Source organism: Haliotis rubra, unplaced genomic scaffold (assembly GCF_003918875.1).
Source record: "Haliotis rubra isolate DU_JTF1 unplaced genomic scaffold, ASM391887v1 Scf853, whole genome shotgun sequence".
Classification (NCBI taxonomy): domain Eukaryota; kingdom Metazoa; phylum Mollusca; class Gastropoda; order Lepetellida; family Haliotidae; genus Haliotis; species Haliotis rubra.
The window spans coordinates 43,162-187,340 of record NW_025767583.1 but is presented as its reverse complement, the minus strand read 5'-3'; the positions used below and the strand labels follow the sequence as shown (position 1 = coordinate 187,340).

The window sequence follows — 144,179 nt, the reverse complement described above, 5'->3', positions numbered from 1 at the left end:
TTTATTTTCGTCATACCTATTTAATTAGGCTGATTATATTTATGGTTGTATAGTAACATGAATGCACCAGCATACTCTGTCACCTTGTCACAAAACAGTAAACAATAATTGATTATTATTTTTTATAACTGTCCAAACATTTGAGTGCTGTTTCTCGAAATGTGCCTGTGTGGTTATAAGTGGTTCTGGCTCTAACCCTCGAGGTGGTATGAAGAGAATTAGTAGCTCGTTTGATGAGACGAGAGTGTCCAGTTCCACGTTGTTAGTGCACTGTATAGTCATGTACAGCCTGACCCCATGGGATGGATGTGGGACCGTTATCTGACACGATGTACCGCTCTCAGAGGTAACCCAGCTATGGAGATCAGATGACAGTCTCATGTGACCTATAAACATAAATAAGATTTGTTAACTATACGTTCCCGGGATACATATAAGTAAGAGACAATCAGAAACATCATGGATAATGTTAGCATGAATATGTAGATAGATGGCTTACATTACTATTAACACTTACCAAGAGCACACCAGCAAATAAAGATTCCTGATTCCGCGTCTTCTGCTGACCAGGATCCAGATGCGTGTACTATTTGAGAAGGTTTGCTACCAGAATAGATCAGGTTGGCATATACATGTGATATTGTGGGTGGGGTGTGGTCGAGTACAATCGGTTTAGAAAGATAATGCGTCCTCAGTCCAGCACCATTCTCAGCGATGACTGTTGTGTAAACCGGCGTCCCATGGGGGACAGTCACCTCCACCAACTGGTGGAAACCAGCTTCTGCATGGCGAAGGGGCTGAAGCTGAAACCCTCTTGGTGTTGTACCAGCTCCAATCTGTATGTTCATTAAGCCACTTTCTGGGTCCATCAACCTGGTACAGATACCTAGTAGTGAGGGCGTCAGTTGCCGTGCTGTTATAGCATCTGGTCCATGTGTTCTCTGTCTGTCTGTGCATTCCTCTATTTCTATGTCTGCATCTTGGAACGATCCTTTACTCTGAATTGTGACTTCTAAAAGAGCTGAGACTGACACAGTTTCTGCATCAAGTGTAAACTGGTATTCCGCACAGTGCAATGTATGGTTGTGTCTCAGGACAAAAGGGATCTGGATGTGGATGCCACCCACTGCAAACTCAACCTCTTCACGATCCAGATGATCCCGTTGAATGCAAACCTTCACACGATAATGTGACCCGGTATCTCCAGGTAAATCAACCTTGAATACATTCAAGGAACCAGATCCAACATCAGTTTTCTCATGTGTCATGTTAGTGATGGAGATATTTGTGAAGTTCTTGCACACAAATCCATATGGAGGGGTAACATCAACTAACACGGGAAGGGATGTCACTTCGTCACTGAGATGCCCAGCAAAGTCCTCTGCCACTACAGACACTGTGTAATATTGTCCATGGTCTAGGTTCAAGTCATCAAAGAGAACTGAGTTTTTGAGTGTCACCGTGGTGTTGGTAACAGCATGTGATGAGTTGTCTTCCCTCAGGTAAACATGATATTGCTTCACACTGGAGTGGTGATCCTGGAATCCGTGCCATGAGACACCATAGGATGAGTTATCAGACTGAGTCAATCTACTTTGATGATGTTCAGTGTTGAACACATTTCCACCAACTGGAATGTCTGCATCTACCACAAAGCCATCTGAGATGACAGTAGCAGACATGTTCAAGGAGTTGATGGCGCGAATGCCAACATAATACTTTGTACCATGAGTCATATTTACCACTGGTAGGGAGATGTTTGTAGTCAGTCCTGCACTCTGATATGGCAACAGGTCTGAACCTGGAAAAAAATAACACATTAAAATATCATAATATGGCATGAACACAAATATGATCATGTGAATTTACTCATAATATTTTATATCCAACACGAACATGTCTATATCAAACAAATATAGACATGAACATATGACTCATATGTGGAGATGAATCGTCTATCATATTTTGTAATGACAAAAAGATGATCATGGGAATTTATAATAGAATGAAAAGGTTTGTACGTAACGTATTCTCTTGTTGTCTTTGTCAACGGTTTGTTCGTCTCAATTCTGACCTAATTCGCCTGTCGACATATATATATATATATATATTTCCAAGGGCCATATATGCCATATATATATATATATGCATTGACCATATCGATTGATACTGAGATAAACATATGAATCATGTGTTGAGATGAGTCACTTACCATATCTTGTAACGCCAGCCCAGATTATGTATTCTTCAATGCTTGTCTGTGTTTCCTGGAACAGTCCTTGCCAACAAGTAGTAATGTCAGTGTGATTGCTGTTGAAGACGTCAAAGTCTTGGCTGCATGTTGAATCTGAATCCTTGAGTGCTCGACCTCTTCTCACAGAAGGTGGTGTATGGTCGACTCTTATACTTGGGGATGTGAAGACTCTGAATTCAGAATCTGAGTACCAGGCTCTGATGTAGATGACATAGTCGTCCCCGTGTTCTAGGGCTCGGCCATATGGCAGACAGTGGACTATGTCAGTCCTCTTTCCTACATCATACCAGAAACTTTCTTCACTAGTCTTAAATATTCCAGCTCCAAAAGGCTCGTTAAGCAGCCCCATGCTCCACTCATATCGCTGAATGTCACATGTTGTATCCGTCGCCCAGTATCCAGCAATACAAGACAGAGAAGATGTAATGTACAGGCCAGACTGGTTACGGGCCCTTGGATATATCTGGACATCCACAAGCCTGTGTGAGGTGACATTTGACACATCACGACAGGAAACGGGCATGGACGGTGGATTACACTTCCTCCCAACCACTGCACATGTACAGTCATAAGTACAGTAGTGAATGTCACAGGAGTGACGCTGTAGTTCCAGTGTTCCCTCACGTCTCCTCTTGTGATCTGTTGCTACAACTGAGACGGTAACTTTACCAACAGGACTCAGAAGACGTGCATCATTCTCAGCCCAAATAGATAAAATGATTTCCCCTCCACCAAGTAACTGTGTTAGCTGGATTGTGCTTGACTGTTCCTTCACAGATGGGTCATGGTTGACTGTAACCGTACCATTTGTTAGTTCACCACCTTCATACGACGTTCCAACATTAACGTGATAGCAGGAAATGTTTGATTCTGCATCTGAAAACCCATACCAGGTAAGATTGACAAATGTTACTTCAGATCCATTGACACTGGTAGTTTGCCACGTTAGTGGTGGCTTAAAGCCTCCCACTATTGGAGAAGTAGAATCAATCAGAATGTTGTTGCTGTGTGACGTTGTACACAAGCCTGCACGGTTGCAGGAAGTCACCGACAGTTGGTATATGTCTCCATTCCTAAGTCGCTTTTCCTTCGGCAGAATCAGTAAGTACGAGTTCTGTGGTCCTAAGGTAATCTGTTCTACTGCTACTGCTGACTCGTGGTGAGTTTTAAAGCTAAGAATGAGCTCATGTATTGGACTCCCATTATCAAGAAACTTCCACCGTGAATACAGGACACTGTTATCCCACTGTATGGTGATGTTTTCGGGACCACCTGGAGATGTTGATATGAACACTGGTCTATCGACGACTACAGGTGCAGTGTCATCAACTTCAAAACTGGGGGACAGAGCTTCAACAAACAGACCTACAGGGTTGTATGCTCTTACTGTCACAAACAGAGGAACAGAGAGTGGTAGGTGCAGCCCACTTGCCAAATATGAATCGGAGAGGGCAGTGTTGGTGAAATTCAGTATGTCACAAGAACCCGATCTCTGCCCAATACAACACTCAAAATGGTGGATTCCTGTCTCAGCATCCTCGAAACCAACCCATTTACTGTGGACATATGATCTGCAATGGACGAATGGCATTGAACTATAAATGTGTATAAGTTCATAAACATCGAAAGTAGTTGCACTGGCGTTATGTATGCCACTCATAACTGCCCCTGTACATAAACTGCATATTTATGTTAACTAATATGGTTAAGCAATGAACAGTCTTTGTATTACTGATGCATTAACCTACGGACATATGCTAATGTGGATATACAGCTTAGAAAAATATGCATTGCTTGATAGACTAAACATGTTTCAGAAATCATCCACCTGTGACCGTGGTATTTGTTATGAGTGTCAGTGTGACCAACAGTAACAACACCAGCTGCAGGAGCGGATCCATCCATAACGACGCCATCAGAAGATGCAGTGACACAGAGCCCTGCATTGTTACACGCCTCGACTGTGCTGTAGTACTTCACTCCAGGGATGAAGGCAAGTGTCCAATTATGATCTGAAACATGTTCACACACATTGAAGTAAGTGAAGTAGCCTAGTTATGATAGCGTTCGATCGTAAATTCTTGGGTTTGATGCCCCAAAAGTGTAAAATGTGTGATGCCGATCTCGGTGCCCCAGTCATTATTTTGCCGTAAAAAGCCAAGACGAGCTCATACATTCATTGTATGTCATTAGTGGTTGCTAACATGCAACTAAAAGTAATGTGAATGTCCTCAATTAACACTTAATTGCTCTATAGTTACTTGTCCGAAGTCCAACAGACAGGAGAGGCTTGACGTCCAAAACGCCTGGTGAAGTCCCAAGTCCTATTCTGTAGCCTTGCATCCCAGAGTGAGGGTCATGAAACCCAGTCCAATGGCTGCCTAACTCAGTTGTGCTGGTTTGATAGTCCACCTCATCCTTAGGTAAAAGACAAGTGATCAGTTTCGTTAGAATTTGTATAATTTGCATAAACAAATGTGCATTCAAAGTCTAACATTACAGGAAGAACCACCAAGCACCCCACCCAAAAACACAAACAGAAATGAAACAAAAAGCAAAATGAAATCCAATAAACGACTGCATGGGAATGACGATAACTCTTTGTTACTGAACACATTCCACAAAGTACACAAACAGCAAGTCGTGACTTGTCATTAGAGATGGGTTATAATTTAATTTAATGAAATTTTACAGACTAAAACGTTCCTCACCTTACTGCCAACAGAACCATCTCGAACAATACCAGTATATGGTTGGGAGTTGTCAATGGTGAATGACTTGGACATGCACTGAGACCGAAGCTGGGCGTTGTTGGTGACCTACAATTCAAAGAATGAGGAATATATTTGTAATTGTGTAACAATAACGATTATTGCATTTTTTAATTCTTCCCACTATTTACCTGAATTATGATTTCATAGGCATGCCCTTCAATAAATGTATCATCAATTGGAATGACTGTAGATCTCGTTCCTGTTCCAAAATGTAGAGGTGACGCCTCTCTGTTGACGGATGTGAAAATATTCAGATGGTAGGACTCGATGCCACTTTCGGGGTCGTGGATATCCCTCCAGTGGATGCGAAGTGTCTTTGTCCTCAAAACCTTCTTGTGCGGGTACAGCCCTTCAACCCAAATCTCACCGCAGACAGGTGGGGTAAGATCGCCTACTACTTCTGAAGAAATACTCTCTGTCGTATGACCAACATGATCTTCAGCTGGAAAACATCAAACTGGTCTCAAGAATTTTCTGTGTACACAAGTAAAAACAATATTCTTTTCAAATGTCGCTGATCCGATAGAGTTATGTATTACCAGCACTAAATCTAAATTTTATATTTTTGTTACTGTTGGCTTGTTTTCACAAAGGTGTGGTATCGTCACAATTTGATAGTGAGTCAATAACACATGTTCATGATAGAGTGGGAAGTGATTCATGTGAATATGAAAATAATTTTGTTTCCTTCAGTTTAATCACCTTTGATTACGACATAGTACACTTCTCCAGTCTTGATGGGAAGCCCCTCAGCTTGAAATGATGTGCAGTCGCCAATCTTTGTCCATGCCATGACATTTTGACCATGAGGATAGTTCCCTTCAAACATAAGGTTGAAATGTAATGTACAAGAGAAAATATGTGTAAACAACAAGAGAACAGAACTTTGCTATATTATGTGCTATATTCTCTCTCAAACCAGATATGAAATCATGTATGTTCAAAATATTTGAACAGCCTCATACCGATAGCAATGGAGTAGGATTTGATTGCTTCGGCATATACAACTCCATGTGGCTGCTTGTCAGAGAACCCGGACCATGTAATGACCATCCTTGAGGGATCGGTGATGTAGCCAGACACTGCGTTAGTTACACTGACGGAACCTCCAACAGGGGGAGTTTTGTCCACCACAAATCCATTTCCGCAAATGGTGAAGGACAATAGTTCCTTTTCTGTATTTTCACTGACATTGGCACATATGTAATAGGATTCGGAATCGTCAAAGTCAATCCTACCAAACCTGACAAATCCAGTTTGTGTAAATTTCCATGTCAAACAAGATATATCCGAGTCACAGTCATACACTGGAACCTGTTGGATTCCCCTCATGATGAACCATGTGACGTTGCGGCCAGCTGTATTGGAGATGACAGCACTCACGCTGCTGCTGCTGTTGATAAAGTCAACATCCAGCTCATGTAGTAGCTTTAGTCTTGTGCCAAGTCGTTCACTGTGGAGAATATCTTCAATATTGGCCAGTCGCTGATCATCTGCAGGCAGCTCAAATAGTGCATGCTCACTGTATGACGTAGCGTATGGATTCAATGTCAGCTCAGCACATTTAGAACCAAACTGCCCAGATGGACAGAAGACTCGTACACATGTGAACAGTTTTTGATAGGAGTGGATTGGTAGCTTCAGGCATCTAGAGGTCTGAAATCAGAATGTATTCAACAATTCAATATTTGCACCTGGATATATGTCAAGTGGTTCATTGATATACATCGTACACTGTTTTGTTAGTATGCCTTCTTATAGGCTACCAAAGAAATGTTACAATATGATGATGCTATTCAATAAAAATGGACACACAAATTGGGTTTCTGCTGTTAGACATTTTCTGTTCTCGAAAGGGTTTGGTTTTGTATGGAACGATCAGTATGTTGATTCTGAGGGTAAGTTTATTTTAGAACTAACACAAAGATCAAAAGATATCTATTTGCAAGAATGGTTTGAAAAGATATCACTTTCCAGTAAATGTCTGTATTATAAGATGTTTAAATGTACTTTTGACTCCGAAACTTATCTTTCATGTCTAAACGTAAAAAAGTATAGGATAGCGTTAAGCAGATTGAGATGTTCTTCACATGATTTATTTATCGAGAGTGGAAGATTTAAAAATGTCAAAAAAGAAAATAGAACTTGCAAACTATGTGATCTTAACCAAATAGAAGATGAATATCATTTTCTTTTAATTTGCCCTGCTTTTAATTCCATCAGAAAGTTGTATATTAAGAAATATTATTGTGCCCATCCAAACCTTTATAAATTCTCAGCATTGTTGAATAACAAAACCCAGACTATACTTCAAAACTTGTCCATGTTTGTTTACTATGCCATGTTGTTTAGGACAGAATATATCTCAGAACACAATGTAACCTAAAGTTGATTATTTTCTCTTCTTCATGTATATTATCCGTGCGTGTAAATATTGATTTATAAATGCATTGTACTACAGGCCTGTGGCCTTTCAGTACCGGAAATAAATATATATATAGTAACTATATTTGTAAGTAGTTATCCTACTGATATCATCAGACTCGCCACCAACATATTCACCTTGACGTTGCAAGATCCAGAATCTTCTTGCACCCACGTTGTAACCGGGCTGATATCTGATTCGGACTTGACGATTGCCCATTGCAGGTTGCAGCTCCCAGATATCATTAAGGACTCTCCACAGTCAATACTTTCTACTTCAACAGATATGTTTGTACAACCTCCAGTTTCATCTAGTACAACAGAAACGATATTCCCAATCTCTGGAATTTCAGACACCATCAAACCATTAGACCACTGTTCTGTGATACAAATGTGTCCATAGCAAGGCGATATGTAGGCCAAATAATGGTGTCCAGTTTTTAAATTTAGATTTTTTATAGAATGTGCTTTGCCTCTTCCTGCTTTAACCGTTGTCTCGCTAATGATTCTGACACAGGTTTCTGAAGATTCATTGTTGTCATTACATGTCCTTTCCAGTAACTGGAGATGGTAATTGGTGGCAAAATTCGTGTATTCACTATTACCCTCCCAATGTAGTGTGTAGGATGTCGTTTCAAACTGATAGTCAACATCTTGAACACATCCGTACACTTCAATGTTGAAACTACTTCCTTTTACGAACCTTAATTGGAAATTCGGATTTGTTGTAAGAGGAAAAAACTCTACATGATAAGTTGAATTATCTACCATGTTGCTTCCAGTGGTGAATACATCATCTGACAGAAATGAGAAGCCGTCAAAGGTTGTGATGTTTCCGACTACAACAGTGTAGTGGTGCCCAAGATGCAGTGGGTTATCGAATGTAACGTTAACTCTCATACTGTGAGAAAGGTTATGTAAATCAAGAAAGTGAACCAGCCTTTCATCATTTAGTTCACATGTAGGGCCATCATAGACAGAGATGGAATGAGAAACATCTGCAACAATCATAAATCCATCTGACGACGAAACAGTCTCTCCACCCGAACATTTCGCCCGAATAGATGTAAAGTACTTGACAAACGTCGAGAGAGTGGATGAGTTGATACAAGCTGTTTGTATATCCGCCCCAGTGACACCAGTAAACGTTGCTACGTCATCCATACCCGCTACTGATCCGATGCCTATCTCAAAAGTAACGTTTCTGTGATGTTTGAATCCAGACCAGTGGGCACAAACTGAGCACTGCTGGTGGAAGTCGACGTCTGTCAATGAGTTTATATCTGAAGGATCTACATCTACGACCAGAGCTGGACCAGGAGGGAATAGTGACGGAAGACGGATTGGCTCTGTTCTAACAGTAGTGAAGTGGCCTGCTGAATTGTAAACATACAACTCAAAGAGACATCGTTTTCCAAGTTCTGAGTCCTGACGCTGCAGAAGGACCATTGGATACTGGATGCAGCCAGCATGTCCCTCAGCTTTACACACCTCACTTGCCCCAGAAGGAGTCTGCAGTATTGGTGTAACATAGCCTTCGCCCATAACTGTAACACATTATATATCAGCCATACAACATAGCACATACATCACGAATTGTTACTTGGTACACACCATTCAAACTCGCGAGTATAGGCGAGTATAGTATATATAGTACGTTTCAGTTAAGATGATCTGAGTTTGTGCTTTTAATAAATCGAAATCACTCTTCAGTCCTACAACTCCCTTGGCCTTAAAAAAACTAATTATGTTCATTTTTTTCAAAACTGAAACAACATGAACAAATATGAGCCACATTAATTTATTGAAGGTCGTGCTTAAGCTTTAGGTGCATGCCTCTGGAACGTGTCAGAATAAAGACAGCGTTAATGGACAGATAACAAATTGCTAACAAGCGTAATGCTGTGTCCATGTTGGAGGCAAACGTAATGTTGTGTCCATGTTTGAGGTTAAGGGAAAACTATGCCAACATATTCATTCAAAAGATATATGTTCAACTTGAACCTCAGACTTACCCGTCCGGTATGTAACTGTGAACTGCTGATGTACTTCTTCAGGGTCTGTGAATGTGTGATTGGTCCAGGTGACTCTGATGTCATCCCCAACTATCTCCGGAACTAGTGTCCCGTGAACGTCTGGGGGTGTGTCATCTATCATCACAGGACCAAGGGTTGCCACTGACGAGACACCAGCCTTGTTTTCTGTCTTGATGAATATGTAAAACTCTGTCCTACTATCAAAACCAGTTTCATGACTGTGGAAACTTGTCAGCCTATGGGTAGATTTATAATTGGCTAGATCTGGCTTGGTGTATGTTGACGCATCATAACCAAACCCTACGAAGGAATTGCGAATTTGGCTTTCGTTTTCAATTAGACTCCAGTTTAGAACAACTTTGTGAAACGGCACATAAATGACAGTCTCATTCAGATACGGTAGATTCCTACACAGGCTATCAGCTGTCTCGTTGTCTATGTAACTTCCATATAATATGGGAAAACGCAGATTAATGTCTGGGTTGTTAAGACATCTTTCCTGACACCCTTGCACCATTGGAAGCCTAGCCATTGTCATATTAGAGTTGATTAGCCATGGTTGATCAAATATGCAGTGGAGACTAGATAAAGAAGATGCCTGGTGGAGGGTAATGTTTTCTATGATTGGTGGGGAGAGATCAAATGTAATACCATCTGAGCAGATAACATCAGAAGGCTCTAGAGCATTGTTGACAGCAACAAGTGAAGTTAAGTATTTGCCTTCTTTAGGGAAGACTAGTGATAAACTTTCTGCTGTTGCTTTTCGAATGATGACATGGCTGGTGTTTACTTGCTTCAGTTCATCAATACTAAGACACTTGTCTGCTAAGCCTACGATGTAATATCGGATACCACTCTCATGGTCTATAAAACCTCGCCAGTTGATCAGTACATGCTCTTCACTGGTGTAATCGATGTCTTGACCATCAGTGCTCCCTTCTTGAACGATGCCAACAACAGGAGGAGACTCATCAACCAGAACATCCAGGTGAGCAAAACTCTTCAGCATAGCACCATTAGTTATGAAAAGGGTGAAGTAATACTCTCTGTTGTGTTTGCCCATGTTCATATTATTGGCTTTAAGACTTGTAGTGCCTAAGTCCAGTGTGTAATTCTGGAATTCACAGGGCCCAACAGATGGACAGTAACAATCTGGTCCTCGTGGACACCTAACCTGGAAATCAAAGGAAGATTTGCTTAAACGTGATACATTTAGGGCCTTGAAATCATATCGCTATAAGGTATTTTAATGCCAGTGAATTTCGTTTATTACACAAGCCTTCACACCATTTCATTACCAACTCTAGTCAAATAGCCTCAGCAAGGAATGAATTTACCTTCATGTTAAACACTTTGTTTTTGGAAGAAATGGAAAACAGGAATTCGTACATTGGATGTGTGGAGGCAGAATCAGTGTGTCCTGGACTAAGTGATAGGATTTTAAATGCACTGAGATTTATGTTCATACCTGGACAAAAATGTTTGCCCGTTTACTTTAACACATCTGATCTTTCTGGGTAAGAACCTTCATACAATAACTAAATAAGTCAATCTTGTTTTTGTTTTATGAATCAAACTTAAGATAAGATGATTATGGATCCCAATATGAAATTGGCATTGTTTTTAAATTCTATTACATATGTGCATTACCAAAGCATCGAGTTTCCTGACAGGAAGTGCCTCGTTCCAGAGATCTGAGCCCGCATCAGTTGTTCCAAGGGCCCACAGCACAGATGTGATCCCACTGTGGACATCCCACGCTCGAAACTGAAGAACCATCGTAGAGAGATCTGTGTTGTTGTGAACATATACCTGACTCGTTCCATCTCTAACTAGCCATGTATCAGCGATGTCAGCCACACTCCTGTCTATGTGCACAACTACAGACTCCACAATGGTGTTCATCATAATGTCCTGGGCCTTAATCCAGACTTCATATGTTTCGCCATCCGTCAGATTCAGACCGAGGCTCAGAGACTGGTTGGTAAAATCTGGAACTGATTCCCATGACGTTTTTGAATCATTGTTGAGACTCCATTGGTATTTGAAACCTGTGATGCCATTGATACTCACAGTACCCGTGACAGGTAAAATGCCCGTTACTTGATCATATACACCTGATATAGCATTGCCTGTGTCTTCTTTCACTTGGCAAAGATAGTTATTGTTAATGTAATGATCATTATGATACCGTTCATTCCAGTCTAACTGAATGTCCCCATGGTGAATTTGCCAAGTATAGCTAGTGTCATTTGACGCAGATATGACCCTCAATACTCGAGATGTCCTAACCTCGAGATTAGATGAATTATCGTACAACAGAAAACGTCGTACAAATCTGACATTTCCAGCTATATCGTGGACTTCCACAAATCCAACATACATGGCAGGCTCTGATGGGAGTGAGACTGTGATGTTCACACTGTTTCCGGTCAGCTGGTCTGATTCAAACACACGGTTAGCATAGTCCATATCCAGTTTATCAGGGCGGAGGTGTTTCATTCCATAAACATCCACCTTAAAATACTTTATTCCTGAGGCTTGTTCTGGATTTCCAGATTCAGGATAGGGATCTACCCAGCCTGACACACCAACAGTGATGTTAGGGTATTTAGTTGTTCTTGTGGATAGACGCATGGGGCTGTCCGAGGAACATGGAAATCTTGAATCTGTTGTACAGTGAACTGGGGCAGCATTGTCGTATCTAAAGCAGATGGTTTTGCTTTCGTCAAGGGGGGTGAACCTCTTGTTGCCAAGATAGCCATCGGAGTTTTTATAATCAAATGAACCTCCTGAATAGACCTTGATTACTCCACATAACCTGAAAGTATAGCTTCAAATGTGAAAGGTCTGACAGGGTTGAACCCACTCGGAGTTGAAATTGCCTGTCTGTTAAAAATTGTGATATAAAAAGAGGTAAACGACCCCTCAAACCAAAGTCATGTTAATCCTTCAAAATGCCATGCTTCCAGGTGGTATCGTATGCTTTCTCGAGATCAAAGAATATCAATACTGCATGTTGTTTATTTACTATTGCATTTTTTACAAAGTATTCTAAACGTACCAAATGATCAATGGTTCTACGATTTTTTCTGAACCCACTTTGAATATTTGTTATAAGGGTAATTGGTTTCAAGATACCATGTTAATAGATTGTTTACCATTCGTTCCATGGTTTTACAGACACAACTCGTTAAAGAGATTGGTCTGTAACTTGACGGATCAGTATGATCCCGGTCAGGTTTTGAAATGGGGACTACAATGGCATTACGCAAGGAAATTCCCTGAAGTCCATATCATACAAATATATTTAGCAGCGTTTCCAAACACGATTCGGGCAAATGTTTCAGGAGCTGATAGTGGGTATCATCAGCCCTGTGGCTGTATCATGAGCTTGCTCAAGAGCGGTATGGAGCTCATGTAGTGAAAATAATTTATTATAATCTTCACCATTGTCCGAGTTAAAATTGATTTTTATCTTCACCTGTTGTTTCTGGTGTTTTTGAAACTCAGGGACATAATTTGATGATGAAGAATGTTTGGCAAGAGTTTCGCCAAGTATATTTGCTATCTCAGTTTTATGAGTTAAGAGAGTATCACCATCCTTCAGATGGTGTATCGTAGATTAAGAACCTTTGCCTTTATTCTTTGGACCATGCCGCAGGGTACTGATATCTCAGTATAGCATAGTATAGTGCATATCATTTCTACATGCTTACATCACTGTTAACAATATGATTAGTTCATCCATCTTAGCATAGATATGTCTCAACATATCTATAGTTGTTCTACCTCGGTAGTAACCCAACTTACCATTCTCCATTAAGCAGGGAGGATGAACCATTCAGTACTTTGTCACATGACATAAGTGCTGACGGTGTGGTCGACGAGAGGGTATTGCTGCAGTCGCCACCTCCCCTTAACGTTGTGGAAGACAGGGTGTATTCTGCACCTATAACATAAACAGAAACAGCGGGCTGATTCAACTCACTAATCAAACATACAAATGCACACTTGCAATGTCAGACTGGCATAATATATACATGTCTATTCCACGAATGTCATTATTCTAACAATCTATATTTATAACTTTTGTTATTGCATACTGGTAGTGTCTGTAAATGGCGATGACGATGATGAAAATGATGATGATGAGGAGGAGGAGTAGGGAGAGGAGGAGGAGGACGATCACATTGAAAAAAAAAATACATCACACATTAAAGCAGAGGCATTTCACCCATTTACCCCAACACTCCAGTTTACCTGACTGAGTCCTTCTTTTCACTGTTAAGTTGCTGTCCACAATACCGATGTAGGTTCGATTGACATATACAGGCTGGGAGGATGTTACGTTCTGTTGAAAGTCAGCTGTAATACTGAAGGACATATACCCCGGTTGTATGTTGACATACACGTCTGTCTTTGAATAACAGTCGGTCTTGTTGCCAGTGCTGGTGCTGTTTTTCGTGACACCTCTGAGATCTTCTATTCCAACATTGCAGGTGATCACATCGGCCTTTGTGTCAACTACACAATAGAAGGGAATGGATAAAAATATGGTGTAAATCGTGTTAAGGTACTAGAGTAGCAGACGTACCGCACATTCTCGTGGGCCTTGTGTCCTAACTATCCCTGATGGTGATCTATAACCTGATGTGTATGTTAGAATGTGAAATTATAGTCATCACTTATACTCTCAAATTCTACTTACCACAAACCTGTGATATATACTTGTTTTATTACCAATGGTTGGCAAATGTTCTTTTTAAAAAAATAATATTACATATAACTTATTGAAGTCCTATGATCGCTGAATTACTGCAAATGTTACTTTACACATTAACTCATTATGTCAGAAATTATGTCACATGATAATTTGTCTTCATATCTTGCTTTGACAAATTGTTTCATCTGTCCTTAAAGCAAACTAAACTAATGAGCAGGAAATCTACTCAGTCAATCGGCGCCTTGGCAGCCTAGTTTTATGAGCAAGAAAATTTTATGAAATTGAATATTGCTGAAAGCAGCTCCTACACTCACCGTCACACGTTGCACTGCCATTCCTTCTGAATCCAGAATCACAGGAACATGATTGTGTGAAATTATCAGTGCACGTTCCAGGCCAGCACCACCTGTCCTTTACATACGAGCACTTGTCTGAAAGAGATTAAGCAGTAAGATGATAATTATGCCAGGACCACCCAACCATTCTCTGCTGCATAATATGTATAACATGTAAAACATGATGATGATAATAGTATATATGGCACAGTATTTGAAAAGTCATGTTAACCTTCGGGTGTACATATGATTGATTTTTTTCACACTAAACTATTGCGCCATAGAACATCCAGAAGTGTAATGTACTTGTTTATGTTCCATTTTTTATTTTTGTCCCCAAGTGAATATTTAACACTGTTGCTACCTCAATATTTCACAACTGAAATTGGTTAATATTATGAAAGAGCAGTCTGCAAATCATCTACTGAGCAACGCTAGTTTTGATACACCCCATCCAAACTTAGATTTGGTAGTTCCAACATTACAAAAATGAGAAATACTTTTATTACTGGAACGTTTATTTAAATATCCTTTTCACAGAAAGGTGTGAAGGGAGCCAAAAATTGAGTATTCGCAATCTTGGCTGATCCAAGACATTAAGGCCGACATAATGATAATAATAATTTTCGTGGTAACTTTTACATGGCAAATATGGGTGAACAGAGGTAATTTTCTGAAAAATCACTTGCCGGAGGAGACACTTAATATTACACTGGCTTCGATGTTGGGAAAGAAGGAGGTTGTAGCGAGTGTTTGAGTCAGTCATCCATCCAACTTTCCTTTGGAACAATGTAATCTATTTACTGAGCCCAAGCACTGATCACACAATTACCTTATTCCGTGGTCTAATGCAAATCTGCTGCACCCTGTTTGTTTCTCTTTAGCTCCAATTTAGAACGTCAGTGCAAAAGATTACCGTATCCACAAACCAAATTTTCATTTGGTGTTAGGGATTATTTTTATATTCGACATTAACTAAAGAATATCGTGCTTTTCCGGATTAAGGTGACAAGAAGTATTTAAATATTGTGGTGCCCAAATGGCATGCCTTACAATCCAAATAATCCCTACATTCACAGGACCCGAAAATAAGTATATTTATAGGCATTTTAGACGACTGACATGCCTAGCAAATGGGACAGCAATGTGTGTCAGTATGTTGTCCCTATAGTACTGCCCTGTAACTCTTCCTTGCACAACATGAGACAGGGTTTGGTCAATTTCTAGTGATACCATCCCATACCATAAGTGACCCACCGCTAAATCGATCGGTTGGTCTGAAGTTAATGTTAGCCTGACGTTCATTTCTTCTTCGCCAGTCCTGACCACGCCTGTCAGTCCAAATTGATTCTAGACTCATGCCACGTGACTAACGATGATTACCCCCAGTGTCAACGTGCCCTACACCATTCTCCTCTTGCAACCATGTGATGGGGGGTCGCCCTGCATGCAAGTAAGCTGCATGGAGGCGATTCCTAATCGTCTGACCCGTTACTCAAACACCAGTAGTCTGATACAGATTTGCTGCAATTTGATTGCCCGTTACGGCTCGATTTCCTAAAGTCTGAAACGATCCTGTACTCTTGTTGTTGACCTTGGACGACCTGAACTTGGTCGATCGTCAGCAGTTTGGGTTTGCTGATACCTGTTCTAAAGTCTGATAATGACTGACTTCGAAACATTGAACATATTGGCCACTTCACGCTGGGTAGTGCCTGTTTTCAACAGGCTAATTGCACTTAAACGTTCATCACGTTGCGTACGCCCCATTGCAAATTCAAACAAAAAATGGCTAGAAATCAAGACTATCAACTGTGTGATCAACAGATGCAAGATGGTTGTCCAAATTAATGGTCTACAGTGATTTATCGACCTTCTTGAAAACCGTCAAAATCAAGAATGCACTTTTATTGGAATACTACGTTGTGCACGTGCACCCCATGCTTTGTGTTTAGGGGTGGTGATAAAGAGAACTGGTGCTGCGTTCATAAGGTGTCTCTTTTTGAAACGTTTGTTAGCGCTAATACTTCCTATTCAAATTTAAAGTTCAACTTCCCCTACTTTTAGTGAAGGGTTATACATTACAGTCGGCATATTACCGTTAGTCAATCGCGACGCTGTTGAAATAGTGGTACATGTATTTCAGTAGCATTACATTAGTGTTTGAACCATTGCAGTCGTTAACCTGCCTTTGGTAGTCACCCTCCCCTCCCTGCATCAGACCTAAACGGAAAAAAAACTTAAAATACGAAAACTATATTTAGTGTGATTTATGTTTGCATAAATGAACTCCCAAAAAGTTCATACTGCAACTTACAGAATCAGTTGGTCCATAATACCCTGACTGTGATACATGAGATGTATCTCTGCACATTTAACTGAACCAATGTCTCATCCAACCAGAACACTGATTCCCTAAAGCATCTAGTCATGTGTATATAGTTGTACGCACAGAGTACCAGACAAATTTGGAATTACAGCATGAAATTTGAAAGCAGCAACAACTGAACAGGTCTTCGAACGTCCAACATAATTCACGCAATGCAAGAGCACTGCAGTTTTCCTGGGGGGACAACATAGTTTTATCTCAATGCCAGTGGGAATATTGATACAAATTACACATTTGAACCATCATTTAAAAACTGTTACTTACGTTTGCACTAAAATATCTCCAATATCGGTTTAAGACTGTTTATAAGGTTCACCAAACCTTTTCATCCGAGTGAGTGAGTTAGGAGTTTAAGTCACATTAAGTTACATCGATGAGGTAAATTCATCTTTGTTATTTCGTAACACATTTTTTTTTATCAGCATAGATCCAGTTAGAATTCTGAATAAAATGCATTTTTACAAGAAGGTATGGTGTAGCACTGAATTTGTAATTTGCCAGTGATGTTTAGATATTCCATACATGGAACAAGAACATTAAAACCACGCTAATCAACAACCACCGTCATCTATTCAACGGAGAAGATGACATCAGACGTACATGTACGTGAATAATGATAATAATTGTCTTGGCATTCGTGTCTAATTTGTTGTATCGCATTTCAAGAATAGTTTTAATCGTTCTTGGCGCATTTTAGTTGCTTTTTTGAATAAAAATATTACCTGTGCTATGTGTTGTATATATTACCTGTGCCATATGTTGTACATATTACCTGTTCTCTGTTTTTCATATATTACCTGTGCTGTCTGTTGTATATATTACTTGTTCTATGTGTTTTATATATTACCTGTGCTATGTGTCGTATACTTTACCTGTGCTGTGTGTCGTATATATACTACCCATCAAAAGCTTAGACTTACCAGTGTAAATGTAGGCACGTACTTCAGTCAACTGTTCTAAACTAGATTTTGCAAAATATTCCATACTGTTTATAGGTACTGCTTACATATGAACTGATGTATTGTATAAGAAATTTGTAATAGTGAAAAGATTACTGTCATGAGTTCAATACATGATAAATATCAGTGAAAATTGGCGAATTGCCAACAAAACTTCACACCAAAACGCAGCTGTTCACATGCACAATATTTGCACATGCTTTTCAGCATTTTGATGCATGATCATAGAGCAGTTCAGCCGCATAAGGTTTGTAGTTGGTTCCCCAAAGTTGGTGGAGAACTTCATCTTCAATGTAACCATATATACATACATAACATATAGTGAGTGCTTTAAGTGAGTCTAAACTTTTGATGGGTAGTATATTACCTGTGCCATATGTTGTATATATCACCTGTTATATGTGTTGTATATATTATCTGTGTTGTCTGTTGTATACATTACCTGTGGTATGTGTTGTATACTTTACCTGGGCTACGTGTGAGTTCGATGCTCTTATTCCGCAACGGGCAGTCACAATTGAATCTGTACATGACACCGCTTTCAGGAAGCTCGTAAACATCAACCTGGAGAATCACACAGCCTGGACATGTGACGTCTTGAAACGTGAATATATTCATCTGAACTTTATTACCTAAACATATATTCTTTAGACAATATGCTAGCATGTGTCTAATATTGATTGTGTGGTAGAATCAGGAACCTATATAGACAGGAATTGATCACTCATAAGCTTATATAAACTGTACAACACTTATACTGCATTTAAACGAAAAAAAAAAATAATTATTTGGCTAAAACATATGCATATATTCACTTTACATTAAACACATCATCTGTTCTGAAAATGAAAATGGTGTGAGCAAAAAACAGCAATGTCACTCTTGATTACATGCCGAAACAAATTCCACTGTCCAAAAAGATCAAAAGTTCTGTGAGAATACAGGATCACAGAAAATCAGTGATGAGACCATATGTGCGAGGGAAGGGCAAGCAGGTCACGTGACAAATATGAAAGTTAAGAAAGAACGTTCTTCCGCGTACCCTTTTTGGTGGTTTGGTGCCGAGAAAGTACAGTAACCCCAAATGACTTTTATTAAGTGGCATTTAGAAACTGGTATGGTGAAGAGGGAAACTTTTTATGGATCGACAATTTCTGTTTTGCAATAGATGCGAAGTTCGGGGTAGACAATCAATAGAGATCAAGGTTATGACATCATCCAGCTTACCATTTTCTAATCAAGGCTGCAGGAAGCAAATGTACTGTAAGCTGTTGGCAGTCTATAACCTGTTTTTATATTGCATTATCTTCTGTAGCTAAAGTATTTTAGTAAGTAAGTTTAGTTTTACGCTTACCCAGAAATACTCCAGCTATATGGCGGCGGTCTGTAAATGATCGAGTCTGGACCAGACAATCCAGTCATCAACAGCATGAGCTTCGATCTACGCAATTGGGATACGATGACATGTGTCAACCAAAACAGCGAGTCTGACCTCCCGATCCCTCTTACAACAAGCATGGGTTACTGAAGATCAGTTTTGACCCGGATCTTCACGGGTCCTAAAGATTTTAGATTTACATACTTCATCTATTTTTATATTCATAACCGTGATACTCTAGTTGTTTTTACTGTCCTTCTTTGACATGCTTTTTCTAATTTACATGTATTTATGGTGAATTTAAAACTTGTTTCAGTCACGATATGGCTGAAATATTGCCTTTGTGACAGTAAATCTTAACTCACCCACTCACTTACTCACGCACTGATCAAGGCTAATCAAGAACATCCTTCCCTACCCCTTTGTCCATCTGGCTTTCATCATTTTCTGTAATCAAAACAAGTGTCAGTAAACCAAAATATCCTTCATGTAGATATTCTCCTTGTGCATAGTGGTATGTATCATTTTCCTGATAACGTGGATCTACGCCGAAACGTCGCATCTGTTCCAAGACGTTGTCTATCAATAAAAAGTGTTCCTCTTCTACTCCAAATGCGTTCATTTAGATACATTTACCTGTGTTGAGCGAAGCAAAAATATTTCGCCGTTTGAAGACCTACATTCTTAGTCAAACATGTCATTTCATACAGTTTCAGTTAAACCTAGTCATCACATTGTGATCCCACTGGTCAAGTTTTAACAGTCTTCAGGGTATTATTGTCGTATTATTATAAAAACTGTGATTCATAATATTCTTAATGGATTCGTTCAAGTCTTAGGCAAGTCGTATTTTAAATCTACGTCATCCTTAAGGTGTTAAATAACAGGAAGAAATCTATTTCGCATAATGCTGTGCGTCATGTATAAATGCAAATGACCCTTTGACGGCATCACAGCACCTGATGATTAGTTATTCATGTTCTAGTAGGTCCTGCATGTCATTCCAGATGATATAGCTTTGAGCAAAGTGAAATTTTTCATTGGCAGTAGATGCGCAATAGTAGCTTTATGCAAGACCATATTACATTTATGCAAGTGTGTAAGAGAGAGCATCAGTAGACACTGATATCTGTCAATAAATTACCCAATAAAGATACGAACAACACCTCCGCCACGACCACGACCACGGCTCTGAATCATTATGCCATATTCTGGAAAGTGAATAAAAAAACACATTCACAAACTGTGCAATCTTAACATAAGAGCACATTTGAAACACATACAGTTGCCCACTAAAAATATAGAACGTATCAGCCATCTTTCACAATGACTGTTTCTGACTCCGAGATATAAAATCTGAATGTCGTAGGAAAGGTTTGTTTGTTTCACATTTCTTCATAATAGAAATGGATGGAAATTATATCTTGGGCTGTCGAATCCATAGCTATGGGGATCTTGTAAATCTAAATACCCTCTTAGGGGGACAATTATTTTACATGACTTCAACAAACTCCGTGTGTATAGCCACTAACAAATTATTAAAGTTATTTATAAGCACTTCCAGTTTACAAGAGACATCTATGTACATCAAAATTCATGTAGAGGTTCAATTTTCTTAGAAGAACATAATTAAATCATTAAAAGGTCCTTCATAGTTGATGCTTTGAAATACTTCTCCCTTGTGATGGAAAAAATCAATGAAGTCAAGAAGGGCATGCTTGACTGTGATTCTTTCATCACAAGGGATGCAAAATGGAAAATCCTCACCTTTCAACAAATATTCATGGGTATATCTGGAAACACCAATGTGACATTGTCTTAAAATGACCTCTTTAAATCTGGACTGACAACCCAGGTGTAATTTCGTGGAGTCTATTTATATCTGCTTGAATGTCCCACATATTTTGCATTAGATCACGTATGTAAGACCTGATTACCGATTTATAAGAAGATAAGAAGTGGTGTCACAGATTTGTTGACTGCTGCCTCGGCAGCTGAATCGGCCATTGTGTTCCCAGAAATTCGTATTCGTTTCATACGTATTCCGGGAGGCGGAATAAGTGACGCTTTTTTAAAATACGGATCCTTATATTTGGGATTAACACACATTTGTATGCAGGGTTTGACTAATTTGAATAAGGTTTTGTAACATATTGAAAAGATATGGAGTTGTTTTAGACGAGGCTGGTCTGCTTCAACGTAGTGACTGTCAATAGGAGAAGTTTCTGAAGAATCCATGACAACGTCTTAGACCTTGGTGGTGGATAGAATCAAGGAATATGGGGTTGTTCTTCCATATACGATGAAGAGCAGAAATTAAGTTTTGATCGGATGAGTGATCTGTATAAGTGAAGGCGGGTAGTTTGATCCCCTCCCGACTTTGAACTGGAAACTTTTAACAAATCGAATGCCTTCAGACATCATGCTTTAAGGTATCATATATGTGGCAAAAATGTTAAATGTAAGCCGAAATTAAGACCTAAGAACTTGGCCTCATTCTTAAAGAAAAAAATATTGCAAACATCCACCAAAAGTGATCCATCGATTGAATGTTTCAAAATCTTTGATAAACTGTTGAACTTGATACTAAACAACGTGACAGACAAATTACTGCCCAGTGGGACACCACAATCCTGACTGTAATGATCAGACAGGGTGGAACCCACGCAGGCTTGAAAATGTTTGCCATTTAAAAAGTTGTTTATAAATTGTGGCCAACGGCCTCGTAATCCAAAACCAAGTGAACCATTTAGGTTCTGAAGATTAGAAGAAGGACTAAGGTACACGGAACAAAGTGTGAAGGTAATTTGCGGTGTAAGTCGAACTGCCACAGCTTGCAGGTTGGTGTTAAGGGGAACAGGACTATGAAAGATGTCCTGTTGCACCAAAAACAGAAGCTTCATCGGTAGCTTTATCATTCGGAGGAGAAAAGAAATCAAATGAATTATACTGTCTTAACTCAAATGTATCGGTATGTTTACGGTACGTTTCTTGTAAACAAATTGCTGATGGATTTATGTCCTTTGTTAATAGCTGCAGTTCATGGAAATTCACACATTGTTGACTGTCTGTAGAAGTCGTCTGACTGTTCCATGATTTAGAAACAGGCTGATTTTGAAACAGATTTTGCTCATGTCACGTCAATTTGACATTCTATGGATCTAGTGGAAGACCGCAGCAGCATAGGTTTACGTTGAGGAAAGTGGCCGGCTCGCAACGACTTTTTAACCATCTTGAACGGAAATGTTACTTTGACATTTCACCCTTTTCATATATCCAGGAAGAACAAGATTTGGAAGATGCTTCATGCTGACCCTTAAAGTTTGCGCAGCTGAGAACTGGTGTACAACTACAGCCTTCAGGATTGCCTCCACAGTGACAGCACACAGACGAGCGATTGCGGGATTTGGAACCATGTCCAAACTTCTCATAATTGTAACACCGGAGAGGATTGGGGACATACACATCGACACCGATGTTAATATTGGCTTCTTTCATGGAGTTTGGGATAGCAGTCAGCGCAAATGTAAACAAATACGTATTTTTGGGGACAGTTATTTCTCCAACTCATGAAACATTTTACTGAGGTAACATGTTGTGCTTGAAGTTCTGTTAGGATTTCGTCCTCAGTCATTTCCACTAGACAACGCACTCTGTCGCGGATGATCCCTCGACTGGAATTGAAAGTTCGGTGCACTGAGGCAGTAACTTCAGTATTTGCAAAAACAATTCAATAGATTGATAGGTTGTTGTCTTTGGGCACACACTACCAAAAAGAGAGTCACCTCGGAGCCGTGAAACAATAGTTTAGAAACATTCAACAGCTTTGGATATAGCAAAATGGGTTTATGTTCAAAGTCCATGTTCGATTCAACGACAATAAATCGTGCCCAAGAATTAGAATTTTGAAGATGAGAAATATCATCAGCATACGACAATATCTCAGTTTCCAAATGTCTCATCTTTTCAATGCGATTAGAACCAGAATGATTGTGAGCCATAGTGATATCAAAGTGATATCAACCCTGCTCCCCATCCACCAAGGAGTGTCAACAAGGACGGCGTCTAATTACATCGGATCTCCAGCATGCAAACACCTGTGATACAGGGGTGCTATACCCCAGCAAATATGACTTATATAGCTATATTTGTCTACTAACCCAAGGTGTCTGCCCATAACAATAATCTAGAGTCATACAGAATTCAGCGGTCAACATCACCAGAATGGCCCATGAGCCACCGCCTTGTGGCATAGACCTCTAGGCAATTTAATATATCGATAAAGTGCAAAATAGATAATCGAAATGGCCAAGACCCAAAATGTTAGTTAAATGTGCAAAACATATTGACCATGCACAGGGCTTGGCGTGACCAGCCGATTGGTAGAACCAGGCCCATTCTACCACCTGTCTAGGGGAAGTTAGGGTCGAAGTTGTGTGTTGGGCAAAGGAGCGCTGTTCCTGGAACCAGTGCACTCAACAACCAGAATCCCTTCTTCCACCGACACAGGGCGCAACCTACGGCAAACACGTTGCCCAATTCGGTCGCCTCTTACGATCAGCAGTAGGGTGCTGGGGACACATTGTACCCCGGGTACACACGGGGAACGAGCTATTACCCAGCACTCACCACGAGGTGGTTGCTCATCACGAGTGGACGTCAAGAAACGATTTCCTCTGTCACCAAACGTTTTCGTCTCGGTAACACAACTGGTCACTCCCGCGGTCAGATGACACAAACGGAATATAATTGTAAAATATCGAGAACACAGTTGAATAGGTTGAATAGGTGCGTATTGTTAAGATCCCGTGATTAATGCCTTGTGAAAGAGACAAAGAGATATCAATGCCGATACGTATTTATCGTTTTGATGTAAATTCCACCTGTTTCAGTGAGTGAGTAAATGAATTTAGTTTTATGCCGCTTTTGGCAATATTCCAACAATATCACAGTTGGGGACACCAGAAAGTTTGTACCCATGATTGTGGGGATCTGAACTTGGGTCTTCTGCGAGACGAGCAGCCACTTGACTTACCCCATCATTCCCGCCTAGCTGTTTTAAAACCATCAATCTAAATAATGCCTAAGGTAAAGCGTGCCACTCCGTAATAGGATCAGCACTCCTTTCAGAATACATTCTTTCAACTATTTACTCACTTAACACAGTCTCATATTATTACGTATTCTGATTACTTAAATAGAAACGATAAAACCATTTCCATGAAGCGGGAGTTCAATGTAGGATTCGCACTATATTCCAAGTATGTGTTTATGGATCAGTAACAAATATTGCTTGTGCTGTCGTAGTACATAACTTGTCGTTTACCTTAATGTTTGTATCACACCTATTTCCTTGATGTTGACATTGGTTTTAGCAACGCTTCCTCCACCATATACTAGGGGGATGCGCATGTCTCTCGTCGTGCCTTTATCACCTGTCAGTCTAATATACACGTCGGCGCTGATGTTATAATACCAGTGTAAGTAGCAGTGTATTTCAACCCTTAAACCTAAAACAATATATGAAAACTAGTATAGTACAAAATATTTCTACACGATAAAAATAAAATGATCATACAACTGCTCCAACCACAGACATAAACAACTTTGAAAGTGTGATGTACAGTAAGTTTCAGCAAAAAAATTATGTCCACTGAGTACAGTAAAATAACCAGTAAAGTAATCACAAAAATGCAACTGGAACTGATGTGAGTGTTTAAACCGAACCGATTCGAAAACAATCATCATATATTGCCATTCAAGCGTTAGGTTCATTACTTCTACTTAGGGATCGTCGTTTTCGGACCAGGCGCTGAAGGTGTTCCATCTCAGATACATTCCTCGTACAGTAAAACACAGATGGACGGGAAAGGTTTGTAGAAATGACATCCATTGCTTCTGGGATTCCAAAGTGATTACCACGCCGAGCAACCTGTGTTACAAACTCATCATTTAGTCTATCAGAATGTAGAAATACAACTTAAATTTCATCAGGAAGATAGTTTTATGGATGTCAGCTTCTTCATTGTGAGGAACACGACGTTTCGGAGTATATACTTACACCTTCAACAGGTGAATTCAGAAGCTGACATTAATAAAACTCTCTTTCTTATGTGTTAAGCCCATTTCTGGTGTCCCCCCAGCCGTGATATTGCTGAAATACTGCTAACAGCGGCGTGATACCAAACTCACTCACCCACTCTCTCTTATGTGTATCACTTCTAAATGTCATTCAAAGACCTAACTTCAATTTCAAGATATTCAAACGCATGCTAAACGAAAAACAAGATATATCTAAGTTTACATTTTGAACATTTCAGTCAATCATAGCATGTGTCTCACAATTATTGATCTGGTCTCAGTTCAAATTTAAGAATTGGACCAGATATGTTCATGCATGTTAGTAAAGTCAGTTAACTTGTGCGACGACCCATAATAGGAAGTGTGTACTTCAATAAAAAAAAACGTGTGACTTGGGAATTGCTGGGCCTTCTGACCTGTGTCACCCTGCTACACCACTCAAGACCAATCAAGATATCACTCTTAACAAGAAAAGGTCTGGGTTTGGATGCCACAGTGAATATATATGAATCCCGTAAACAGGTATATTTTCTTCGAAGAAGTTATCTTGTACTTTGAGACAAGAAGCAACATTAATGAAAATTAACATTTTGACTTATGAATGTTTCACTTAACACAAAATTAATATGCCTTACGACCATTATTTTAATAATTAATAAAAAAAATTAATGTGAAAATGTTTACCTGTAGTGAAATTTTTGTGATGTTTCCGAAGAGCTGTCCCCTGTAGATATAGGTTCCTGTGAGCAGAGTGCCGAAGGATGCCGCCATATATCTCATATTTCCCCCACTAGTCTGGTTTGTGTCCGTGAAAAACGTGATTCCAACCTGAAACAATAGTGAGTGAGTTAATGTTTAACGTCACATCGGCAATATCTCAGCCATATCGTGACGAAAACAATTTTTACAATAATAAGCAATTTATACAATAATTAATGAAAACATTTTTAAGAGTAAAACCTGTCTACGATGGACAGTAAAATACTAGAGTATCACAGATATGAATATAAAACTAGCATGTAAAACTAAAACATTTTAATTAAAGAAGGCAATACAACATAAAACACGGGCTATAGGTCGCCGAAGGGAGATCACCATACTAGGAACCATGGGGACTTGCATTATTTTCGCTTCCTGCATGGACCCTGGCTGGATTTACACCGCTGGCGATTGTGCTCGGTTTTAGTCATTATTAAAAATAACAAATATTCTACGATTAAAAGTTTGGTAGTGCTAAATTGACCTGGAAGTTTTGGGACAATAATTTTACGCTACTTCAACTCCCTTTGAGGGTATAGCCACTAACAATCTAATTATCTATTTACATAACAAATTCAAACTGTATCTAGTAATTCAATTTCTTTTAAAAATTCAATGATTAAATGATAACTTACATTAAAAGGATCCTTCACTGTTTTAACATTGAAATGTTTATCCCCTGTGATGGAAAAATCAATACAGTCAAGCAGCACATGCTTGACCGTGATTCTTTCATCACAAGGGATACAAAACGGAGGATCCTCACCTCTGAGCAAAAATTCATGTGCATATCTTGTGTGGCCAATGCGTCATTGTCGCATGAGGACCTCTTCAAATCCGGACTGACAACCCTCAGGAGGTGTAACCGATAGTTGGTTTAATTATCCCCCGCCGGGGGATATAATATTAGGCTCCGTTCGTCCGTACGTACCAATTGGAATATCTTAAGAACCGTTTACTAGATTTCTTTTGTATTTGATACCTAGGTTCATCACAGTATAAGAAAGGTCCCAGTCAGGTTTGGTGACCTTGACCTTAATTTCAAGGTCACAAGGGGACTTTAAAGTTTTACACTTGTCAGCGAGATATCTCAAACACCATCCACTGGACTTTCTTCATATTTGACACCAAGCATTATCCTGGAAAGGTGCAGGGTCCAGTTGATTTTGGTGACCTTCACTTATAATTTATTTTCAAGGTCACAGTGACACTTTGAAAATTTCAGTGTGTTAACCTGCATGTTAAGATGGTCAGCGAGATATCTCAAACACCATCCACTGGACTTTCTTCATATTTGACACCAAGCTTTATCTAGGGAAAGTGCAAGGCCAAGTTGATTTTGGGGACCTTCACCTAATGTTCAAGGTCACAAAGACACTTTGAAGATTTCACCATGTTAAATTGCATGTTCAGATAGTCAGCAAGATATCGCAAGAAAACATTCTCTGGATTTTTTTTCATATTTGACACCAATCTTCATCTAATGAAGGCACAAGGCTCAGTCAATTTTGGTGACCTTCACATAATTTTCAAGATCACTGCGAAACTTTGAAGATTTCAACACGTTAACCTGAATTCACTGGATTTTCTTCATAGACTTCCAAGACTTCCCTTGAAAATTTTGCAATAAGCAAATTCTTTGGGCGTGTCACGCTTAGAAACAGCGTTAGAAAGACATATAGGTATATAGACCCTACCCTAGTACTATATAAAAGGAAAGGGATGTAACGACGGAACCACCCCCTCCTCAATCTAAGTTAGATTTCACCACGTAAACTATTTTTAAGGCCCCGTCGAGGCCTACGGATCAAAGCGAGATGATTTCCCTACAAAATGAGCTATAAATGGTCACAATCGGATCATTATTTCAAAAGTTATACGCCACGACTCACCGAAAACAGCTACCTCCGCAATTCCAAGCCAAAATCATGGATCACCCAAGACAGCGAAAACTCACCTTTTAAATTCGTTTATTAATTCCAGCCACGTTGACAGCACCTATGTAGGGCTAGATTCGATCGGCAGCGGCATTCCACGGGTCTAAAAACTTATTGCAACATCTACAAATCATTTCCTCGACAGTAAGCAGGCATTTTCTCCAAAACCATCGGCAATCATACTCACTTGTCGGCCATAGATGGCCTTGACATTCAAGTGATCTGAGCAGATCCGCAGAAACGAAATTGGGCCATCCGATTGGTGGAAAATATAATATACTGTAAGATTTTGACTGTTTGCTAATGGGCGCGAAATATGAACTTTGCAATAATCCTTTATTTTGGATGATGTACGGAACAGTAAATTGTTAAGAATAGTTTTAGAGGTTGTAAAAATGCATTCGATATTGATTCATTTTTAGGAAATTATATTTATAAATATTTAACCTCTAAAATTATTCTTACAAATTTACTGCTCAGGTCACTTAAATGTCAAGGCCATCTATGGCCGACAAGTGAGTATGATTGCCGATGGTTTTGGAGAAAATGCCTGCTTACTGTCGAGGAAATGATTTGTAGATGTTGCAATAAGTTTTTAGACCCGTGGAATGGCGCTGCCGATCGAATCTAGCCCTACATAGGTGCTGTCAACGTGGCTGGAATTAATAAACGAATTTAAAAGGTGAGTTTTCGCTGTCTTGGGTGATCCATGATTTTGGCTTGGAATTGCGGAGGTAGCTGTTTTCGGTGAGTCGTGGCGTATAACTTTTGAAATAATGATCCGATTGTGACCATTTATAGCTCATTTTGTAGGGAAATCATCTCGCTTTTGATCCGTAGGCCTCGACGGGGCCTTAAAAATAGTTTACGTGGTGAAATCTAACTTTGATTGAGGAGGGGGTGGTTCCGTCGTTACATCCCTTTCCTTTTATATAGTACTAGGGTAGGGTCTATATACCTATATGTCTTTCTAACGCTGTTTCTAAGCGTGACCCCATTGAGTACCCTAGTTATTCTTCTCAAAGTTTCTAAAAAAGCTGTAAAATCAACGTTCACATCTACTTAACATAGATAAGAATTGCATCCTTGGTCTACTGGAGCGTGCAAATTAACAAAAAAACGTTAAAGGATGGTGATTGTTGTTACTCTGCCTTTTGCATTAAGGAGAAAAAGCAAATACTAGGGTGGAAGAGGTGGTCTTAACGTGAAACTGCGATACAGTATTCCAGTGGACTAGCACGAATAACCGGCATTAGTCCGGCAAGTTTGAGGACGCACACGAAACATGGAGATAATTTTCTATTTGACATACTTCTCTGTCCACAACAAGAAATCTATCAGTTGTGTAGTGTACTCAAAGGTAATTAATTCTTTATATCATAAGGTTATGTTGTTTTACCATGTGAACAGCATGAGGTCTGCAGTTATATATGTATGCGTTGGAAACTGAAAAAGAAACGAAATAAGCATCAGAATTGAATCTCACAAACTGTGATCCATATTTCATCTTCAAAAGGTATCTTCAACGCGCCCACTTTCCTTTCATTTGGAGCAGCTGTTGTTTAAATTTCATAAAGAAACATCTCAGCATGCTCTTTTTGCCAATATTTCATAGAGCGTCATACGACCTTCCTCAGAAGTTATTTGATAAAGAATTAAGGATCTTTTTATCATTTAATAATTGGTTTTGTAAAAGAAATTGAATTATTCGATAAATTTTGAACATTATGTGTTGTAATTAGATAAATGGTATTTTATATATTGTAGTACAAATTAGCAACTGCTATTGTTAGTGGCTGTATCCTCAAAGGGGTTAAAGTAACATAAAATAATTCCTCTTGAGAGGGTATGTAAGTCCCAAAACGTTCAAAGCTGTTAAACTTACCAGTTTTTTAACCGTAGTATTTTAGTAATATGGCATACATAGCCATATGTATGGCTAAATGTTCCTACAATCGCCAGCGGCTGAAGGGATGGTCTAAATCCAACTTGGGTCCATGCAGGTAGCAAAGACACTGTAAGTCCCCATGGTCCCTACTGTGGCCATCTACCTTCACTTGTTGGCTATGTATAGTCCATGTTTTATATTGTATTGTCTTCTTTGATTAAAATGTTTCAGTTTTACATGCTAGTTTTATATTCATATCTGAGTGCAGCGTAAAACTAAACTCACTCACTCACTCACTATATTCATATCTTTACTGTTCCTCGTCGGCAGGTTTTACTCTTCAAAATGTTTTCATCTTTATTATGCATGTATAAATTGTTTTCGTCACGATATGGCTGAGACATTGTCGATGTGAAGTTAAATTTTAACCCACTCACTCACTCGAGGCCTAGGTAAAACTTTCAAAAAGTGTTATGGTAGACATGTGAAGTACATTTCCAAAATCCATGGACCGATGACAAAAGAATTTTCCTGTTTGACTGGAGCTATATGTCCCATGTGTAAAACGTTGACTTGTCTGCGTATACGATCACGGATGCCACCAGTAGGACAGGATACGGTCCAATTTTCGGGTATCATCACAATTTATAGTTGTTATGAGGATGGTATAGTCAGAATTACACAGTCGATTCTGGTTTGGGCAGAGTTGTTTATTGACAGAGAGAAGGTTCTGTCGCGTTTATATATCTTTACAACCGTCTTAATTATCAGTTGTCTCTATTTTAAATGCCAAAATTAAGCTTTTGATTTTATTTTATTGGTATATACAAGGGAGAATCGTGTGTGAAATGGGGTACACCAGCAAACCAGGTTATTGGTAAATCTATATACTTGTAATCAATTGCAAGGGTAATTCAACAGGTTACAGGTGCCGTTTCGACTGGAGGAAGGGATTGGTTTCAAGGCACAATGTCACACATTTCGACAATATTTTAACCTCTATTATATTTATTGGGGCATATTCACTCAGTTTAGCTGCTTCCTATTGATGCAATAAAAGACTTTTGATTCCTTACAACTTGCATGAAATCGATAATTGAAACTTCGATCCGAACAGCTTCCAAACAGAGAACACTTGCAATATATGGAATGTAAACAATTGCTCCGTACAATCGTAAACTGTGTTGTCGGGTTTTGCCGAACTGGTTTCAATCGTTGCGCGTAGGGTTTACGTATAGAGCCCGCCAAGGGACATAATGGGGTTCGCTTGAAACAATGTTCAGCCGATAGAGGGCGCGAGAGTGGATTTAATTAAACGTTGCATCAATTCATTCGAACATTTTAATTCAATATTGTAAACTAAATACTCAATTTTGCTTTGAATAAATTGTGTGGTAGCTTCTCTGTGGGCTGATAGTTAGCATTATTGAGAGAAATGATTATCTATTTTTAGACAAGTGTGGTGTGACATTAAGGTGAGATGGATTGATTCCTTTCCTGGGAAACGTGGGGAAAGTAGGGTGAAAGATCAACCTTTCAAGCGTGTATATCAAGCAACCAGTGTGGTGCCGGGCTCGATAGCTTACCAGATTTCCTTACGCAATAAAGTGCTATAACTCGAATTTAGCTGCTTACAAGATATACATTTATGATCCAAGAAGGTCTCGATAAAGCCGACATATAGCATATGTTTACTTTCTGAAACCGCCGGTGTACATGCGCGGAGTAGTATACACTATGGGGCTACGGGACCAGGTCTCTCCAAAGTCATCGAGAGTGTTCCCAATGCCGTTTTGCTGTAGTGTAACCATCTGCCGAGATGCATGCAAACTTTTACGAAAATCGGTCAAATAGTTTAGGAAATAATCACTTTCACGATTTCGACGATATCACGCGCCGACAGCGGTTCGCAGAGGTAGACTTGGATGTACAGCGTGGATTTCGCCGGCAGATTTTCCAGGACGTCTACAATGCTGTCGAATTGTGACACCATCTGCAAACCCACGTTTTGCGTCTGGGGTTTGCACGACAGCATGTGGGCTACTCTTTGCCTCAACGTGCTGACGATCACGCGGCGTCTTTGGATAGGGACGTAAGCCACGAGAAGCGTTCCGTTGTTCACGTCTTTCGTCAGGTAGTGATCTTTGTTGTCCGTGAAAACGTGGGGAGAGTCAAGCGTGATGATGGCACTAATACCCATTTGTTGTCGTCACTGAAGATGAGAGTGTACTGCGTGTTTCTGGAGACGGCCGTGGTCTCGACATTGTCCAGGTGGAACAGCCTGCCAAGGAACGCTGGGGTTATCATCCATTCGTCCTCGTCGTTGCAGATCAGGTCGTATCTCGTGTTGTTGACCGCTCCTTTGGTATCGACGAAATCGCCTAGGTCGTTGCCACCACCACCAGCGGCAGTAGAGGGGGCAGTTCGACGCATTTGTAAATGCTGTTTTTCAGTTGCAAGGCGTACAGTTTGCCGTCGACTCCGGGTTCGTCGAATCCGCGCGTGTCCCCAAGGTCGTAGATTGCTATGTTGGCGCATTTTCTAACGCATGTTCCTGGACCATGAGACTCCGTCATTGCCATATGTTCAGCGTCGCACTGAGATATCCTATACTTATGGGAACATGTTTAATGTCTAAAACCGATATTTTCAATTCCGTGATGTTGCCTCGAATTAATTTCTTGTAATGCCGCAACGAAAACAATTCGGTTCTGCTGTCGTTGTACTTTTCCGTTTTCACCGGCACAGCTCTTAGCAGTGTTGAAGGTCAATTGTCGCTGTCGGGCGTGCTCAGCTGATCGAGATGAATGCACAGTTCACAATACGGAACGAGATCGGGGAATTTCGTGCCTGTCACGGTGGTTTCCGGTGGTATGTCGTTCGACGTAAACCCGAGAGTTTAAGCCAACGGCTGACTGAGTCTCAAGTCGTTTTTTCCGCTCAAAAGTCGACTATGTGTTCGGCGCGAGACAGGGCTTGAACTAGGACGTCAATAACGCGAGTCGAGTCGTGTTGCAGTACGAAACGGGCATCGTGGCACCGACACCGGAAGGAGAAGTAGCACCACCATGCCAACAACAACAGCAGCAACTGCCCCCACACGTGCAGGCAAAAAATCAGGGGCATGTCGATCACAAAACGGCGCTGGTGGTCGGTCGGATCGTGGTTGGACTGTGCCGAATTTGGTTAAAAATTCCTTAGCCGCAACGTACACCAGACCCGCCATGGCAACGATAAAAGCCCACTGGTTTTGACCGAGCCATGTGACGGTTTTCGACAAGACGCCTAACAACCAGGAAACGATGCTGCCCAAGATGCCAGGCAGCGCTTGGGCCGCTTTACCGGGCAGTTTAGCCAGGGCTTCGCCGAGAGATTTCAAATGTTTTTTTTTATCCAGTCTCTGACGTCGTCGCCTGATGATGATGGGCTTGGTGGTGTTTGACTTGGTGGTGTATCACCACCACCCATCAGCGACACGACCAGGGTCGATATGATGAAGCCCAAAGCCGTGAGAACGCTGGTGATGGTGAATCCTTGTTCCCGTAACAGAATTCGGATCCTGTCATCCAACGTGGTGTCCTCGTTCAAGACCCTGAGAATGATTTTGCGCACGTGACTGATTTGTGATCGGAGGGCTTCCTGGTTGGAGGAAGTGGCTTCCAATCTGGTTCATCTGTCCTCCAGGTCACGCAATCTTTTATTGATGATGTTTTTCATGGCTTCGTCGTTGTCGTCCATGATCCTGAGTTTTCTTTTCTTGCGAGCGATGTGCTCGTCGATTTCGTTCAGTTTACCAAAGTTTTTCACGAGTTCTCCGCTTCATTTTTCAAGGCTTCGTCTAGACCCCGAAGTTCCCTAAGAGGAAATTCGAAACCAGGCAATGGTTTGTTCGAGTCCGTAAACAATATTTTTTCAATTTTGTTCCATGCTTCTTTGGTTCTAGGCAATTTCTCTTGGATCGGCAGCGGCGGCATCACCGGGTTCGGTCCTGACGTTTTTCAGTTCTCAGACGACCTTTGGTGGACATTGTTTTCGTCGTGCACCCCTGTAATGTCAAAGGTTTAGTTCGTCACGGATCAGTTGACTACCACCAAGGCGACTTGCTAGCGTCGACAGGGCAAGCGGTTTTCTCGTGTGTTTGTTCATGAGATCGACCTCTGGATAAGCTTTCAATCACAGCCTCCCTCCATTGTCGATTTTGAACTTTAGATAGTCACGACCCAATGGTTGGATGTAATTTTAATCACGCTTTAAAGCATGGTTATACTTGTCCACAGCCTGCTTTAAAAGTTCGTTGCCCATGGTGTTCCCACGAACGAGGTGTCCATGGTTGGTGCTGCATCATCGTCGTCGTTCAGCTGGTGTACGTCGAAATCGTCCATGGGAATATCATCTGCCATTTTTATATTAAACTTATAATATACATAGTTTCAATATACACAATGTTGCAATACGGACGAAAGCTAGATCCTTCCCGAAAATCGAAAGATTTGCTCGCTGTCAAAGCCGTGTGTCAGTCGGTGACCATCACCAACAATCCGAGCACGATCAATCAAAACCAAACGCTGCTGGTTCGATTCCCCAACTTAGGCTCGAAAGACGTCATCGTCCCCGCCACGACTCAACTGGCTTTTCACATCACGTTGGAGTCCGCGAACGACAAACCCACGATCGTGAACAACCAGGGTCATGCCATCGTCAAGAAAACCACCATCAAATAAGCGGGAACAAGGTGCTGACCATCGACGACAGTGGCGTGTTTTACTGTTACATGGACCTCTGGAAAACCTCGGAAGAACGCGATGACATGGCGTATCAAGGACTTAGTCGGAATAACGACGTATCAAACGAAATCCGTGTGCGGTACGGTTTCACGCAAGACAATCTCGGCAGGAGAAAAAGCTGTCGCCTAGGCGTACGGGAATCGGTTTTACATACCGTTCGACTTTGAGTTGCTCGAGGGGCACATGGCAAGGTTATCTTCATGGCGCACGGCACCGAGGCCAGCTTCATCATCGACAACATTCTCACTGGAGTTTGACATGGTCACAAACACGAATCTGGCACGGCAGATTCCCACCTAGTAGTCATATAAGCTGTCCATCCTGTACGACCGCGTGTTGTGGCACCAGACGATCGTCAAGAACAAGAGCGACACGTTGTGGAACATCAACCTGAATGTGCTGGCTCGATCAATGAGAGGCATCTTGATCATTCCTGTGGCGGAATACAAGCCGTTTCGAAGAGACAGCAAACTTGGAATCCAGAGATTACGAAAGTTGAAGTGAACGTCGAGGGTGTGCCCAACCAACTGTTCAGCCAAGGCATGCGAGCTTACCAGCAATGGGACGACATAAGAAAACTACCGGCCATAAAGTGACACTCGCCTGAAGTCAACGACGTCATCAAAGACCTCGGTTTCACCTACGTGACCCTCAGTAGGTACCTGGATAAACATTACACGCTGTGGCTGGACATGCGATCCACGGACGACGACAGACTACATGGCAGCAGACGTGTTATCGACAACGGCAGCAAGGGGATCACCATCCAAATTACCAAGAAAGCTCAAAATCCGGCTGGCAAGTTAAAATTATATTTGTACGTGATTATGGATGTGCAACTCAATATAGACAATGGAAGAATCGTGCAAGCCATTTGTTGATTTACCTCGTAATCCCCACAAGATGTACACGAAGAGACCGTGGGTGATGATGGACCCGGACATGCACAAAATTGCAGGACTGGTTGCACGCTTACCACTACAAACTGAAAGGAGAATTGACGCTGTTCATCCTGGACGACTGCAGTGCCAACAGGAGATGGTTAAAAAAACGAGACACGCTGTCGTAGCTGGCCTTCTCGGGCCAACACATGAAGCACAGCGTTTGGGTTTTGATGCAGAAACTCAACTCGGTGCTGAAAGATTTAATGGAACAGACGCGATTGGTCACCCTGTTTCACTGCAAGGACAGGGATTCGTTCCAGAACTGCTTGCGAGAAAACGACATGATCCCGACCAGACGAGAACGAAAACGAGTGAAGAAACAGCTCGCCAAAACGAAACACGCCAAACTTTTGTTAAAAACCGACCAACCCGTGGTGTATAAAGTCTGCTAGCTTTTAAGCAAAATTATAAGAAAATTCTAGCAAAATTCTAGCATAACTCAAGCAAAAACTGAAACTATCTTTTCTATCGATGACTTTCATCTCGCTGTGTTTCACGTGCATCACATTTTATTTTATTAGGCTTAAAAATCATTTGTTACCTCAGATGGAGTGCGACGAACTGCTCAAACAAATGTTGGATGACAATGATAATAATAATAAAAACGACAAGTGAGGGAGACTGGTGACGCTTGCGGTCAGTGGCAAAGCCAAACAATACTTGGGTGGTGGGGGCGACCACCACACTCCCTATAAAATTATCAAAATGCCAGCCGAAGAAATCGACAAGCTGTATGCGAGATATGAAGCCAGACTCGGCGCTGAAATGACAAAAACCATAGGGTCTGTCATAACGCAAGTCTACGCCAGCGTAGCGTCGTACTTCCTTCCAATTCCGCTGGAAAGTCGACTGGGAAGATCTCGAGAAAGATCCGTTCATCGACCATGCTTTGAGCGCCGTCGGTTGCGTGCTGTACCACAGATGCGGCATGTTTTTAGCTCCGATGACCGCGGCGATCATCACGGCAAAGCATTGTCAATTTAAAGGAAAAAAATTAACAATGATATTAATATACAACATGGATGATGTCGGGATTAAGTGTGGTCGTCGTCGTTGTGCTGCTATATAATTATAACAAGCAGCCACCACCACCACCACAACAGCAGTAGAGGACGCAATCACAATTAAAAATAAATCTGCATGTTATGTTATAAAAATTAATAATATATATATGTTTTATATATACACACACGATGTCGTCTGAAGGAAAATGATTCGTCAACGATGCATATCACGCCGCCGTAGTTGCCGGACTAACCGTAGGTTACGCTCACTTAACAAAAATGGTTCTTAAACAGCCTAAGATCAAACTCTATTTCAATGTGCAGGACATGGGCATGCTCGTCATGGACTTAGGGTTGGCGATGGCCACCAAAGAAATTCTCGTGAAACAAGGAATTATACCGGAAATTATTTTGAAGTAAGATTATAATATTTTAAAAAATGAAAAGAAATGGCTACGATCGCCATGATGGTCGGTGGTGCATTAGTCAATGCTCTCGCAATTTCAGGCATCAATTATCTCTTCTCCAAATTACGAATGTCAAACGCAGCCAAAATGGAAGCGGAACGTGAGCGTCGTGATTTGGCCTTGGAGAAACTGCATGCCGCACAAGCCGACTTCACCGACTTCACCAAAAAACGCGTGCAGAGAATACAGTTCATCAACAAAAAAACAACTCTTGCGTGAAAACCATGCCGTTCAAAGGTTCAAGAATGTCGACGACGCCATACGAGAATACTACCTGCTCACTGGCAAACGACTCTAGCCTCTCGGCAATGAACCCACCCTCTCACAGTTTTACACGCCTTCCATGGAACAGAAAGACCAGGAACTGATTTTCATGGTGCTGGGTCTAGCGGCGACCTTGTTGATCGCCAAACAATTAGACTAAAATATATATATGTGTGTATACATATATATATATATAAAGATGGGAAGACGCGCACCATATAACTGCAAGTATGTGCTGCTCGGAAAAACAGAAACCTGCGGCAAGAAATGCACCACAGAATATTGCGGCATACACATGATGTCCATACGAAATGGTTTTTGTGAATTACAAGTGTGAAGTGTGCGGCGTTTGCGTTAAATGCCATTATCGACGTTGCAAAGCCCACGGAGTGGACGTGGTAAGAGGCCATCTCATCTACTTGACGCAAAGAGACTATCTCAACGAACACAACCGACTGCTATGAAAATCGCTTTTTTTAAATTTAAAAGTCGGTTGAAAGTTTAACTATCCAACGTATTGCTAACATTTAACAGCGAGACATACTTTGCACATCAACAAACTACTAGAGATTTTGACTTCACAGCCAAACATAGCGATGAAAATCCTATTAAAGATTTGACTTCACACCTGACTATAGCAAACAACCTATTAGAGATTTGATTTTGCACCTGAATATAATTATATTTTCATTTAGAAAAGGTTTTTCACACATTGATATAGCAATGATGATTACCGTTCGAGAACTGAAAAGGATTGCCAAAAAACGCGGAGTGATCGGTTACTCCCGTTCAAGGAAACCTCTGCTGCTGTGATTGCTTGGCATGAAAGACAAACCTCCTCAACCCAGAGTGAAACAGCTCAAACTCCGAGCGAAGGAGCGTGGGCTCAGAGGTTATTCGCGCATGAGGAAAGCCGAGCTCCTCGAACTGCTGGAGGAACACAAACCAGTCGAACTACGGTTTGTGCTGACAAACCATGCCGTAGGTAAGTATCTGAGAGGCTGTAGGATGGACGTCGACAAAAACATGGACGTTGACAACATCAAACCGCTGGAACTGAACGATCTGGGAAGCTTCAAATTTCAACTCACGGTGAACATGTCGCTGGACAAACAGCAGACGGACGGCACCACCGAGCACGTCCAGCCTTACTTCTGAGGCAAGCAAGAAGTCGCGACTCAACCCGAGTCTGTTGACAAGTCCACCAACACCTTGTTTGCAAAATACTAGAATCCCTGGAAAGCTACATGCACATGGGTTAGGGGCTGGGTCATGGACACTATTGACAAGGTCTATGTGGACATAGCGAACTACGTACCATTCAAAGGAGGGTCGTACCTAGACTTGCCACCGTACTACAAGAAAAAGCAAGCCATGGTCAACGTCATAAACAAAGGCGACGATTGCATGAGGGTTGCGATCAGATCCGCAAAGTTTCCGGTCAAAGCACATTCAGACAGACTTTTGAGCTATCCCGAAGACGATGCGATCTACTGGGATGGCATAGACGAACCCACCCCCATCTCCCAGGTCACCAAAATCGAGAAACAGAACCACGACACGGCCATCAATATCTTCGGACACGAAGGGAATAAAACGATCGTGCACGGAATCAACTCCCCTAACACAGAAACGTTTTGAAAACGTTTCCGTATGGTTTTAAAACGTTCAAAAAAAACGTTTTAAAACCTAATTTTGTGGAGTTTTTTTACGTTTTAAAAACGTTTTGACGAAACGTTGGCGAGAAACATTAGAAACCTTCTAAAAACGTTTTGAAAACGTTTTTCCATGGGCTTTCTAAAACGTTTCAGAAACGTTTGGGTTGAACCTTTTTGCGATTGTAGAGATATCAGAAACGATATCATCTTCTGATATCGTTGCAAGGCTAGTTTACCAACACCAAGTGTTTTGAATCCCGTTCAAATAAAATACATACACGTAAGTAAATTTGTTAATCGTGTCATCCGTTATTATTAGTGAAAATGAAAACAAACCAATAATATGTTTTAAAGAATACTTCATTTCATCAATACATATGGAAGATAATCAGTCACCTTTGCCATCGGGCTTTTCTTGCGTCTGTGTTGGCTTCTGAAATAAACACAAAGAAATTCTATAAATATTCACTGTCACTTCACTCTTGATGATGCTAAATTACTGCTACATAATGTTTCTGTGTCGTAAAGCTATGTTGAAGAGTACAAATTCCCACCAGTATTTTTCGAAAACTTACAAAATAAATACAGATAAATCAACCTCAGTAGACCATTAATCATATACAATAGGAATTTATTACCAACAAAATTAATACAATTTGTCAAATTGTGCAAGTGATTTCATCTGATTATATTGTATGATACTTTCCCAAAATACGGGCATCATTTACAAAAGGAACTTGTTACTCACAATAGTTTTACGGAACTGAATATTGTGTATTTCTTACATTTGGCCCAAGTTATAAATGATAAGTTGCATTTTAATGGCAGGATGAACTTTTATTTAAAAATATTTCTTCATGACACATCTTCATCTCTTGTATAAAAGTCGCATACTACATTTACTTATGAGGGGGCTGACATTTGTTGTGAGGAATCATGGTCGGGTTGTTAGGGAAGTGACGTATTGTTTGCTATAAAATAACGAGCTGGAGTCACCGACTCGAATGTAATATTATCCCCCGATTTCCTGTACATCGCTGATAAGCAAGAGTGTCTACGTGACCAAATCTGTGTCGGCAGATTGGATACGGGACAGAAGAAACAGAGAAAATTCCTATATTTGAACACATATCTACACTTTGGTCATTTAATAAATGGTAATATTATAGTTACGTTAATAGTCGACGTTTCTTTGTAATTTAATTGATAACACCGTGCACTCTACATTGCATTATTTGCAAACACAGATACACTGTGACATAGTTTGGATATGAATGTGCATTTATTAATTTACCACTCTGCAAACATATATAAACAGGCTATCTCATTTTGCTTGTACTATTGATTTTGATCTTGTGAACATTGATGCTCATGTAGTAAACACTCATTCTAACACTACGTCACAAAGATTGTATGCCACAAGTAATATCTATCACACATATATTGAGAAAACATCATAGGAATACGTACAGTTACAAACAAAGGATGAACGTTCACAAGGCAAGATATAGAATTTGACTGAAGAACAATAATGTGAATATACATACCTCCTTTTAGAAAACTGTCGTCTTGTCACTAGAGTAAAATGTACCGTCTTCTACATCCAGCAATGTGATGGAACTTCCCGCCTGCTATGTACAGAGTCCGATTTTGAATGCCCGGGTTCCTGCTCTGACCTGATAAAGTATCTGGGAACATTCCTGTAAGCTGACACCATACAAAAGATAGCAAGTTGTCCACGCAGAAAAGGCTGAACTTAAACGCACGGCAGTAAACGGGGATAATATTTACAATACAATGTTGGATCTGTAGTAAACAGTACGGTACAGAAATAAATGATAGTAATGAAACACATGACATACTATTCCACTTGACAAAATGTTCACAACAGTTTTCAAGTTTTCTCACAAATATTTTTGTACAGGTGTAATTTCATGACCATTATTTTCAAGTTAATGTACATTCCTGTAGTGAACGGAGACATTCTTATCAGGAAAATGTAACCTCAAAATGTTCCACTAACGATCTTATAACGTTGTGATTTGGTTTCAATCAAACTTTAGGAAAACCTTCGCCAATGTTTCAATAACGTTTCTAAAACGTTGGTGTGTAGAAGTTTGGATTTTGTTTCTTGATAACGTTTTAATAACGTTACTCGAAACGTTTTCACAACGTTTCAAAATAACGTTCAAAAAACGTTTCAAAAACATTATCAAAACGTTTTCATGAAACATTTCCATGAGAAACCACTAGAAAACGTTTTAGAAACGTTTTGTCCTCTCCTTGACCAATTTTACAGCAACATGACCGATTCCAATATCTCTCTAGACGATTATGCGCAGGCGATTAACGTGTGGGACAAACTGAGCTGCTGCTTGCCGAGATATTCAGAAAAACGTGCTAGGAACAGCATGGCCTGGCCCCCGCGTGGTATTTCTCATCACCCTGTCTCTCTTGGGATGCCTTGTTTAAAATGACCGGCGTCGAGTTGAAACCACTGACGGATTACGACATGCACCTGTTCGTGGAAATACGTTGTTCACTATAGCCATCTGCAGCTGTACTTGTCGCTGGGAATAAAACTCACGAAAATACTCAAGGTGCTCCAGTTCGATCAAAGTCCATGGATGGAATCTTTCATTCGGTTGAACACGAATCTGCGAAAACAAGCCACGAGCGACAAAGGTGTGAAAAAACACGTTTTAAAAAAACACATCAAGCACGCCCTGTTCAAGCATAACACGTTCAAACACCAAATGAACATGCTGAGAAGCGACGGACACAGGATATATGGACAGAGAATCAGCAAGACCTCGCTGTCTCCCATGAACCCGAAACGATGGATAGCCATCGACAGAGTCACCACTTACATGTACGGGTACAAACGCGTATCAAATAATTGAACGCTTACCCACACATGCGTACATATATCATGGAGAAAATTTATTACAGCCCACAAGGGTACTGGAAAGGCGTGGACACCATCCCGAAACTCACCAAAGCCGCACTAGTCTCGGAAGAGAAAGCCAAAGCTTCGCTTACAAAACAAGCCATCTGGCAAGTCTACTTGCCGGCACCACGATACATCCCAAGAAGAAAATTCCACATTTCAACGCTGAATCAAGTCCACCAAGCCGACCTCCTGTTTCTCCCTCACGACAGGGTGAGGCGCAAAACCTACAAGTATGCCCTGACCGTCGAGACGTCGCAAGTCGCTACAAGGAAGCCGAACTGTTGACAATGAAAGATTCGAACAAAGTCGTCAAAGCCTTTGAACGCATATACAAATGCAGTCACTTGACATGGCCTACCATAGTGAAAGTCGATCCCGGACGCGAGTTCATGGGAGCCGTGTCGCAGCTGCTGGCCAAGCACAAAGTCCAGGTGAGACGAGGTATAGCGGGAACTCACCGTAGCCAAGCCATTCAAACAGAAACAGATGTCATCAACAACGAAGTCACCAGACTCGTGGACAAGAGACCCGTTGAAGACATCAAAATGAAATCTGTCGAATCATCATCGGCAGCAGCACGTCGCGATAAAACAGAAAAAAGCATTACCGGACCGCGACAGTGTTACGTACTTGTACCAGCCAGGAGAATACGAGGGAGACAGCAGAAAACGCGCCACCGATCCGATATGGTCCATGAAAACATACAACGTAGACCTTGTCGACATCAAAAACGGTCAACCGAACTTGTACTACTCGAAAGACGGACCGCCGAGAGCATTCGTCAGAGAGGAGTTGATGATCGTACCTCACAACACAGTCCCTTACACATCACCCACCGTGTGATGATAGTTTCTCGTCATGATTTTTTTATCAGTCTTGCATGCCTATTTTTCTGCTTAATGTAGCCAGCCATCCAGCCACCCGTACACCAAGCCGAGAGAGACACATGCACTGCGACTCGACCCCATGCTCATGTAAAAGTCAAATATTTCAGAAACTATTCAACCGATTTCCATCACATTTTGCATGCACCTCAATAGTAGTATACACAATGGGGCTACGGGATTAGGGACTTCCCAAGGGCTCAATTGTTAAAAAATTGAGCCCTTGGGAGGGACCTGGTCTCCTAGCCCCATTGTGTAAATGAGGCACATCTTCCACTGGCCCACAGTTTCTTTTTCAGTGTTTTTATAAAGCCGAAAGTCATCTATGCTGGCATTTTTCTTAAGCAGTAGGCTAATGTGGCGGGTGATCTGGCCTTGGTAGGGAATGCTTATTCTTATCGGGGAATTGGGGTTTGGGTTGGCGTCCTTCTTGCTTTTGGAGGGTCGATGCTGTGGTTCTGTCTGCAAGATATTTGGGATATCTGTTGTGGTTTATGAATGTGTTTCTTAGATGGTCTATTTCAGCTTGGAGATGGTTGGGGTTGCAGATTAATTTGGCTCGTTTGGTCAGGGTTGATACAATGACGCATTTGATCTGGGGCTGTGAGTGAGTTTTCTGAAGATGGAGAAGGTGATATTGTTGGCAGAGTTCTGCAAAGACACATCTTGGAACGGCAGTTTCTCTTGGTCTTCTATCTCTATCGTGAACTGGATGCGCAGGTACTGCTTGTTGAGATGGTGGAGGAGGATGGCAGATTCGTGGTCAAGATGTAGGATGGTAAGGTGTCATCCACATTTCTGTACCAACAGAATGGTTGGAAAGGGGATGCTGCCAGGGCTGTCGAAGCTGGTCATAAAGATCTCGGTGATTGGCAGTGACAGATGTGAACCCATGGGGAGCCCATGGATTTGGTGATAGATGTTGTCTTGCCAGGTGAAGTAGGAGGTCTTAAAACAGCTAGAAACTAATTTGACAATGCTATCTACTGTGAGTCTAGTGGCCACGGTACTGATACAAGAGTCTAGTTTGGGAGTATCAAATCCTGGATGCTAGTAACTAAATAAAATTTAATAGCAGCAAGACCGAATCTATTCTCCTGGGTCCAGTGCAACGGAGGAATCTGTGTGCTATTGATTCCTTCGAGTTCGACAACTCACATATTCCTTTCGCAGATCAAGTCAGGGATCTTGGTGTAATCCTAGACTCAGATTTGTCACTTGACAATCATGTCTCTTATGTTGTTTAGACCTGCTTCATCTCACTCCGGAACATTGGCAATATCCGTCAATACCTGACAACTGAAACACCAAGAATTCTTGTTCTAGCCCTTGTCATGAGCAAACTTGACAACTGCAACTGTCTGTTGGTTTGTGCAACCAAGTCTCAGATACAAAAGCTACAAAATGTACAGAATGACAAGATCCAGCAAGATAACAATCTGCTTGTTGTCCTTAAAACAAGAACAGTGCAGTATGGACACACAGCCTTTGCCCATGCAGCACCAGTGGCCTGGAACAAACTTGCACAGAATCTTAGGGACTGTAGTGACTTTGTCACATTCAAATCCCAGTTAAAAACACATTATGTGTTATGATGATGATGATGATGATGATGATGATGTTGATGAAACGCTTAACAGAATTAACGCCTTGGTCTTTCAAGTCGGCAACAAATTCTTCTTCTGTCATGTCTGATAAAACAAAGGACTGACTGACTGACTGAGTAAAATTCTTTCAGTAAAGAAAATACCTCTTCATCAGACAAAGAAGAAAGAGGGACCAAAGCCCAAAGACCCAAAGGCCACGTTGGAGCGTCAGCATAAGAACAATGAAATACGTGACTCTACATTTACCTAATTCAATTCCATCAATTGTCAATCTCTCTATGCACGTGCAACTGTCAAAATTCACAAAAAACCCTGTCGAAACCAGAATACCTATATGGTCTCGTGGCTCTGTATTCTATAATACATCTAACTTCCTCTCCAAATTGGTAAAGAAGGTAAATCCTCCATCAGTGACTCTGCCTCGTTTGTGAAGACACTCTTGGACTCTCACGTAACTGGCACAATGGTTAGCAACTTACTGATTTACAAGAAATAGATCTGGGAGGCGGAGTTGACGTTTTAGCGGAAGCGACTGTGGCATAAGATGGGCCAGAAGTTTCTTGATCAAGTACAAATTTCTTTGCCTCTGAAAAGGTTATATTTCGGTCATGTTTGACCCGTGAAATTCTATTTTGAAGTTTCCATGTTGGGCATTCTTTGGAATATGAAGGATGACTTCCAGAACAGTTTACACAGGCTGGTGGTTTATCACAAAGGTTGCTGTCTTCACACTTCCACCACATCGGTGGCAGGCAGCTGGGTTATGGCATGATTTAGAGCCATGGCCATACTTTTGGCAATTGTAACACCTCAGAGGATTAGGAATGTAGGCATCTACCCTGAGTCGACAATAACCAGACTTGAGTGAGTCTGGTCGTGATGGAAGACAGAAAGTAAACAAACAAGTGTTGCTCTTTAGAATTTCATTTTCTCTTTTAAAAGTGAAACGTTTCACAGCAGTGACTCCTTGGGAGTGAAGTTCTGAAACGATGCCTGCTTCAGTCATGTCGGTAAGGCAACGCCCAACATCACGGACGATGCCTTTACTGTTGTTGAGCGTCCTGTGAGGTGTAACCTTGACAGGAACGTTAGCAAGAGATTTAGTTGACAGCAGAATTTGAGACTTTAGCTAGTTTTATAGTGCTAGCCCACTGAGATACCATGCCGCAGTGAAGCATGAATACCCCACTCAGACACATTGTACTGACTCCGAGCCGACCAGTCCTTGTACCCATTAATGCCGAACGCCAACAAGTACCATATTTTAACGTCTTTTGGTATGACGCGGTCGGGGATCGAACCCGCAACCTTCCGCTCTACGGGCGGACGCTCTAACCACTACACCTTGGAGGCGGTCTCACAGCATTCGGACATGTCTTTCGAGGCAATAGCTGTTTGTTCCTTGTCAGGAAAGAAGCATCTGTACACCTGTGCATCATCTGCATAGTGATGACGATTCACACGGTGCTCATCAATTACGCTTCCGAGCTCTGTTATCTACAATGTGAAGAGGACCGATCCCTGTGGGACACCATACTTGATGCTGGCTGAGTCAGAGTAATGACCATCAATGATGACGGTCTGAACACGACCCGACAGATACGACTGGAACCAAGTGAGAGCTGTACCATCAATGGAGAAATCACACCTGAGACGATGGATGAGTTTTTCATGGTCGATGATATCAAAGGCACTGCTTAAATCGAGAAGGGTTAATATACCAACTTTGTGTTTATCAACACCTCGCCTCAAATCATCGAGGACCTTGACTAATGCCGTCTCTGTGCTGTGATGACCACGATATGCAGACTGGAGACAGCACGGACGTTGGTATGGGGTTACATCTCTTGGTCAGCTTTTACAAGGAAACAGGATTCAAACGTAATAAAAACACACACTTACCTTTTAACGTTTGGTATGACTGCACATTGCAGTGATGATCATCTGGCTTAATCAAAATCCTGCCCAAAGTTTGAATATGGGACCAAACTTCTCCAAATCAAATGGACGAATAACATCTCATCGAGGCCCAAAAAAATAGTTATTGCAGGCACCCGTGAAGAGCCACCTCCTGGTGGTGGGTGCTGGGTGCTGGGTGCTGGGTAACGCTAAGTGCTCTTCGACCCCCCGTTGAGGCCCCGGGGGCATATTTGGTCCACCAACCTGTTTGCCGTGGGTTGCGCCCCTGTGTCAGTGGAGGACGAGATTCTGGTGGTTGAGGGCATTGGTTCCAGGAATAGTGTTCCTTTGCCCAACACACCACTTCGGCCCTGACTTCACCTAGACGGGTGGTAGAACTGGCCCGGTTCTATCAATCAGCTGGTCACGCCAAGCCCTGTGCATGGTAAATATTTTGCACAAATTTTGACTTATTCTAAATTATATTGTATCATCTTGGCGATAAGTGTTTGTTGAAAACATGATTCCTGAATTGCTATTATGCCTAGAGTCCTATGCCAGAAGGCGGTGGCTCATGGGCCAATCCGGTAGGAGTTATCTTTTCAAGATTTTTCCTGCTTGAGTATACCCTCCTAGTATCCTTGGTGTCGCCTGTTGGAGATCCACAGGCACTAGACATCATCCTTGTTGACACTCCATGGTGGGTGGGGAGAGCTAGGGGGGTGAATCATATGTATTTCTACCATGGCACCACCACTCAAAAAACGTTCTCATGAATCGGATGATTCATTCTCGTCGGAGGATGAGGCTGTAACAGCTCTCACCAATCCTGCACATTGGTCTCGGTTTCTCGTTATGTCTGCTCCAAATGATGGTCCCCTTAAAATGAATCCCTTTGCCATTGCAAACGTTCCTGTCAAGGTTACACCTCACAGGACGCTCAACAACAGTAAAGGCATCGTCCGTGATGTTGGGCGTTGCCTTACCGACATGACTGAAGCAGACATCGTTTCAGAACTTCACTCCCAAGGAGTCACTGCTGTGAAACGTTTCACTTTTAAAAGAGAAAATGAAATTCTAAAGAGCAACACTTGTTTGTTTACTTTCTGTCTTCCATCACGACCAGACTCACTCAAGTCTGGTTATTGTCGACTCAGGGTAGATGCCTACATTCCTAATCCTCTGAGGTGTTACAATTGCCAAAAGTATGGCCATGGCTCTAAATCATGCCATAACCCAGCTGCCTGCCACCGATGTGGTGGGAGTGTGAAGACAGCAACCTTTGTGATAAACCACCAGCCTGTGTAAACTGTTCTGGAAGTCATCCTTCATATTCCAAAGAATGCCCAACATGGAAACTTCAAAATAGAATTTCACGGGTCAAACATGACCGAAATATAACTTTTTCAGAGGCAAAGAAATTTGTACTTGATCAAGAAACTTCTGGCCCATCTTATGCCACAGTCGCTTCCGCTAAAACGTCAACTCCGCCTCCCAGATCTATTTCTTGTAAATCAGTAAGTTGCCAGACAGAATATACGTGGGCAAAATCCTCTGCCCCTACCTTATTATCTGTCGCAATGCAAGTGACACCTTCAAAAGAGACATCCGGTACTCAAACAACCAGTCAATCAAAGGCATCCTGCGATAAGGATTCGTCCAAATTAGCATCAAAATCTAAAGCAAACGCGAATGAGAAACACATTGACAAAAGCAAATTAAAATCTGGATCTGAAACGAAAAAAAAGAATCATCAAAGTGGTAGAACCCCCAAAGGGGCTGATAACCAGGTCCAACTCTTCAACTAGTTTGGATCACTCGAGGACATGGATGTGTCCGATCACAACCATGGCAGGACACATAGCTTGTCACCCTCAAGAAAGGTAAGGGGTCGATCTCCTGTTAATCCCCCGGTGAGATAGTTTCATCACCTCTAGTACAATGGAATTGCAGAGGACTCAGGACAAATTTGACTGATTTACATCTTTTAGTCCAAGATTTTAAACCATCAGCATTCTGCTTACAAGAGACATATCTGCAGCAGACATATCATTTTGACTTGCGTCAGTATAATTCATATCACTATTTTTCTTCTCCAGGAGACAGGGCCACTGGAGGATCGTCAATCCTTGTTAAGAATGATGTAATCCACAGCCCCGTTATACTTAAAACAGGTCTGCAGGCCGTTGCAGTACGACTCACTTTGCATGTTGCAGTTACTTTGTGCTCTTTGTACACTCCGCCTTCATCAACTGTCCAACTAGCGGAACTCCAAGCTCTGTACGATGAATTGCCTAAACCATGTATAATCATGGGTGATTTAAACGGACACAATCCACTCTGGTGTAGTGCAACAACAAACGCTAAAGGCAAAATTCTGGAGGATTTCATTATGAATAACAATTTATGCATTTATAATAATGGTTCAAATACATATTTACATCCTGGCACAGGAACTTATTCAGCTCTTGATTTGTCAATTACTGACTCCAACCTATTGAATGAATTTGAATGGTCACTCCACGACGACCTCTGTGGAAGTGACCACTTCCCTACAATACTAGAACCCGTGAATCCATCTGATGTTCCTCAAGTGTCGAGATGGAATTTTAAAAAGGCCAATTGGCACTTATTTGAAACTCTCTGTACTGACAAGCTTAGTGCTGAACTTTTCATTAATGTCCCTGATGCTATAAAATGCTTTTCTGATGAATTGCATAACATAGCTGACGAGTGTATCCCAAAGTCCTCTGTAATTCCTCACGTACGCAAACCATGGTTTAATGATGACTGCAAACAGGCTCGCAAGGCGCGGAAAAAGGCTGAGCATTATTTCCGTCGCCATCCCATGGTCCATAATTTGAACAAATTTAAAATTTTAAATGCTAAAGCAAGGCGTACTTTTAAGCACAATAAACGTCAATCTTGGCGAAACTATGTATCTAAAATCAATGCACGTACGCCGATTTCGAAGGTATGGAATATGATCCAGAAAATCAAGGGTAAGGGCTCTAGATCTAGCATTCAACATCTGAAAGATGGGAATCAGTTATTGACTGATAAATCAGATATTGCAAATAAACTTGGTGAGACACTGGCTAAACATTCTTCCTCCTCTAATTATGTACCTAAATTTCAAAAGTATCAAAAACAGCAAGAACGGAAATCTATTAATTTCAATTCAGATAATGGGGAAGATTACAACGAAATATTTTCGATTCATGAGCTCCAAACTGCTCTTGACCAGGCCCACGATACTGCTACAGGAGGTGATAACATCCATTATCAACTCCTGAAGCACCTACCGGAATCATGTTTAGAGACCCTTTTGAATATTTTTGATGACATTTGGACATCTGGAAAGTTTCCTTCCTCATGGCGTGATGCTATTATTGTCCCCATACCTAAACCTGGACGTGATCATACCGATCCTTCGAATTATCGACCTATTTCTTTGACAAGCTGCGTTTGCAAGACCATGGAACGCATGATTAATAATCGTCTCGTTTGGTACTTAGAAACTAATAACCTACTTACAGATGTTCAATGTGGTTTCCGCAAAAACAGAAGTACCATCGATCACTTAGTACGTTTGGAATCATTTGTGAAAAACGCTTTAATCAATAAACAGCATGCAGTGTCTATCTTTTTTGATCTCGAAAAAGCATATGACACAACGTGGAAATATGGCATTTTAAAGGATTTACATGGTTTTGGATTGAGAGGTCGTTTACCTCAGTTCATATCCAACTTTTTAAATGACAGACAGTTTCAAGTCCGCGTGGGATCTACCCTGTCTGACCATTACAATCAGGACCAGGGTGTCCCACAAGGCAGTATTTTGTCTGTCACTTTATTTAGCATTAAAATAAACAGTTTGGCAAGTGTTTTAAGTGATTCAATTGATGGATCACTTTTCGTGGATGATTTTAATATATCTTGCCGTGGGAAAAATATGCATACTATTGAAAGGCAACTACAGCTTTGTTTAAACAAAATTGATCAATGGTGTTTGGAAAATGGCTTTAAATTTTCAAAATCAAAACTAATTGTATCGATTTTTTGCCGAAAATACAAGCCTCACAAAGATCCAGATTTATATTTAGATAACACTCCTATTAGGGTAGTAAAAGAAGCGAAATTCTTGGGTTTAATTTTTGATGAGCACTTGACCTTTCGACCTCATATTAAATATTTAAGAAATAAATGCCTGAAGTCCCTTGATTTGCTGAAAGTTGTCTCTAATACAAAGTGGGAAGGGGATCAGAAAACCCTCCTCCAACTGTACCGAGCACTTATACGTTCGAAACTGGATTATGGATCCATCGTCTATGGTGGAGCCTGCAAAAGCAGCCTTCAACTTCTTGATTCTGTCCACCATCAAGGTCTGAGACTATGTCTTGGATCTTTCCGAACTTCTCCTATTGACAGTCTTTATGTCGAAGCTGATGAGCCATCTTTACAACATCGCCGCATCAAATTGTCTTTGCAGTACATCACAAAACTTTATTCTAATGAATCCAACCCTGCTTATAACAGTGTATTCAATCCTCTTTATGAGGATCTGTATAATAAAAAATCTTCTCTTATTCCACCGTTAGGAATAAGAATAAAACCATTCCTTTCTGATGCTGGCATCGAGCTAGATAATATAGCTCCTTACCGTCTTCCTTCTTCTCCTCCTTGGCAATTAGTAAGACCACAAGTTGACCTCACACTGACAAAGTTTAAGAAGCAGAAACTAATGAATTACAATATAAACAAGAATATAATCTATTTAAAAATAAATATTATTCATACAAATCATTATTTACAGATGGGTCCAAGGATGGTGGCGCAGTGGCATGTGCCACTGTCATTGGATCCAGAACAATATCTTCTCGGCTACCAAATAGCAGCTCCATTTTCACAGGAGAAGCTAACGCCATATTAACTGCTCTTAAATATATCAATAGACACCGTAAATATAAACACTACATCATCTTTTCCGATTCTCTTTCTTGTCTTCAGGCTATTAAAAATCTTTCTTACAAACATCCACTTTTATTAGAAATTATTGAATTGTATAATGAGCTTGCTACTGGCCAATGCGACATCGTCTTTTGTTGGTTACCCAGCCACGTTGGCATTTCGGGGAATACACTGGCTGATCTTGCTGCTAAGGCAGCACTTAACAAATCTGTGACACCACTTCTTATCCCATATTCTGATTATAAAGCTTGCATTAGAACCTACATCCGTGATCTGATGCAGAAGAAGTGGGACACCCAAGTAGGTATTAAAAAATTACATGAAATAAAACCCTACATTGGTTACACCTACTTGGGTTGTCAGTCCAGATTTGAAGAGGTCATTATGCAACGATGTCGCATTGGCCATACCAGATATACTCATGAATATTTATTGAAAGGCGAAGATCCTCCGTTTTGTATCCCTTGTGATGAAAGAATCACAGTCAAGCATGTCTTGCTTGACTGCATTGAATATTCCATCACAAGGGGATATTTCAAATTCAAAACTCTGAAGGATCTTTTTAATAATGTCAGTTCTCATTTAATTATTGCATTTTTAAAAAATTACATTTGTTAAGTGATTTGTAAATATATATATATTTTATTATTGGTAGTTTAGATTAGTAACTGAGATTGTTAGTGGCTGTATCCTCAAAGGGGTTGAAGTAGCGTAAAATTATTGTCCTCCTGAGAGGGTACGTAAGTCCCAAAACATTTAGTCAATTTAAGTGTACCAGGTTTTTAATCGTAGTATATGTGTGCTTTTTAATTTATGGCTAGATTTCTCATCTGTCGCCAATGGCTGAAGGGATGGTGTAAATCCAACTAGGGTCCATGCAGGTAGCAAAAGTAATGTAAGTCTCCATGGTTCCTAGTATGGTGATCTACCTTCAGTTGTTGGCGATCTATAGCCTGTTTTTAGGCACCCATGAAAGGCCACCTCCTCGTGGTGGGTGCTGGGTCACGCTAAGCGCCTTTCAACCCCCCGTTGTGGACCCGGGGGGGATATTTTGGTCCACCAACCCGTTTGCCGTGGGTTGCGCCCCTGTGTCGGTGGAGGACGGGATCCTGGTGGTTGAGGGCACTGGTTCCAGGAACAGTGTTCCTTTGCCCAACACACCACTTCGGCCCTTACTTCACCTAGACGGGTGGTAGAACTGGCCCGGTTCTATCAATCGGCTGGTCACGCCGTGCCCTGAGCATGGTTAATGAAAATCTATTTATATATTCACTCGCTCATGTGAATGATATGGACATCAATAAATTTTGACTATTTATTACATCTTTGCCTAGAGTCCTATGCCAGAAGGCGGTGGCTCATGGGCCAATCTGGTATTAATGACCTCCGGGTTCTATTTGTCATCAGGTAATTGTCTAGGGCCGGACCAGCCTGACCTTTTACACTGTTTGACTATTATAGCTACCTGTGTCCTTTTTGCTGGAGTATAGCATCCTTGTAGCCCTGGTGTTGCAGTCGGTTTCCATTGCAACTCCGTCCTTGTTGACACTCCATGGCGGGTGGGGAGCAGGGTGTTGAATTTCCTTTATTATCATGGCTACCCAATTACTCACTGGTTCACGATCCAAAACTAAAAGACGGCACATTGACACTGACGCTGGAACGTCTTCTGATGAAGAATCTTTGTACACTGTTGATTCTTGGCCACGATTTCTGGTCGTGAATGGAATGGATGGTGCGCCCTCAAACTTAATCCATTCGTTATTTCAAAATCCATCGAAGGCATATGTGGAACAGTCAAAATGTAACTCGTCTCCGCTCTGGTTCCCTGCTTGTGGAATGTGCAAAGAGACACCAATCTCTGAATCTTCTTAAAGCTCATCACTTTGCTACCACTGAGATTGCTGTCTCGATCCACAAAACGCTCAATTCGTGTAGAGGTATCGTACGTGATCGTGCGAAATGCCTATCCGATATGTCTGAAGATGAGATCCTATCTGAACTGAAGTCACAATGTGTCACATCTGTGAAACGGTTTAGTAGGAAAGATGGTGACAATATTATTCAGACCAATACGTATCTGTTCACTTTGGCTTTCAAAGATTCCATCTTCTATCAAAGCTGGATACTTCAACTTAGGGGTAGACGTTTATATCCCTCATCCACTACGTTGTTTTCACTGTCAGCAGTTTGGCCATGGGGCTAAATCCTGTCGTAGCTCACCAGTTTGCACCCGCTGCAGTAAGAAGCATGTCAGCACTGACTGCACTGATACCATCAGATGTGCTAACTGCAGTGGTGAACACATGTCCTCTTCAAAGTCATGTCCTGCTTTTCTTACGCAGACTAAAATTTTAAATTGAAGTATAGTAATGATATATCATTCACTGAAGCAAAGAGATTGGTTGCAAACGAGTCGTCTCTAGCCACTTCTACACTGACATACTCTGCCGCTGTCTCATCTATTACAAAAGTTGATACAGGATGTCAAACACCTAATAGCTGGCTGTCAAATGGACAGACACACTTGTATCCAGTTGACACTGAAGACAACAACACACCATCTAAATTCGTTTCATCAGCTTCGCAAACTGAACCTCAGCTGCAAAATACAGCTCCTTCAGTCACTTTGCCCGTATTGGAATCACGACCTGAACCGATCAGTGGATTGAAAACCAACGTTTCACCTACGAGAAAAGAGAAAAACAAAGAAAAAAAAAAGAATCCAGGGCCCTTAAACATATTGAGGTGCCTTCCCCATTGTTAATTCCTGCGGAGGTTCACAACACCTTTGAACCTCTTGCTATGGATGTCTCCCCATCGCTACCAGTGCAGCGTAAAGGACATTCGCACGGCTCACGACCTCCAGTTGAACCTCCATGAGCTACTCTGCTGATATAATACAATGGAATTGTAGAGGACTTCGGAAAACATTAATGATCTCCAACTATTAATTCAGGATTTTAAACCCTCAGTATTTTGTTTACAGGAAACCTTCCTTAAACACAATGATAATTTTGACCTACGACAATATGATTCTTATCATTGTTTTTCTCCTCCGGGGGACAAGTCCTCTGGAGGATCGTCTGTTATGGTGAGGCAGGGTATCATTCACAGTCCTGTTCCGCTAAATACTCCTCTCCAGGCTGTTGCTATACGCATAACGTTAAATATTGTTTTCACATTATGTTCTTTATATATACCACCATCTTATTCTCTTCAACAGTCTGATCTTCAAGCACTTTATGACCAACTCCCTAAGCCCTGTGTTATCACGGGAGATTTAAATGGCCATAACCCTCTCTGGGGTAGTACTGCCATCAATACCAAAGGAAGATTGCTTGAGGAAATGTTCCTTAATAATGATTTATGCCTTTTAAATGATGGTTCTCATACATATCTACATCCTGCGACAGGATCTTACTCTTGCCTAGATTTGTCGGTGGTTGACTCTAATCTGCTGAGTGAATTCGAATGGTCAGTTCATGATGACCTATGCGGTAGTGACCATTTTCCTACCATATTAACATCTGTGACACCATCTGATGTTCCTCCATCAGCAAGATGGAATTTTGCTAAAGCTGACTGGGTTCTTTATGAAACTCTTTGCAGTAATCAACTAAATCCTGATATGTTTATTGATGTCCCCGACCCTATTAAACGTTTCTCCGACAACCTTCATGAGATAGCGGATGAGTGTATTCCGAAGTCCTCTGCAAATCCTCACATACGTAAACCATGGTTTACAGCTGATTGCAAACAAGCTAGGAAGGCACGGAAGAAGGCTGAACAGTATTTCCGTCGCCATCCAATGGTCCATAATTTAAATAAGTTTAAAATTTTAAATGCTAAAGCTCGGCGTACTTTTAAACAAAAATAAACGCCAATCTTGGCGAAATTATGTTTCAAAGATTAATTCACGAACGCCGATGTCAAAGGTTTGGAACATGATCCAGAAAATAAAAGGTAAGGGTAATAAATCCAGCATACACCATCTAAAAATCTGGAGATCAATTGGTAACTAATAAATCTGATATTGCAAATAAACTGGGTGAAACACTTGCGAAACATTCATCCTCGTCTAACTATGTTCCTAACTTTCAGAAATACCAACAACAGCAGGAGAAGAAAAATATAAATTTTCATTCAGATAACGGGGAAGATTACAACGAAATCTTTTCTATTCATGAGCTTCATAATGCTCTTTGAACAAGCTCATAATACTGCTACAGGAGCTGATGGTATTCATTATCAACTCCTAAAACATTTACCTGAATCATGTCTAGAGACACTTTTGAATATTTTGACGAAATTTGGACAACTGGTAACTTTCCTTCATCCTGGCGTGATGCCATCGTTGTACCCATACCCAAACCTGACGTGATCATACCGATCCATCTAATTATAGGCCCATTTCCTTGACTAGCTGCGTTTGCAAGACCATGGAACGCATGATCAATAACAGATTAACTTGGTACTTAGAATCTAATAATTTAATCACAAATATTCAATGTGGTTTTCGTAAAAATCGCAGTACCATTGACCATTTAGTTCGACTGGAATCATTTGTTAAGAATGCCATTATTAACAAGCAACATGCAGTGTCAATCTTTTCGATCTAGAAAAAGCTTATGACACGACATGGAAGTACGGCATCTTAAAAGATTTACATGATTTTGGTTTACGGGGCCGTTTGCCTCAGTTTATAGCCGAGTTTTTATCTGACAGACAATTTCAAGTCCGAGTGGGTTCAACCTTGTCTGATCATTACAATCAGGATCAGGGTGTCCCACAAGGCAGTATTTTGTCTGTCACTTTATTTAGCATAAAGATTAACAGTTTAGCTAAGGTTTTAAACGATTCAATTGATGGATCACTTTTTTGTGGATGATTTTAATATTTCTTGTCGTGGTAAAAATATGCATACTATTGAACGGCAACTGCAGTTGTGTTTAAACAAGATAGATAAATGGTGTCTCGAAAATGGCTTTAAATTTTCTAAATCCAAAACTAATTGTATACATTTCTGCCGTAAATACAAACCGCATAAAGACCCGGAACTATCTCTAAATGGCACTCCTATCAAAGTTGTGAAGGAGGCCAAGTTCTTGGGTATTATTTTTGATTCACACTTAACGTTTCTACCACATATTAAAGCACTTAAAACTAAATGCCTGAAGGCACTTGACTTGTTGAAAGTCGTTTCCAATTCTAAGTGGGGAGGGGATCAAGCTACCCTCCTACATCTATATCGATCATTGGTCCGTTCCAAACTTGATTATGGTTCCATCGTTTATGGTGGAGCCTGCAACAGCAACCTAAAACTACTTGATTCTGTCCACCACCAAGGCCTAAGACTTTGTCTTGGGTCTTTTAGAACCTCTCCAATTGACAGTCTCTATGTTGAGGCTGATGAGCCATCACTTACCCAACGTCGTATCAAACTATCTTTGCAGTATATAACAAAACTCTATTCTAACGAGTCTAATCCTGCATTTAACTGTGTTTTCAATCCTTCTTATGAGCAGTTGTACAACAAAAAGCCTTCTCTTGTTCCGCCTCTTGGGCACAGAATTAAACCATTCCTTACTGCTGCTGGCATTGAGCTGGATAATATATCTCCTTCTCGTCTTCTTTCTTCTCCTCCTTGGCAATTGGTGAGGCCAGAAGTTGACTTAACATTAACCACATTTAAAAAATCCGAAACTAATGATTTACAGTATAAACAAGAATTTAGTCAATTAAGAAATAAATATAATACCTATAAATCCTTATATACAGATGGATCCAAGGATGGTGGCGCGGTTGCTTGTGCCACTGTCACTGGGTCCAAAACAATATCTTCCAGACTACCTAATGACAGTTCAATTTTCACAGCAGAAGCAAAACGCAATACTAACAGCTCTTAAATATATTAATAAACACCGTAAATATAAACAATATATCATTTTTTCAGATTCTCTTCGTGTCTTCAGGCTATTAAAAATCTTTCTTGTAAACATCCACTTTTATTAGAAATTATTGAATTGTATAATGAGCTTGCTACTGGCCAATGCGACATCGTCTTTGTTGGTTACCCAGCCACGTTGGTATTTCTGGAAACACGATGGCTGATATTGCTGCTAAGGCAGCACTCAACAAATCTGTGACACCACTTCTGATCCCATACTCTGATTACAAAGCTTGCATTAGATCTTACATCCGTGATCTGATGCAAAAGAAGTGGACACCCAAGTAGGTATCAATAAATTACATGCAATAAAACCCTATATTGGTTACACTTACTTGGGTTGTCAGTCCAGATTTGAAGAGGTCATTATGGCGATGTCGCATTGGCCATACAAGGTATACCCATGAATATTTGCTTAAAGGCGAAGATCCTCCAGTTTGCATCCCTTTGTGATGAAAGAATCACAGTCAAGCATGTCCTGCTTGACTGTGTTGAATATTCCATCACAAGGGATAAGTATTTTAATGTCAAAACATTGAAGGATCTTTTACTACTGTTCGTTCTGATTTAGTTATTGCCTTTTAAAAGAATTAGATTTGTTAAGGATTTGTAAATAGTTATATATTTTATTATTGGTAGTTTGAATTAGTAACTGAGATTGTTAGTGGCTGTATCCTCAAAGGGGGCTTGAAGTAGTGTAAAATTATTGTCCTCCTGAGAGGGTACGTAAGTCCCAAAACTTTCAAAGTTAACTTTTGCTTACCCGATTTTTAATCGTAGTATATTTGTTCATTTAAATTTTATTAAACTTGTCCTATAATCGCCAACTGCTGAGGGATGGTGTAAATCCAACTAGGATCCATGCAGGTAGCGAAAGTAATGTAAGTCCCCATGGTTTCTAGTATGGTGATCTACCTTCAGTTGTTGGCGATCTATAGCCCAATTTTATATTGTGTTGTCTAAAATGTTTTAGACTCTATTACTAGTTTTACATGTATATGTGATACTCTAGTTGTTTTACTGTCCTTCGTCGGCAGGTTTTGTAATATACATATATTTCATTTCAATATCAAATTTTCTCGTCACGATATGGCTGAAATATTGCCGATGTGACGTTAAATATTAACTCACTCACTCATTTATATATTTGAATTGCGTTGGTACAGTTCATTCCATTCATTCTCACCTCCAGCCATTGACACAATGGACTGAGCAAGTTGTTGCGTCGGGTTTCCTGCTGTCGGCGGTCGAGTTTCTGCTCAAGCTTCTCAATGGCTCCACTCAGGTGTTAAGATTAGTTACACTCTTGTTTAATTAATCGTACTTAACACTCATGTATCATTGGTTTCATAATGTTCATAATTGTTGTAGCCAGAACTGTGAGAACGTCCTTACGTTGGAATATACTTATGAGTTTGTTAAGCATTAAGTCAGAATCGTCAGAAATCACCCTGGGTGTATCACTCATTGTGGAGTTAGAGAGTCTCTGTCCTGGCGATGTCGTTTTGAATTTGATGGTGTCTTTTTCATGATGTATTAGTTTGAGTAATCATTGTCACAAAGAGAGCACATGTCACACGGGAGAGGGAATATCAATGATTTCCAACACCCTTGCACAATCCATTCGAGTCGTTAAGTGCTCAGTAATCCGTGATTAGTTTTACATTAGATCATTGGTGGCACACATAAATGCTATCATAATTTAGAATTTTTTATCATGAGCACCTTTTCCATCATCACCAAACTTGATTTTTTCACACCATGGACGACCTTTCGTGGATACGTCCGCTTGCAATGATGTCACATCAGAAAAAATCGAAACATATAAATGTGTATTGTTCATACTATCATCTTTAATCACATAATTCCATATCATCTTTAATCATCCACGTCATCATTAATCATTGATATATATCATATTTAAACCTATTTTATCATCAATAATCATTCATATATATTATCTTTAAACCTATTTTATCATCTTTAATCATTCATATATATCAGATGGACTACGTAGTTGCTGCCAAGAATGCCGTCAGCAACAACTTTCTGACTACACTGTGGAAAAGTTGTCTCTTGCATTATTCGCAATGTATTTGGAATAACTATTTATAATTTACGTCTATGTAATTAATATTTATTTATCTTATGAAAACTGTATTTCTATGGGTTTTTTAATGTAAACTCTGTCAAAAAAGAAACGCAACCCCTGTATTTTAGAGATTTTAATCTGAAGTTTTAAGACGACACATCATTTTTATTATTTAAGACAGAAGTCTGACATTTGGCAGAATTATAACCAAGATGGTCATGTTTAATATTGTCATTTCAAAGGCATCTCACAGACACCGGTTTGTCACCAGGGGGCGTCTTTCTCAGTATCTCATATGAGCACCACGAGCTGCAATCACTGCACGGCATCTCCTTGGACAAGAACGGATAAGACGCCGGATTCTCTCCTGGGGAATGGCTCTCCACTCCTCCTGCAGTGCAACGGCGAGCTGTTGCAGCGTCTGTGGCGGCGGCTGACGTTGACGTACGCGTCGATCCAGAGTATCCCACAGGTGTTCAATAGGGTTGAGGTCTGGTGATTTAGAGGGCCATGGCAAGACATTGACGTTGGAATTCTGCAGAAAGTTCATTGTTGCACGTGAAGTATGAGGCCGGGCGTTGTCCTGTTGACAAATGTGTATCTGTTGGTCAATAATCGGGAGAAGGTGAGGCTGTAACATGTGGTTGATGTAACGTTGGGCTGTCAGGTTCCTTGGAACGCTCACCAAGTCTGATTTCTGGTTGTATGAGATGTCTCCCCAAACCATAACACTTTCTCCGCCAAATCTGTCCACCTGTCGGACGCAGATGGGCGCAAAACGTTCATGACGTCTCCTATACACACGCTGTCTTCCGTCGTGACGTTGCAAAAGAAAACGTGATTCATCAGACAACCAGATGCGCCTCCAGTTTTGTAAAGTCCATATCCTTACGTTGTTGCACCACTTGAGTCGTCGGCGTCGATGTAGGGGGTAGGTAAAGGTCCAACAACTGGTCTACAGGCACGTAAACCCGCTTCTTTCAGACGGTTCCTAATAGTTTGAGCTGACACACTCCTCAAACCTGGTATTTGTGTGGCAGTCACGGTTGGTGGGGCATGCCGATTACGCAGGTGATGGATCCGGATGTACCGATCTTGAAGGGGGGTCGTGATTCTTGGCCTTCCACTTCTCGGGCGATCGTTGGTCGAATTGAAGTTGTTGTAGCGGCTCCAAAGTTGGGATATCGTTGTTTTGTGAACATTTAGGTGCCGTGCAACAGTTCCAAAACTTTCTCCGGCTTGAACCCGACCAATGGCGATATTTCGGTCGGCAGCACTCAATCGTGGCATTTTTAACACTGCTTTTCGGCGACAAATGAATCAATAAAAAAGCACATGGGCTTTTATACACCCCTACATTAACTGCCATGTTCATGATTTGCACGTGCATTTGTTTTTTTGTGCGAAGTCACCAGGGTCATTTCATGCGTTGTGACGGAATAAGCAATAAAATGCACTTATGCGTGAAAATGAAGTTGTTTGGATGGTAATCTTCATTAAATACGTGTATAATTTCAGTACATTTGAATACAATTTCGTTTGGAAGCAATAACTTTATTCAAACGAAATTTTAATATCTGAGGACAGGGGTTGCGTTTCTGTTTTGACAGAGTTTATTTAATTTAGTGCTTTCATCCTTGTATGTGATATTGTAGAAATAACTTTCCATGAGAATCAAATAAACATTCAATGTATATAAATTGTTTGTTATGAATAAAAGAATTATGGAGTAAAAATGAGTTATGTATTTTAAGGGTGTAAATAATAGTTCGTGGGGGTATTTCATTCATTTAATGGTTGACAATTTAGTATCACCCATGTGCTTTAAATCACACAGAACCTTTATTATTCTCCAGAGGCAGTAGACTTGAAAATCTGACCGAAAATATTTACATGCTCAACTGTTTGTTGTTTTAAACATCACAGTTGTCGTCTTCCAGAGCATTAACAGTTTCTGTTTCCTGTATGTTAGCATGTCCGTTAAGTCTAGATGCCTCATCACAAGGGAACAATATTTCAGTGTTAATAGTGTTAAGGATCTCTTTAATAATGTTAATTATCATTTTATTATTCAATTTGTAACAGAAATAGAACTGATTGATAAATTTTGATTTCTATGTTTTGTAGATAGATGCATTTTTAGTATTGGTGGTTTTCATTAGGAACTAAGATCGTGAGTGAGAGGGTACATAAGTCCCAAAACATTCAAAATATATTTAAACTTGCCACTTTTTTAATCGAATAATATGTGTTATTTTAATGTATGGCTAAAATCCCTAACATCTAAACGGATAGCATAAATCCAGCTGGGGTCCTTGAAGGAAGCCAATGTACTGTAAGTCACCATGGTCCGTAGTATGGTGATCTACATTCAGTTACGTTGTTGGCAATCTATAGCCTGTTTTTACATTGTCTTGTCATCTGTAACTAAAGTGATTTAGATTTGATAACTAGTTTCAAGTTTATATCTCTGATAAACTATTTGTTTTATTGTCCTTCGTTAAAAGGTTTTTGTAATTTAATCTATAATCTATGCTTTACTGAGAAAGTGTAGTCCCAAATATAACGTGTTGCTACTGGATTCTGACATATTTCTAAACATGCTATGGAGTAGTCGGAATCGGACGAAGACATTTCCAGGATATATTGTAATGCTTTAGCTTGTATTTATTTATATGAAATGTTTGTTTGTTAGTATGTGGTTTAACGCCAGCTTTCTGCAGTGGTCTTTAAATCTGTAAATGATCAACATCGTGAGTATCAATCTTTCTAATTGGAATACGAAGACATGTGTCAACCAAGGCAGTGAGCCTGACGACCCGATCCCGCCTGTCGCCTCTTACGACAAGCAAGGGTTGCTGAAGACCAATTCTAACCGGGTCTTATATGAAATGTAAAAATATATACTGATGCGATATTCTACATTCAGAAGTGTGGAAAATTGTCACCTGTAGCATTGCACTGTGGCACTAAATGCCTAGATGGACAGCTGTGAGCTCTTGGTTGGACATTCATGGGGGTTTTGAAATCATTCGTGATGTTGATCTTAAACTTTCACTTTACAAAATTCGTATTTCGTCCATTGCGGTTGCTGCCCCTTTATTGCCTATGAACATTTCATAAGCATAAATTACACTAACTTATGTGTCGAGATCATTGGAACGCTGTGTGGTAATTTCCCTTGCAACATCTTGCCCAGTGCCTGACATTTGAGGTACTCTCTTTCCTTGGGTATTTCCTTGCCATGGCAACTACTGCAAAAATGCATCAATTTCTCATATATTTCTTACTATATACATATAGACTAGTATATGTTTTATTTCGAAAAAATTCTTCGTCAGTAAAGAAGTCAGACAATCATGACATTTTAGAAAATGGTATTCAAACTATTGACAAACTCTTTAATATGTGTCGTATTGACAGAACTGGAAGCGGTTGTGCAAAGTATTTATGTGTAGAATACACATTCAATGACAGTAGTGGCTGCTAAGAACGATAGTTAACACGCGATGGTTATTAAGGCGTATAGCCGTCAAGTGTCCGATCGAGGTGTCTTTTGCGTTCCTTGGATTTTAATGTGACAGTCGCAGTACAATGTTCGTGTCAGATACGATTGATTGGATACTGTTAGGTCCAATTCATCTATCTTGTGTGCAGGTACCTGATGTTTTCCATCGGTCCTAGATCTGGGTACGAGAGGGACCACAATATGTTGGTAATGTCGTTCTGTTGTGGGCCGGCTTTGTCGTCATGTAGACACATCTGGACGCCACTCGGTTATCAAAATGTGATTCGAAGATTAGATCAAGTGCTTGAGACATAGGGTTGTCACCGAAAGAAGTTCGTGAACTTTGATTGTCCAGGTTGCCGATGGTTCTGTGCCAATACTTTATAACCGTAAAGTGATAATCGTACTGCCGCGAAGCTGTTTTGTAGGCCAACCATTCGCCACCTTTCGCTAGCAGAAAATCCCTCACGAGCAATGTTGGACAAGAGTTAACACTATAGGTCAGAATACGTTCAAGATGTACACGGATTTACCGTCAACTGATGCTAACAAGTCCCACGAGGCTTGTGGTACGCGATCTTCAGATCCGACATCAAACATTTACATGCTACCTTTGGATAACTCTTCGTATGCTTATAAAAATGTTATAAATTATTTTTCGCGACTGCGCAACAATGATTTCCTTCATAGGAAGCGTCTAACTGAAGATCTACTGTACATTAACCTTAATAACAATCGTTATCATACGATATAGGAAAGCTATGTCCCCAAATCATGTGCTTTTTCATATTTCTAGTTTCCATGGTTGGAGGAAGTGATGAGTTCTGTTACACAACGAGGTAAAGACAGTGATTACAGTATTCTCATGTAACCTCCTTACAAAACGTGTGTGGTCCGAGTGTATACCCAGAATCCCCGTATTAATTTGTGAGTACGTTTCAATTACATCGTTTTATATATATTACAATCGAGAAAGTATCGCCGCCGTTACGCTGAAACTCCTGTGTATAAAAAGTTGACATTTGTATTGCAAGTACTTCATAATTATTTGATAAATCATACTTAAAAGCAAAAGAGCTTGGGAGACCTGATCGGGTGCTCAGGCTCTTGCCTGGTCCGGACTGAGTTATTACAGAACACTGCACACTGCAGCGTTACAGAGCAAACAAACAAACATAACCATATTACTTAAACAATTTAAAGCAAATTGCCTTACCTTCTTGACAGCAGGTGCTTGTCCATCCCTGTCTGCACCTACACAGATCAGTGTTTTTATCAAACTTCCCTCCATTGAAGCAAATCTTGTTACACGATCTGGAGGTTTCGGGGGCATCGCCAATCGACCTGCTCTGACATCGTTCCTGGCATGATGCCGTGGACTCGTTGACATGACAACAACGTGTTCTGTTCCTGGTTTGGTACCCTCCACCACAAGATCTACTGCATTCTCCCCACTCTCCCACACTCCAGTCACAGTCCGCCATACATGATCCACGTGCAGAGTCGATACCAAGGGTTGAAACAATGAATATCAACAACAATGTCGACATTCTCGAAATAATGTCTTAATTGTCACCTATACAGTAGTGCACGACTTGCCACAACTAACACGTCTATGGGACTCCCATATGTCCATGCATAGTTGCTCACTGTTTGCGGTCATACACTGCATGCTACTGTACAAGGGGCTTATCGCTGAGCTTAAACAGCGAATAGCAAAATAGCCTGTGTTATCATAGGTCCAATCATATGTCAATAACATTTTTCACTTGGGTCCTCCTTCGGGGTGGATCTTTTAGCATGTGTACATTCCCATAGTCATAGTCTCTTTAACAGTTCTATAGAACCAGATGAAACGATGTTACTGAATTGAATATATACACATTGCTTCAAAAAGGAAAGGAAAGTAGCAGTAGCGTTCACTGTCTCAACAGTTCGTTTAGCCCAAGGCATGATGTCGACAACCCGTATTTGCATTAGGTATGGGATTTGTGATATGGCATATGCGTCAGAGCACGGTAAATCATGTACTCACACTGGTGGTAACTCCACTATGTCACGTCCTCCTGAGGGGGTACGTAAGTCCCAAAACATTTCAAGTAAATTTAAACTTACCACCTTTTTAATCGTAGAATATGTGTTTATTTAATGTATGGCCAGATTTGTTTAAATTGCTGACAGCTGGAGGGATGGTGTCAACCCAGCTAGGGTCCATGCAGGAAGCAAATGTAGTTTTATGCTAGTTTATATGCTAGTTTTAAGTGTACATCTGTGATTGACTAGGTATTGTACTGTCGTTCGCAGACAGGTAAGTATATAGGTTTGTTTTTATTTCATGTATATATTTAAAAATTTACAATTCTTATAGTCACGATATGGCTGACATACTGCCGATGTGACTTTAAATTTTAAGTTACTCACTCACTCCACCATGTCATGTACGTTAGTGTCGGAGAGCATTATGGCGTCTTTCATATGTAAATTGAAGGTCTACGTTTTTTTCTGAAACAATTAAACAGCACATTGCACATTGCACATTGATGTTGGGATGATACACATTGGATCAGCTGAAAGGCTGTGTGCACCTGAAAAACAAAATCAAACTTTCAGTATCAGAGTGTACAGTAATAAACCGTGGAATGTAAATACATGCCTGCCTTGTAAAGAACATTGTACGGATGCTTTTAAACAGTATCATGTAAACACCTAGATTCCCTTTTGTATCAGCTGTATCATACATATAACAGTAAGTTATTTCTTTCTTTGCCTTCAAGACTAGATTTAGGTATACAGCCTCCCGCAACACGTCAGTTTAGGAGCTATACAACCGGGTTTTTTTAAGTGGACAAAATTATGTGAAAATATTTGATTAAACTTAGTTCGTCAAATGTGTATGTCTACAGTATATAAGTCATGGTTGCAACGGGAACTGTGAAAGACCGTTCGTTGTGGACAGACCTGCTCCTGGCGTGGAACTTAAAAGTAATATTTACCAGACACAGTGTACACATTTTCTCACCATTGTTGTGTACTTTTGTACGGAAGCGTATTAGGGCCACGATGAAATTTTTGTTTGGTCTTACTATCTCCTACGTAGTACTTAATATCTCCTACGTAGGACTTAGTATCTCCTACGTAGGACTTAATATCTCCTACGTAGGACTTTGTATCTCCTACGTAGGACTTAGTATCTCCTACGTAGGACTTACTATCTCCCTACGTAGTACTTAATATTTCCTGTAGGAGATGATCGATATACGTTTATATGGATTAATCTGAAACGGTCGACTTAAAGCCCCAGACACGCACACAATCTCATGTTTCACTGGTTCAGTCACTGTAAGAGTCTACAGTCATTTGTTTCATTCACTATTAGAGTCTACAGTTATGTGTTTCATTTACTGTTAGAGTCTACTATCATGTGTTTCAATTTACTATTAAGAGTCTACTGTTTCCTTCACTATTAGAGTCATGTGTTCAACTAATTGTTGCACATTGGTACTGTGTTGGACCGACTGTTATACTTTACTGCCTTGCGTTCAGTTTGCTCTACTATTACGCGTTGCACTTTGTTACACTTTACTATTATGCATTGGATATTTCAGAGGTCGTTGCACATGAATCATAATGTGCGTGTACAGATGTGTCTTAGACTATCGGTGGCAATCTATGTGTACGTATCCCCTTATATTTATACAAATAACTATAATGACAATTCTTTGCCTTTTTGAATTTTGTATTGTTTTACGCCGCACTCAACACTTGTCCACCCCAGTCAAGTCAACCTGTAAACAATTACGAATAAAACTGCAAACGAGCGTTGCATCCGATCCAACCTAGCCCCATCAAGACAAGCAACAACTTACGGAGGTCGTGTTATAACCCGAGTTTCATATCACAACCTCACCCTAACCATCCCACCCACCTCTCCCTCTGTGTGTGTGTGTGTGTGTGTGTGTGTGTGTGTGTGTGTGTTTGTGTGTGTGAATAGATGTATGTATGATAGAATAAATATAACCATACCCAAACCTCCATAACTGCAATTATAACAGGGTCCACGTCACCCTAACGTAATACACACACAATAACACTGTATAGTAACACTGCGTTAGTGTCATGAATATTCACTGACTCACATTTCGACTATCTAACGTCCTGCATAGCCAAACATTCTCAACTTAATAACCAGCCTTAAAAAGGATATATTAAGTACTACGTAGGAGATAGTATGCCCTACGTAGGAGATACCAAGTCCTACGTAGGAGATACTAAGTCCTACGTAGGAGATACTAAGTCCTACGTGGCCTACGTCCTACTAAGTCCTACGTTTTCACCGTGGCCCTACCACGCTTCCGTACTTTTGACACTGTGATGTTTTTGAAAAATATGGCACCTCAATGACTAGTGATCCCTACGTATTGCGATCAGGTCAGGGCACACATTTTCCGACTTGGATCAACACTCCCAGCATAATTAGAATGGTATGCTGTTGCATTTTCGTACTTCGATTCAATTAGGGGTTCTCTTTAGGCTTATCATAAATAATTCTGGTGGTTTCGTGCACGTTCTGTTACACATGCCAGTGTCTGTTTTCACACCTAGGCTGAACATCAACAACATATGACTCGCAAGCAGGAGATCCCACAGACTGAGAGCAAATGACCCACAAACGTGATTTCACTGAGTGTGAGAACCCCATGAGTAGTTACTCAACATGTGCATGAGTCATAGAGGATCTAGGTCAAGGTAGTTAAAACATATACCCAGCTATTATCCTACGGCTGTGTATAAGTTTTCTTCGTAAGGTCTACGCGTCTACGTACACAACAGTGGACCCAGTCATGACATGAGTCACACATGATTCCGATCCTATCAAGTACACAGTCTGCGAAACCTGTTCTTAGACAGCCCAGATGTTTAAACAGTTTTGAAGGTTAAAACATATCAACATGTCAGTTGATCTTATAATACAAAGGTTTGACCCCTGTTGCCTAGCGTTTCAAGACATACAAAAACAATTTATTTACTTTGTTAATGGGAACTGAGTCACATATCTATTTCAGTCACTAAATAAAGCCAGCAGCGAAACCGCCTCTCTGTTACGTATTTAGACTGGCGTGGTAAAAATCCCCCAACAAAGAGCGCAAGAGGAATAACTGCAAGGCCCCAAAGTCAGCTTCACCTTCATGTGGAAGGTAGCCTCAAACGACAAGCAAAGGGGGCGTCGCTTGTCATTTTCTATAGCTTCCTAAAGTACATTATCGAGAACATTGGTAAACATCGTTACGTGCAAGCTGAACAGACCTGCGTAAATGCTTTGAGTTATCCGACGATCGACATAACCACAAAATGATGACTTAATCATCCGTACACGGACTGGACGTTTACTTCGACACACAATAAGTTCGATATATGGAGTTTTGGCTTTATCATACTGCGCACCAGTTGGAAATGACCAGTGGGAGAGACATCTGTACATCTCCCGACAAAAGATCTTGTAAGCTAAAGGAGTTTTTGTGACCCGCACAAATTTCTGGACTGCTTTGTATGGATGAATTTCTTCCTCCTGTTTTATTAACTCCATGCGTTCCTTGTTATCTGATCACTGCTGTTGCTTCACATGCACTTATACATATCAATGTAACTATCTGTTGTAAAACAAACAGATCAACTATCAACCAAACCACCTCGTATGTCTGCTCCACCTACCATGTTTAGCAAAATTCCAAGTTCATACACATATGATTATGCTACCTAAGTCATCATCATCACCTAGTTTCTGATTGACCTGATGAAGGAGTAAGAATATACTCCGACATCTGGTGTTCATCAAAATACAGAAGTTGACATCCATAAATTGTCGCCTCCATTCATATAATTTTTGCCTTTACACCAACACGATGTGTTTCTGAGGACACACCAGATTGGGTTTTCTTTTGCACTGACGTTCTATATGTTTTTCAACTGGGTCAATGTCTCTGCGGGTATCCCCGGGATTCATCATAAGTTCAGTAGCATCTTTATGTGTGCTGAGAAATGTTTGTTCAGATAATTAAAACTGTCCCCTAATGTGTTGGGAAACTAATCTATTTCCCCAACGGTTTACTTTAGTTATAAGTATCAGGATCTCATTCCAAATGATCTCACCCAATTTTCCGGTTCCCCGATTGATTGACTGGTTTGTTTACTAACTGCCGTTGCACGGTAGGATTAAGTACTGCTGTGCATCCTCAGGGAATAATATTTCCGTTTTTAGGCAGATTTTGTGAATAGCGGGTGTTGCCTGTCGGGCAAGACGTGCATATCCTTTTCTAGAACACACAGATATTAAGTGTTCCAATGATGGAGCTATTTTCACCTTTACACCAAACACCAATCTGAGGATAATCTATACTGACTATTCCTTTGCATTGACGGTCATTATTTCATATAGGTACATTGAGTGAGTGAGTTAAGATTTATAGTCACATCTGCAATATTTCATCAATATCGTGACTTGAACAAATTACAAATTTATAATAAATGCAATTGAATTATAAAATAAAACCTTGTCGTCGAGGACAGTAACATAACTAGATTATCTCAGATAGATAATTAAAACTAGCATGTAACTGTAACATGAAACAAATTTTATGAACAATACAATATATAAGAACGGGATAGAGATCACCAGCAACTGAATCATATAGATACAGTCATCCTGTTACTGTATGGAATTGTCCATCGACAACAAAAGATTTGAATGTATTGCGTAGTGTGATTAATGTAATGGGACTATATTTTTGTTTAGTCTAAGTATGGATGGTTAGGCCTTTGCACACCCACTTATTACAACAATACCCATTTTACGGTACTTGACCCATAGTGTATAAATCACTTTTTGATATCGGCAAATTTTCGAGCAACTTGGCATATTGAACGCCAAACATCAGTTCCCTTAGTTCTCTTTCTGGTTAGGAATGAATGAATTTGTAAAACAGTTTATAAACACGATCACGACCACTAGTCACGTTATGCATTGATTCATATCATTGTTGAGATCAATACCGCGTATCTTTGTGGTGGCTATGCTTGATATAGTATGACCAGAAATTATTGAGAATTTTAGGAATATGTTTAATTGGATTTCTAGTATAAACAACCTTGACCAGGTATCAAGTGCTTGGTTTCATTCAAGAGAGACAGCTCCGTTAATCCTTTTTCATTATTTTGGGGAGAGTTATCCCTCTTTGTTTACTTGCTAGCAGACGACATTTTCAGCGATCCTCAGTATGGATGATTTAGAGAAGAGGAAGTTGATTTTAGAGTATTATAACAAGGACATCAGATCAGCTTAAGTGATTTCAAGTAGAACAGGCATCCCTTTGTCCACTGTTTATCGTGTTTTGAAAAAATATTGCAAATGGATATAGCATTGAGCACCAGGGAGGCGCAGGTAGGCCCATAAAATTGACTGTCGGTGACAGGAGGCGGCTTGGTATTCTTGTCTCTAAAAACCAACGAAGGAGCTTAAGAAAACTTAAGGCTGGATATGATTGATAGAGGAACTGTGGCTGTCTGTAAGGAGACAATTAGAACTGAGCTGCAAGCAATGGGTTGGCAGAAAAGTCGAGGAATTCCATCACCGATTATGAAATCTGAAAAAAAGGAGCGAAGGTTGAACTGGTGCTTACAGCATAGAAATTTTAACTGGGACAATGTGATTTTCTCAGATGAAAGTTCTGTGTGGCTGTTTCCTAATACACTAGAATCCTGGACCAAACAAACTGATAAACCTTTGTATCAGCGCCCAAAGTACAGTCCGAAATTTAACGTGTGGGTGGCATATCTGTGTTAGGGGCAACGCCCCTCTGTGTATTTGAAGGGAATATGAACAGTGAGCGGTACACAGATATTCTCGAGGGACATTTACTTCCATCTGCTCACGTGTTCTATGGAAATGTTTGGATTTTCCAGCAGAACAACGACCCAAAACATCGTTCAAAGCATTCACAGGACTGGTTTCGGACCCAAAATATGACATTATTAGATTGGCCAAGCTATAGCTTGACCTAAGTCCAAAAGAAAATGTTTGGGAACTTATGAAGGAAAGTGTCAATAAGAAACATCTGACAAATATTGCTGAAATGAAAGAAGAGTTGGTCCGATATTGGGACAGCATGGACCACGACTTTCTAACTTCTTTGATCAGTAGTATGCCCAGCCGCATTGAAGCCTGCATTGCTGCCCATGGTGACTTGACAAAATACTAACTGTTCACCTGTCTTTGAATCTGGAGTTATGTTCTGCTAATATTCACATTTAAAACGTGAGTAATGAGTGAAAAAAATCTAAAAAATTACAATCTTTAAATTCTCAATAATTTCTGGTTGTAGTGTAACACGTGTATACTATTTCTGTTTTGGTTTAGTCCAGATGACCACGTAACCTGTAGACTATGATATTAGGATAATGACTGCCATCTTGTATTATATACTGAGTCAAAAAAGAAACTTCACAAAATGTAATTTGAAAAATAATGAATAATTTTTCTCTGATGATACATCTATGTATCCGAAATGGGATCCCTATCTTTCGACTCTAGAAAAACGTTAGCAAAACCCACTCAAACCCATCCATTCGTCATGCAAATGACGTTAGTGCCCAATCAGGTTTTGCACGTGCAGTCGATCACGTGATCTTCGCATCGAAGTTTTCTTCATATGCACGTGTTTGCATTGGCCTCAAGAATGGAAAAAACACTTTTAAACCACAGTTCTAACGGTACTTGAAATGCCACGATTGTCAAATGTGCAACGTGAACGTGCCGTTGGCATGTTGCAAGCGGGAAGATCAGTTATTGACGTCGCAAGAGCAATGGGATGCAGCCGTCGTACTGTGTATGACTTGCGAGGTCGTCTACAACAAACTGGCACCACTTCTGATCGCCCAAGGTCGGGTCGTTCACGTGTGACGTCACGAGCAGAAGACCGTCAAATCGTCATACGTCACCTACGTGACAGATTTCTGCCGGCTACACGAACCAGGGCTGAGATGTTTAGAGGTCGACTGTCTTCACAGACCATTCGAAATCGGTTGCGGGCTGCCAATCCCCATTCTCGACGTCCATATCGTGGGCCAATATTGACGCCGTTTCATCAACGTCAACGTCTGCTGTGGGCCCAACGTCACCTCCGATGGACCCAGAGAGACTGGAATCGAATCGTCTTTAGCGATGAATCCAGGTTTACCCTCAGATTCCGGACGGCAGGCATAGAGTCTGGAGACGACGTCGTGAACGGTATGCCCAATGTTGTGTACAGGAAGTCGACAGATTCGGGGCGGAAATGGCATGGTGTGGGGTGCTTTCTGTGGGAACAACCGTTCCCGACTTCTGGTCATCCGTGGAAACCTCACAGCTGCTGCTTACCGCGAACAGGTGCTCACCCCTGAACTCGTTCCTTTCATGGCGGCTCATGGCCAAGGTCTACAGTTCCAGCATGATAATGCTCGGCCGCATACCGCGATGTTGACACGAAATTTCCTTCAAAACGCTGGAATCAACGTCATGGACTGGCCATCGAGGTCCCCTGACCTTAATCCAATAGAGCACGTTTGGGATGCACTTTGGAGAAGGCTTCGTGGTCTTAGGAACCAACCTCAGAATTTGCAGGAACCTGGCGCTGCCTTGCAAGAGCAATGGCGCAGAATCCCCAACCACGTGTTCACAAGCATCAGGCAGACGATGAGGAGACGGTGTTTGGCAGTGGTGAATGCGCGGGGCGGCCATACACGATATTGAACTGAGAAATTTCGCATTTTTATTCTTGTGACTTGACATTCTGTATACCCAAGTTTTGGAACGGCGGTGTAGCCTAATGGAACTGATTATGGCACTGTCAGTGTATCGAGTACATCACACAGATCTCAGCAATGAAATAATAACAATTTAACCATCTTACCATCTCTTGTTCTTTTATAGTGCCCTGAAGAAAGAATGTGAAGTTTCTTTTTTGACTCAGTATATTATTGAATCTTGTTGAAAATACTCCGTATTGTTAAACGACCAGGACAAACTTTAACTTTGTTTCATTTCACGCGTGTATCTGTTTGATCGTACACCTAACAGTGAACAACTTACACTGTGAAGAGTAAACCCAAGGGGATTTTTCAAAATATACAAGGCGTCATTAATGAGGTGTCAAACTTTTGGTAACAGTATTTCTTATAAGTTGTAAATCTTCCTTTTTGTTTGAAATATATACAACTGAAAGTTTTACAAACTTTCTTAACAATATGGAGAAACACACTAGATCGTTGAAATGTCATTATTACGTTGAAGCCATTAACAAGCGACCCTTCGTGGATTTTATTGAAACACACTTGCAGATGTCTCTAAATGACTTGTATGTTTTTAGCGTGACAAAAATGTTAAAATCGTCTACAGATAGCGATACGTCACTGAGGGGTATTCTTGTCCACCCAACAGATTAGGAGCATTAACAGTTATGCTTGATTCATTGTACAAATACTGTTCTTCCCTGTGAGATATGGCCCGGACAGCTGGAGGATGTCTTTCCGTAAAAAACTGTGACATAAAATGAGGTCAAGTGCAGAATACGTTCTAGTGGCAGGATGTAAATAGGTGCTAGAATCATCGTTATCGTCGCATAAAGTATAATCATTAATTACTTCCTCACGTATCTACCCTTTACTGTTTCTATTTACACCTCCTCACAACAAGGATCGTGTCACTGTCTTGGTGCGTTCAGAACATCTTCAGTTGAGAGTTTGTAGGGGGAGGCTGACGTGCCTTCACTTAAACAGCATTGTTATAATTTATCGCTTCAGTATATAACTAAGGTACGTTCAAACCCATTCAATCTAGCATATGAATGTGTCTTTCATCTTCCTTATGAGGGATTGCATCAACATAAACCCAAACCAGTACCGCCACTTGACATTTGGATAAAACCTCATATTACAAAATGTAATATTGACTTGGGTTCAATCAAGGCACGATGAAGTCTGAATCGTACACGGACGATGTCGAATTGACCAATACACGTGTCACACGTGTTTTGGGATGAGGTGAGGTAAGGTGAAATTGGGTTTAACGTCGTGCTTGAGAATATTTCGCTCATATGACGACGTGCATGCGTGTGTATGTGCGGTTGATTGTACTAGCCTAGACTTAAGCTGGTTTTATAGCGCTAGCCCACTGAGATACCATGCCGCAGTTAAACATGAATACCCCACTCAAACACATTATACTGACTCCGAGCCGACCAGTCTTTGTTGTACCCATTAATGCCGAGCGCCAGGCAGGGACCAACAAGTACCATATTTTAACATCTTTTGGTATGATGCGGTCGGGTATCGAACCCACGACCTTCCGCTCTCCGGGCGGACGCTCTAACCACTACACCACGGAGGCGGTCTGTTTTGGGATGAAAGAATGACGGTCAAGTATGCATAGAGTGCAAATTAACTGCTGGTTTCCCTTGTTATCTCAACTGTTGTTGTTTTCACATGTACATATAGAGTTGTCTGTTTCCTAATTCTTTCATTCACCTGATGAAGGAGTAAGAATATATTCAGAAACTTCGTGTACATCACGATAAAGAAGTTGACATCCATAGCATTCGTCTTTTTTAATTTTTTTATTTACCATTTTTCACTTATATACGGATTCAGTGTATGCATGTAGTCAATGTGTGGCGTTGATAGGTGCAATCGTGCTGGTCAGATATAAAAGTTTACAAAACAATCAATGACATTTCTAGAAAAAAAGTTCTGTAAATGTGTGTGTATACGTATGTATGTGCGTATGTATGTATGACAGACAGACAGAAGTTTTTTCGTAATATCGACCTCATGGCCTATAATACGGTCACAAACTTTGGCAATTTCGTGAAACAGTGGACATAATTTGTATTGGGATCTTACTTTAAAAACATAAGGTAAAAATAGTGCTGTGCAGTATATAACTTGGTTGTTTTTGGATTGCAAAATTGACGGCAGAGGGAGTGGTCCTTTGTAGACATTTTGTTGTTATTCGAAATACGAAACCTGATAAGTGCACGGATCAGATGTTTATATTTTAGTTCTGTTATGTAGGACTCCAGGCAAAGTTCATGTTTAAACTGTGAATAATGGCTGAGAAAAGTGGAGCTGTTGATTTCGTTGTGCCAAGTTTGGTAGGCAATATCCTTCAATGGTTGTTCGAAAGTATACATGAATGGCTGAACGTTAGCAGCGCCCTGGTTTAAACCAGACATGAGAAAACCCGTTTCTGCATAGTAAGAATCAACCCATATCATCAAATGTTTTTAGCATTCTTTAGCACTGTAGTGGAAAACGTTGTTCATTCATACTGAGTATCTTGAACCGAAACTTGATTACTCGAATCTGTGTTAATACGTAGATTGGATGACGTGCAAGCTCTCCAAGTGTGGCTTTGTTTGCAGCATATTTTCCATTTTACAGAAACCGTTTGAAATATATAGTATGGACCATCAGAAAATTTATGTCCCCATATTTCCAAACCGTACAGTAGTATAGGTGCCACTTATCGCTCAAATATAGTTCTTGCACTTGAATAGGTTAGTTCTTGATACGTGATAAATAGTCTGAAAACAGAGAGGCAGGCTTTACTTGCTTGTTGAGCAAGTGTTTCACAGGCTTTTGTCAACACGAGCCCAGATGAAAATATTATGCCGAGATATTTGTAGTATGTAACCACCTTAAGAGGATTTTTACAAAAAGTATATTTTTCAGAATAGACTCAGGTTTGTCTCAGAATTCCTCCGTTACGAAACACTATGATATTTGTTTGGTTAAGATTCAGCTGTAGTCCCCATTTGATACAGAATGATTCCAGGATATTAAGTTGGCGCTGAAGACCTATTACACTGGTAGCAAAAAGGACGATGTCATCAGCAAACAATTTAGTAATAACAAAATCGTGTATATCTTGAGTAACAAAAATTCCATTGTTGCCTGATTGGTAGAGCTCTGTTGCAAATTCATTAATAAAGAGAAGGAAGAGGAGGGGGTTGAGAATACACAGGTAAAACGTTATCACGTCCTTGAGTTTGACATTAAATTGTTCTTTTAGTTTGATTCTTATTTAATATAATCTGACTGCAATAATCAATCAAAATGTTTTCAAGGACTACAAAAGCTTCATCATCCACTCCATCTCCCAGTCGAATATTTTCTGTCGAGCCTCATTCCTGTGTTGACTCCTTGCCAGACTTCTCTTCCTCCGGGAGTGACTCAGCTGGTGAAATGTGAAGGGTGATATTGCGAATCTGCTGTGATCGGAACACGTGTCACCTGCCCACACGTCCAGGTTGCGCTGCACGTCAGCCGTTATCAGATCAATGTCAAGGTCATCATAGACATGGAACTCGACTTCAGATACGTTCTTGTTGTAGACCATGAGAACCTTCGAAAGATATACCCGTAAGAAATCGTAAAATTCCTTGTACAGTATGTGAGGTGAGGTGAGGTGAAATTGGGTTTTACGTCGTACTTGAGAATATTTCGCTCATATGACGACGTGCATGCGTGTGTATGTGTATGTTCGGCTGCTTGTACTAGCCCAGACTTAAGCTGGTTTTATGTGCTAGCCCACTGAGATACCATGCCGCAGTGAAACATGAATACCCCCACTCAGACACATTATACTGACTCCGAGCCGACCAGTCTTTGTTGTACCCATTAATGCCGAGCGCCAGGCAGGGACCAACAAGTACCATATTTTAACGTCTTTTGGTATGACGCGGTTGGGGATCGAACCCGCGACCTTCCGCTCTCCGGGCGGACGCTCTAACCACTACACCAAGGAGGCGGTCCCAGTATGTGAGAAACATCACTGTGCGTGGTTACAGATACTGTTTTGTATACTCCCAAGGGAGTTGAGATTAATAATACGATGTGCCGTTGAGACTGACATCCAATGATCGAAGAAGAAAATACCCTCAGCAAGCACTAGTTGCGTGGATATGTGCGCTATATAAATATCCTATAATAATACTATACTGGTGAAAATAAGTAAGGGATATTGGTATTTTTATGATTGATATTTCATCAGTGTGTCAATGAATGAATAGATCATTATTCATAATTTCAAAATTTACATATATCCCTAACTATTTTTGTCCAGCATAATAACAAACAGACACACCATGGAACAACTAATGAACGCTACTCTTATGGCGCATGCTACTGCAGAGCATGTCCCATGATCTGAGTTGGCATAATAGTTTACACTCAGCTCATGATCCGAAATTAATGTTTTGCAACTACATTTACTAATTTACAATTAAAGGTGCACTAAGTTGCTTCGCAGGTTCTTAATGTGAAGTCTGGACGTCAAACTATACACGAACGCCTGCAACACGGACAGGAAACCTTTAGTGAAGCTCATGTTATGTTGATCTGTGCTTGGACACTTCGGTCATGACTTGTAATTGTTGATAGTAACTATTGTCTTGCTATGAACATTAGAATTACAAAATGCATATCGCATATTTCAGTTTACAAACTTGTCGATTAATTTGTTTATAAAGTGTTTTCTGTACTGCCTATTTGTGATTACCTTCAGAATCCCTTTCAAGTTTTTCACATGCTCCTGGTGATCTATGTAGATTCGAACCCTGCCCGCGGCCCTGTTGGCCATCTCTTGCTCCACCAGTTCCATCAATGGCATCGGATTCTTCTCGGAGCTGAACATCAAAACCTCGATACTGCCCGAAGGCTCTGTTGAATATCGTGACGTCATCAACGGCACTGGAACCAAGCAATATCACAAGTTAGTTAGATCATATCATATGATATATGATATATAAATGTTTGATGCAATAATGTTCCTACGGAAAACAATTTTAAGGCATAACTTATTGAATTCTAATGATTAAATATGGATTAATTTTAGGAAAAACGTTTCCAGGAATCCTGATTGAGTTTCCAAATGAAACAACAAAGACTATGTTCATCCAAGCACAATCTGGCATTATTTATCCACAAGACGTTATCACAACAGGGACGACTTCCACCTCAAGGTGTTGCTACATCTGTTAAAGGGTTTACAGTAGAAATGTGATCGACATGTTCCCGTGTATTACATTGAGTGAACAGTAGACTTGCCTTTGCAGGCTGGTACCTGGTACTGATGCTTATACAAGCTCACGAAATAGTTGGAATGTAACAATCAAGATTTTTATAGTTATTGACAATGTTATCTCGCTTCTATTTAGCACACATAAACACATATTCGGGTAAAAATAAATCTCACTGAACAAAGAGTACAGCTGAATGTTTTCAACACATATGTTGCCATCGTGACAGGCGAGGGAGTGGACGCTGGACTCTGCCGTCTCGGTGTCAAAGAAGGTCGCCCGGTCTGTCAGATCAGGGAACGCTCTGGTTGCTCGGTTGATGAACTTGTCCACAACCACTGAACACGCTTTCACTTTCTCATCCCACAGCGGACCTGGAAGGCATACGTGTGACAACTAGTTCAGTTTACCAGAACAAACCACCCAAGGAGGTGTACTTCTTAGAAACGAGACAAGTTTGTTGAAGACTCTGAATGTAAACAACCACAAAAATAAAAGACATGGAGATAACTAGAAATTAATTGCATACTTGGTTTTTATACGTTGACCAAAAAAACCCCAACACATTAAGATTTATGCATTTACATTTTGCAATAGAGAAATCAATCAGCAGACAACTACTGGTATTATTTGATCTCGGACTTCATGATAATTGAGCTAAGACGTACATGTATAAGTATTTGATGTACCTGCCGTTTACTTTTGTTGTAAAACATACAACATGTTACCTGTCGCCGGACATCCCCCGCATAACTCAACAAGACATTTCTGTATGTCCGGATTGAGGTCCGCTCTGGGCAGACGACCAAATCCAGCAGCTGAAGTCATCCGCTCCTGCAACTTCCTAGCCTCTTCTTTGCGGAATGGTAAAGTCTGATTGCAGAATGCTGGCTGCTCTGTCGTGGAGCAGAGTCTGGCGAAACATTCAAAAGGCCATTAACACCGTGAAGATATGGCTTTTAAATACAGTTTCAAGTAAACACTAGATATGCATTTCAGCTGAAGGCAATTACAAAGAGAATGATCCAGTCGTCTAGAGTGCCACAATTCACACGCTGTTGCACCACTCAGGAGAATTACAATCCTGGAGTGATCCCATTAACGTTGATGCTTCCACATTATTCTGATACGTCATGACATGACGTACATAACAAATAACTATCAGACGAGAAGACCTCCTTTCCAAATTTATGTCGGAATTTTGAAAATTTGTAATTTGAATTTTATGTTTGAAATTTTGAAAATTTGTAATTTGAATTTTCTGTTTTTCTAATATGCTGTGGTCAATATCACATGGAATGATTCCGTCTTACATACCCATTTTGATGAAACTGGAAGGTGAGGTATTGTTTCACTGTACCTAGAGGATGAATATCGCAGATCCCTTTGTCAAAAGGATGGATAACAGGACCACCTTAGAAAACAATGGCTTGAAAATATTATTTATGCAGCATGAGATGATATGATAACAATATTCGAAAGTATTAAAATGCAAAAGAATACTCAGTCTTGACCATTCTCAAAATCCATTCCATTTGGTTTAAAGGGAAAATAGCTGCACTCATTATATGAATGGACCAGAATTATCAGTAATGACACCGAGTGTTAGCAAAAAAGGTAACTTTTGGCCCTATATTTGTAACGTTGTATTATTACAGAATCATCACATCACCCAGTAGTTCTATCTTTATCTCACCCTGAAGTAACTCCTCTTGTATGTCCAATATCTGTCTGTAGTAGGTAGTGTCCATAGTGTTCCATAGTGTGATGTAGTTTAATTCATTGCAAACTTGAAGAGGTCTGATATCCACATACAGTCGATCTCGGTGACACCCGACACCTAAACCCCTCATCTGCTGTCTAAGAAAGGGCGTACAGGATCTGAACAACGTTTTAGCCAAATAAACTAATTCAGAATTATGTCGATACCGGGGTGGCCTCAACTCAACGGCCTGACCTGTTTGGAATCTATACATTTCCTCCTCATGCCTTATGTCAAAATTCACCATGTTTACGGACTGTGTACGATACCCAGAACTTTCTACAATTTCTACTTTATCGCCATATTCCTCGGAAATAAGATCAAGACACATGAGCAGTGATGAGTCAACCCTCAAATAATGTCTATTTGGACAGCTCATATCTTGGATGGTGTAATATTCAGAGAGATAGGTCTCTTTGTCAACGCCGAGAAAAAGGTTTGGCGATATTGCTTCATGTTCTAGTGATTCCGGATAAAGATATTCTGTTTGTTCATTTGGAGGAGGGGCAACAGCAAGCCTAGCAATGTCCTCATGAGAAAACTCTACCCGTATTCCAATGAAATCTTCCTGACTCTTGACAAACACTTCGATGAATTGGGGGCTTGAAAGGTTCATGAAATCGAAACCAGAGCATGCAGCCAAAACTGCCAATCTATTTAAACTTGAAATCGGTGAACTTGTGAGACGAAGCCCTCTGAAAATATATTACGTATCACTGTTTAATAACAGAATTCATTACTATACAAAGGTCCATGCAGGGAGCAAAAGTACTGAAAGTCCCCATGGTCTAGTATGATGATCTACATTCAGTTGCTGGCGATACCGAGTCTGTGTTGTATATTGTATTATCCTGATTGAAGGCCAATTTTAGAGATAGACGCTAGTTTCAATGCTTGTTTCTGAGATGTTCTAATTGTTTTTTACTATCTTTTGTCGACAGGTTTTCATAATATGTTTATCATGCATTTGTAACAACTATTAGTCTTGATATGGCTGAAATACTGCCGATGTGACTAGAACTCACTCACACTAGGATATGTTTACGTATTTCTTGAAAGCTAAGGATGTACTATTCACATAGATGTTGACTAACTCAATGACCTACCTATTATCCAAGCCTAATATTCTGTACCACACATCCACACTCACTGTCTTAACTTTAAACCGATATACCGAAATGGATTTCAAAGTGAGAGGAGGTGACTTTACCAAGGGTACGAATAGTTCGTGTGTACAGTTAAAACTATGTACATAATTAACATTGGATATGAGAGATGAAGTTCCAGGAAATTGTATTATTGAACAGATGAAGTAGTTCATGGAAAATGAATGTCATTGATAAATACCTTCCTTCACTGAAGTGCGGTGGCGTGTCTGACTGCTCAGTAAATGCCCTTTCAACGTTCACGCCTGCAATACCATATAAACACGGAACATACATATACATGTATTTCTACAGTAATCTTCAATTAATTTCTCTCATTGCCTCACATTTCCAATATAATATTGTGATAGGGTCTAATTCTGGAAAACCATCGTCCAAATATTTGAAAGACCAAAAACTATGTAACTAAGTCATGTGAGACTTAATCGTAATTATTTAATCTGCATTCTTAATCCTTATCGCTACCGCATTGTACATTGTCTTGTCAGCCACCATGTACCATACTGTCACTGTCATTAATTATTGTATATGGCATTTATGGCATGAAGTGGTCATCTGCCATCACATCAACTGTACAAGGAAGTGCCATTGTTTCTCTATCTGTCCATTGTTGAGTTTTCGCCTGTCCATTGTTGTTTATAACTATATATATGTCCATAGCTTTACTGTTAAGAGTCCGGTATTTCGACTGTCTTTGTAGGGACGACCGCGAGCAGGATAATGCCGCGCGTAGGAAACGCCCTGGGGTTGAGCTGGAACTCCGCTCACCCCATTCATGTATACTTGAATGTCATGTTTTGAGGAACCAACTAAAGAAGTTTGAACTCAACCTATCCTTCGTCTTTGTCAACGTATTGTTCGTCTTGATTATGAGTGACAATATTAAAACAATTTAGTTTTGTGATAGCCAGTCTTCTGTAGTATGTCCAACCAGTGAACATTCGGGTTAGAATTGGTCTTCAAATATGGGAAATCAAAAGTTGTTGTAACTGTATAACTCTACCTATGCCTTCTGCGTGTGCTAGTTTAGCGAGTTGTCTTAGTTTGAGCGCCATCCTGGCAGTCATTAGCCGGGTGCTACAGTATGACCAAGGTTCTGTTTGGTTCATGGAGGGCAGACATGGTGTTCTACATCTTCGGGTGGAGAATCCACAAACACTGCTGGAACTCCCCTCAGGCCTGAACACAGCATCATTCCTATCGTAGTGATACAGCCTAGAACAGAACATCGGAATTATTAGTGTACAGAATATACATGTTCTCTTGTATACAGTTTAAGCACGGGGTAGTCAGAAGCTCTGCAGTGTTGTATTTTCATACCTTTGCATATCTTCTGAGTTCAACCTGCTCAGAGCACCTTGAGGAGGCCCACATGCTTCATCCACGCTTTCTCCGGATGGTACGGTGTCGCCTACATTCAGAGTAGGGGCCTCTAACGCACACCTTTGGAATCTATCGTCATCCCCTGTGAGATATTAAAATACAAACATTAAAAAATACAAATATTTCTAACAATGTCTGTCATAATGTGTGGACACATTAATGTATGGCATGAGATATGTCTACTTTGTAACATCGTTGTTGGTTGGTTTGTTGTTTAACGCCGTTTGTTGTTTTAACACTCAGCAGTATTCCAGCCATATCGCGGCGATCTGTAAATAACCGAGTCTCAACCAGACAATTCAATGATCAACACCATGAGCATCGAGTAAGAGGCAACAAACAGGATCGGGTGGTCAGTCTCACTGACTTCGTTGATATATGGCATCGTATCTCAATTGCACAGATCGACGATTATGCTTTTGATCACTGCATTGTCTGGCCCAGACTCGAGTGCGACGTAAAACAACAACCAACCTGTTGAACCAACCATCAAACGTATTCTAGAGGACAAACGGCTAAAACATTAAGAAAATATTTGACAATTTAAAAAAAAAAAGCCCAATCATCAGTAATAACATGCATCAACCTTTACCATCGTCAGCTATAAGTTCTTCAAACATTGCTCTTTCAGTACTCATGTTCATCACGCCATTCTCCTTCATCGCAACGTGAACAACAGCGAGGTCTCTGTTGATGCTGACATAGTCGAATCCAGAACAGACGCACAGGGAACCCAGTCTGTCAAAGGTCGTGTTGTCAACGGTGTTGGTGGCTACAGGAGGATACAAAGATGGCATTCATACTTACGGGATATGGATTGTTAGTGAGTAAACATAAAACATATAACACTTTATTGCTTTCCTGAAACCAAAAATATATGCAAAGGTTACCCTGAAGCAACATATATATGCAGAACCATTTCGATATAATCTAGCTTGGGAACCATATGTGATAATAGTATTCGTAGAACGTATACTTTCAAGACACGTTTAACATAAGCAAGAAGACCTCTACCTTTGAATCTGAAATTTGGAAACATCCATTCATTAATGTTTTACTGGATTCCTAAGTTCGCACTGAGAAAAACATGTGACAAAGGATGTTATGTTGCTTAGATATGGACTGTGAGTGGTAAACACATAACACTCAAACGAAACATATATGCAAACGTAATCCCGAAGAAAAAATATATATGCCGTACCGTTTCCATACAATGTTTTTTTAGGAAACTGACCCGTGAAGGTTCGGGGTAGAATAGGTCTTCAGCAACCCATGCTTGCCACAAAAGGCGACTGTGCTTGGCGTAAGAGGCGACTAACGGGATCGGGTGGTCAGGCTTGCTGACTTGGTTGCCACATGTCATCGGTTCCTAATTGCACAGATCGATGCTCATGCTGTGGGTCACTAGATTGTCTGGTCCAGGCTAGATTATTTACAGACAGCCTTCATATAGCTGGAATATTGCTGAGTGCGGCGTAAAACAAAACTCACTCACTCTTAGGAAACTCACGTGATTACTGTTACTGGATTCCTAAACTCGCACAGAGAGTGATATTGTACACACCAAATCCCTGGCTCCAAGATAAACCAGACTCCCCACAAGAAAGGTACTTGCCAGGAGCAAAGAACAAACTCCTCGTGGTGAGTGCTGGGTAACGTATGGAATAGGTCCTCAGCACCCCACTGCTGGTCGAAAGAGGCGACTGAATTAGGCAACCGCTTTGTCGTGGGTTGCGCCCCTGTGTTGGTTGAGACGGGATTCTGGTGGTCGAGGGCACAGGAGACAGCAGCCGTGTTCCTTTTGCGCAACACACCACTTCGACCTTGACTTCACCTTGGCGGGTGGGAAAGTGGGCCCAGTTCTGTCAATCGGCTGGTCATGCCATGCCCTGTGCAGGGAAACGTTCGTGTTGATATTGGTTTGCTTTGGATTTTGACACTGAATATTGCGCAACTTCTATTGACAGTATCAAGTTTGCCTGGAGTCCTATGCCAGAAGGCAGTGTCTCATGGGCCAATCTCGAAGCTGTTCACGTCTTTATTTGCTGAGGTATAGCATCTCTGTAAGCCTGATATTACAGGCTGGCATTCGCTGTAACGTGGTCCTTGTTGACACACGATCACAGGTATTCCCGTGAATACCTGCACTTTCCTCCTTCAGCTGTTATCAAGGTTACAAGAGTTCCGACACACTGCCAAACGTCCATCAGTTGGGAAAATGATGATCAGATCTTTCTGAACACATTTCTATAGAGCCGGATACATCAGTTTCCGAAACGCAAACACCTGTCCCACTGCCACAACACTCAGAATCCGAAAATGTAACGTGAAAAAAAATCAGTTCAGAGCGAACGGAAAACAAACACATGAGAAGTCAGTGCTCTCCAACACTTGGAGGGGCTTTCGTTCCCAACCTCTGCTAAGGTTCAAAATTGATTTGAACCTTTGGACAGGGAGGTCATGATCAGCCCTCCAGTTTCTACTCAGGAGTAGAAGTCCATCACGATCACTATCACCCGTTGATGCACCATAAAGGGTTATAATCATGTAATACAGTGGAACTGCAGGGGACTTCCGAACAATTATTGCAATCATTATCACAAGATCAGCATTTTGTTTACAGGAAACATGCTTAAAAATAGACAGATCAACTGAAAACCTGACAATGTGATTCTTATAATTCTGTTCACCTCTAGGGGCTAGAGCCACTGGAGGTTCTTTAATTTTGGTGAAGCAGGGCATTATCCATAGTCCTGTCTCTCAATACGTCTCTTCCAGCTGTGTTGTTTGTACGGGGTGGTCCCGTAAGTTCGATCTTTGTGTCGAGGTAAAAATTCTTTGATGTTTGATGATGTGACAACATTGTTGTTTTTATGGATTAAGATACTGGTATTCAACAAAATGTGAAATGTGTTCACTCAGGAAACGAAATATGGCATCTGTACCAGATAGTGAGTGAATCTCTTAATTCAATTTATTAAATAAACGGGCATGCTATAAGAATGTTGGAAATGACAGTTTTCATCATCATTTCCACAACGTCCGTTATGGCAAATTAGACTACAAGCATCTTCCGACTTCTCGTGGTGGAAGATACTTATGTGCAAATATACATTGTAAACAAGAGGAAAAAGGGAGAATAAATCTCGTGGAGCATATCCCAACCTGTTCCAGGTAGCCAAGCTCTTGGCAGATGAACAAGGAATGAACAAGGACTGAACGAAGCAAAGACAGACCCCAAAAAGAAGAAATGCAGAGATTTGGAGAGACGATTGGACACCTTGAAGTTCAGACTGTCAAATAATGACCTGTCATTGATGAAGCACCTGGACAGTGAGTCCTATTCTGTGAAGTTGCTAACTATTGATTCTAGTTTCCGGTATATTGTTGTGCTATAAGCTATGTTTGCAAAATGTATGTTAGATTATGTATTGTATGTTATTTCATTTCAAGACAGTTATCAACAATTTATCAATAATGTTCAAAGTTTCTTATTTTAGTGCTATAACCTTTTTAGGTATATACTATGTTTTATGTATATGTATTATTTATCATCTAGATAATATAAATTACTGCACAAATAAAAATGATATTTTACAGCGTGATCCTTATTCAGTTATTTTCCCGGTGAACATTTTAGCATTAACTGTGCCGTTGTAAAAACATTGACTGCCCATTGTCTAGAACTAGTCGACCTAAACGACATACCCATCCAAACCGACGAGTTTGTTTTTACACCCATCCAAAGGTCGGACTTACGGGACCTAACCGTTTGTATAACCATGCACATTGTTTTCACTTTGTGCTCTTTTTATATTCCTCCATCCTATTCTCTTCAGCAGAATGATTTTCAAACCCTATATGACCAGTTTCGAAAGCCTTGTATTATTATGGGCGTTCTGAACGCACGTAATCCTCCTTGGGCTAGTACTCACACCTGGTGTTGTGACCAGCAGTCGGGGAAAGACTTTGGAAAATTTCTGTCCGCAAATGAAATATGTATTTTGAATGATAATTCTAAAAGATATTTACATCCTGGAACCAGCACATGCTCTTCTCTTGATTTGTCCATTTCAGGCGCAAAGCTGTTTAGTGAATTCAGTCTACAATGACATCTGTGGAAGTGCTAAGTTTCGTACCATTCTACAACCTGAAACACCATTTGATGTTTCTCCATCATCGTGATTAAACCTTATAAAGGCAAACAGGTCTTTATACAGTACACTTTGTAGAGACACACTTAAACCTAAACGTTTCATTGGGATTCCTGATCATTTAGTCCTCTGCAGTTCACCATACGTGAACCATGGTTCAACGACAACTGCAAACAAGCTAGGAAGGCAAGGGAGAGAGCGGAAAAGAATAACCGTTGTCATCCTATGGTCCATAATTTAAATAGGTTCAAAATTTTAAATGCTAATGCATGGCATACATTTAAACATAGTAAACGCTAATATCTTGGCAAAATGATGTCTCAAGAATCAATTCACTTATACCAATGACATGATCCACAAAAGGTGGGAATCCATACTCCCCTCAGGCAAGCTCATGACAGCATCTACTATTAGCTCTTGACGAACTTACCATCTCTAGAAACTCGTCTATTCATATTTGATGAAATCCGGGCATGTAGACACTTTCGACCTTAAAGGTGCAAAGTAATTGTTATTCCCATACAAAAACCTTATCCGGATTATGCTTGGATATACACTTGCTCCATCTTATCTGCCAGGCATTTACGCTTTGTCTATACACATTCACCACGCAAAATGACTGTATTGCCCAAATTTACTCACGTTAGGAAATATACGTTTCATCCGGCGGCCACATGAACAACGTTGGAAATCTACGTGTCATCTGGCTGTCAGATTTACACACGTTTAAAAGGGAGTTAAATTTAACGAACACTCAACTCTGTATTTACATGTATTTCACAGGTGTGTAAATCTGGCCACTGTTTTCATGTGTTTTCTAGCATGTGTAACATATGTAAATGCTGTGATTGTAGGACATACATTTTAATACCTTTGAAATCTCGTATGACCAGGGTTAGGTTTGCCATATATTTATTCCTCGCGTAAATGGTTGGTAATGGATAAATATACTGTAACAAGATTAACACTACTTTAACATGTATTTCAATGGTTCTGTAATGTAACTTTCACACCGGGTTCGTTAGCGCGTCGGACCACGCCATAATGCACGGAGATCATTAGAAACATATGGCGAAGTGAAACCCATGACTGAGCACCACTATTAACGTGCCTGCCTCTCTTGACATACACATGATGTCTGTTTAGATGGTTCAAATATTGGGTCTATGGGCTAGAGCGATATGTATGTTAAGGAGTGTGTGTGTGTGCATGTGTGTGAGAGGGAGAGGTGTTTGATGGTGTGGGGTGATGGCGGTGGGGTACTGATAAGCCTTTATGCAGCTGGTCAGTAGGTAATACCGTTTATACTGCTTGTAATGGAAATTACATTACAGTTTAAACAACTGATCTTAGGTACACTTCTTATATATAACATGCAAGGAGAGACTGCTTATTGCAATAAAACACAGACAGTAGGTCCCTAATTATAGTGCACACTTGTATGAGTTATCAGACTCATCATAGCTGCACAAATCTTATATCTATTCTTTCAAAAATGACGATTACAATGTAGTAATGATTCCCTGTGTAAATTACTGTTGTAAATGTGTAAACATGCACATACGTACTTGGTATAACCTTTTTTTTATTCGGAATCAAGATATTATCCCATACGGACTTTTTCTAAAATGTCAGTTCCCCGACGGAATATACATAAGTGTACACCTATTGTGATTCCAGTTCTAGGGTAGATTATAGAAAAGTCTTGCGATTACAATTAGTTCATAAGCTTAGGTAACTACGCATTTTCGATAATTACTGGAAGTTTACCACCTGACAGCATTTGTTACTCATGCGTTTTCATTTTTGCTTTTTGCTCTCTGATTTGTTATACATTACATAATTATGTTAATCATTTTGGCATCCCGATATCATGGAATGAATGTTTACTTATTAATATATCAAGTGCCGAAACGTATTGTCTGTATGCGTTAATGGAATCGAGTGAAACTGTTAAATGTACCTTCGTACAGAATTTCCAGGAAATAGAAACTGAAAATTGCTAAATAAATGGAAAAATTGCAAACAATATGCATATACCAGTTTTAAAGTATCAGTCTAGTGTGCAGATGTTCAATGGAAAAAAGACCAAGTAATTTGGAAGATTCACAGACTAACAGTATTTCTTTACAGTATTTTCTTACAGACATATATAGAAATTATTTTCTCGGGTATGGAACGAGTGGGGAAAACATCTGCAAAGCATCTGAGTCAGCTGAGATTATCCTTTAAAAACACCATATGTACATTTAACAATTACTTATCATTAATTTCAAGCAAAGCATTACATAAAGGCCATATTTCCAGACAGCATGACATCACCTTTGGCCGGAGTTCCAAATATTTGACACCGAAACCTGTCAGTTAACGCGAAGGAAATAACCCTTGTGTTTTACAATGATGCCTTAATCATAGTCACAATGAAGTATAGGTTGCCATGTGTTTTCCAATATGACAATATGACTGAGTCAGTGAAATGCATATATTTACCAAATAAATTTGTAATGAAGCCTTTCTTCAAGCAGTCACTTAACGCCATACATAGCTAGACTTGCTTGGATCATTAAAAATAAGAAAACAAAAAAAACAAACACACAAAACAACTTCATGTAAGGCACCATAGATATTTCACAAACATGCATGGTACAGGACCCTTCCCCTAATTAGCGTGGTTACAGTCCGCGAGGCCTAAAATTCACACCTAATAAATCCCACAAGACCTAATTACAGTTTGCCCACATCACATAATGAATGAGGTAATTGGGGCGTGAAACAAGAGTGGGAGAGGCCACTGATCAGTGGACAGGGGTCACTCTGTTAGGGTTAGTTTAGTAACGAGACTTGTCTATTGTGAAAACATTAAGGTTGGATAGATGAAAGCACTTACTGTTAATCTTAATAAGCTTAGATCTATTATTACTGGGGGAGTATTTACATGAAGTGGATATTATTCAGTTTCCTTCTCCAACTAACATGAGAAGGACGAAACTTGCTATAGATTAGACCTATTATTACTGGAGGAGTATTTACAAGAAGTGTATATTATTCAGTTTCCTTCTCCAACTAACATGAGAAGGAAGAAACTTGCTGTAAGTATGTATGTTTGTAGCTATATCCATATCTACATAGCTATGGCGAATGCACAAGTTAATGTCAGATACCTTCCCAATGCTCGTGACGGCAGATCTTCATACTATGCAGGACATAAGTTTAAAGTCAACCGACAGGTAGATGACATCTGCTACTGGACATGTACAGTACCACGCTGTAAAGGATCCATTCACACACAAGATGATCGCCTACTGAAGATTGGATCTGGACACAACCATGAAGCACCACCCTACATCAACTTGGGTGGAGGGTACGCCATGTACAAAAGAAGAATCGAACCACCTCACCAATGATGGACATCGAACAAACAACCACGTAGAAGGATGGCATAACAGGCTCCACTCGTTATCCAAGTGTCACCAGAACATATTTGACTTTGTGAAGCTGATCAAGCTTGAGCAGTCCAGGACCGAAGTGAGACTGACACAGTAGAGAGGTCACCCACGTGAACCAGCAAGGAGACGTCGCTATGTAGCAGTTGACCAGGGCTTGCTGCGAACCAAGTGCAGGCTACTCACTGGCACCATCGCTCTCCTGGAGTACACAGACTCAGTATCCCACTTACTTGGTGTTTGGGAACAGTGAATAACAATAAACATAAACAATATCACTAGCCTAACTTTCAATATCCTTAAAATATAATTAAAAGGTATAACAGCACGAGTATTCATTTTGTCTTTTGTCTTCTACCCGTCCCTACTAGACTAACAACTAGTCTCTGAACTCAACATATTTTACAGAATATAAGTTCATAGTAATAAAGAAAAATATAATAAAAAGGAGCCCTGAGACATTCTCCTGAAGCTGTGGAAATCTACACTTGCCACATTTTCTAGACTTGCGTGGGCTTGGATATATTTGCTTCAGGGTCTGTATGACAGACTACGTCCCTACATACGCTCAATCACATGTGTGTCCAGGTCACGGAAAATCATTGGTGCAGGAGCCCGTATTGCAATTCTCGTGCGTTTGCATGTGTTGTTATCACTAATCACTGGGTATCTATACAATTATATGTGTGATGGAAAAGAACTTGCGTCGCTAGTTTTCTCAATAATCTGAATACATGTATGTAGCGTGAAACCGGCCTACCTGTAACAATGATGCCCCTTGTCTATGGAAGGGATATAATATGGGGATGAATGACATGTACCTTTATCTTCGCCCGTTTATGATGATACATACTGCGATCTTTCACCTAAAATCGGCAGAGCTTCCGTTCGGGGGAATATCAGAAGGACAGCGATACACTTATCTCCAACGTTGTAGAAGGCACTCCACTTACTTAGGAAAACAATAGCTTAATGAGATATTGCATTCATGTCGGAATTAATATTTTCGGGCCCTATCAGATGTGAACTTGAACATGCGAGGTCTCTATGTCGGACTTAAGTTGTTTAGCAGCACTGGGGCGTAATAGTCATATAGGCCTGCTCCAAACAACGGAATATATATCTTTTGAGAAGGACTTATACAGACGGGTAAAGGTACAGCAATGCAACATCACATTTACTTGTGTGACATTTGCTTTCGCAATCTGAGTTCATCGATCGTCAGTTTAAACAGGACAATCAAGGCGAATTTAAAAAAAGGCACGGAGGTCCAACGTGCCTGTGGTATACTCAGAGAACGCCCACACGTGCTATCGGGTCATTATTGCTACACAAAAAAAACTATTTTTCAATTCATGTCTCACAGAGTATATAATTTGATATGACATTGTTTGTTGTCGCATACTTTTGCGCTAGTGAAACAAATGTGGACAACTTAAAGGTGTATGGCGTTATTACAGCAAAGGCTGAGCGGAAGGAGAAATAACATGGTTCAGGCACTGTGAGACTATTAAGAAAGGTCACATGCAGTGCAATAATTTTCCAATTATGCACTGTCAATAAGTATTTTAATAAAAGTAGTGAGCTGAATAGATTTTATAAATTACGAGTTGGTACGTGTGGCATATTTGGCTGAGCTCTACGAGAGATAAAGTGCTATTCTCCTGGGACAGCTAGGGACACTTGAGAGGACAAAGAGGCACCCCATCGCCCTTTGTTGACCACTGAACCTTTTTAATCCCTCGAAACATGCACCTCACAAGATTTGCCAGTACCGCAGACAAGACGGTAGCAAGAGCGAGTGCATCTGAATAAGACGTGTTAGCTTGCGTAACACTGCTTTCTTTGTCAGGCTCTTTTGGCAATAAGAATAATGAGGTCACGTGGAGTGAGTGAGTGAGTTTGGTTTTACGCCGCTTTTAGCAATATTCCAGCAATATCACGGCGGGGGACACCAGAGATGGGCTTAACACATTGTACCCATGTGGGGAATCGAACCCGGGTCTTCGGCGTGACGAGCAAACGCCTTAACCACTAGGCTACCCCACCGCCCCAGGTCACGTGGAGGTGAGGTGAGGTGAAATTTGGGTTTAACGTTGTGCTTGAGAATATTTCGCTCATATGACGACGTGCATGCTTGTGTACGGGTATGTGCGGCTGCTTGTACTAGCCCAGACTGAAGCTGGTTTTATAGTGCTAGCCCACTGAGATACCATGCCGCAGTGAAGCATGAATACCCCACTCAGACACGTGGATGTGCAGCACCATAAATACTCGGATGATATACTCCAGTAGAAAAACTATATAACTATACATAAATTATATGCATCAGGGACTGATTGTTTGCGTGTCTAGGGATTTAAGTCGACCATTTCAGATTAATGTCTATTAATATATCGCTCATCTCCTACGTATATACGAGATATTAAGTACTACGTAGGGGAAAATATGTCCTACGTCCTATGGCCTACGTAGGAGAAAATATGTCTTACGTAGGATATATTAAGTGCTACGTAGGAGATATTAAGTCCTATGTAGGAGACAGTGAGACCAAACATTTTTTCACCGTGGCCCTACTACGCTTCCGTAGTACTAAACCCGAACTTGAAACTCTACATGTTACTGTAAGAGACAGTACTAGTTGTCATGAACATATAACCGTTCATAGAGAGCCGTTCTCTGTCAGTTTGTACAGGAGGTGATGCGCGTATGAAGTAATATCCGTTACATGTTCAACACGAATGTCTTCACACTATCATCTGCGACTGAATATCTTCGATATTCATTGCGCGATCAAGGTAACAAGAGTTTTTTAATCCTAGCGTTGTTGAGTGAGTGACTCAACATGGATTTATGCATAAACACCATACAGGGCATTGATTAGATTCATGTTCCCGTCATGTTCAGATATAACCACAAAGGAAAGACCAGCACGAACAAACACAGGCGTTCACTACAAGCTCTCGCTTTGTGAGATATACGACACAAGAACTTCCATTTGTTTTCCGTTGTCAGATCACATAATGCCAATGTCATCGCTGGGCGTGGGACGTGAAGTGACTGAAAAGCAAATCAGCGCGGAATACATTATGTGTTTTAAAGACAGCTATTTAACATGCACGACTAGTGTAAATCGCATAATGCCAATGTCATCGCTGGGCGTGGGACGTGAAGTGACTGAAAAGCAAATCAGCTTGGAATACATTCTGTGTTTCAAAGACAGCTATTGAACCTGAAGGACTAGTGTAAATATTGCAGTAATGACTTTTTAATCACGATCGAAATGGGTCGACCAATCTCAAATCTATTATATGCCTATGAGTATGAAAGTCAAGTACATTCATGCCTTGCAAATGGTATTATTGATAAACATAACTTGACAAACGTTCAACCATTATAGGGTCGGTGGGGTAGCCAAGTGGTTAAAGCATTCGCTCGTCACGCCGAAAACCCGGGTTCGATTCCCCCAATGGGTACAATGTGTGAATCCCATTTTAGGTGTCCCCCGCCGTGATATTGCCGGAATATTGCTAAAAGCGGGTAAAGCTAAACTCACCCACTCACTCCATTATAACCGACACTGTCCATGTATTTCATGCAGCCCCGACTATTTTGAAGTCGCCCATGTCCCTGTATGAACCATACAGAGACACATACAAATTGCATGTTACAATAATGTCAGTAAAAGCTGATATCACCTAACTGCGTTTTCGTGCAAGGTTAAAGAGTTATAAGGCCTTTAAGGAGATATGCAAATGAACGATAAGAAGGAATCTCGTAGCCTGCTGTTACTCTGTAATCAACGAGTGAGTGAGTATGGCTTGCGCATTTTTTAGCAATATCCAGCGATATCGCGGGGCGGAGGTGTCCTCACACATTATGCAAATGTGGGAAACTGAACCTGGATCAACGAGAGAACGCTTTAACCACTAGGCAAGCAAACCGACCCTCTCTGATCAACGAGGACACGTGACCAGGACAACCATATTCCTATGGTTGTTTTCATATATGGACACAGCAGATAATTTCATACATGCTTTCATTCAGAAAGTGAAATATGTGTATATATAAAATTTTATTTTCTAGCATTACCATAGAAAAACATATGTTTATTGCTTCCTTTTTAAAGCTGTTTCTGAAGAGAGAATACAATACAACCATTCTGAATAAAACATATAAGATTCAGATTTAAGATTCACAAATGGTAATCGAGATGGGAAGCTATATGAGGACCTTGGGAGAACGCATAACTCGTCAGCTGACACGAAGTATTATCAGTGAAGATCTTACCGGACCCCGAGCAGCGCTAGCTCGATGGGACCGCCAACTTGTCTTGGTTAAGAAAGTTGAGGCATCATGGCTGACCAGTGGGGTCATGCATCCTCATAAAGATGCTGGACGGGACGGCGAGAAAGGTGGCCAACAGCACTTCGATGAAGTGTGCGAGTCTACTAAACTCAAGGTGGTGATAAGTCTGAGTCAGGACAAATGAATACTATTACAGTCATGAGATAACTTGTTTGAAATACCCATAATGCCCTTGCACGATCTCATGAACAGTCACTGTCGATAGTCATCATGACTCCATGCTTTACATATGTTAACATCAGTATAACTGTGCATAAAACTGTGTTGTTTACAGTAACATTGCGCTTTTGCAGAGCTTCACATGTGATATAATGAACAATTTATATGCTTTAGATAAATATGATAATATGCGCTCATGAAGTTGTCAACGCCTCCCTTCACATCTTCAGTCAGTGACACTCACCGCTAGATGTTAACGGTGAACGCGCTGCGAATGTTGTGAAGCACGTGCACGTGAGTGTGTGGGATGCACGAGGAGTGTGTCCGTGCTCTACATGCTATGTAACGGGTCTGTCTACTACAGACAGACAACACGTACTTATAATAGATCGTCCATACAGGTAAACTGTTACCTTCCTCCGATGATAACGAGTCCCAGTGTACCAACTTGATTTGTATGCATACTTTGATCTTGCTTGCTTGTTTCCTCATTTCATTAAAATGCACATACGAATACACATTTGTTTGCATCTCTAACCAGGTGTAATCTTGAATACGAGTGGACGTTGCTTAGCATAGCATTAGATACATGCTTAAAATACACCTGCTCTGCTTGGTCATTGCAAATCTGTCCATTACCTTTCAGTAATGGAGACTTTCCCTGAAAAAAGTCACCATTACTAACATATTACTCATTACCAAAATGGAACAAACACAACGTTACAGTTTATCGTTTAATTTGATGTTTTTTCCCAGTAATTACAGTTAGTTGACATTCACACTAACAGTAACAGAAATGCTTTTTCACTGTCGTCAGACTTATCTATGTCAGTACTAGAACAAGCGGTGGAACTGGCTGAACCAGGAACTGAAGCATGACCTTGCAGAAGAGAACTCAACTTCCTTTATTGAGCCGAGGTGGTACGCTAATAGCTCCTCACTGCGCTTGACCGGTGCCCAGTTACCTTGCATATCAATTGCTCGTCAACACCAGCCTCAAACAACCGAGTGGCGGCTGTTGTTCGAGTGTGGTTCGAGTGGTTGGTCCTGTGTCCCGTTAATCCAGCTCTTTGGCAAATGGTCGACACCGTAGCAGCTAGACTATGGCGGCCAACTACTTGACTGCTGTACCATACGTCGCCGATTGGTTTTCGTAATGGTCGCAAGTAGAAGGGGTCACTTTCTGTTTTGACTGTTGGTCTATGGTTTAATATTTTTCAAAGAGTTCAACCAAACACCTTTCTGGCTTGTCAATGTTCTCATAGGCCCTCACAGATTTTGCTTTACACTTCCCATGCTTAAGGCCCCCATGATTGGACTTAGATATGACGTCCTCAGTATAGATCAAAACACGTCCGTGTTGATCAGACGATAACGAAAACTGAGAAGTCCTTCCGACGCGCAAATTTCGGTGTTCCTGGCCACCCCTGAGGGCGAAATTAATCCCAACCAAGTAGAAAATAGTATCCAATAATTGCTTAGGGTTATCACTCCCAAGAATGCCTTTTGCCCATAGAACTTCCTCCTCCTCTGGCGTGATCACTTCGGCTTGAAGTGGTGGCTTACTGGATGGATCCTTAGCGCGACGTTTCATCATGTTATCCAGGGTGTTCTTTATTTGCAAAATGGTGTCATCCGTTAAGAACCTGTAGGCTTTGCCAATGCTGTCCATGTGTAACTGGAGACAGATCACAAGTCCATATAACGTGTCGGACGGGAAATCAGTGCCGTCCGTCTTCTTCACCTCACAAACAAATCTGGAAATAGTATAGTTCAGTTCGTCAACGCTCATTTCCTCCAGTGGTACCATAATGAAGCTTAGGTTCCTGGAAGTGTCCGCTGCTAGTTTGTTTCTGTTACTTTGCCATTCTCTGAATAAAGTTGTAGCGCATTTCATTTTTGATACTGTGCTGTCGGCAAACCTGAAAGGTCAAATGATAAGATATATAATATATGATATCATAAACTACTATATACTAAACTTCAACTTTAAATATTCCAAAGTGTTCGAAACTGACTACATACAATAAACTGAGAACGGTCATAAATGTTAAACACAATCGCTAACAGAATTAACAAAACGAATCTGGACATGTTGTTGTAACATCTCTTAAGCTTTCTGAAAATTATTATAACACAATCACTTTATAAATGCCAATTCCATTTCATGTTCGAAGAAAGCATACAAAACAAATCAAGTACAAATGTCAAAGTTTATCGTGCGCGTTACTTTTAATGCTTTTCAAAAAAATTCTAGAATTATCATTTCAAAGTAAACATCCGAAATGAACATGTACTTACTTTTTTGTTTGTCGATTATTCAGTATGCTGTCAGGAACGGGCTCGTGAAAACGACTGCCACTGTGGGTAACCGACGTCTCCGACGTGTTCCCTCCCATCTTGTCAGTTTCATACGTAGTTTCATACGTTGATTGCTTCTCAGCGACTATACAAGACGCCACTAACTCGTCATCCGACTGAGTGATTTTGTCACCAAAACCCTCCAAAACGTCACCAACAATAACTTTATCAGCAGTTTCATCTGAAGATATATCCGAATGTTGCGTTGTGTATGTTGACTGGGTCAAAAACATTCCATCATCATCTGAGCTATCGATGTCCATCCTTACTACTGTCTTCTGACACGTGCTTCAAGTAATGGAGACATGCGGGTTTTCGCGCACAAAATCACGTGCATTTTATACCATTATAAAAGTAATGGACACATACGGGTGTATACAAACCAAACGTGCAAGGTATGACATTTGCTGACGTAATGGAGACATACGGGTTAACACGGATACAAAGCACGTGCGAGTTATTTCATTTGGTGAAGTAACGGAGACATACGGGTTTACACGCATACAACGCACGTGAAAAGTGGCAGCCCGTTCTTTGACGCATAGAGGGTCTCCACTAAGGAGAGAGTTGATTTAATATTTTTAACGAATACAAGCGGATATTTTTTTTTTAAAATGGTTTATTAAGTTTTAACTGAAACAAATATTTGGTGTTCATTGATCTGCATTGTGTTCCCCGTTAGGTGTGGGTGTATTTTAATTGGAGAAAGTCCGAGTATCTGTCCATTCCTGAAAGCTAATGGACAGATACTCGAACTTTCTCCTATACATAATACATTTTGTAGTATATATGCAACATATACAGTATTGCAGTATACATATTACAGTAAGGGCAGGACAGAGGGGGAAATATATCGTTCTCTGACTGAGACAGACTGGGACAAGATATGGAAAACCCAAAATGTGGACAACAGACCATTGTTTGGGTCTTTTAATTGTAAATATGATTCAAATAGCTTAACCTAGATTTCGATATCTTTCGAATGTACCTTTGGTTGAAACTGGAAAGTATACATTTATACCGTAACAAGAACGAATGTTTACATATAATTCAAAAGTATAACAGCACGAGTATTCATTTTGTCTTTTGTCTTCTACCCGTCCCTACTAGACTAACAACTAGTCTCTGAACTCAACATATTTTACAGAAAAAATGTTCATAGTAATAAAGAAAAATATAATAAAAAGGAGCCCTGAGACATTCTCCTGAAGCTGTGGAAATCTACACTTGCCACATTTTCTAGACTTGCGTGGGCTTGGATATATTTACTTCAGGGTCTGTATGACAGACTACGTCCCTACATACGCTCAATCACATGTGAGTCCAGGTCACGGAGAATCATTGGTGCAGGGGCCCATATTGCAATTTTCGTGCGTTTGCATGTCTTGTTGACGCGGCATGCTCATGATATGGTTAGAATCATGCCACGGATTAACAGGTTTTTATGTAGGTGGCTTAAAACTTGCTTTTACAAAGGCCAATACATTCGATCACAATACTTTTCGTTTTACAGCTTCTTTTCTCTTAGCATGCTGACCTCAAAACTGATTTCAATTCTAATCGCTGGTTAAAGAGTAAGACAATAAATATTATGTCAAATTATTGTTACCATGACAACCCTGTGATATTTTACCTTATGTAAGAGAGTGATAAATACGATGCTGGGTGTGGCAGTACTACTGCAGTTGATAGTGTCTGTCGTAAATTTTAAAAAGTTGCTTCAACGCTATCACTATTCACTGGGTATCTATACTATTATATGTGTGATGGAGAAGCACTTGCGTCGCTAGTACATCGCGCACTACCCCTTTCTCTTTTGATCTTCTTAAGCGACTGTTACAAGTTCGAAGAATCCTGGTCAAAGTTGAAAAGTCTTAAGACTATTCCCTACTATTTGTAACATACAGATTGTACCTAAAATGGGTAGAGCTTCCGTTCGGGGGAATATCAGAAGGACAGCGATACATTTATCTCCAATGTTGTAAAGGCACTCCACTTACTTAGGAAAACAATAACTTAATGAGATATTGCATTCATGTCGGAATCAATATTTTCGGCCCCTATCAGATGTGAACTTGAACATGCGAGGTCTGCGTCTATGTCGGACTTAAGGTCTGCGAGTTGTTTGGCAGCACTGGGGCGTAATAGTCATATAGGCCTGCTCCAAACAACGGAATATATATCTTTTGAGAAGGACTTCTCAGACGGGTAAAGTACAGCAATGCAACATCACATTTACTTGTGTGATATTTGCTTTTGCAATATGAGTTTATCGATCGTCAATTTAAACAGGACAATCAAGGCGAATTTGAAAAAGGCACGGAGATCCAACATGCCTGTGGTATACTCAGAGAACGCACCCGCCTGTGCTATCAGGTCATAATTGCTAGACAAAAAAAAACTATTTTTCATTTCATGTCTCACAGAATATATAATTTGATATGACATTGTTTGTTGTCGCATACGTTTGCGCTAGTGAAACAAATGTGGACAACTTAAAGCTGATGTATGGCGTTATTACAGCAAAGGCTGAGCGGAAGGAGAAATAACATGGTTCAGGCACTGTGAGACTATTAAGAAAGGTCACATGCAGTGCAATCATATTCCAGTTATGTACCGCCGAACAATATTTTACAGTAGTGAGCTGAATAGACTTAATAAATTACGAGTTGGTACGTGTGGCATATTTGGCTGAGCTCTAAGAGATATAAAGTGCTATTCTATTGGGACAGCTAGGGACACTTGAGAGGACAAAGAGGCACCTCATCGCCCTTTTTCACCACTGAACCTTTTAATCCCTCGAAACAAGTATCCAAAGGGTTCTTAATTAACTCCGCCTTTTAACCTGACAGGTAGTTGTGTTACCTGTCAGTTATCCAAACCTGGGAGGGCGTTCCTTTACCGGAACTACGATAAACCCTCGTACTTCGGTCCTGACGATTTGGGATGTGCGAGAGGTACCGTGTCAGTACCCGAGGGCCTTTGGACCTTTACCGTAGTTCCTCCAGCAACCACAAGACGATGATGTTCGTTCCACAGTTTTATTAACACTGCGTTGCTGGTCCAACCCACTCTATTTGTCACATAATTAGGAGACTTCAGCTGGAAAGCTTCAGTCTCAGTCGAAATGCTGGTGCTTTGAGTTTGTTTCTTAGTGCGAAAGTTAGTGACAATCAGATGAGAGCTGATGCGCCCAAGACCCCAGGCTTGGGGTTCCTAGGAGCACACTCGTTCTCGGCTTCAGGTCTCGCACCACTCTCTCATCTCTGAGCTTTGCTCCAGCTTAAAGCTGGGTTCCTACGTCACAGCCAACACCATTTTCCATTTTTTCTATTGGTCAATAACCCATAACCTGACTATGTATTACTCTCCCCCACCTCTATTTTGTACCCCAAATACCATATTTGTAAGACTGTGAGGTGGATTCCAGGAATCTCAGAGTTTCTCTCCCCTAACCATATATGACTTGTAGAATACCAAGAACCGGTACCAAGGTCCCCGGCCACGCTGCTTCATCTTGATAGTGTAGTAGTTTTCCCTTTACCTAAGCTATGAGTCACCTCACCTTGCCCCCATCAGCTCCAACGACCTACGTTCATATTTATTACCCCCGCTACTGACTTCCTACCTTACAACGTTATTAATCACTTCATATCTTAAATATATTATTAAATCCTCTCATAATTTGTATCTTATCCCACTTAATCACCTGTTATTAATAATGTCAATTGTATATCTATTATTGTAGCAAGTACCATAATCTCATGCCTATAATACAAGCACTTCACGAGATTTGCCAACACCGCAGACAAGATGTAATCTGATACTGGTAGCAAGAGCGAGTGCAGCTGAATAAGGCATGTTAGCTTGCGTAACACTGCTTTCTTTGTCAGGCACTTTTGGTGATAAGAATAATGAGGCCACGTGGACGTTGATTTCAAACGTACTAAAATGTGTGAATATAAAATTCCATGAACCAAGTAATTCAGATGATGGAAACATATCATCAGCTTGCTTGAGCACAGGTAACACATGACGATGTATGAACCATTCATTTACATACCTCTGATATCCGATATGATACATAGAGAATCTCACCCAATTGTCTTCTGATATCAACTATATCAACACGAGTTGATAAAGTTACAAATATCCGAGGCTTGCCGAGGATATTTTTACTTTATCAACGAGTGTTGATATATTTGATATCAGAAGACACGAGGGTGAGATTCTATTTATCATCCAAAATCACTCGTCATTAATTTTCAATGAAAAATGTACATCTCTGAACATGGTACTGCCATTAGACTTGCAGTGCAGCGATGTCATAGCATTGTGACGTCATCAAGTACATGACGTCATAGCATTGTCAGGGCATTGTACAAAATCTACTGTCAAAACGATATCTCCTAGGAGATATCGTTTGATCTCACACAAGCGATATCTCCTGTGGAACACAGTTTTGGATGATAAATACATATCTAGGGTGTGTAAACATTTGCAAATTTCTAAATTTACATGCGTTTCCCCACCTAAGTAAATTTACATGTTTCCAACCCGAGTAAACCTAGAACGAAATCGGAAATTTCAGCACCCATTGAAATTCAAAGGAATGCACTGGAAATACTGTATGATCATGTATTTATTGGGGTATCTGTTTTGCAATTCACGTTTGGGAATACCTGACAATCCGGTCACGGCATACATGAACGAGGTGCTTGTGCATACGGAAATGTACGACGAGCATATGTTTCAAAGGTGAAGATTTGTATGAAATATATGCCCGAAGTTGGAAAATCAATGGAAACATTCGTAAATCCGGTCATAGAATGTATTTCCTACGTTATTTACGTATCTTTCAATGGTGTACTATCCGGCTTTTGGTTCTGTGAATATCACAATGGATACATATTTATATGTAAAAATGGTCCAGGATCGTTTTAAAAATGATAATTTTCATTTAATATTGTGCTTTTTACAAGAGACATAATTAATCCATACATTTTAATGATATATAGTTAAGTATTTTATAAAACAGTAGTATGTGATCATTAACTGAGATTATTTGTGACGAGGCCTTTGATGGGGGTTGAATTACTGTGACATATTGTCCCCTTAGAGGGTATGTAAACACACACCACTCAAAGAATAGTTATCTATATCATAGGATTTAATTTCAGTATAAATGTCGATTTTAAACATATGGCTAACCTTACATTAGTCGCTAACAGCTGAAGGGATGGTTTAAATCCAGCTAGAGTCCATGAAGGTAGCAAAAGCAAAAGCAGGGATCCATGCAAAGGGACTGTAACTCCCATGGTCTCTAGTGTGGTTATCTACCTTCACTTGTTGTCGATCTATAGCCCGTTTTTACCATTGTTTAGCTACTTAGAGTAATACGTTTTTGTGGTTACGTACTAGTTTTAGAGAAGTTCTGTGATATCTAGTAATTTTACTGTCTTTAATTGATAGGTATTTATTGTAAAGTTGGTCTTATTAACAGAAAGCTTTTGCAGTCACGATATGGGTGAAATATTGCCGATTTGACTTTAAATGTCAACTCACTCTGGTCACAACTTTTGACCTTTTAACTATCTCATATAAACAAAAACATGTATATTCCTTGATACAGGATCGCAGGAGAATACAGAAAAAATATAATTATGCGCTTGGTTGCCCATCCATCACATGTCAATGTCCGTTATAGCATTTACGAAGACATACCTGGAACTCCTGTCACCGTTACAACAGCAGCTCTGCCTTCATAGTGGAGTGAACTGTTTCCATGGTGACCTTCAGGAAAGGCTGGGCTTGGCTCATCCCAGGCCGCGAGTACTATGAGCGTTGCTATGGGAGATACAGTCCAGTTATTTAAATGACATGGCGTCAGGGCGACTCTAGTTCCAACTCATGCTGCTATTACAAATTCCTAATGTTACATTTTCGACTGAAACAATGGGATTTCAAACGTATTTTAGATGGGAAATTAGGAAAAAACACCGACTAATATTTTGAAAAGTGTAAAAATAAAAGTTGCAGAGCAATTATGTATTACTGTTACTGTACAGATATTTAAGGTGTTTGTACAAACAAACAAGCAAACAAACAAACAGTAAACATGAATTACTGAAATATCCTTTCCAACCCCTGTTTAAACGGTTACGAGAAAGCCACATACATACCTTTTGTCCACTCTATTTTGACCATGTGACTCAGTTTAGTGATTGCACGGGCAAGACAAGGTGTCACATATCTACTTGAACAGTTGCTTGCTGAATGGTTGTTGCATACAGAACATGCTGATGGCGTCAGTTCACAAAGAGCACTTTCCTCAGCAGCAAACACAATGTCCGTTCCTTCCAAAACCTCGAACCTACAACGGAATGAACAGTCCTTAAACAGAAATACCAGAAATGTTTCTTCTTGAGCAACCGATGTCATTATCTCGAGTCCAACGAGACGAATTAAAAATGAATCACATATGACATAGGTAATAGAATACGATGAAGAAAAACATACTTATCAATTATACTGAAGTAGAGATCGTCAACTTACTTGTTGAACAGACTGCTTCCCCGTTCAACCCTGTCAGTCATTTCGCCACACACCTGGCCCTGTGTGAGTGGAGGCCCGAGTTCTGCAGGACCGTCACAATGGGCCAAACATGTCAGGGACAGACTGGACTCTGTGAGTGTCTCTCTTTTCGTGATCTTCGGATTTAACATAACATCCCTGAAACAAATACAGTAGTATAGGGAATAGCGGTTCGATGCCAGGTCCCAATAAGTGATATTTTTTGCGAACTACCGCAAAATATGGGTGAATGATGGCGGTTCATTATTCGACACTCTGAGGTATAACCGGAGGTACATGCAAAATGTCACGAAGATTGGTCGACTAGTTTAAGAAATATTCTCTTTTTAGTGAGCATGGGGTCAGTCGGGCGAAAGGCTAACTATCCTATGTATACATGACCACGCTTGTTAACGAGGTTGTTCATCCCTGACCATCAGGTAGTCGTTGTGTGTTGAGCCAGTTAGCTGTCTGTACGGCTCGGGTAAAGACCTCGGACTCATCAGCGATGAGCAATCCCCTGGCCTGGTAATACACTACCGGTGGATCGATCTCGCTGGGTGTATGGCTGACACACGAGTGGATCGCTACACTCAGCCAGCTCATTATCACATGCCTCTGCTGTCATGAGCCATGACTTATCTCTTGCTTGAATCCTCCGGTACGAGTTGTAATTCGCTGAGATAATACTCGGCCCGTCCTGGCCCGTCTTTGAGATAATACTTGGCGGACGTTGATGTTTATCAACCATATCAGATTGGTAGCACGTTTTCTGCAATCTCCCTCGTGTTCACACGGCTGGTACAAGTACCTAACAATGTCCGCTAATATGTTCCTTTTTGTGCAACGTGTAGGTGGTGCGGACGATTTGGCAGTGATAGATTTCATTTTGATGGCTTCGATGGGTTTCTTGCCCACGAGTACAGTGACTTTGTTGTTGATGCCCGCCACCACTCGTGCCGAACGTACAACCCATTCCGTAGATTGTTCCTTGGGAGAGATTATATTCTGAGCGTACTGGTGTGAGAATAGGCTTTCGGCTAAGATGCGGTTGAATCTCTTGACAATGGCTTGGCTGCGATGCGCTCCTGCTATACCACGTCTTACCTTGACTTTGTGCTTGGCAAGCAGCTGCGACACGGCTCCAACAAACTCGTGTCCAGGATTGATTTGCAAAATGGCAGGCCAGGTAGACTTGCCAGAGAGCTTGTTTTTTAAGCCAAGCTTTAGCGGCGGCTTCTTTGATGGCACCTGTGCCCTTCGAGTATCTGCATGGGCTGTAGTAAATTTTCTCCATTACTATTTATATTATTTCTTTATATTATTTAATACATATGTGTCCGTATGGCATGATGCAATCCATCTTTTTTGTGTCCATGGAAGACAATCTTGTTGATTATCAGACGGAATATCGTGTGGTTGTCACTTCTCAGCATGTTCATTTTGTGTTTTGACTGTCGGTCTCTCGAACAGGCCCTCTTTGAATCGATTGTGCTTGATATGGTTTTTCACCATCTTTTTTCCAATGCCATTTTGTTGTTGTCCGCTTTCTTGTTGGAATACATTTTGGGTCTCCAGCTATCGTATTCTGCGATCGGCGTGCCTGCGCATTCGTCCTTCATGCGTCCTAGAACCTTTTTGTTCACTTGGCTGTGCAGTGGATGGCATTTGGGATAATCGCTGGTGTTGTACAGGTGCATGTGCTTCGCCATGTCCGCATACAGGTCATTGGTACGAAATTCTATCAGCAGCAAATCCGTGTCCGTGGACAGCACTTCACATCAATCGCTGTACTGCGTTTTGAGTTCTTTGTAATTAAAGACATACATCAGGTGTTTGGATACGTCCAGGATTGTCATCCCCACGTAAACAGGCCGGTTGAATTTGTGGCTTTTGTTCATGTGTAGCATCGCCAAGTGGCCGTCGAATAGTTTTTCTTCCTCATGAGTTCAGACTAACTTCACGTCGACTCGTTTTAGTAGAATTGTTTATGAGGATGTAGATATTTTTTTCAAAATTGCTGGTGGTTAGTTTTCACAAACCTGTGTTCATTTGGATGTACGGCTCCATCCACGGACGTTGATCGAATCACAGTGCTCAGTGTATTTTCTTCAGCTTTATTCCCAACGACATGTAAAGCTGCAGGTTTCTGTAGTGCACGATGTACTTTTTCTTGTTCATCAAGTTGGGTCTGAGTTTTTCGATCTTGGCCACTTTACCTTTTCCGCGTAGCAAGTTTCAATGGTAGCCGGACAGCCACTGGCAGCCTCTCAGGAGCCAGCAGGTAGCTGTTGAGAGGTCAATGTAACTCCGTGGGATAGTCCAAGTCCACTTCGAGTATGTAGCCAACATGCAAATGCGGAGCGATGCTCGTGACATTGATCATTTTGCTGTCAGTCCACTCGAATCCTTCGGTCGGTAAAGGCTGGCTCATGCCCCAGCCATACAGGTTGTTTGTATCCAGATAGAGTATGTTTTTGGTTGGTTTGCTCTAGTCATAGCCATCCACGTGCTTCTTGTTGGCTTTGGTGTAACGCCTGGCAGACATCAAATTCCCGCCTCGCAGACCTTTCTCCATGAACAGGTACATGTCGTAGCCGGTCTTTTTCAACAAATAGTGTAATACCAGGCAAATTCCAGGTCGTATTGTCTTCGAGCAGGTTTTTCTGAATATCTTAAAGACGTTGCGCATTAACAGCCCGTCTGTTTTCAAGTAGAGACCGTGGTAGTTGCCTAAAGTTTTGCAGCCCAGTTTGTCCCACACATTTATCGCGTCTGAATAATCGTCCTCGCCGATACATGAGTCGGTCAAGTGACTGTAAAAGCGGTCTATGGGAGGTAATTGCGTTTCTTCGAACCTGAACCAGTAGTCCATGTACGCCTTTTCTCAGCAGCAGAGAACAAGTAGCCTCGTCGGTGTATCGATGGGGTATGTAGAAGGTTTCGGGGTCGTTTGTTTTCACTAGGTAGTCCAGAGACGCCAGCAAAAACTGAAAACTGTCTATGAATTTCTGTCCGTCCAATGAGAACGAGATACATATCTCCATGTTGTTGGGAATGCATTTTATGTTGCCTTCCATTTTCGAGATGACTTGCATGATGATGTGAGAATAATATCCATGAAGGTTGTGCGGCACCACATTTTCAGTTTCAAGTTGCACGTGCTGTGCACGGCCGTTGATGTGCCTCGGAAATAAGGCTTGATGCGCTCGGTGCCACCGCTGACTGTATGCTGTTTATCGAGTGACATGTAGCTCCTCGCCGAGCTTGCCAGCTATCAGAGACTTGACTTGAGTCCATGACCATCCGCCAGCCGCGTATGCTGCAGGCTGCTGATAAGGTGTACATGGCCCATCAACGAGGATGTTTTTTTATATTTTCTGCTTTTGGCTAACCCGCCTTTTTTACGGGCAGGTACTTTTTGGGGGTTCTTCTTTCTGGTCACAGTATCAATAACTGTCGGTGGCAGCGGCGATGGATCCTCCTCCTCCTCCGCAACTGGAGTGTTGTTCGTTGTCATCTGTTCATCCATATTGTACATTATTATTATCTTATAAATCTATAAATCGGCAATGTTTCGCCATGATGATTGATGCGGTCAGCGGAGTTTGGATTTGTACCTCGCGTACAGTTTGTCGACTTCTTTGGTCAGCATCTTGTAAATTTTCTCGGTGGTGACGCCAGCCTTTCTCGCTGTTATTGTTGTTTTTCTAAATTTTGCTAGTAGTTAGCTACTGCATATGCCACGGGTTGGTCTGCTTTTAATATGAGTTTGGTGTGTTTCTTTTTGGCCAGCAGTTTTTTCACGTGGTCACGCTTCTGTTTGGTGGGAATCACGTTGTTTTCCCACAGGCATTCCTCAAATGAATCCCTCTCCTCGCAGTGAAACAAGGCAACCCATCGTGTCTGTTCCCGCAGGTCTTTCAGCACTGAGCTGATTTTTGCCTTAAAACCCACACGCTGTGTTTCATGCGCTGGCCAGAAAAAAAGCTAAATAGCATGTCTCGTTTTTTGATGACTTCTTTGTTGGCGCTGCAGTCGTCTATGACAAACAGCCTCAACTCTTCTTTAAACTTGTTATGATAAGCACGCAAACCAGACGGTTCCCGGATCGATTTTGTGCTCTTCGTTGTCCATCAACCACACTCTCTCCGTGTACGTTTTGTTCATACGCAAAGTCGGGCAGAAAATGATGATGATAGTATCCTTCCAGCATGTGCAGCACAAATACCATATTTACACAACCCCTCTGGCCCACACGATGGCGCAGTGCATATCGCGATGCAGATCAATAAAAAATATTTCGATTGAAAAATTCTTAATAGGTGGCTTGCACGAATCTCCCATTGTCTATATTGAGTTGCACATCCATAATTTAACTTGCCGGCCTGATCTTGCACCTTCTTGGTGATTTGTATCAGGATGCCTTTGCTTCCTTTGTCGATTGCCTTTGCGTTTGGCCAGTGCCCTGCAGCCGATCATCGTTTGTGGAACGTATGGCCAACCACAGCTTGTACTTGCCATGCAGGTATTCCCTGATTGACACACCTGGGAGTTGAAGATCCTTGACTACTGAATTGATTTCCGGTGTGCGCTTGATAGCTGGCAGTTTTTGGATCTCGTCCCACTGTTGGTGAGCCCTCATGCCTTGGCTGAACCCCTGGTTGGGCTCGCCTTCGACGATCACTTCCAATTTGGTGATCTCAGGGTTCCAAGTCTTTTTGCCGCTTCTTTGAAACGGCTGGTATTCCACCCCGGGAATGATCAAAATGCCTTTCATCGATCGATGTTCTACAGCATGTCACTCTTGTCCTTGACGACCTTCTGGTGCCACAGAACGCGACGGTACAGGATGGACAGCTTTCCCGAGTACTGGTTTTGAATCGGCCGGGCCAGTTCTGGGCTCGTGACCATGTCGAACTCCAAGGAAATGTTGTCAATGACTTGGCTGGCATCGATGCCATCCAGTGTATGAATAACTTTGCTGTAGTCATTGAACGTGAGTTTGTATTCCAGCTGGTCGCCCAGTGCAACCTGGAAAAATGGCATGTGCCCCTTGAGCAGCTTGGAGTCGAGCGGAATGCAAAAACAGTTCCCGTACATATCTTTCAGGGATACTTCATTGAGCTCGTCTTCCGTGTGAGCATGTGAGTGGTTTCCTCAATCTTCATAAAGGATCTTATTTATTTCGTATTGTGACGACATTGTTATATACATATAAATTTTTATAAGTTTAATATAAATAATAATGGCCGAAGGTGGCACCGAAATGGACGATTTATCTACCCCGTTGCTCGATGATACCGATGAACAAGATGCAGACACTTCATTCATGGGTGGTGCAATAAGTGATGAACTCTTACTGACGACCGTGAACGATTATTACGATGCTTCAATGCGAGATAAAAATTACATCAAGCCCCTGTATCACAACTATTCTACGTTGGAAATCGACAGCAAGGGCACGCTGCAGGTGAAAACCAATCCGGGGATCGATCTCATGAACGCCAGCACGGAAGACCATTTGCTCTGTCAACTCTGCCCGGAAAACAGGGCGTCCACGATGAATTAAACCTGCGAAATTACGGCGGTGCCCGTCCCAAACTTTCATCGAAGGCTGCCAAAGACCTGCAAACCATGCAAACAGAGCTTGGTGCCACGGCGGGTGCAGTCCAGTCATCGACAACCCTTGTATATGACCAGATTCTTCCAGCTGTAGCCTCTGAATTCGATGGACGAGATATTACGTCATATTTTTTACAATGTTTCCATACGAGGGACGTGATAACTTGTCTACTCATACTAAACATATTGCAAAAGTTTTCTAGTCGTGTATCCTCAATTCGTGTACTTTGTGACAGTGCATTATTCAGGATGAACTTGATTTACTTGATTATCTCCCTGGTCAAAACCACATGCACCATGATCTTGACATTCGGTGACCACACAGCGTTAAATGGCTGGTCGTGGAAAATCGTATAAGACTGCAAGCCAGGTTCTATCTGCCATTTGTGATGATGAGAGTAGCTGTTATGACGTTTGACGTTAGCAGTGTTCTTTGACCGTTGACTGTTCTTATAACTGTTACCACAGGTAACACTCGTTTCATCGTTCTTTGGATGTCGTGACCCTATAAGTCTAAGTGATGACATAAATCTACTACATTGTGGTTGTGAAAGAAATTGTCACAATTATCACACTGCTGTGTAAGTTCAATTATGTTTCTCCTTTTTGAAAAAACTGCATTTCCAATGTTTCTAGGCTAAAGACGACATAATTTGTTCTCTTTTGGTCTGAAATATTTTAATGAAAGTGCATAAACATGTTTTGAATTTTTTTTAGTTCATGTGGATTTTGATGTTATGTTAGTCATGAATGGTCCATGTCAACCGTTGCAACCTTGGAGACGTGATATTACGTCCCTCGTATGTCATGTTGCTAAAAATAGACGGGTTGTGGCCCTTCTGATGTAATATCTCGTGCTTCGAATGGAAAGAGTTAAAGTAAATTTAAACTTGCCACTTTTTTAATCGTAGAATATGTGTGCGTTTAATTTATGGCTATATTTGTCTTCAATCACCAATGGCAGAAGGGATGGTGTAAATCCAGCTAGGGTCCATGCATGTAGCAAAGGTACTGCAAGTCCCCATGGTAATATGCTGCACGTGAGGGCAACTCGAGGTCACACTCTGCAATATCACGTATTACCCACAATGGACTAACATCGATGACAACAACAAACTCTTAGTCAACAAACAGCAATGCAGTTACTACAGTGTGTGCTCGATCAATGATGCAATCTTGAAACCTCTGGGGGCCAAACCCAAACTGATTCCAACAGCACAATCGTGCTATCGAACAACGGGAAAGACAGCTTGAGACTCCTATGTCCAGTATGCTCGGGTTGACGCCAAACGAAATACCACCACAAACCACCGTGACGGGCTCTAAAAAGAAAACTGCAACGACGGCAGAACCAAATTGTTCCCGTTCCTGCAGTACAAGAAATTAACCTGAGGCACGATCACTGAACTCAAAATATCTGTTTTATATATAAAACACGAACCAATAAACATAGGATTTCTCAGCACGAGACTACACATAAAACAATGGTACATGCTTTGGGTCCTGGAACGCAACACATCAGAAAATGCGCCACCATAACGATCACGGACCTCAGTGACATGCGAGGACTCGAAGAACCCGGACAACGTGTACAAACGCACCAAAGTCCATAGCGGAGGTGGCAGTGGTTACCTAGGAGATTTAGACGATGTTGAGATCGGCGATGGACTCGTCAACAACATTTAATACAATTTCGTCCGTAGCGACAACAACAAATGGGGGGATGGCCACAGAATTGGACGTTGAGACCCAGGGTATCTCAAAAAACACCTTGTACAATATCGTCTACACTGACGACAACAAATGGACGTTGATCTCGCCTAAAATCGACTGGCTGTTGAATATCGCTCTCGTTTCTCCCTACGTGTTTACCAAGAAAAAGGATCATTATGTTACCAAAATCATCAATAGTGGGATTCTACCCGTGGCTTACGTCCTGTCACATCACCCTCACCTCAGCATCATACATATTTATAAAAAATGGTTATATCCCTGAAATAATAACCAACGGGATCATTCTCACGTCTTTCACAACGAAATTTCATAATACCATACAAGTATTGCGAATACCGGGTCACATGAGCAACATGTCAGCTCCCAGTCGACTTGAATGCGTCTTTGCTCTCCGACATACTCAATTACCAACTGTATTTTTCCGATTCAAAATTTCCCACAAAAGTTTATCTCGTCGACGATCCCACGGAAGATCTAGTACTTTTGAATGGATTGACAATAAACTGGGCGATCAATACACACACCAGTGTTGCCGTATTTTCATAAGACCAGGGTCGACACGATTAACAAGCCTCGTGTTCGAGGGTTCGTGTTGATGAAACGGAGTCCATTCAGCTCTCGACTATTTACTTTCATGAAAATATAAACTTTGTCGGCCTAAAGTGCATCAATCGGAGATTGACAGAAAACCAATTAAACATTATTTCCTAACTTATATTATAAATGATGGGGTTATATCCGGCCATGGACGAAGTGGCCAAAACACTCCAAACTGTGGACAGATTTCGTCTGCGGCAAATAAGTGACATCAAACGCCGACTGGAAAAAGAATGTGACATGCAACTAGGATAGTATCATAGAGCAGTGAATGCCATTGATGGCACAGACACCATGCACGTAGCAGCGGTATGAGACTCGGTGCTGCTGGCGTCGTCTTATTGTCGACCATCATAGCCACGCCCATCATCCTCGGGTCAAAAATAGCAGCCGGGGTATCGGGGCTGGTTGCAACGTAAAGCGCTGAAGCACGAAGAGATTAGGGTTTTAGCCGAAGTGAACACGATTGATGATAACATATCAACAGCACTCGCTGATAGCAAGATCACGGAGGAGGAGTTCTGTCTGGTGCTAGCTGAACTTGCCAAATACGACAGAATGAAAGAAGAAATTCGAACGAAGGCCCGCATTCACTTGGCGAACAGGAGAAAATACAGTTTATCGAACAGCGCAGGCAACAGGCACGGCAAGCATTCCTTTCCAAAACCAGAGAAATCATAGGAAAATAACGATGAACTGTTTCCTCGGTATCAATGTAAAACCATAAAAAAGCGTGGTCAGCTATACGTTGGATAGTTAGCCTATCGCCCGACTGACCCCATGCTCACTAAAAAGTGAATATTTCCTAAACTAGTCAACCGATCTTCGTGAAATTTTGCATGTACCTCCGGTATACCTCAGGGTGTCGGGTGGTGGGTGATGAACCGCCATTATCCCCTATATGTTTTTAGTCCGGAAGGGGCGTTAGTTCGCAAAAACATATCACTTATAGGGACCTGTCGCCGGACCGCTATTCCCTATACTACTAATATCTTTACTTTGACATACTGGTAATGCAAGCTGATGTCACAACATAAGACTGTATCTCAAAGTGTCATTTCCGAAATAACATGGAAATCATCCTATTCAATGTGACCTCCGTATATCAGCAAGGTTTGGTGCTTACCATATGCTCAATCCAAATGCTTGAACGGAAAGAACTGACTCTTCAACAGAGAATAATCCATCTACTGCAAGTGTCGCTTCTGTGCATACTTCAAGTCCAGTAATGACAGATTCCATTTTCATGCTTGGCTTTACTCTGTAAATCCGAAGTCAAGGCTGTATTAACTGTGTTAACGTGTTGTACATATTCTAGCGTACACATATTGTTCGGTGACTTGACAAGTGTCAAAATATAAAGTGGTTGGCAGTCTGCGCTTAGAACATGCGTAGATGTACGGCATTACTCACTCATCCGCAAAACAAATTATTTGATTACATCATTGCTAGTTTTTTCATTACATGGTCGATAAATGTAATTAGATTCTGTATTCTAGCGGGTGAACGAACAGACACATCACAACATGCTATACATACTTACATTATTTCCATTGGAGGGTACAGGCTGATGGTTACGTCCTTTACTTTCCAGGAAACAGAGGCGTTGAAGAAAATCTGGAAAACAACATGTTGTTTGGATACAAGCCTATTGTTTTTCATTATGTGTTTACTGCAATATATAAAATGTGTGTAAACCTACACATTTGGTTTGGATACATCATTACTCGACTTCGTGTTTTGTGGACATAGGATTTATAAAAGTTGAATCGGACTGGGATAGTGGGACACAACAGCATATTGATGTATTACCCCTTTCAAGCATGAGACTTCAAGGTAACGTCTGTTTGATACCATTACATTCACGTTTACGGTAATAAAATGCATTAACCAGCACGTCATTGAGGGTATTATGAAGGGATGACATACACCTTAGTTACACTGACTAAATTAGGAGTGTCCTTCTGATGGAACTCTTGAAATCTGAGTTACAATGCTGCTAACACAAAAGGCAATAATAAACAACAGATTTCTGTAATGTCTGAACTCAATTCTGAGGTATGGATACGTGATCACGGCCTTGATTTTTGCAATAACATAAATAAATATCTCATGTAATCTATCCCATAGGTTAGGGACATTGCAACCTGCGAACCCTACACCTTTAGCCATTAGCCGTCCAAGGCAAGTGGTTCATGAATGTTAACACAAATCAAACATTAATGCATTCAACTACTACCTTCTGGAACACATCGACGGTGACGTTGAATGTGTCAGGAACAGCCATCTCTACTGTGTCCTGTCCATCCGATGTCCAGGCCTGAGATGTTATGTCTCCGTGTAGCGATGACGATGCCTCAAACTGCTGCGCTACAACCGGTTAAGCATTGACATTTTAAATACAGGATGAGTGGTGCCGATGCAGATCTTGAAGGGAGAAGCAGATGTTCCAACTTTCAGCATACTACCATACATTATAATAAAGGATTGTTTCACCAGAAACGTAGCATTACGCAACGTAGGCAAATATAGGGCATAAGATAAGGCTAATAGATCTCTCTATATTGTGTATCTATTCACGTATTGCTTTAAATAAATATATTGATAAATGTCTCAGGATAAATATCAGAAAACAAGACTTCACAAACGTTTTGGGGTACGAGAAGTCTATCAAATTCCAATTAAGGTTGTTCATACTATGACAAGCTAAATGTGACACACTTCTAAGTGTAGTCTATCATCTCTATTGTCGTGCCATAGACTATAGACTAGGAAATATAGCAACTGAATCTTGTTAGTATCACAATGTCAACACTGCACGTTACACAAAAGGATCCATGTCGATCTATATCCCTTTCATCACATTAGTACACAATAGGTTATCTAGGGTTATCGATTTAGTGATCAGGCATTCACCATTGACAGGATAAGAATATTATCACTGAAACATTACGAAATATTGTAATAAAGTCTATCGCCTCTATTGTCATGCCATAAATTTAGAAACTAGAAAATCGAATCTTGTTAGTATCACAACATTGACACCGCATATTCATTATAAACCTATGCCAACATCCCTTTCATCACATTAGTACACAAATACTCTCAGATGATTTCACGGGGTAGTAAAGACGTTAATCTACACAGTAAACTGCACATGTACTCACATATTGTATATCTGCCACTTGCTCTGAACCCTGTTCTGCCTCTACCAGACCCTCTGGAGTAACCAAAGACACTTGCCAGAGCTTGTGTGTTGTAAGCAAGAGATAGCTCCACTGGAGGTAGTCGCCTGACTACAGCCACGGGTATACGGATGAGTTCTATCGGACCAGTCTCCCACAAGGGTGCTGTATAGTTCACACCCATCTCCTGGCTGAACTCTACTTCAATATCAGCCCGTAGTTGGGATTCACCTTCGAGCTGTAGGGCACGAATTATATATGTGAATGTGTATCCAAGTAGTTTATGTTACTTCAGTCAGAATATAGCAGCTGTGTCATTAATTTATCAAAGGATGATATTACAGAGAAAGATTTACTAAAAATGCTATTGAGTTCGTGGTTGAGTGAGTGATTTCATATTTAACGTCACATAGGCAATATGTCAGCCATATCGTGACGAGAACAATTTATACATCAATATTTAAATCATTAAATGTAGAACGTAAAAACCTGTCATCGAAAGACTAAAACTGCTAACATAAATAATTAAACAATCGTAAGAAATAACGCATTGAAAAATATTGTATATTGAGATTGATGTAACATGTTTGTCATGTTATTAGCCTGATACGTCTTACCTGTGAAATGTATTTCACCAGTTTCGGCTTGTTGTTTACCTTCTTTATGAGTAGTTCACTGTAATAATAAAGTATAAAGTTCTGCTTGACAAATTCAAGACACTCTATATATTAGTAAGTAACACCACCTGGGAAATTTTAGATAGCGAGTCCGCAAGCTTCAATGATGCTCCGATCGTATATGTCAGTGCCAATCACGATTGGGAACGTAAGCCTCTCAGATGAATATGTGGTAATTGTATTCACTTACATTGAAGCATTCACAGCATGCTTCTACCAAATACTGCCAACTGCTCGCCAGACTGCCAACAACTTGCTGGTCATATCATTACGAGTGACTTGACAATAAAACCCTTTGTTGGATATCCAACATTGCCCACAATATCGTGAGCAGTCTCTTGCAAATTGGGATCACAACTATGAAATCATTATATGTCTGTATGTGGCAAAGGAATGGCTGAAAAGAAACGAGGAAGCTGATGGATATTTTTCAACTTTCGGAGTGGGTCAACGCTTGGTTGTGTCATTGGTATAATGCACACAGCGAAATAGAGAAAACCCATGCTGTTCCATTCAACCGTCATTCAGTCCGGCTGCCCCACATTTCTTAAAAGACTTTCCACCCCACTTGACAAACCTCATGGAAGGCGTGAGTATAGCAATATCGACACTGTAGCAAAACATTTTTTGTTGACTTCCTCATTGATAACATAAGTGTAAAAATTAAGGTGAGACAGTTAATCAACATGTCTCTGCTATTCTTGAACGGTGTCGACTTGACTTGTATTTGTTGTTTCCAGGCTACAATCTAATATTCCCGCAACTTTAATGCTTCGTCAGAATCGACGAAATAGAAGGCGGGTCGGGCTCGACGACGTAGGTGATTACCTGTCATCGAACCACGAGCTTTTACAATATCAATCACTTGTTTTTTAACGCCGCAGTATTCCAGCAATATATCGGCGGTTTGTAATAATCTTAACCAGACATTCCAGTGATTGACGTCATGATCTACACTGACACGAGTCTACCAAGTCAGCGAGTCTGACCACCCGATCATTTCTGACGACAAATGTGGGTTTTTTGAAGACCATTTCTCACCCTGATCTTCACAGGAATTATCAATCACTAGATTATAAGGTCAACACTCGATTACGTACACGCAGTCGGTATGTAGCTGTAGCAATGTTGAGTTCCACGTTAAAACAACTAAGAAAATGAAATATAGTTGCTCTCTAGCTCTGTCTGGTGTGATCACATAGTTAAGCAATATATCAACATACTCACAACACATATGACATGTCTGTTCCCCCATGACAATCCATGCACCTCACAGTGAAGTCATCCTTCAGCATGAGAAGGTCTTCTTGCGACGGAGAAAATGTCACATTTACCTGTCTCGCACCTGAGGTCTTGTGGACTGCAAAGTATTTGTCTGGGGCACTGCTTTGATTATGATGTTTATTGAAGGGTATTCTGGTTGAGAAATTGGCGTGCCAGTCGAGATTCCCGAGTATTTTGGTGAGGATATTCGACAGGTAACGGCGATGACGCTGCTTGGTTTCAACGGGCAGATCCGATCGTCCAGGGCTGTAGCGGAAGTGAATGTTGGCTTCCTCTATCATGTCATAAGGCCTTGAAATGAAAAAATAGCCATTATATTTAGTTATGCTACACTTTCATCTTTAGTGAATCAATATCATAAAAATCAATAAACACCTTGGGTACCTATAGGTACACAATCAACAATGAGGCTTAGTGACTGGACAGGTAGACAGCATGAAACAAGAGAACAGTATTGAACAGGTTTGGCTGTATCCTCAAAGGGGGGTTAAAGTATTGTATAATTATTGTCCACCTGATTGTAAATGAAACCGTCAAATTGTGTGTTTGAGAGAGAGAGAGAAAGAGAGAGAGAGGGGGGGGGGGGAGTGGGGGTGGTGTACACTCACCCAGCAGAGACAATGTGCATGGAAATACGATATTCAGTAGGAAAGTAGATGCTGGAGATCTTAGCATAGATCCCATCTCCACCAGATCCCTGTGACGCATTACACCTCCACGATGTGCTCCCCAGGATGAGCTGACCCACTCTCCAGTCCCTGCCCACATCCTTCTGGGTGGTCACCAACAGGATCCTGTCATCCACACACACGAGGCGCTGGAAAACATGTGTCCTCTCGTGATCTTTCTTGTTACTAATTATTGAAAATGAAGTAATGTCGAGTTTCTGCCAGTATTTATTGCTTAAATTCACAATCAATTCAAAATGCACGAAAAGAATAAGCATAAACATTCAATGATGTTAGGATAGCTGTTGAAAGTGTTTTCCAAATAACAGCATATTGTGGGCGATATCCACTGATAACAGAAGAAATTATACAGAACAGCGTGTCACAATATATTCCTAACATATGAGAAAATCACTGTGCATGCATGGATATGAAATGTTATTGACAACAACACATGCCAGCCCATGTCAGATTTGATCACTTGGTTCCCTGTCATACATGTAGATATGATCATATTATTTATCTAATTTATTAGAAATTGTCAGACAAGAACGTCTCGACAAAAATCAAATTGTGCGAAAGAAATGTATAATGCTATCTATGACCGGTGAAATGTTACAGATAAATATGTTTTGATTTTTATTGCTTTGAACAACATTTAATCATTTTGGCCTGGCACGACTGCGGGACGCAACTCGAAATGCGCAACGGAATATGGCGCCTTAGTTATTACAGAACCATCCGCATCCATGAAGTATCAGATAACACCTAACCTAACAGATCGTACGTCTCAGTTCAATGTAGGGGCTATGGCTGCAATATTGCCGATGTGACGTTAAATAATAACTCACTCACTCACTCACTCAATGTAAGGGCGACGGGGTAGCCTAGTGGTTCAGGCGTTCTCTCGTCACGCCGAAGACCCGGGTTCGATTTCCCACATGGGTACAATGTGTGAAGCCTATTTATGGTGTTCCCCGCCGTTATATTGCTGGAATATTGTTAAAAGCGGCGTAAAACTAAACTCACTCACTCAGTTCACTATAATTATCATATTTACACAAATTCACTTGCAACCGTTGACACCCACATACCTTTAGTCCAACAACACTATCAAGATCAACAACATCACTGAGGACACCAGAACTGTGAAGCTTGAACCGTTCTCCGTTGTCGTCAGTTGTGAAGTCCACGTTGTGGTGGAAGGAGTTGTCGGTAGAATGACTGTCGTGTGGGAACAGCCCCGATATAACAAAGAAGAAAACCAGACGCAACATGGCAAGCCTGCGGTGTGTTCAGCTTTACACCACGGTCTGTCATATACGCGTGATCGGCAACTGGGTCTTTCTGTCACTCACGTTGCTCGTAACGCCTGCTAAACTGCTGTAAGTGCATTGGATAATAAAAATAACTTGTCAGTATATACAGTAGGCTGTTAGCTAAGGTTCCTCCAGAGCTGCGCGTACACCGCTATCATGAAGAGAGCTGGCTGGGTTGGTGCAGCCCTCCTGCTACTGTGCTCATACAGTCAGGGGTATTTCTTCCAAGACGACTACGACCATCAGTATACCTACTCCTCTGTGTCGGAACTGTTCGGCCATAAAAATATCACCACTGTTCTGAAGGTAAGTTTTAATAATTATACTGTAATGTTAAGAAGTATTTTCATGGGTTCATTCAGCTCCTGACATTCAAAACGTATTTGACGACAGGACCACATAGAAGTAGTATTAGTATTATTAGTGGTGGTGGTGGTGGTGGTAGTAGTAGGAGTAGTAGTAGCAGTAGTAGTAGTAGTAGTAGTAGTTGCGGAGGTGGTGGTAGCAGCAGTATGTGCGCCAACTCATTGGAACGACTTACGTTTATTGGGACTCCAAGCTTGAATGGTGGGACACTATTGTAGTAGTAGTAGTAGTAGTAGTAGTAGTAGTAGTAGTAGTAGTAGTAGTAGTAGTAGTAGTAGTAGTAATAGCAGTAGGGCATGGCAGTTTATAACTAGAATATATAGACTAAAAACGTTTTCAAAAACATATTTACATGTATGAGACATCCAACCTCGGTATGGTTTCTGTTTTGACTGTTTAAATTTTGTTCACATGGTAAATGGTTCGGCAGCCGTACTGGATTAGAGATTTTACGTGTTTCCGGCACGCTATTCTGACTTTTCAAACTTTAACTGAGTACGTGTACCAGTATGGCGCGTGTGTGACATATCTGTGATCCCGATATAACCAAAATCAAAAGGCTAAGACAAAGGGAATAGGGGTCTGAGGTCGAAAATGATTTAGGTCATATAGAACACGTTTATTCATGAATACAGCGGGCGGTGGTGTAGCCTAGTGGTTAAAGAGTTCGCTCGTCACGCCGAAGACCCCTGGTTCGATTCCCCAGATGGCTACAATGTGTGAAGCCCATTTCTGGTGTCCCACGATACTGCTGGAATATTGCTAAAAGCGGCATAAAACCATACTCACTCACTCATGAATGTAGACCATCTTGCTAAGAGTTCATTTTCATGCAGTATATACGCAGTGTATGTACATGCATTAACTATTGTGAAATATATTTTATACCTGGAATGATACATGTCTATTAAATTAAATCCATAGGTTTAGAGGTACGCTTTCATTAGTGGCAGATAAAAAGCTTATGGATTTGTAAAAATTGTTTGCGCAACACTGATGTCATTGATTTCATATACTGTAATATGTTTTATCACTGAATTGCATGGGTGTTTTGGAATATTTTCAGTTCAAGATCAGAGCCCTCAATACGACAGAGGATGGAGGGAGACTGCATTCGTTACGTGTGATCAGTATAGTGCAGTTTGCAGATGGCAGATGTGAGTATATCTTTTGTTAAACAACATCTTGATACATATTATGCAACCCTAAAATAACCCCGGTCATAATATTTACTCACTCGTGAAGATCCGGGCCAGAATTGATATTGGCGTAAGAGCCGATAACCCAATGCTTGTCGTAAGCGGTGACTAACGGGATCGGGTGGTCAGACTCGCTGACCTGGTTGACACATGTCATCGGTTCCCAATTGCGTTGATCGATGCTCATACTGTTGTTGACTGGATTGTCTGGTATAGGCTCGATTCTTACAGACCGCAGCCATACAGCTGGAATATTGCTGAGTGCGGCGTAAAACTAAACTCACTCACTCACTCATTATATTTACTCAGACAACGCTGATCGTAAAAGGCCGAGTAGACTTAGAATCGTTCTGCCTCAATGTGTCACCTACCTGATACGTGTATTCAGTATTTTAACAAATCTGTTCCCCTATTTTGCAGACTTCAGTAACCCCAAAGGTTGGAATTTGAAAACAATGTGAGTGTCTTTACAAATCTTTCCTGACAATAATATCAAATGTACAGTTTGGATTTGTGCACAAGTCTTAGGGTGTTTTGTAAATACGAAGTGAGAGAGTTAGAATTTTACATCAGCATTATTTCAACCATGATGTGACGAGAAAAGATTATATTTGCTAACGGAAAGAAGTAACTTTGCACAACTTAAAATTGCATAAAATAAACGTTGTTTGAAAAGTTATAAACATAACCCTAAATAAACATGTAGCGAAACACTACCTGATATTGAAGAACAGTTGATTATTTTCCAGCCTCTGAATGTTTTGGAAAACACGTTATGCCAACCTAAACTGCGCGTACGTCATGTTACGGCTTACAGAAATTCAGCGTCTCCGCGCCGTGGGTATGGCCCAAAATAATGTAGTGAGATATTTTGTTGTCCATTGAAGACTATCTCATATCTATGTCAGCATAATGGGGACACGAAAGATTTACCTCGAACCAGCCGTCCACGTCAGCAAGGCAACCACATTCGGCTGACCCATCAAAGGAATCGATTCCGAACTACCATTTTGACTGTTCAAACCATTCCTGGCTTACGTCCAATCAGCTCCAGGACTGCACGGAACCGACTGAGGGAGCATAACATCCGCCCTCTCTAATTTTGCCCCAACGTCACCGACATGCATGTCTTGCCTGGTGCAGCTAGCATCTATGGTGCAGGAGACAAGATTGAGATGGGATTTTGTTTACTTACGAATCGACATTTCATCTGAATAGCTCCGATGGCAGGGCAAGGATGCACAGACGGCGATGTGATTTGTATACTGACGCGTGCGTTGTTCAACGTCGACAGTTTGGTGGCGACAAGGTTATGCTATGGGGAAACATCAGTAGATAAAAAGGAAGATGTATTGCACCACATAGGTGGTACTCTGACGTCACCAGTGTACTTATGGACCATATGTCAACAATGGGTTGAATAGGTATTGTCCTTATGTCAACAGTGGGTTGAATAGGTATTGTCCTTATGGACAACAGTGGGATTGAATGAACTGGTGTTTGTTTATATGCGCTGACGTAATTAACGATTCGACCCTTCATTAATGGAAAGCAATGCGTAGTAATTAATCGTAGTAGCATGACCATAAATGTAAGTCGTTAGAACTGACTCATGCAGAACGGAATGTCTTCGTTCCATTCGCTAACAAACCTGACCTGCTGAATAATGATGGGTTGCACTTGTGGAAATATCAACGCCGTCTAGCTTCAATTCCTTCCTTACTCGTTATAAGACGTCTCGTGTTATTTCCATGTCTGCTAGCTGAAAACCTCGCCTCTGTTCGTTATAACGAAATCAGACCGTATATATCTCTCACATCTGTGTCAACACTTGGTGTTTAATGTCTTATTCGTCCTGAAAAGAAGAGAACAAGACTTAAACCTTAATACATTTGTACAAAACATTTCTGTCATCGCATAATGCTAAGTACATTTTATTTTACATTAATGTATGTGCATGTCCTTGAACATATACCTAGCGATGTCAGTCCTGTGGAATTTCAAAACTGTCGGATAACAGCTATTTAATACGTTCTCATTATGAAATCTAACGTCGCGATCATATCTTCTAAATAGAAAACCATAGTTTACCTTAGTCAGAGAACACATAATGTCATGTTGCCGGTTTCAGTTATATTTCCACCCCAAGTAACTAGACATAGGTGTGATCAGAATACAGATGATACGGAGTGATGTATTTTACCCGTGTGTGTGTTTTTGTGTTTGTGTGTGTGTGTTTTTTTTGTTGTGTGTGTGTTTTTTGTTTGTTGTGTGCCTAGGCATTCCTATTCAAATCAGCTGAATATTGGCATGGGCTATTGAACGAATAGTATGAAATACTTTGAACGTTACAGCAAAAGACAAAAAAACAACCCAACAACAAAAAACAAATTAAATTAATTTATACTTGAGGAAAATAATATACACAGAAAGGGAGAGGTCAATAATATGCACGATAACATTAATGTATTAATGTATTAACACGCTCCTGTCAAGTCCTGTACAGTGACAACTCATCCAGAATCTCCCTGGTTCAATGAGGACATTCGTGCTGCTAAAAGATAGAGGGCAAACTTGAGCGCCAGTACAGGAAGACCAAGCTTGAGGTGCACAGACAGATACACAATCAGCTGTGCAACAAACTGGCTTCCCTTATTGAAGCTGCTAAATGCAAGTTTTATAAAGAGGCTTTAAGTCAGGCGACTGGTCAGAAAGAGGTTTTTCAAGTTGCCAACCGGCTATTCTTTAAACAGAAATCTCTTGTTCATCCTTCTCACGTATCCCTGGAGGAGCTGGCGAACCGGTTTTTCATCCTTCTTTAGCGAGAGAATAAGAACTATTCGTCACTCACTTCGTAATAGTGATGATTCCCGAGCTGATCACCAAGCAATGATCCTTCCGAAATTAGCTTCCAGTTTTTGAAAACTTCAAATCAGTGACAGAAGTGGAAATTCATAAACTTGTCTCAAGATGCCTTTCAAAAACGTGCATGCTTGATCCTTTGCCCATTTGACTTCTCAAGAAGAATGTTGATTCTCTTCTCCCTAAACTGACTTACATGGTCAATGAATCGCTTGCGGAGGGCGTTATGCCCCAACAATTAAAGTTGGACTGGCCACCCCGCTCATCCAAAAGATGAGTGTCTGTCAAGCCACTCGATTCTGCCTCTACATCTTTCACATTCACAGCAGTCCAGGAATGTGTTGACTGTATCAATATTTGGATGTCAGCGCACTGGTTCAAATTAAATGACGACAAAACCGAGCTCATCGTTTGCAGGCCCCGGCGGCTCCGGGCAAAACTTGATCTTCCCACTTTCTCTATTGGGCACTGTGAAATCACACCAAGTTCTCAAGTCCGGAATCTTGGTGTAGTATTTGACTCATCTCTCTGCATGGAACCACATGTCAACAGTGTTTGACGCAGCGCTTATTTCCACATTCGGAATATCGGCCTGATCCGCAGGTACCTTGACGAGAAAACAACGAGTACCCTGGTGCAGGCGCATGTAACATCACGCATTGATTACTGCAACTCGTTACTCTGTGCTATTCCAAATCATGTGCTACACAAACTACAGAGAGTCCAGAATTCAGCGGCAAGATTGATCAGCAGAACAAAGAAAATTGACCACATTACCCCTGTCATGAAAACTCTCCATTGGCTCCCAATCAAATTCAGAATCCAATACAAAGTATTGCTTCTTGTTTTTAAATGCATCCATGGACTGGCTCCAGGGTATCTTTCACAACTTGTAAAACCCGATCTCTTCGCTCCAGTGACCAATCTCTTCTGCAAATTCAATGTACAAGAACAAAGTCTTTTGGTGACCGAGCATTGTTTTCAAATGGTGCAAAACTCTGGAAAAATCTACCACAAAAAAATCGATTACTGACTGAACTTACTTCCATGTATGTATGTAAACATTTATAAAGTCAAAATGTCATGTGAATTGCCAGTTTACTAAATTTTATTAGCTATAGTGGGGATTACTAGAGAAATATGAATGTTCTTTTATCCCAGAAAAACGTTTAAAATTGTAGTGAGTGGTCAGCCCCATTCACATCTTAGGGTTGGGAAATGTTGAAAATATACGACCTGTCACCCCTCCTTTTATCTGATTACTTCATAGTTTTATATGTATTACGTGTAATCATTGTAGATAGTGAGTGAGTGAGTTATTATTTAACGTCACATCGCCAATATTGCAGCCATATCGTGACGAGAACACATTTGACATTGAAATGGAATATATGTATATTATAAAAACCTGTAGACGAAGGACAGTAAAACAACTAGAATATCACAATTAGAATTAAAACTAGCGTGGAAAATTAAACTAATAGCACTATTTGGACAATACAATATATAAACTGGCTATAGATCGCCAAAAACTGAAGGTGGATCACCATACCAGGGACTATGGGGACTTACATTACCTTTGCTACCTACGTGGACCCTAGTTGGATTTACACCATCCCTTCAGCTATTAGCAATTTTAGATCAACCAGCGACAAATTAAAAGCACATATATTGTACGATTAAAAGGTTTGTAGGTTTTAATTGACTTTGAATATTTTGGGACTTACGTACCCTCTCAGGAGGACAATTATTTTACAGTACTTTAACCCCCTTTGAGGGTACATCCACTCACAATCTAAGTTACTAATTTAAACTACATATCATAAAAATACATCTATCTACGGAACATATTGATCAAAATTCATTAATTAAATCAATTTCTTTTAAAAAACCAAGAATTAAATGAAAATGAACAGTACTAAAAAGATCCTTAACAGTTTTAACATTGAAATATTTATCCCTCATGATGGATAATTCAACACAGTCAAGCAGGAGATGCTTGACTGTGACTCTGTCATCACAAGGGATACAAAACGGATTATCTTCACCTTTTAACAGATATTTGTGAGTATACCGCGTATGGCCAATGCGACACCGTCGCATAATGACCTCCTCAAATCTGGACTGACAACCCAAGTAGGTGTAACCAATATAAGGTTTTATTTCATGTAATTTAGTGATACCTACTTGGGTGTCCCACTTCTTCTGCATCAGATCACGGATAAAAGATTTAATAGCAACTTTGTAATCAGAGTATGGAATAAGAAGGGGTATCACAGATGTATTGAGTGCTGCCTTAGCAGCAAGATCAGCCATTGTCTTCCCAGAAATGCCAACGTGGCTGGGTAACCAACAAAAGACGATATTGCATTGGCCAGTAGCAAGATCATTATACAATTCAATAATCTCTATTAAAAGTGGATGTTTACAAGAAAGATTTTTAAAAGCCTGAAGGCACGAAAGAGAATTAGAAAAGATTATGTATTGTTGATGTTTAGTGTGTCTTTGAATATATTTAAAAGCCGTTAATATGACGTTTGCTTCTGCTGTAAAGGTAGAGCTGTTATCCGTTTTTTCTAGAAGATATTGTTCGGGATCCAATGGCAGTGGCACATGCCACCGCGCCATCATCTTTGGATCCATCTGTAAATAAGGATTTTTATGTATTATATTTAATTTTTAATTAATTATATTCTTGTTTATATTGTAATTCATTAGTTTCTGATTAGTAAAACTTTGTCTGAGTAAGGTCAACTTCAGGCCTCACTAATTGCCAAGGAGGTGAAGAAAGAAGACAGGAAGGAGCTATATTTTCAAGCTGAATGCTGGCAGCAGAAATGAATGGTTTATTTCTGAGCCCAAGAGGCGGAACAAGAGAAGATTTCCTAGTGTATAAATCCTCATAGAGGGGGATTAAAGACACAGTTATATGCAGGGTTAGATTTGTTACATTGTAGATAGAATTAGATAGGATGGGTTTCTCAATTAATCTTACTGTGCTAGAATATTTCATAAGAATATGTCGGACTTTGTGTTAGTAAATATATGATGCTAAAACAAACACTAGCAACTGCCTGTCTACCCTTTTCTGATAGGTGCATAGTTTTATATGCATTATGTATAATGATTACAGATATTACATTTTGTCAAGTGATATTTCTTTTTATAAATCCGGTAAATTTTCGTGGATAATTATTTTCGTATGAAATCCAAACATATAAATAATGTTGTGTTAAAATATTGCATTAGATTATGTCGTATTATGTGTACATATGTCAGACTTTGTGTTACTAAGTGTATGATACACAAAAACAAAGCTAGCAAAGAGAAACAGTGTACCGCTGTGACACACAGACTGAGCAAATCATATCCAGATGAACTGTTAACTGAACTGAACTTTTTACACTCGGGACCGCAAACAGCGACGTGGGAGGTTACAGACATTTACACAAATATGTTTTTCACATCTGAATTGTTAGTTACATTTTAATTTGGGGAGAATAAGGCGTTTTTGATTCTCATGGGAATAATACACCCCACCAGTCACGTGGTTTCATGTTCCTCTTTGACTTTGAGCCAAGATATGTACTTTATAACGTCTGTGTCCATATTGCTGTGAATACCGTTTGTATTCATTAGTTTGTATGAGCAAGTTGAGTGAGTGAGTGTAGTTTTACACCACACTCGGCAATATTCTCGGCGGTCTGTAAATACTCGAGTCTGGACTAGACGATTAAGTGATCAACATCATAAGCAATTAGGACGTGTCAACCAAGTCAGCGAGCCTGACCACTCGATCCCGTTAGTCACATCTTACGACAAGCATGGTTTGCTGATGATCAATTCTAACCCGGATCTTCACGGGCAGTGAGCAAGTTGATCTACGAGTCATGACTTAAAACAACGGAAAACTCGATTTTAAGCGTGAGGTGTAAGACTCGGGTGCACTGCTCTAAGCCCCAATTATATTGGATTTCAGAATTTCTCAATGCTGTGAACGACTTAAAATTCCCTGTCGCACCTGCAACACTCCCTGTTATGAATTATTACTACTTATTAGTAATAATTATTAATGGAGTATTAATTGCAAGTACTAAGGCATTGTTTGGTAAAGGTATGCATGTATAATAAGGTTATATCTAAAACCGGAACCACGTAATTCCTGGCGTTAAACATGAAATAAAATATACAGTAATGACATATATTAGAATGGAATGCTACGTCCTTTGTGCTGGTGATCGGCGAGATTCAAATATTTACAAAAGGTCATGTTCTGAGCAGACGAGAAAGAGGGAATGCTCATATGGATGCTTCTATTTTTATTCCTCCATATTTTGATTTCTACTTGATATCATTTCTGGGATCTCATGATTTCTCGATTTCCACCATGTGTGTATCTTAAAATGTCTCTCAGGTAAATAGTTCTGCCAGTTTGGTTAATCCAGTTAAATTGTAATATGTCGTGTTGAAATATAGCCATGTTAATTCAGTTGTCACATGACTATGTTTCTTTGATATTTCTATACACCCATCGACACCCCATCCACAGATTCATAGGCAAGATGACTTAATGATATAGTAAGGGTCTGCTTGATGACACAGGTCGGAAAAGTAAAATGAAAGCAAAAAAAGTAGTAATAGTAATATTCCGCTTATATGGCGCTCATATCCAGGCACATTGCCTGCTCACGGCGCTACGTACATTACTATCCCCGGTCATAGGACACTATCGTACTTTCCGATACTTCGTCAACTCCTTGGGGAGTATACAGCCATGCTGCCTGTTAGGCGCAACGAACTAAACACTCACATTGCCAGCACATCCTCACGGGTACCCATTTTACAGCTGGGTGAACTAAGACAATTTGGATCTAAGTATCCTGTCAAAGGATACTACGCAAATGTGCCCACCTCGGGACCCGAACCTAGGTGCCTCCACTGGGGATCGAATTCGGGTCTTCAGCGTGATAGGCAGACGCCTTACCTCTGCACTACTGCGCTCCACGCATTCTGTATGTTTTTTATTTCTTGATATACATCTTCCAATGATAAATGCGTGACAGATAATGTCTTTTTTGTTGTCATATTTATTGTACAGATGAAAGATATTTTCTATCCCGGAGGTCCCAACTCGGCTGATTTCCTCACGTATAGAACCAGACGTTTCTTTGGCGTTGAGGTGTTGGTATCATCGGGATGATGCTGTTTGGGCTTCATGGCAAGTAATTCCGGATGCGTTTTCAATACATGGACGAGTCCAGATCTCCTTCTTGCATCTCGGCTTTGTGGTTGATGCTTCCGTGCCATTATGATGGTTTACTGATGTCAAATGAAGGTAAGTAAGCTTGCTCAAGGCGCTGGTATTTTTTCCCTCGATCACTGGATGTCAATCTCAACGGCACATGATATTATCAATCTCAACTCCCTGGGTGTGTATACAACTCTTGCAGCCACTAGGCGCACCGAGTTATTGTGGCTTTCTCATCCTAACGAGGTACCCATTCACAGCTGTCCAAGTTCACTGCACGTTGCTGTACCCACAACTAGGTGTTTGCACGTATTCATGTGGCCACCATCTGGTCATATACCAACAGATTCGTGGGCTCTTTTAAGTGCACAGGGTTGTGTACTGTACACTAGGGGTTGTCACAACACTGAAAGAGTCTGCACACAAAGTTGATTCCAAGGTTTTTACACCCGGTCACAGATGGGCTCGATCCCGACACCTCAACCTCGCTGGATCACTAAACTGGCGCCTTAACCAGCTCGCCCACCGCGCCCACATGCTAGCATATCCCAATTGCGTAGATGAATGCTCATGCTGTTGATCACTAGATTGTCTTGCCCAGACTCAATTATTTACAGACCGCCGCCATATAGCTGGTATAATGCTGAGTACAGCGTAAACCTAACTCACTCAATCAGTCGTTGGCCGCATCGTATAAGTATAATTTTCCCGCTATGCATGGTAGTAGAATTGACTGCCAGACTGACTTTAGGGTAGTCATCACTCATTTACCCTTGACTAAACACGAGCATCTGTGCTGATTAAATATTGCATCCCCAGCATCTGTTTTGAGTCATAAGCCAAGATTCAAACTGGTTGTATCAAGCCCGACAACTATATCCTGCCAACACAAGTCTTCCATGGATTGCATCATCCAACATGCAACACGAGTTTCTGCTCCAATTCAACTAGCATTTGAGAATTCAGCCTAAACTCAAACTGATTTCATAGCGCCTGACACTGATACATTGCTATTGTGCCATGTGCTGTTCCACCAAGACAACTGGTCATTCTACGACCAGAGAATAATCTTACTGTCATATTGCAATAACTCGTTTAGAGCTGTCGACAACTCTTCACCCGATACAGCATAATTTTTCATCAGAGGGCTTTTAGTGGTCATCAGTTGACTTTCGCGCTGTCACGTGATGCTAAAGCTTGCTTTTAACTATACGAGTCACATTATTATTACGTGTTCAGCGCTAAAGACTGAACAACGAATGCCACGACAATATTATTTGATAATTAATACAGTGCCAAGAGCCTCCAACTGATTATTACCATACCACGATATGTTAGTAAAATGTGAGAAACGAGTGAACGAATGCAAAAAAGTACTCACCAAAAAACTGGTTAGCACACTGTCGCCAGAGTCTTAGCCAAACAAAGGGCCAAGTCGTCCGTGGGTACAAAGGTGAAGATGTACGATGTACGACGCGCCCTTGCATTTGGAATGTCATCGTCAACTACAACCAGCCGACAAGGTTCTTAGATTCAATGCTGAGATATTCTTTCAATTATGATGAGATATATGTTTAAGTTGCAGAAGAAAGCGTCCCTTGAACATAAAGGTATTCTGCTTTTTTACACTTGATCATATGACTTGTTACTGTGGGTGTGGTGTAAAGTGCGGCGGCCGTATCTACTTATGCATGCGTACCATCATGTTTCATTTCATATGTCAATATGTGCAGGTCCTGCTGCCTTGCCACTGGGTGACATTTGCTGGATACTTCTTCTGATTCTTTAGATGTCTTTGTAAGGTTTTATTACACTCCTTGCAGATTCCTGTTTCGGACCAGTACTAAAGGATCTATTGACCTGGTCCATGTCCATCCTGAAGACGAGGACGAGCTGGTGGTCATCAAGAAAGCTGTCACCAGTTTCTTCTCTGTTACCGTCAGGGTATACACTGAGACACTAAATGCAAATATTCAACGTTAGAAAAAAAAGCATTATGATCTCTGAGAAAAATGATGTCATTGGATGTAAAAGGCCAAATACATATAGAAATCACATGCATGGCTATAAAAATATAGATATTATCATAAACACTTGCCAGCGATGAGCTAATTCATTTTATATAATGCATGTTTTTAGATTTAACATGTTTACACACTGGCTACTCTCCAGAACATTTATCCTCTACAATAAAATCATGTCTACGTTCTGTTGTACGTTTATGGTGCTTTTTGTTAAGTTATACCGATTATGTAGTGCGGCGTAGATCTGCATATATTTTGTGTCATTGTTGTCAAGGAATCTGGAGAGAGCACCGACTCCTACGAAACAACAGATCTAGATCATCTGGGTAAGTTATCCTTTGAACTCCCTGCAACATCATGGGTTGAGGACGAGCAAAAGTTAAACGGTATGGATAGTTGATCTTACGACATGCACACGTTCAGCACAGATACGAGGTCGCTTGCGGCCTAGTAGTTTAATGCCTAAGCACCAGGTAAATAGAGTTGAAGACCCGGGTTCGATTCTCCACGAGGGTGCAATATGTGAAACCTATCTCTGGTGTCCATCGCTATGATATTGAGCGAATATTGTTAATAGTGGCGTAAAAACATATTTATATCGCACAACATTTTACATATAGTTTACATATACACCAACATTTACTTCAACATCAACACACGCTTTGGTTTACGTATCCAGGCAGTCTGACACACAAGTACAAAGTGGATACGACGCCGTCCGGAAGAACACTGACTCGTTCCCACTTCAGCCATGACAGGGCAGAGAGAACTCATAACAAGGTAAGGCCCCTCTTTATATTGGTTTTCGGTTCTACAGATAATTCTGTGATAACATGATGTTGCAGATTAGACGAGTCAATTTTCTATTATTGCGAGACTGTCGCAGTCCTGATTGTTCAACAATAATTCCTAAGCCATTGCAATGCACAAAACGTTTGCTCTTTGTTCCTTATGTATAACGACTCCTTCAGCTCTTCAGTAAATTAATCGACAAGTCCCTGCAATGAACTCCTTAACCCGATATCTGGACATTGAAAATTACCCTTCATCTTTGCAAAATGTTGTTAAAATGCCAATGCCCAAAGATGGCTGATAATGTACGGATCTTTCTAATATTGCTTACTAGCTGTGTTAAGCTGTGACCATACGAATGTCAAACACGGAATAATAACTGATTAATATCATACTTAGGAACAAATAATCTTATTACTAATATCCAGGGTGCTTTAGAATGACAAATAAAAGTACCACCGACCATTTGTTTTCCTTGGAAACTTTAGTCAACACGAATCACTATCCCCGTCCACGGGCACATTAGAATTGTTATTGATCATATAGTAATGAATAATACAGAAGTAAATGTCGACTTTTTAAAACAGCCACATGAAGCCTTAAGATTAGGTGGGCACTATTATCGCTGTATGCCACCAGAGACGAATAAATGTGAAATAGAGACAAAAGTCCCCTTCTTCGAAAAAAAGGGCGGTAGGGTAGCCTAATGGTTAAACCGTTCGCTCGTCACGAAGAATACCCGTGTTCGATTCAGTACATGAGCACAATGTGTGAGGCCCATTTCTGGTGTCACCCGCCGTGATATTACTGGAATAACTCTCTGTAGAAAATATCAATTCACAGCACATCTTGAACATCCTTCTTGTAACTTCAGTAGTTTTTGAGAATACTTGTCCTGTTCAAGCGAACATAACAATAAATGGACCATAAGTCTGTTATAAGAAAAGCTGCTTGCAAGGGAAATAACTCTGGAAAAAAATTAGAAATGAGTCTTGATAGTTGTCTCTTTCATGACTAGTAACTTTGAAGGTTTCATGCGGTTTGCACGAAAGTTGAAAAGCATGGAGGAAGTGCCATTTAACTCAGTATTAACTAATTCCAGACACCCATTTTTCAAATTTATATTTAGGAGATAAACGTAATGTGTTTGAAAATTAGATGAATGTTAGACCGAATTGATAGTCTCTAAATTTCATTTGAAACCAAACGCATTGCAAGAGGTTTCAATTGATTTTATTTATTATATAGAGACTATAAAATATCCGAATTGACGTCTGGGATAAACCGTGGCCGATTTATTTACTATTTAATGTCACTTTACGATCAATAATTAATCAATCATTGATAGTTAATATTGCTGATGTTACTCACAGACCTACCTTTAAACACCGTGTGACGTGACTTGTCATTCACTGACTATCAAGTTGTGTGCGCCAAAGATCCATCTAGACAAATTAACATCATAATACGAATCTTTCTCAAAGTGGTAGGTGACAAGATGTTCTTTAAACAGTACCTAATCAAAACGTATTCGGACATATGGACATGAATTTTGACATTGTTTCCTCGTGTTGTGGCATGAACATCGAATCCACTGTTATTCTATACTACAAGCAGAAAGTATGGGAACACCCGAAAATTTGATATTCATATATGAATTTAAACGTGGTGAGGTCATTTATGATGCAACTTAATGAAACTTTTTGTGTGCTTAATGGTCACTTTAAACGACATGCCGGAACAGACAGTGAAGCAACTGATTCAATATTCGATTTATTCGTTTGAGTGAAATGAAACATTGTCAAAAACAGCGAACAAGGGTGCTCAAACACACCCGCACCATTATTGACTTTCCATGCAGCTTGTGGAAACGGTTGCAGCTTGTGGCAACGTTTGAATCAAACATTTTTGTTTATCTTACATCATACATAAATGTCGTTTTCTGATTGGCTGAGCGCTCTTCTATTATTTCCAATGTACCCCGCTTACAAGTGAGTAACACTATGTACCCCGCTGGGAATGCCGAACTCATTTGGTACTTCGTGGTAGTAATTCTTTATTACTTTATTTAATTTATTAACATTGAATCACGTATGATGTACGGAAATTACCGATGTTTTGCGAATGCAAATCGATGGAAGGTAGATAACTCTAAATCAGTTTTTCTTGGCGTCTGCAAAATCCAGCGATGGCTACAAAAAGTTTTGTACCCGTGCCTCAAACAATTCAAAATTACCACTGAGGTGTTCGGTAAGATAAATACGTTGTTCACTGGTCCCTTGGGGCCCATGGGTTGATGTACAGGGAACATAAACGCATAGATACATCAACCCATGTTCCCCTCGTGACCATTGAACAACTTATATTGTAGTATATATGCGTTCCAATTCCACATGTGCTGTATAACACACATTACATTTGCACAGACTCTACACTATCATGACGACGGGACGTTACACAGAGGTCATGCCTATGACAAGATCCTCCTGAAGGAAAAACACATCAAAAAGGAAAAAGCAAGGTGAAAAAAACACGGCTAGTCTTTCTAATAAAGTCATTGTGATGTTCTTCAATGCAATGTTTCTTACAACATTTTCGTGCATCAATATTGCTGTTGAAAGAGGTAAGATGTTAAAAAAAAACAACAATATCTTTAGGTTAGTCATCAGTATGATCTACATTATCCATATTTCTGTTCTCTCCTGTATAAGAAGAAAATGATATAATATTTCTATATAGCACCTCTGTGCATAAAACAAATGTTTCTCAGTTCCGAATGTTAAGTATCAGTAGAATCATTTAAAAAGAATACTGAGAGCAGCTGATGGTTTTATCTTGTTTTCAAGAGCTTTACAACCGGGCGAGAAGGTCCACGAGATATCAACCTCCGGAGGTAGGTGCTAAAGCTGATATAATACATTTCATTATGCATTATGCATATATTACACTATGAGAATGAAAACATATGTAATATTTATCTTAAGAGGTGTGTCATCATGATACACATATCTACGCAAACAGTTTACAATTCTTCTTTTCAACAGATTTTCCTGAAATATGGACTGCTTCGACAACTAACATGCAACTGGATGGAAGGAGGTTCGTTTTAAAATGTATCTGAAGGATGACGTTTTATTAATAAGTAATGACAGTTTTTTAATAAGTATTATATCTAAAACACATGGAATTATCATGAAACGGCCCTCCTATTATCAGAAATTTGCGGCCCGCTGCAAATGATATTGGACCGCTCAACCTTAACGACGGGCCACTATCAGTTCTGTTGTCAAGTGACGTCATAATGGGTGCGTCGGTTCAATCGACATTGGCTTTGGACTGGCAGATATCCGGGGTCAAACAAGTCAAAGCAACCCGAATTCCCGCTTTAAATAGCGGTAATATTGGCTTTCTTGCTGGTGCTAACCTTAACAATTGCACTATTAATGTTGTTGTTGGACCAAAACCGAACACTGACATAGTTTGACATGTTGCAGACTATGGTCTTGTTACAGGCCAAGGTCGAATATCGTCACTTTCTGTTGTGACGTCACTTGAATTGTTCGATGACGTAATTGCATTCGGACAGTCAACCCCGTCAGAAGTTGGTTTTGAGTAAACTTACAGTCAAATTCCTTCATTGTTTCCTTTTTCTTTTCAACACAAACTCCATGTATTTTAGCAATAATAACGGTAATGCTAGTTTTGAGGGCATTATCATTTGCAGAAGCCCTCGGTCTTTTTCAACAGTTAATGGAAGACTGCGGGCTTCTGCAAATGATAATGCCCTCAAAAATAGCATTACCCTTATATTGTATTATGTACACATCCGTCTGTTTAGTGCAAGGTAACAACTGTTAATGTTTACTCTTGGGCAACAGGACATATATCTGATATATTTCATTTTAGCCATGTCAACAGTCCACTGATGGATGAAGATGTGCAGGGTCTGGCACAGGACACACTTGAAATCAAAATGGTATGTGGAAACTGCACAGCTTCTAAATTTGCGTTCGATGATATGCTTTCACTTAAATTTACCCAGTGGGTATTCCCTGATAGAATAAGTATATTAGCTTGTTGTGCTAGGTCTATGTGTATCATCTTGCGCTGTGAGATTACAAGTCCTTCAGACCCAAATGAAATACCTCCGGATACGGTCATTTGCTTGGATGAGATCATGCTGATTTGTGTTAGCGATTGTACCCTGATGAGATGGATATTCTTCACTGCTGTTAAAGAATATTTACTCACTTTACTGATAGCATTATGATGGCTTCTGTCTCTGCAGAGAAAGGTGCACAAACGGATCCACGACGTGCAACAGAACATATCTCACTACCTGCAGTGTGTGCATATGTATCCCGAGAAAGGTAAAACGCGTCAGTAAAGAGGATCCTACTCTCATAATGTGACAGTGGTAAATTGTAAAAGAAACGGAAAATGTTTCCCTAAACTTTAATGATATAACTGAACTTAATTATTCAACAGCATACAATGTTTATAAAGAAATGATAATGAATGCCAATATATTAAGAAGGAGATGCCTGCAAATCATTGCAGACCTAAACTGATTAAATGTTGATTCATGCTTCATTTACCTAAACTGAGGTTGTATAACTGATAGCAAACGAATTATAAGAGAACACTTACTGGTTTTAATTGACTGACTTGACCTTGATTCAAATGTCAGAATAATTATCACAATGTATTTAAGTATTTCTGGGTTCGTTTTACGAAGATCAGATTCCCTCCTAGTTTATATCTACTATTATTTCACTAATCATTAGGCCTACTGCCGTGGTATATGGTCTGACTTGTATTTACAGATGAAATATGTTTGACCGAATGTCTCAATTTTCACTATTACTTGAAAGAATCACCATTGACGCCCACACAATTACTGTATTGACTATTGTATAGGTGATGCCCACACTATTACTGTAGTGAGTGAATGAGTGAGTGAGTTTGTTGTTTTACGCTGCTTTTTGCAATATTCACGCAATATCACGGCAGAGGACACCAGAAATGGGCTTCACACATTGTACCCATGTAGGGATCGAACCCGGATCTTCATCGTGACGAGCGAACGCTTTAAGCATTAACCCACCGCCCCACACTATTACTGTATGTTTTATTGACTGTTGTATAGGTGACGCCAACGTTATTACTGCATGGTTTATTGACTGTAGCGAGTCTGACGCCCACACTATTACTGTCTGTTTTATTGAATGTTGTATATGTGACGCCAATACTATTACTTCATGTTTTATTGACTGTTGTATACGTGACGCCAAAGCTATTACTGCATGTTTTATTGACTGTTGTACAGGTGACGCCAACGCTGTTACTGCATGTTTTATTGACTGTAGCGAATCTGACACCCACACTATTACTGTATGTTATATTGACTGTTGTATATGTGACGCTAACACTATTACTGCATGTTTTATTGACTGTTGTATATGTGACGCCAACACTATTACTGCATGTTTTATTGACTGTTGTATAGGTGAGGCCAACGCTATTACTGCATGTTTTATTGACTGAAGCGAATCTGACACCCACACTATTACTGTATGTTATATTTATTGTTGTATTGGTGACGCCCACACTTTTACGTGTATGTTATATTGACCTGTTGTATAGGTGACGCCCACACTATTACTGCATCTTTTATTGACTGTAGCGAATCTGACACCCACACTATTACGTGTATGTTATATTGACTGTTGTATAGGTAATGCCCACACTATTAATGCATCTTTTATTGACTGTTGTATAGGTGACGCCAACGCTATTACTGCATGTTTTATTGACTGTAGCGAATCTGACACCCACACTATTACTGTATGTTATATTGACCTTTTGTATACATGACGCCAACACCATTACTGCATCTTTTATTGACCTGTTGTATAGGTGACGCCAACGCTATTACTGCATGTGTTATTGCCTGTATTCGAATCTGACACCCAAACTATTAATGTCTGTTGTATTGAACTGTTGTAAATGTGACGCCAACACTATTACTGCATGTTTTATTGACTGTTGTATAGGTGAGGCCAACGCTATTACTGCATGTTTTATTGACTGAAGCGAATCTGACACCCACACTATTACTGTATGTTATATTTATTGTTGTATTGGTGACGCCCACACTTTTACGTGTATGTTATATTGACCTGTTGTATAGGTGACGCCCACACTATTACTGCATCTTTTATTGACTGTAGCGAATCTGACACCCACACTATTATGTGTATGTTATATTGACTGTTGTATAGGTAATGCCCACACTATTAATGCATCTTTTATTGAATGTTGTATAGGTGACGCCAACGCTATTACTGCATGTTTTATTGACTGTAGCGAATCTGACACCCATACTATTAGTCTATGTAATATTGACCTGTTGTATACATGACGCCAACACCATTACTGCATCTTTTATTGACCTGTTGTATAGGTGACGCCAACGCTATTACTGCATGTTTTATTGACTGTATTCGAATCTGACACCCAATCTATGCCTGTCTGTTGTATTGAACTGTTGTAAATGTGACGCCAACACTATTACTGCATGTTTTATTGACTGTTGTATAGGTGACGCCAACGCTATTACTGCACGTTTTTTTGACTGAAGCGAATCTGACGCCCACACTTTTACGTGTATGTTATATTGACCTGTTGTATAGGTGAGGACCACACTATTACTGCATCTTTTATTGACTGTTGTATAGGTGACGCCCACACTATTACGGGTATGTTATATTTACTGTTGAATAGGTGACGCCAACATTATTACGTGTATGTTATATTGACTGTTGTATAGGTGACGCCAACAGTATTACGTGTATGTTATATTGACCTGATGTATAGGTGACGCCAACAGTATTACGTGTATGTTATATTGACCTGTTGTATTGGTTACGCCAACAGTATTTCGAGTATGTTAAATTGACTTGTTGTATAGGTGACGCAGACAGTATTACGTGTATGTTATATTAACAGTTGTATAGGTGACGCCAACAGTATTACGTGTAGGTTATATTGACTGTTGTATAAGTGACGCCAACAGTATTACGTGTATGTTATATTTACTGTTGTATAGGTGACGCCAACATTATTACGTGTATGCTATAGTGGCGGTTGTATAGGTGATGCCCACACTATTTAGGAAATAAAGTTCGCTCTACCCCAATGTGTTTTGTAATAAAGTATAGTTTTGCCCTGAACTATTATAATTAAAGCACGAGGACGGTAGTCCGAGTGCTTTGATGTTATAATAGTTCAGGGCAAAACTATACTTTATTACAAAACACATTGGGGTAGAGCGAACTTTACATCTTTTTATAGATGCTAAATTTAATACTTTTTCAGGATAATTACGATTAATTTAAGGCAGAAAACAAACGACGGTGTCAGTGACCTAAATTAAGAATCCTCGCACAGGGCTAACTGGCGCGCTGTTCCATTGATGTGTCTGCCCCCCTACGTGAAGTCGAACGTTACCAGAAAAAAGAAATGATGACAGTTTGATGACGGTTTACGTTCCGATTAAATATCTTCTCTGAATTATTTTAATTACATCTGTCATTAACGTAAACCATAAGGGGCAATATGAACGTCGCATTTCTACTACCAACGTAAGTTTAGATCAGTACATCCAGATGAAGCAGAGTAGTCAAGCGACATTCCACGATTGCTTTGTGGGAATGTAAACATTGCGAACGTTACCGTGTCGCTGAAAACTTGTGAGTCGAATTGAGACATTTTATCCGTCGTAAAACATAAATGTAATGCTTCCACCAGTGATGTTAGCTGCGTGAAGCAACTGCAACCAAGAAACGGGATGCAACGTAGTAGTTTACTGTCGGAGGCCGTACGAGGCAATGACAACTGACATGCATCGTGACGTCGCTTACATTGTGACATAATGTAAAAAAATTCTATTACGATGGGGCACACTAGAATGGCGCAGTGACGGGAAAACGTCATTCAATTGTTACGTCATCAAAAAACTATACCTTTATTGTCTGATAATGTATTTTTTTCTGATTGCTCTAAACACTAGGCACCTTAGAATACTGTATATTATATTGACCTGTTATATAGGTGAGGGTAACACTATTATGTGTATGTTATATTGACCTGTTGTATAGGTGACGTCAACACTATTAAGTGTATGCTATATTAACTGTTCTATAGGTGACGCCAACGCTGTTACTGCATGTTTTATTGACTGTAGCGAATCTGACACCCATACTATTACTCTATGTAATATTGACCTTTTGTATATATGACGCCAACACTATTACTGCATGTTTTATTGACTGTTGTATAGGTGACGCCAACGCTATTACTGCACGTTTTATTGACTGAAGCGAATCTGACACCCACACTATTACTGTATGTTATATTGACCTGTTGTATACGTGAGGACCACACTATTACTGCATGTTTTATTGACTGTTGTATAGGTGACGCCAACATTATTACGTGTATGCTATAGTGGCGGTTGTATAGGTGATGCCCACACTATTACTGTATATTATATTGACCTGTTATATAGGTGACGCCAACAGTATTACGTGTATGTTATATTGACTGCTGTATAGGTGACACCAACAGTATTACGTGTATGTTAAATTCACCTGGTGAATAGGTGACGCCAACAGTATTACGTGTATGTTATATTGACCTGTTGTATAGGTGACGCCAACACTATTATGTGTATGTTATATTGACTATTGTACTGGTGACGCCAACAGTATTACGTGTACGTTGTATTGACCTGTTGTATAGGTGACGCCACCAGTATTACGTGTATGTTATATTGACTGTTGTATAGGTGACGCCCACATTATAACGTGTATGTTATATTGACTGTTGTATAGGTGACGCCGACATTATTACGTGTATGCTATAGTGGCGGTTGTATAGGTGATGCCCACACTATTACTGTATTGACTTGTATTATATTGACCTGTTAAATAGGTGAGGGTAACACTATTATGTGTATGTTATATTGACCTGTTGTATAGGTGACGTCAACAGTATTTCGAGTATGTTATATTGACTGTTGTATAGGTGACGCCAACAGTATTACGTGTATGTTATATTGACCTGATGTATAGGTGACGCCAACAGTATTACGTGTATGTTTTATTGACCTGTTGTATAGGTGACGCCAACAGTATTTCGAGTATGTTAAATTGACTTGTTGTATAGGTGACGCCAACAGTATTACGTGTATGTTATATTAACAGTTGTATAGGTGACGCCAACACTATTTCCTGTATGTTATATTGACCAGTTGTATAAGAGACGCCAACACTATTATGTGTATGTTATATTGACTATTGTACTGGTGACGCCAACAGTATTACGTGTACGTTGTATTGACCTGTTGTATAGGTGACGCCAACAGTATTACGTGTAGGTTATTTTGACTTTTGTATAGGTGACGCCAACGGGACTACGTGTATATTATATTGACTACTTTATAGGTGACGCAAACTCTATTAAGTGTATGTTATATTGACAAGTTGTATAGGTGACGCCAACAGTATTATGTGTGTGTTATATTGACCTTTGATATAGGTGACGCTTACACTATTATTTCTATGTTATATCGACCAGTTGTATAGGTGAAGCGAACAGTAACATGTGCATGTTATATTGACCTGTTGTGTAGGTGACGGCAACAGTATTGCGTGTATGTTATATTGACTGTTGTATAGGTGACGCCAAAAGTATGACGAATATGTTATATTGACTGTTGTATAGGTGACGCCAACTCTATTAACTGTATGTTATATTGACCTGTTATATAGGTGACGCCAACGGCATTACGTGGATGTTATATTGACCAGTTGTATAGGTGACAGCAACACTATTATGTGTATCTTATAGTGACTGTTGTATAGGTGACGTCAACAGTATTACGTGTATGTTATATTGGTTGTTGTATAGGTGACACCAACAGTATTACGTGTATGTTATATTGACTTTTGTATAGGTGACGCCACCAGTATTACGTGTATGTTATATTGACTGTTGTATAGGTGACGCAAAAAGTATTACGTGTATGATATAATGACATGTTATATAGGTGACGCCAACACTATTATGTATGTTGTATTGCCTGTAGTATAGGTGACGCCAACGGTATTACGTGTATGTTTTATTGACTGTTGTATAGGTGACGGTAACACTATTATGTGTATGTTATATTGACCTGTTGTATAGGTGACGCGAACACTATTATGTGTATGTTATGTTGACATGTTGTATAGGTGGCGCCAACACCATTATTTGTATCTTATAGTTACTTTGTATAGGTGACACCAACACAATGAAGTGTATTTTATATTGACCTGTTATGTAGGTGGCGCTAACGGTATTACGTGTGTGTTCTATTGACCAGTTGTATAGATGAGGCCAAGACTATTATGTGTATGTTATATTTACTGTTGTACTGGTTACGGCAACAGTATTACTTGTTTCATATATTGACTGTTGTTTTGGTGACGACAGCAGTATTACGGGTATGTTATATTGACTGCTGTATTGGTGATGCCAACGGTATTACGTGTATGTTATATTGACCAGGTGTATAGGTGACGCCAACACTAAAACGTGTTTGTTATATTGACTGTTGTATAGGTGACGTCAACAGTATTATGTGCATGTTATGTTGACTGTTGTGTAGGTGACGCCAACACTATTACGTGTATTTTATATTGACTGTTGTACTGGTGACGCCAACAGTATTACCTGTTTCTTATATTGCCTGTTGTATAGGTGACGACAGCAGTATTACGTGTATGTTATATTGACCAGCTTTATAGATGACGCCAAGACTATTAACTGTATATTATATTGACCTGTTGTAAAGGTGACGCTAACACTATCATTTGTATGTTATATTGACTTTTGTATAGATGACGCCAACAGTATTTTGTGTATGTTGTATTGACATGTTGTGTAGGTGACGCCAACACTATTAAGTGTATGTTATATTGACCTGGTATGAAGGTGACGCCAACGGTATTACCTGTTTCTTTTATTGACTGTTCTATAGGTGACGACAGTAGTATTACGTGTATGTTATACTGACTGTTGTATAGGTGACGCCAACTTTATTACGTGTATGTTATAGTTACCAGTTTTATAGGTGACGCTCACACTATTATGTGCATTTTATATTGACTGTTGTACTGGTGACGCCAATGGTATTAACCGTATGTTATATTGACTGTTGTATAGGTGACGGTAACAATATTACGTGTGTGTCATATTGACTGTTGTATAGGTGACGCCATCGGTATTAGGGGTGTGTTATATTGACTGTTGTATAGGTGACCCCAACAGTATTACGTGTATGATATATTAACTGGTGTATAGGTGACGCCAAAAGTATTACGTGTATGTTATATTGACTGTTGTATAGGTGATGCCAACATTATTATGTGTATGATATATTGACTGTTGCATAGGTGACACTAACACTACTAAGTGTATGTTATGTTGACCTGTTGTATAGGTGACACCAACACTATTACGTGTATGTCATCTTCACTGTTGTATAGGTGACACCATCACTATTACATGTATGTTATATTCACCTATTGTATAGGTTACTCCAACACTGTTACGTTTATGTTATATTGACCTGCTGTATAGGTGTCGCCAACACTATACGTGTATTATATATTGACTGTTATAAACGTGACGTTATATTGACCTGTTGGATGGTTGATGCCAACAGTATTACGTGTATGTTATATTGACTGTTATATAGGTGACGCCTACACTATTACGTGTATGTTATACTGACCTGTTGTATAGGTAACGCCAACACTATTACGTGCATGTCATCTTGACTGTTGTATAGGTGACGCCAACACTTTTACGTGTATATTACATTGAGTGTTATATAGGTGACGCCAACACTACTACGTGTATGTTATATTGACTCTTATATAGGTGGCGCAAACAGTATTACGTGCATGTTATATTTACATGTTGTATAGGTGACGCCAACACAATTACATGTATGTTATATAGACTGTTGTATAGGTGACTCCAATACTATTACGTGTATGTCATCTTGACTGTTGTATAGGTGACACCAACACTATGACGTGTATGTTATATTCAGCGGTTGTATAAATGACGCCAACAGTATTACGTGTATGTTATATGTTATATTGACCGTTGTATAGGTTTTATGGTGTTATGTTGACGTTGTATAGGTGGCGCAACACTGTATCTTATAGTGCTGTTGTATGGTTAAGTATTGACCTGTTATATAGATGACGCCCGGTATTACATGTATGTTCTATTACGTTGTATAGATGAGGCCAAGACTGTTGTATTGACAGCGGTATAGGTGACGCCAACATGTATATTGACTGTGTATGTTATATTGACTGTTGTATATTGAGGTGATAGGTGACGCAACTGTATTACTGTTATTACGTTGTATGTTATATTAACTGTTGTATATTTAACACTGACGCCAAACAGTATTACGTAAATCTTATATTGACGATGTTGTGTTATATTGAATGTTGTATTGTTGACGAACGCTCGTGTAGTTATATTGACCAGCTGTGTATGTTATATTGACTGTTGTATAGGTGACGCTAACACTATTATTTGTATGTTATATTGACTGTTGTATAGGTAATGCCGACAGTATTACGTGTATGTCATATTGACTGTTGTATAGGTGACGCCATCGGTATTACGGGTATGTTATATTGACTGTTGTATAGGTGACCCCAACAGTATTACGTGTATATTATATTAACTGTTGTATAGGTGAGGCCAAAAGTATTACCTGTATGTTATATTGACTGTTGTATAGGTGATGCCAACAGTATTATGTGTATGATATATTAACTGTTGTATAGGTGACGGTAACAGTATTACCCGTATGTTATATTGACTGTTTTATAGGTGATGCCAACAGTATTACGGGTATGTTATATTGACTGTTGTATAGGTGACCCCAACAGTATTACGTGTATATTATATTGACTGTTGTATAGGTGACGCCAACAGTATTACGTGTATGTTATATTGACTGTTGTATAGGTGACACCAACACTACTAAGTGTATGTTATATTGACCTGTTGTATAGGTGCCACCATCACTATTACATGTATGTTATATTCACCTATTGTA

At 40.4% G+C, this 144,179-nt stretch overlaps 1 protein-coding gene and 2 long non-coding RNA genes across 3 annotated transcripts; 1 reads left to right on the top strand and 2 right to left on the bottom strand.

The window, feature by feature from the left end:
• Window positions 1–39,405: 39,405 nt before the first annotated feature.
• Window positions 39,406–41,305, bottom strand: LOC124262763. Its single transcript, XR_006894686.1, has 2 exons — window positions 40,609–41,305; window positions 39,406–39,494 (listed from the first exon to the last, which is right to left on the bottom strand). It is a non-coding gene; the product is annotated as an uncharacterized LOC124262763 (long non-coding RNA).
• A 34,479-nt stretch (window positions 41,306–75,784) lies between these two features.
• LOC124262764 lies at window positions 75,785–118,474 on the bottom strand. The gene is made up of 21 exons (XM_046697308.1): window positions 118,266–118,474; window positions 117,112–117,320; window positions 116,447–116,794; window positions 115,160–115,217; window positions 114,525–114,780; window positions 113,597–113,727; window positions 112,901–112,974; window positions 112,484–112,618; window positions 103,384–103,560; window positions 103,011–103,201; window positions 102,553–102,675; window positions 82,936–83,115; window positions 82,281–82,425; window positions 81,964–82,175; window positions 81,142–81,205; window positions 79,729–79,913; window positions 79,350–79,446; window positions 78,761–78,945; window positions 78,209–78,406; window positions 77,513–77,703; window positions 75,785–76,357 (listed from the first exon to the last, which is right to left on the bottom strand). Exons 1-21 carry the CDS (start codon window positions 118,446–118,448, stop codon window positions 76,082–76,084), a joined length of 3,618 nt encoding a protein of 1,205 aa, XP_046553264.1. The 5' UTR covers window positions 118,449–118,474; the 3' UTR covers window positions 75,785–76,081.
• Window positions 118,475–119,968: 1,494 nt separating this feature from the next.
• On the top strand, window positions 119,969–130,315 carry LOC124262768. The gene is made up of 3 exons (XR_006894688.1): window positions 119,969–120,013; window positions 120,476–120,512; window positions 129,989–130,315. It is a non-coding gene; the product is annotated as an uncharacterized LOC124262768 (long non-coding RNA).
• Window positions 130,316–144,179: the final 13,864 nt, after the last annotated feature.

Bases quoted from the DNA above. Each gene is read 5' to 3' on its own strand.
- LOC124262764 (XM_046697308.1), bottom strand. From the start codon at position 118,448: ATGTTGCGTCTGGTTTTCTTCTTTGTTATATCGGGGCTGTTCCCACAC. The intron at 103,202-103,383 runs GTAAGTTGACGA...ATTCCGTTGTAG, and splicing joins GGAAGCAGTCTGTTCAACAA to GTTCGAGGTTTTGGAAGGAA. The intron at 83,116-102,552 runs GTATGTCTTCGT...ATCCTCCTGTAG, and splicing joins AACGGTGACAGGAGTTCCAG to CCACCAACACCGTTGACAAC.